At 39.6% G+C, this 121,896-nt stretch overlaps 4 protein-coding genes across 25 annotated transcripts; 1 reads left to right on the forward strand and 3 right to left on the reverse strand.

The window, feature by feature from the left end:
* Window positions 1-10,722: 10,722 nt before the first annotated feature.
* On the reverse strand, window positions 10,723-45,825 carry ep400 (E1A binding protein p400). 15 transcript variants are annotated; one of them, XM_078952705.1, is made up of 54 exons: window positions 45,630-45,825; window positions 43,243-44,591; window positions 43,013-43,120; window positions 42,786-42,870; window positions 42,410-42,529; window positions 40,423-40,811; window positions 39,986-40,282; window positions 39,513-39,698; window positions 38,539-38,679; window positions 38,385-38,457; window positions 38,133-38,170; window positions 35,532-35,589; window positions 35,364-35,453; window positions 35,069-35,182; window positions 34,797-34,984; window positions 34,537-34,714; window positions 34,316-34,452; window positions 34,033-34,202; window positions 33,033-33,207; window positions 32,804-32,940; window positions 31,949-32,135; window positions 31,564-31,733; window positions 31,252-31,436; window positions 28,932-29,225; window positions 25,326-25,487; window positions 24,129-24,281; window positions 22,335-22,405; window positions 21,703-21,992; window positions 20,330-20,532; window positions 19,669-19,838; window positions 19,151-19,347; window positions 18,938-19,049; window positions 18,499-18,774; window positions 18,316-18,390; window positions 17,918-18,052; window positions 17,783-17,827; window positions 17,433-17,586; window positions 17,118-17,350; window positions 16,875-17,048; window positions 16,743-16,790; window positions 16,514-16,650; window positions 16,353-16,409; window positions 16,177-16,255; window positions 15,793-15,954; window positions 15,659-15,704; window positions 15,468-15,574; window positions 15,133-15,328; window positions 14,917-15,059; window positions 14,585-14,803; window positions 13,262-13,436; window positions 12,923-13,065; window positions 12,665-12,820; window positions 12,503-12,580; window positions 10,723-11,681 (listed from the first exon to the last, which is right to left on the reverse strand). In XM_078952705.1, exons 2-54 carry the CDS (start codon window positions 44,554-44,556, stop codon window positions 11,379-11,381), a joined length of 9,333 nt encoding a protein of 3,110 aa, XP_078808831.1. In that variant the 5' UTR covers window positions 44,557-44,591; window positions 45,630-45,825; the 3' UTR covers window positions 10,723-11,378. The 15 variants fall into 15 exon arrangements, with proteins under 15 accessions (XP_078808831.1, XP_020561796.1, XP_020561795.1 ...); XM_020706137.3 differs by having other exon boundaries at window positions 17,118-17,353; XM_020706136.3 differs by having other exon boundaries at window positions 25,317-25,487.
* Window positions 45,826-49,411: 3,586 nt separating this feature from the next.
* On the reverse strand, window positions 49,412-63,045 carry ulk1a (unc-51 like autophagy activating kinase 1a). 5 transcript variants are annotated; one of them, XM_011479430.4, is made up of 27 exons: window positions 62,550-63,045; window positions 62,378-62,470; window positions 62,223-62,264; window positions 61,056-61,088; window positions 60,920-60,956; window positions 59,998-60,171; window positions 59,803-59,876; window positions 59,614-59,715; window positions 58,462-58,520; window positions 54,800-54,882; window positions 54,666-54,716; window positions 54,479-54,567; window positions 54,137-54,287; window positions 54,003-54,057; window positions 53,812-53,898; window positions 53,520-53,645; window positions 53,289-53,437; window positions 52,762-52,862; window positions 52,469-52,596; window positions 52,178-52,293; window positions 51,862-51,987; window positions 51,540-51,694; window positions 51,264-51,436; window positions 51,071-51,189; window positions 50,688-50,845; window positions 50,499-50,583; window positions 49,412-50,364 (listed from the first exon to the last, which is right to left on the reverse strand). In XM_011479430.4, the coding sequence occupies exons 1-27, from the start codon at window positions 62,637-62,639 to the stop codon at window positions 50,321-50,323; spliced, it is 2,700 nt and encodes an 899-aa protein (XP_011477732.1). In that variant the 5' UTR covers window positions 62,640-63,045; the 3' UTR covers window positions 49,412-50,320. The 5 variants fall into 5 exon arrangements, with proteins under 5 accessions (XP_011477732.1, XP_011477731.1, XP_078808842.1 ...); XM_011479429.4 differs by having other exon boundaries at window positions 50,448-50,583; XM_078952716.1 differs by having other exon boundaries at window positions 50,448-50,583; window positions 53,520-53,642; window positions 62,550-63,043.
* Window positions 63,046-63,381: 336 nt separating this feature from the next.
* On the reverse strand, window positions 63,382-107,824 carry adgrd1 (adhesion G protein-coupled receptor D1). 2 transcript variants are annotated; one of them, XM_011479427.4, is made up of 26 exons: window positions 107,380-107,824; window positions 107,239-107,275; window positions 106,932-107,048; window positions 106,364-106,462; window positions 105,332-105,454; window positions 105,077-105,253; window positions 102,664-102,921; window positions 101,542-101,603; window positions 100,862-101,011; window positions 100,690-100,740; window positions 98,800-98,923; window positions 98,554-98,661; window positions 97,308-97,383; window positions 95,150-95,291; window positions 71,937-72,010; window positions 71,406-71,529; window positions 70,435-70,538; window positions 70,219-70,330; window positions 69,797-69,950; window positions 68,194-68,260; window positions 67,921-67,987; window positions 66,480-66,571; window positions 66,254-66,380; window positions 66,117-66,158; window positions 65,853-65,945; window positions 63,382-65,759 (listed from the first exon to the last, which is right to left on the reverse strand). In XM_011479427.4, the coding sequence occupies exons 1-26, from the start codon at window positions 107,431-107,433 to the stop codon at window positions 65,664-65,666; spliced, it is 2,730 nt and encodes a 909-aa protein (XP_011477729.1). In that variant the 5' UTR covers window positions 107,434-107,824; the 3' UTR covers window positions 63,382-65,663. The 2 variants fall into 2 exon arrangements, with proteins under 2 accessions (XP_011477729.1, XP_011477730.1); XM_011479428.4 differs by lacking the exon at window positions 106,364-106,462.
* Window positions 106,978-117,431, forward strand: stx2b (syntaxin 2b). Of its 3 annotated transcripts, none has more exons than XM_078952717.1 (11): window positions 106,978-107,065; window positions 108,777-108,892; window positions 108,988-109,059; window positions 109,150-109,249; window positions 110,196-110,270; window positions 110,372-110,445; window positions 110,663-110,771; window positions 114,626-114,699; window positions 114,794-114,931; window positions 115,007-115,117; window positions 116,346-116,597. In XM_078952717.1, the coding sequence occupies exons 2-11, from the start codon at window positions 108,863-108,865 to the stop codon at window positions 116,454-116,456; spliced, it is 894 nt and encodes a 297-aa protein (XP_078808843.1). In that variant the 5' UTR covers window positions 106,978-107,065; window positions 108,777-108,862; the 3' UTR covers window positions 116,457-116,597. The 3 variants fall into 3 exon arrangements, with proteins under 3 accessions (XP_078808843.1, XP_004072771.1, XP_020561792.1); XM_004072723.5 differs by lacking the exon at window positions 106,978-107,065 and adding an exon at window positions 116,026-116,145 and having other exon boundaries at window positions 108,666-108,892; window positions 116,346-117,431; XM_020706133.3 differs by lacking the exon at window positions 106,978-107,065 and having other exon boundaries at window positions 108,669-108,892.
* The last annotated feature ends 4,465 nt before the right edge of the window (window positions 117,432-121,896 follow it).

A 121,896-nucleotide genomic window follows, 5' to 3' on the forward strand; every position in this document is an offset into this window, starting at 1 on the left:
TAGACAGTGCGCTGAACCTTTATATTAAATGATTTGCGATCTTCACTGGTGTCCATGGATTACATGAAATCTTTCCACCTTTATCCACCTTTGTCATGGTAGGGAGAACACGTCAATGCAAGGGTGGGGTCATCTAAGATAGCCAAGGGTTAAAAGGCACCAATCATTGAAAAAATGAAAGTTTTTATTGTAAAATCTTTTGTTCTGTGAGAAAACGCAGCGTGACTGAAGTGATTTTTGATCTGTTTGAGCTAGTCAACATTGTCAGAAGGACATCAGAATGACTAATTGTACAAGGGAAAGTGCTGTCTGGATGCAGAATTTATCTAATCAGCTGCATTAAAAGTTCAGGATTTTAGCAAATGAGCACACAATCGGTATTTAGCTGGCTCGAGCTTGTGTGCTGACATATTAGTCATCCTCATTTCATCTAGTTTGTTTGTGTTACCTTTAGTTCATATTTATTTATTGACTTACCCAAATACGTTGAATTTTAAAAAAAAATCTATTTTAATTTCAGCTCCCTTGCCAAGACTGGATTACCGCCAAACCTGTTGAATGAAGAAATCATTTACGTCAAGGCTGTCTGACAAAGTGGAGCGCCCGCAGAGAGCTCAGACAGCAACACATCATGCTGCCGTCTGGAGAAATGCAAAAACACATGGAAAACAAATGGACTTGTCTGGAAAGGGTTACAGAGCCATCTATATGACTCCCGAAAACCAGATCTATTATCTTCATTTCAGAAAACTTGGAAAAGCAGTGAAGATTCCCAGAAGAAACAAAATAGACTCTCAAAGGACAACTTCTTCATTACCCTTAAAAACGAAATACATATGTAAATAGATAAAACAGAGCTACATTTAAAAAGCTGCAGGCTTCTTCTGCCTTAAAAGACTCTCCCGATGTAAATCATGTTTTAAACAGGTTTGTGTAACATTTTTTTGATGATGGACGACATATGCAGAAAATTAAAAAAAATAAGGTCAAAACAGAATTTCTGAATCAGGAACAGACCAAAAAATGCCATTGGCAAAAGCTGGTAGCATTGACCTAGAAACTACAACAGCAAGCTACAAGCTCACTGCTCCACTCCATTCTGATGCATCCACTTGTACACGACTGAATCCACGTGCGTCTTCATTTTCCTTGTCAGAGCTGGCGTCTGAAAAAAACTGTACGGCTGGATCGCTCCAATATTATTTGCCATATATTATTGCCATACATTGACAGAGGCAAATCTCGAATGAATTCCTGAAATTATGTCCTAAAGAACGACTCAGATTCTTTTGATTTTGGCTAAAAACAACACAATCCTAATTAGAAGACAACTGGGAACGCTTTGAAAATAGATCAAAAGATGATCAGAGTGGGACTTTCTTGTGGCCAGTCTAAGGCACACCTGTGCAATAATCATTCTGTCTAATCAGCATCTTCATATGGCACACCTGTGAGGTGGGATGGATTGCCTTGGCAAAGGAGAAGTGCTCACTATCACAGATTTAGACAGATTTGTGAACAATATTTCAGAGAACTGGTTATTTTGTGTATGTGGAAAATGTTTAACATCTTTGAGTTCATACCATAAAAAATGGGAGCAATAACAAAAGTGTTGCATTTATATTTTTGGTCAGTGTATATCAGGCGTAATAAAACAATGTTTATTATTAAGATAGAGTAAACAAATGTGGTAGTGATGGTCTTCAGATGATTTGAACTATGAGCAGAAAGTCCAGAGAGGGAACCATTCTTGATCTCAGACTAAAGATGGACTCTTCAGAGTAATTTTGAGGGTTTAGACACCTTTTTACATTACAATCAACAGTTCTTAACAGCTTTTTTATTAACATTAGTTATCTTTGTGTACTATTCTTTTTTGATAGTAAAAATCCTTTATAGATATAAAAAGCGATTAAAAATCAGTATCCTGTTCCTGATCAATTATTTGTCATTTTTCATTAACAATTTTCTTCACATCAGAAGTTTCCTTTTAGAGCCCATTCTTTCCTTTTTCTCCAGAACCGTTCCTGAGCTGGTTGGAAGTCAGTACTTTTGTTTTTCTATCACCTCTGATCCTGACCCCATATGTCCGGGCTCCACGACATACGAAGCTACAGTAACATAAACTCACTGCTGGTCTAAAACAAAGATTTGCTCACGTCATGCTTACAGAGAACAACCAGACCAATAACAGCTGTGATCCTTTCCAGCACATGTACATCCAGATCACACACAGCTGAACACACAGCTGCCCCAGTCTTGTGGCAGTTTTTGTAAATAGTGGTCATAAAAAATCCTGGTCGGCTTTAAAAAAGAAAATTTCAGCAACTGAAGCTGATGTTTAGGGCAGATTTTAAGCTACACTGCTGATGCTATGACATCATACGGGCCTCGTAGGCTGATGCAGCCAAATTCACATGGCTAAAGTCTTGCAAATGTAGAAACCAGGCTCCTAGACACAACCTGTGGCGCCACTCTTTAGATGATTGTTTGCTCTCTTACTTCACCTTCTTTCTGTCTCTTCCAGATCATCCTCCTCTCATGTTCCTTTAAGGTTTACAGAGCTACAAAGGTTCAGAAAAACTCCACATTGATGTGGATCATATCAGATGTTTGCCCCAAATGTATGGAAATGAAAGGAACATACTTCCATTGTACTTGGGAATGCAAATGTATACAAACATCTTGGGAAGAAGTGAAAGTCACAATAGAGAAAAAGATTTTTTAGCAGATCCCACTGGAGCCAAAGTTTTTTTTATTAGGTATATTTCCAAAAATTCATAACTACAACAAAGGTAAGGGGGCATTTATAAATCTCAGCTTGATTCATGCAATAATGTGTATTGCCAAACGCTGGAAAAACACTTACAGTCCAAGCATAACCTATTGGTTCCAACAAATGCTGTTAGGGGGCCCTTTAGAAAGAATTACAGATATTTTAAAAGACAAAGTAGAAGATTTTTAAAATATATGGCAACCTTTTATACATTTTGTAAAGAATATGGATCCTTTAGAATAGAATGTTGATTGTTATTTTTGGATGGTATAACAGACCTCTGTTTTTACTTTTTTACTTTCTTAATTTTAAGTTTGTAAAAATTTATATTCTTTATTTTGTTAATGTCTAAGGAGAGGCGCTCTTGCTCTTGGGGTGGGGGTTAAAATAAGACTGAATAAGAGAAAGCATTACCCAAATACTGTTGATAAAAGTTACAATTTTGTAATGGCTGAATCGAATGGAATGTAAAATCTGTTTCTGATTACTTTATTGCATTGAAAATTTAATGAAAAGAATGTGACAAAAAACATTGATATGGATCATTTCAATATTATCAATGAAAGTGGGCAAAAATTATCATATTTATCTACCATTTAATGATTTTTTTTTAACTCAGACTCAGAGTTTATGCTGGAGGAGTTGTGGACTTTATCCCTAAAGGTTAATCATTTACTTACAAAACTATCAAATAATATTTCTTTATTCCAAACCAGACTGGTAATTTTCCAGTTACAATTTGGTTTTGTTTTTAGGAATTGGTCAGAGCCTGATAGTCTTGCTGTCACTCAGCAGATTTATTCTCCTCCTCAAATGTATATATTTTTTAGAGGTTTTATCTGCTTTGATTTCTTTCTGAAGTACAATGTGAAGTTACAAACTTTAATCTCACTTGGTTTTGTAATCCAGCCTGAATGCAACACCTGGACATCTCATTTTCTGGAATATGTGTTCTAGCCTCTCACTTTTGTTTCCACAGAATTCACAGAGCCAGACAGAAAACAAAACCCCTCACTTTGTCATGCTTTTGATAACAGCTTTCTATATTTTGAATAAAATTCATATAAAACGATGACCTACATTTGGTTTTCTCTGCAATTTCTGACAGAAATATACATTTTATTAGATGATGGACAAAGTAGATGATAAAAGATGATAAAAAGATGATAAAAGAAAACTATATACCAATCATACTGTGTGGTGCAGATCCTGGTCATGTGTGTGTGTCTCATCCAGAGTCAGTGGGAGTTGGAAGTACCTCCCCCTTTCCCACCCCCTCTAGCTCCCTCCTCTCATTGTCCAACAAAGCTTTGGAGAAAATCTTTGTCACAGGTTTGAGGGATTTTCTCCCTGAGTTCTTAATAAAATGGAAGAACCAGATGAAGACTGAAAACTAATGGTAAAAGTACACGCCCAAGCCACAGATGGGTCCTGTGTCAGTGTTTATTTGTTTTGTTTTTTTCCTCATACCTGCACATTTTCACATAATACCCCTCAATGAGCAGAGAGAAAATCAATTTAAGCAGCTCTGCAGACTAAACACTTGCAGAAAGGGTCGTTTACTCTAAATGTTATGGCTTGAAAACTTTCATGATGACATAAGCATTTAATGAGGCACACACGCACCCACACACACACACACACACACACACACACACACACACACACACACACACACACACACACACACACACACACACACACACACAGAAGAAGGCCATCAGTACTTCCTCTGGCATTAATCTCTTACATTTATTCTGGTCAGTTTACTTGCAGGCAGGAATTCACCAGGGCTTCTCATGTTGCACATCAACACTTCCATTTGTGCAGCGAGAGGCTTAACTAGGTTAATGGCCGGCGTGCACGCTCCACTTTCGTCTTCAAGCCTCTGGGCAGTAAACGATTCTGTCAGAGAGGCTGCTGCTCGTTATCGACGGGCACACAGGCGGGAAGTTGTGGGCACCACAGCAGTCCTTGCGTTGAGCCATTCATCCTCTGCCACCACCACAGGGTGGGCTGTAATGTGCACAGCAAGAACGCCAGCGTTGGAAGAAAAATGTGTAGAGTGCTTTGCTTGGATTGAGGCACACAAGGAAGTTGCACATGAGCTTTAGGCTCAGAGCAGAACTCGACAAAGAATGAAACAGCAGCTGCAGTGACTGACTCTGGTTACCAAAAAAATGCATCAGCTGGCAGGTTGGAAACTTTTTCTGGAAGATCCCTGACTCACCAGGACATGCAACCAAAAATCAAAGAAAAGAAAATTATTTAAAAATGTACTTGAAGATTAAGGAGCATTTTGGAGAAAAGGTCATTAGGATTAACCCTGCCAATAAAGAGGAACTCTATGAATGGTAATAAAAGCCTCAGTGCCAATCTATCCAGCCTGAATCCATGTGGTGCAAAGCTTTGCCATGAGTTAAAAAAAAAAAAAAATGATTAAAACTGCTGGTTCTAAATCCGCTGCAGCCCTGAAGCCCTGAAGCCCCACCCCACGTTTTCCCTGAAGCCATTGAACTGCACGTGCATGTCTTTTGCCATTTTCCAACATGGGGTGTTATTAGTTTGTCTGCATGTCTGACTCCTGGGGCTGGGGTCTGATGCGATTAGAGGAACACAACAACGCTCAGATTAATGACCTCTGCTTTTGAACATTACTCAACTCAAAATTAGATTTCACAAGTATTGGTGGCTGGAATGTGTGTGTTTGGATCATGTGTCTGCTATATGTTTAGATAGGTGCACGGCAGAGAGGTTAGGCCCCTCGTGCGCCCTGTGATATTTACACAGACGAGTGAACACTGCCCCGCTTTACCTTCATCTGATCTGTATGGTGGCTCTCGCTATTTGCAATGTGTTCAAAGAAAACCGGTTGGGTCGTTAAAGTTTTGTCTGCAGCCTGTGATGTTTCAGATGACATGTCAACACCTTCACCTGCTTCCTGTCATGCTCAGATCCTTCCCATCATTAAGAATCCCAAGCAGATCCTAAAAGAACAAGCATGAGTAGAATAAAGAATGATGAAACGTTTAATAAATGCACGTTTTCTGCAAGTCATCAAAGAAACGTGCAGGCAGTCATTCGATGCTGGACATGGTTCCCAAGCAAACTATCATGTTTGCAGCCTGCAGCATGACTGTTTTAACAGCCGTATTGATTAGGCAATACCCCCACCCCCATTAGGTCTGGACTGAAATCCTGCTGCAACTTCGATCTCTACATTTCACATTCCAGAGGGGATGATTTGTGTTGATTCAAGGGATTTCCCAACTTTTCATCTCGCTTCACCAGCAGTTTTCATCTGCGATGATGTTCAAACCCAGAACAGATGGATAGGAACTCAATTTCATGCAAACTCTGATAATCCCCTACTGACTTTTCCTCTAATGCTACTTAGGTACCAGGATTTGGCTGGTGCGCCAGCTTTGGACTCTAACATCTATACCTGCAGTTTATTACGTTTAAGTCATCAAACAAGATGTGTGCTGGTTTTTGTGACGAAACCACAAGTCGTGCATGAACCCAAACACTTCATAGCCTGAGATGAGATGGGCTGGAATGATGCCAGAGCACTTTAGTCCATTCCCTCTGGACGTTTAGTCAGGAGCAGAAGGCCTTTTTGCACAATGTACTTCAGCTGAGGACAAGAAAAAGACATGGGGGGTGTGTGTGCAGGAGTAGAGGAGGAGATTCTGCAGAGCCCTCTGTGGGGGCAGATCTGGACAAGATCAATGGGAGTGACAGAAGTGCAGCAGGCAGCGGGATATTCAGAGTATGCCAATAAATAACATCCAAGAACGACAGCAGCTCCTAAACCACACACAGTTCCACCTCCAACCCCCCTGCCTTGACTACTGGGATGGGAGGGGGTTTGGCCCCCAGCTGCACAATACTACCCTCATGCAGAACCCTGACTCACGCTCATTTCTAAGTGAGTATGGGGATTTGTTTAGGGGCAGGGGGGTTTGGTGGAGCACTGGTAAGGTGTGAGTATGTCGGCTTGTGGATGGGTCTTCTATGTTTTTCACAAACCTCTCTCTGAGAACTAGACTGAGTGAGACCTCCCCCTTTCCTTATTGTAAGATCTAAAATGACCAATCAGATGCCTCCATAAAACCACTTGTTTATTTTCACCTGTCAAAGTGAGAACAACAAACAAACTAAAAAAATGTACAAAACCAAACTTTCTAGAATGTTAAAAAGAAAAACCTCAGTGACCAACATGGCCACCTTTCTGTTCAGTGACAGACAAAAGCCTTCCATTCATGGAGTCTGTCAGCGATGTGCTCGGGATCAACTTTTTGTGCAGCTGCGACCACAGCCTCCCAGACACTGTTTAGAGAGAAAATGCCGACTGATTTGACTTCATTTGGTTGGAGCAGCAAGTACGTTACTTGACATCAGCCTCACTTAGTCCAGTTCTTGTATATAGTCAATGCTTCTCCCCCAACCATCTCCAGAATGCATCTCTGACTCTTGGTTCTGCTCCTGAACGGTTATGACACAGTTTGGGTTTTTACTCCACAAAAGGTGGCAGGACAGCGCCAACTATACCTGTTGAGCCTAAACTTAGTGTAACCCAACTATTTGGGATGTTTGCAGGGGTTTTCTTCTTCCACCCCTTCCATGATAAACTTTCTGCAAACTCCATATTTTTCTTCTTTAAAGAATCCACGTTTCCATGAAGTCAAAGATGCAACACTAGTCTGGTTAAAGGGCTGCAAACTGGATTCTGAGTTTGTATTTCCTCGCGTTTGTTTTGGTATGAGGCACTGGTGCTGCTCTGCAACATAAATGCTTCAGAATGTGGGCAAAATTCCCTTGAAAAAGCAAAAATGTGTTATTTATTGTCAAATATTTCCACACTTTCTGTCAAAACACGATCCAGGGAAGTCACCTGGCTCCCCAAATTGCTCACTTGTCAGGTCTTCTGCTGTTTAGGAGGTTCTTTCTTGTCAAGTGAAAGCACAGAGAAAAAAGAAGAGAACAAAGTTTGTTTCTTTTTTGTGCAAAAGGGCCGAACGATATAAGGAAAACTCAACATGTTAGTGATCAACATTGCAATAATGATGTGACTTGTGATACACAAGACCAGAAAAAGAAACAACTAATACACAGTTTCCATTTGACTGCAAAAGCCAAAATAACCTATACTCCAAAGCCTGGTTTCCACTGAGCGGTATGGTATGCTACGATTCATTTGCAATTTACTGTGCAGCCCTACTGTGCAACACTAGTAAACACAACAATATTTATTTGACCATTTTTGTGCTTTCCATTAAACAAATGATTGAAACGGATTTAGTAATTCTTGGTTTTGCACTAAACAGTTTTTAGTTTTAGCAAAATTTCAAAGTTTTAAAGTGGAATAATATGTTTTTACACTTAAATAGAGTGCATATGGAGGCTAACTGGGTTTTTTCTCTTTTCTGAAGAAGAAAATAAAAAACCTCCATGGATTTATTCACAGTTTCAGAGATAAGGTGGGGGATGTCAGGGAGAGGTGGGTCACACCTACGTTAAGGTTATTGCTAAGGTGCAGACAGAAGACAAAGATCCTCTTTGTGGTTTTCCAGCCTCTTGCTTACATGGCTGTCACACCAGTGATAGCTAGGAGGACGAGAGCACCCGAGCATGAGCAGACAGAGGCAGGTGTAGAAGAGGGGATGATGGTGGTGGTGGAACCACTGGAGACAAGAAACAGATTCAGAGAAAAATGAGGGAGGGGGAGGTGGTTGTACTGTAGATCTCCGTAGTGTATTCTCAAAGTGCCAAACGCCACTTCCCATCAGCGGGCTGCGGGAAGTGGAGCGTGTCAACTCCACTATCTCATCCCATCTTTCCAGGAGACAAGTCTCAATTGGCACAAGCCCCTCCCCCCAGCACCATCATCTCGCAGTGATGATGGTGCTGCCAGCAGAGCCGTGACTCATCATTTGGAGTAATCCGCCTCACCTGCCTTGGCTGCAGGCATCTCACAGCTTGTTGGAAGCTTAAGGAGCACAGGGAGATGACTAAACAAAGAAAATGCTTCTAATTCTGAGAGGAAGGACATTGCAGAAGAAACTCTTCAGTTTTGGTGTATGATGGATCAAAGATGAAAATTTCCATTTGTTGGTTGGGGGTTGCAGCCTTTGGGTGCTGCTTCCCATGGGCTAATCGGAGCATTTTGGTAAAGAGCACTTTGCATGATGTTAAAAAAACAGCAACAAAACCTGTCTTTTGTGATAAAACCATGAAAAGACGAGTGAGGAACTGGAAAAACATAATTGCAAAAGCTCTTCTAACATGTTCTATCTAGACAAATGATTGCTTTCCAAGGCCTGTGAAATGCACTAAAGGGGGTCACAGTTAGTTGCCGTGGCAACCTTTTAGTTTCTTCTCCAGTAGCAGTGATCATGAGAATCATTAGCTGGGGAGCCCCGGAGGCTGTGTGATTGATGCCTGACCAGAGCATTAGATGGAGGAGAGGAAGCTGCCTTCATCCTAAAGCTGACTGCAGGAGGCCGGAGCTGGACGGCTTCTCTTAGGCAACAACAAAGCTCCCACCTCGCTGATCCCCCTTCTATAGTCCTGTCAGCGCATGCACTGGCTGTGTCATCTCTGCTGCAAAAAGCCCTCATTCAAGCTGTTCCTTTGACACACAAACAGGGTCAGGAGGAAGTTTGATCTGGAAATAAAACTTGCAATTCTTCAAACATCAGCAGTGTGTCTGTTTGCTATGGTCAGAGGTGGTATTGCTCCTCAGTTAAATGTAAAAAACAACAAAAACCTGAGCGTTATTGTCTTTAGGCGGAGATGTGCTGAAGGTGACTTCCTGGAAGTCACAGCTTTTCCTGTGTGTAGACGGGGTGCTTTACTCCTATCCTTTGCTAAACACATATAGTTTTTGTAAATAAGATATGATGCTGTACGGTGGATTTAGTCAAAAGAGCCAGCTTTGCCCGTCTGCTACTTTCCGAGCCCCTTCTCCTGACTCACCTTTCTCATTTAGTTGTGAATGTGGGCTGGTGGCAAATGCAAGAAGAGAGTGGAGTCATACGGAGCTCACCGAGGAGCAGATGGGAAACTTCAATAAGCCAAAGAATTAGGAATGGTTACAGACCTCCCAACGAGGAAAATGCTTATTGAGGCACATTGGTGCCCTCACATGGACAAAGTCCAACGGAATCAGTGGCAGAGATCCTCCAGTTTTCAGACGAGATGCTGTCTAACTCTACATTCTTAAAGACTCACTCAGATGAAAATCATGTTGTTGGTTTTTTTAACATGTTTTTGTGGCGTTCTCATAACAGAAGACAAAGAAAATTGAGCTCAAAATTGCATTTCTGAGTATTTCTTTATTCAAATCATTGTGAATCAGGAGCAGACAAAAAAAAGTCATTTGTAAAAGGTATGATGTAAAAGCTACGATGGCTAGCCACAAGCTCCCGCGTCTTTGTTTTTATTGTCTGAGCTGACATCTGGCTCCAAATCGTACAGGTGGATAGATCCAGTATTGCTCGGCATTTTAGTTGCACTTCTAATGTTATGTTGGGGGCGTGACGGGGGAATAATGTAGCAGAAGAGAGCGTAAACAAAGGGATCATGGGAAGTGGGGTCGGTAGTCTTAGTCTAAGCGCCAACGGTCCCGCCCACAACCCAGGTGAATTTCTAATAAACTACTGCCGTTCTACAGAAACTATGTCCGAGAAAATGACAGTGTATTAAATTTTGGCTAAAAACAGCTTAATATTTAAAAGATCATTGGGAGTGTTTTAAAAATAGATCAAAAGATGATCTAAGTGAGTTTTTAAATAGGAAGACAAAAAAAAAAAAAGAATAAACGTTTAAAATCAACTTGTGTATTCTTTATGATAAAATGTGAATCAATAAAAAAGCTATCAAGAATTCGAGAGAGAGATTTCCAAAGTACTTACAACATTTTAATCAAAGGAAAAGATGAGTTTGTGTATAAAAACAAAACACTTTATTACAATTAGGCTGAAAAATCCAATGAAAACACGACTACTTTACAAGTACAAATGTTTTTGTTGCTATTTACAAGGTTTTCCTTTGACATCAATAAAAAAAGATTTTATGAGAAAAAAAAAAACAAACCAAAAATACTGAAGTACATGTTTACAGTGTATTTACCGACAAAAAAAGACCAAAACGACGTGCATTCTCCATTCAGTTTTCTAGACACGACATGATAATGACACAAAAGGGACTATTTATGAGTACAAGGATTCTAATGACGAGCTCATTCTCCAGCACAGAATGACCCATAATTCTCGGCGTCAGGGACAGGTGATGTAATATCATTGCACTATGCTGTCTGAGACACAGCAATACGTAACGTGAAACTGAAAGAATCTGATCAAACTGAGGACAGAACTGTGATAGATCTACACCCACCAGAAAGGCTGGAGTATTAGCCCAGATGGGCTTTTATTTCTGGATCAACCCTCAGCACTGGAGTGATGTTAGTGGGTGGTGAGAAGTGGTGTGAAACTGAGGTGAGGATAGGATTACAAAAAGATCTGCACTCCATTTGAGGGATCTGTAGCAGCCTTATCCTTACATGTCTGTACTGCAGTGACACACCGATGATGAAGTCCTAACTGTTCCCACCACTAGGCTTGGCGGGGGTTTTGGCCCGGACACCTCCTTGGCGAGCCTGACTCTTGGAGGACTGCTGCACCGGGGACTCGGCAGCAGAGGGGGCAGCAGGCTGCTGAGCGGGGCTGTGCGGAGGAGGCGTCTGGATCTGCGGGGAAGCAGCCGCCGTCACTACCTGCTGTGGGATGATCTTCTGCTGGACCACCTGGGCTGTGGCCGTCCCTGCAGGAATCATCTGCACCTGAGCAGGAGCCGATGTGGCCGTCTGGGTCAGAGTCACAGTCTGAGGCTGAGCCTGGATCTGAACACAAACAAGAGACTATAAGAATTCGGTTCCGACAGGGTGGATGCGATCCATTCCACTGCATTCAAGAGCCGTCCACACTTTCACAAAGTGCTGCTAACCAAGGCTCTTCCTCATCATTTTGAGGATGAATGATCTCATGTACGATTCCAGAAGAAAATTATTTTACAAGCCCAAGAACTGCCTAAAATGTTGTGTTTAAGTTTTGTGGGCCTCAATATTAGAATCATTCGGATCGTCTTAACTTATGAATTTAAAGTCCCACTCTGATCATCTTTTGTAAAAATGTTCTTTTAATTATGTAATGCAGTTTTCAGGCAAAAATTAAAAAAAAACATTTGTTGTTTTCTAGGACAGTTTTTGCATTAGAAATTGTGGGCGGGACTGTTAGCATGGAGTAAGCCTGTCTCCACTTCCCATTAGCCGTCTGTTTGCATGCTCTCCTGCTACCTTACAGCCCCTCACAACCCCACCCAACCATTAGCAGTGCAACAAGCAATATTGGAGCTATCCAGCTGTTTAGTTTTGAGCCACACGTCAGCTCGGACGAGGAAAACTAAGAAGTACTTGTGGCCTGCTGAATGTCGCTTCTACGTGACAATCGTCTGCTCCTGATTCACGATTAGAGTAAGGAAATACTCCAAAGGATCATTTTAAGCTTAATTTTCTTTATAAATGTCCTACAACGTGAGAAAATGCTACAAGAACATGTTAACACAAAAAACACATTTTTTATCAGAGTGGGTCTTTAAAAAGTCCAACACAGAAGGACAGCAGCACCGCTGTTAAGACATTTTGAATCCTACATAAACCCTTACCTGCTGGGGAGAAGACACAATCTGCTGAATATTAGCCACAGCTGGCTGTTGCTGTACTATTTGTGGAAGCTTTGCCACCTAATATAAGTAATCAGAATCTTATTAGCACACAAACCACTGAAACTCTGGATTTACTTAGGATCGCTGCCACTGGGGACAAACCTGGATCTGCTGTGCTCCAGTGGGTTTTTGGGCCTGGGTTATGGAGGTGAAGAACTGCGGTTTGATTCCTGGTTGGAGTTGGGTGGTGGCAGTGTAGGTCACTTTCTGCTGCTGGGCTGGCTGTGCTGCCTGCACCGTCACCTGCTGAGTGCCAATCTGAAAAAACAATCAATATGGTGAGCTTTGTATTGAAGCTCTGTGAAGAGTCCAGCTCAGAAGTGTTGCTGCTGACAGCTGTGTAAGAAGACGAGCCGTTACCTTCTGCTGTACGGTGGCCTGTCCTTGCTGCTGCGGCTGCCCTGCTTTCTGTTGGGCTGCTGCAGCAGCCTGCTGCTGTTTCTTCATCTGAATCAGCTGCTGGACTTGCATCTGGGGAAAGGACTGTGTCAGCACAGGAGCACCTGTGAGAGGGAAAAGCAAAGACAACTGAGCCGGACTTCATCATTTAGCAGCTGGAATCCAATCAAACCAAAAAACATTGCTTCATCTGAGTTTCCTCCCATTAGTAAAACAAGAATAAAAACACAGTTTCAATACTTTCAGAGACATCAGGGAAAAAGCCGTTGAGCGGCAGAGTATCCAATCTTTCCAGCCCACCTGGTTTCTGAGGCTGACCAATGGCCACACTGATGCCTGCAACAGTGACCGGCAAAGTGGTGACTCCAGCTGAGGAAACCACGGCGGGCACAGACACCACAGGGGGCTTTGTGAGCGTCACCTGAGCAGTTTGTGCTGCCTGGGCCTGGATCTGTCCTTGAGTGGGCACTCGAGTCTGTGCAAAAAGGCAGAATGTAAACATGATTAAAGCTGAAATAACCTGAACAAGCACCGAAACGCTGGGAAGCAGTCAAAAAGAAAAAAAAAATTACTGAAACGCTGAAGCCCTGAACCTGCTCTATAAAAAAAAAATCTAACATAAATCAAAGATTAAGGTTCATCAGAACATCTCAAAGTCACAGTATTTTTAAAGTGCTGAAAAGAAAAAGAACAAACAGACAAGGTAGATTTCTACAGCAAGATCCATTTTAATAACCCATTGAACAGGTCAGGTCGCCAGGCTGTTGCAGGTACACACTCCCCCTACGGGACATTTTGAGTAACTAATGAACCTATGAAGCATGTTTTTGGACCGTAGGAGAAAGCTGGAGTGCCAGGAGAAAACCCATGCATGCACAGGGAGGAGAGGCAAACTCCACACAGAAAGGATTTGAACCAGGGGCTTCCCACTGTGAGGGAAGAGCATTAACCACTGCACCACCATGCCGCCCTTTTATTGCAAAAGAAAAACTAAAGAGTCTGAAGGTCCGTTTATGTAACGATGTTGAAAGCACACTGGTTCATCAGAAGACAGCAGTAGATGTGGATCTCCAACATTTCTAGTAGCACACATTTTAAATGAACGACTTATTTACTGATATTTCTTTGATTAGTTACAAGTAAGTTGGCAACATTTATACAGGCTTTTTACCAAACAAACACACAAAGGTTTTTCTATCTGGATCCCAAAAAACATGTATAAATAAAAGTAACAAAAAAACAAAACAACAATTAAAAACAAACTAAAGATTATAATTGCTTTTAATTTTTTTATAAAGAACAGAGGAGTGCAAAGTTTAGCTTGAGATGTCACTATGGTTTTATTTTGACCACAAGGTGGATCCGTTTTAAAAAGATCTCTAAATGTTACTACAAAGAGTTTTGTAAGATGTCATCTCAGTTTTACTACTTTTTTTTCATTGTGAAGGACCGTCTAGCTTCTTTTTCTACAGCCCTGGTGCTTTTGAAGTGCTAGTTGAGTTTCTTTCTCAAACAAGGATTCAAAAGTTGGAACCAAAGTCATAGATGAGTCCCAAGAATTTCCATAACGCTGTATGTGAACACAAACACATCCTTAGAGTATCAAGCCTTGGATGATCTTACCAGTCTGGCCACCTGCAGTGTGTTGACAGGGGGTCCAGCCAGCACAGTTCCAGGGCGAGGGGCCGTCACAGCTGCCAGCTGAGGACTAGCTTGAGTCGCCTGAGCCGGCTGCACCTGAGCGGCTTGCTGGGTTCCTGCACCCTGTTGACCCTGGGCTGCTGCAACCGCTGCAGCAACCTGCTGCTGCTGCAGCTTCTGCTTCTGCATTTTTAGCAACTCCTACAAACAAAATCAAACGTTCACTCAATGATAAAGCACATTTTTGTTTCAGACTTCACAATAGTTGCATCAGCACATTAACAAATGGTTATTTTTGAGTCAAAGTATTTTACCTGAGGTTTCCCTACAGCTTTAATCTGAGGTGAAGTAGTCTGCTGCTGCTGCTGCTGTTGCTGCTGCTGCTGTGCGTGCTGCTGTCGTAACAGCTGGATTTGGGCTGGAGTCAGAGTCTTCTGTGACAACTGCATTCCTGTGGCTGAAAAGGCGACAGTGGAGAAGTCAGGAAACAGCTAAGACCTAAGTAAACCGTCCAAGTGAGTTTTCGGTACCTGGAGCGACCTGCGGAAGTGGGCGGGTCTGTGACTGGACTGGGCTCAAAGAAGTCGAAACTACTGCAGAGGCCGTCACTGGAGTTACTGCACGGACCCCCTGACCTGTAGCTATGGCCACCACTTCAGTGGGGGCAGCTGCAGCTGGGACCCTCTGTTGCGCATGAACAACCTGAGCTCCAGTCGTGCCCGCTGGCTAAAACGACAAAGACGAGAACAAAATGAACCAAAGGCGTACGAGTCACCCAGACCTCTAAATGTGGAGCTTCACCCAATCACAAAGCAGATCCCTGTAAATGAATCCAGAGCAGCACTAATAGCTCTACATGACTCACAGACAGAGTGCCGGGGATGACTGAAGATGCCAGACGTTTGTTGGCCTGGAAGGGACTTGGTGGAACTCCAGCCACTGTGTTCACGATCACGTTCCCTCCTACAGTTGCTAAGAAACAAAAACATCTCTTAACAATTAAAAGGCACAACAAACTGTCTTAATTTAATATTTTTCATCAAAAAATGTATTTACCAGCCTGAAGGGTTGAACCAACAGCAGCATTTTTTATTGCTCCCGCCTTAAAAAAAGCAAAAGGAAGAGAATTCATCTGGTTGAAATGGTTTTTGGTGGCGTAGCGTATGTGTAGGGGAGATTTGGATTCTCACCAGTACTGCTGCATTCGGCACAGCGGCAGCTCCAGCCACCGCAGAAGCCTGAGGGACCTGGCCGGCGGCGGGAGCCGGTACCTGACCCGGGGCAGTCCCAGCCGGAGGAGCTCCAGCCTGCTGCTGGGCCAACTGCTGAGCCTTCTGCTGCTCCGCAAGGGCCTGAAAGACAAATGGAGCACATGACCAAAAAAGAACAGAAATACTGATAGACGACCGCATTTAAACAGAATACTGAACTAGTGTTGTACAGAACCAGACAACACTGGTTTGACCCAGACGATGACATAGAGAAGCTCAGATCTCTCAGGTGGAACAAAAGGATGTTTTCAACAGCTGAAAGAAAGTAAGTCTGTTCAGCATTTTTAGATGAATACAATTCACCTTTTTCTCTTTTGCAATCCTCTCTGCACGCTGAGATGCCACCTGAATGGGAGGCAGAGGCTTATCGTAGCTAATTCCACTAAAAAAGAAAAAGGACATGTTTAGTTGCCATGTCCTCAATCTGGCTTCCTGATCAAATGGAGGTTATAAAATAGAGGAAAAAAACAATAACACACCTTTCTGCCAGGACTGATGCATGTTTGGGATTCTTCTGAAATGGATTCATTCCAAGCCTGCACATCGGATAGAACAAACAACAGAAAAATAAATTGCAGATGACATTATACATCCATGTTTTGACTATTTTCAGAAGAGGGTTAAAGGATCAAGTGCTCACAGTGGTTTAATTGGTGGACTTCTCTTGCTGGCGATTATTTTCATGAGTTCAAAGCGGCTGTTGTAGAGTTGAATTTGGGAGGCGTTGTCATCTTGAGTGTAGATCTGACAGGTCCTCAGGGGCCGGCTGTTCTTAGACTGAACAGAAAAATTCACAGGAAGAGTCAACAAACAAACAAAAATGAGGCCAGGAATGTGAACAAATCAAAGTGAACAGTAAAAACAAACACCTTGTAAATGCTCTTGGTTTTCTTCTTGGGGTTGGACTCATACACCAACTGGAAAATCAAAGAAGTTGATTAGCTCAAGACACGGTGGTCTAGTTTTGGAGCAGAAGGGTGTTTGTCCTGGCTGTTCGGTACCTTGCCCTCTTCTCTGGGGATGATGACATTCTCATAGCGGTTGCGACATTGTTTAGGGGAGCGGTATATGCGACTGCAGGAGTTCACCACATCGCTCACCAGATCCCAATTAGGTGTGTGGGCAGGGGACACAATGGTCAAGTTGAGCGGCAATTCCAGCAGCTGTTTGACAGCCTAAAACCAAACATTTTATGAGTAACATGAAAACACAGACTTTTTGCATCAGCACAGAACATTAATTACCTGAAGAAGAGCCCAGTCTTCACTGATGAGCCACTCTGGGTTGTCCTGACCAGCCTCCATGGCAGGTTTAACCAGTGAGGGCAGCGGCTTGGCAAACGGAGCCTGCTGCTTGAGGGAGAAGTTCTTCTTCTGGTCTTTAACCTCACGGCGAACCTTAAGCATGCTGGCTTTTTCGAAAAGAGAGCGTGGAGGGATGACCGTTTCCCCGTGGCCCTTCTTTTTCTTTCTAGCAGCTGCTGCAAAAAACAACATCTTAGAATTAAAACATATAAAAACCTACACACCCATTTAATTACAACATGCCAGATTCTTTACCGGAGGGATCCATCTTGAGTCTCTTGTGTTCCTTGCGGATGTAGATGGGAGGCAGCTTGGACTCTGGCATTGGTGTAGTGTCGTACATTAGCATCATTACTGAGTCGATGTAAATGTCGTTGTCATCTTGTGGTGGTGTGGGTGGAGTCCAAAGCTGTTTTTAAAAGTCACAGTACAGAAAAATTCTTTTTGTTTTTGTGGGAAAAAACATCCAGCAAAATTTTTTTTTATATCAAAATTCTGAATGAAAACACTACATGTATCACACGAGAAAATCCACAAATCTGTTTGTGATGGATTCAATCACACTAACAAAATACAAGAGAATTATTGCACATCCGATGTCTTACCGGCATAATTTCTGTGTGACAATCCTCCGCCTCAAACACATACTCCTGTTAAACCAGAAACAAAAGGCTTGAATTCCCAACACCAAACCAAACCGTTGCTTCCTAAACCACACAAAGATAGCAAAGGCCACTCACCATATTGTACGCGTCCTCTCTGGTGTAAGTGAACAGGTCTTCTTCTCCCTCCGTCATCTTCTGCTCCTCCTTCTCCTCTGTTAGCTTTTGAAGCTGCTGCAGCTCCCAGGCTCTTTTGGCAGATTCCAACTGCTTCTAAACAACCGACGGCAAAATCAATTTGTAACCTCAAAAAACAGCTTGGCAACTGCAATAAAGCTTCAAAATCAAAAACTATTGGTCTGATTTTTAATTTGATCCAAGAAAAATTACCGGTAAGCAAACACAAAGGGTTTTAAGACATTTTTAGATTTTTTATTAGTTGTGTCATTATACCTTGAATTGTGTGTTTCATCTTTTCTTTGGCTAAAAGTGTCTTATGATGGTTAAAAAAAAAGATGTAAAAATGAAATTTTCACCTTAAGTGCAACTTCGTCATCACTGACGTGGAGATACTCCAGATAATGCACGGCATATCTTTCAATGGGAGTTAGCTGCTTGGGAAAAAGAGACAGTTAGCTTTCCTTTAAGCGGACCAGACATCAGATGAACATGAATAAGCCGATTCTGATCTTTGAACTGCTTTTAGAATTTAAAATGACCTGTTCCATGACTGCATTCAGCTCTTCTATCTGGACAGCATCATCTTTGTGTTGGTGCTCCAACTCCTCGCCCTCTTTGTGTGCCGTCTCTTCCTCCTTCTGATGTTCCTTCCCTTCAGGGGCATCCAGGTTTATGCTCTGCAGAGCCTGGATGTAGGGCCTTGCCACTTTAGGAGAGATGGCTTCAGAGGCCGATGGTTCCTGGTGAAGAACCACAAACTCCTCTACCTTTACTCCTGAACCTGCCTCCACTTCAAACAGATCCTGGATTGTCCGCTACACAAAGGAAATACAAATTAAATGATCAAAAGGGCACGAATAACACAAATGTACCGATCAACAATCTAAAACGCCTTTCCTAACCATTGAACACCACAACATACCAAAAAGATACCATCTTTATGATCACAAATGTAAATAACACCACAGTTAAGCTTACTTGTGTCAGGAAAGCCAAGGTGTAGTCAGTACCCTGAGCAGCCACCTCCCTTATAAGATCCTTGGTGCCGTTCTTTAACAGTTTCTCTTCAATGGAGTTTCCACTCTCCAACCTGAACAACACAGAAAAGTCAGTAACCCTGCCCGCTCATGATGACCAAAACCCAAATAAAGAACAAAAGTTTCTTTTCCAGGATTAAATTAAAATAATGACCTGTATATGTGTATGTCCTTAGAACGTCCTATTTTGTCACACCATTCCTGTGTGAGAGCATCCATGCTTGGATTGAGGTCTGTGTCGTAGAAGATGAAAGTGTCTGCATCAACCATGGTTCCAACTGCAGTGCAGCAGCAGTTGGTCAGGATGCTGCAGAAAAGCTGCCTTTTCCTGTTAAACTTCTTCATGTTTTCCTGCAAGACCACAACGTCCAGACAATCAACAGAGGAGAAACAATACGTAATGTAGTAAAATATTTTTACGTTGACAGCTTTATTAATCTAAAGGTTTTGTGCCTCAAAAGGGGAACATTTCTTGTTTGCTGGAGGATTCAAACAATGTTCTGCTAGTTTTGCCTCAGAATAAATCTTGCAAATGTAATATTCTGGGTTAAAAGTTATGGACTCAGGGTTATAACAGGCAACATGGCCACAACTATAACTCTGACAAACAGTTAAAAGCATTACACATATACACATAAGGCATCCATATTAGATAAAGTCACATGGTTTTACCTGTCTTGTTTCCAAAGTGAGGCTTTCATCAATGCGAACATAAGTGAGTTGCCTGTAATCCAAAAAGGCCTCCAGGATGTCCAGCATCTTCAACATCTGAGTAAAGATGAGCACTCGGCGGCTCTCTGACCTGAGCTTCTGCAGCAGGATAGCAAGAGCTTCCAGTTTACCTTTAAGACAAAAAAAACCCTTTAAAGTGTTATTACTGGTATTTCCTTTTACCTGTTCCCTATGGTTATTCTAAAAAAAAAAAAGGCTATTGTTTCTAAAGACCCAATAAATAAGAAGACTGATCAAAATACATGCAGCATGAACAAAAAGGGAAATTAACTAATAGTAAGGAAGCTGCAGGCGAAAGAACTGCTAAAATGAACTCGTTTTTTAACCTAAATGGATCAGAGCCAATCTCAATCATATTCAATAATGTCGCCTGTTCCTTTATGTTCAATACACAACAAGCAATTCTTTTGATTACTATGAATTAATTACAAATTTTACACTAAAAAAGAGAAGAAGAAAAAAGATTGTTTGCAGATCCTTGAAGTGGAGCACAGCAATAAGTATGGAGTAATCCAAAAAAAAGTATAAATAACCCTGATTTAGAAATCTTACTGGAATCTTAAGTTTAAAGTACACCTCAGCGAAAAGATGTTGCACAAACCTGAATCCATCTGCATCAACTGCAAGTCCGCACAACCGATAAGAGGCTTAGATGCTAATCGGTGGATGCTTGCACTATGAGGAGCAGCGGCCTCCTGTAGTCGACGATGATTGGACTTTTGCTCCAGCCGAAAAGGAGTCGAAGGATTGGCTGCATGCAGGTGAGGAGGTGGTGCAACGGCTGGGGGAACCATACACGACAGTCTAAAGATGACAAAAACAGTCAAAATATTATGCATAGGTTGTTCTACAAGTATGCACATTTACAACTGACAAAGTTGAAGGAACTCATTCCTAATCGTAGAAATCTAAACGAAACGATGCTATAGATCAGGGGTCGGGAACCTTTTTGGCCAAGAGAGCCATAAACGCCACATATTTTGAAATGTAATTTCGAAAGAGCCATACAATAATGTAGTGTCCCTTTCCCACACTGAGGCACGGAGACTTAACCTCTTTTAGGGTTCTTTATTGTGGTTACTGCAGACCACAACAAACGCCGTACAATTAATTCAGCAACTCCTAAATCTTTCCCGCTGAGACGAGAGCGCTTCTCCCAACTTTATATTCACCTGCTCGCGCTCCAGCCCTCTCATTTCCCTTATTCGGCCCATAGCTGAACCCCATTGGTCCAAACTCCCTAACAACAGGCTGAGCGACAGAACTGAGAGCCAATCAGATCTCTGCTTGATGCGTTTAATGAACTCCAGAACTTTTAACGCGACCCAACAGCCACCCAGTCCAACTCAGTCCGCGACAATATGTTTAAAACTAAATATTCAAATGAATGTGTGCATTTGATATAATTTCAACATTTTTAAAGTACAATAAGTCTGTGGATTCTTTTTAATAACATTGTTATGCTGTTGCTAATAAATGATGAGTATTTCTCGTGGTAGTTTTGCTGATGGTCTTGTCCGGTCGATAGGTGGTGAGTTTCTGTTTCATGCAGGCGTTGATACTTTAAACATGATCGTAGGTCTGAATGTTCTGTAGATGTGACAAAGACTGCTCACATAAAGACAGGGAGCCAAACACAAACTAACACGCTGCAGTGAGTGACGGGCAGTGGGTTTTACGTTTTTACAATCCCTGCGCGATTCACCTGCTGCCGGTCCCCACAACTCCACCCCCCACCCTCTGCTTTCTCCCTCACACATCTCGTCCCCGCATCTGAGCGCGCGTTCTCAGACAAAATCTGCGCGCCTCTGGCATTGCATCGCGCCCGAGATGGACTGGTCTAAAGAAAGAAAAAAAAGTATAATTAAAGATTTGTCTGCGAGCCACATGTGACCATCAAAAGAGCCATATATGGCTCGCGAGCCATAGGTTCCCGACCCCTGCTATAGATGTACATATATACATAGATTTTACCTTTGAATAAGGCTGCTTGAAGCCCCGAGACGCTCCTCCACAGAGAGCAGGGAGGTCTGCAGGGCAGACGTGGTCCCCACACAGGTTCTCTGAGCCCTCACACAGCTCTCCCTGCCCACCCACCTCCATCCTCCTGCAGTCAGGGCAGTGTGAGCAGGCCTTGAGCTCAGGGTGCAGGCCTGTAGCAGATCTGATCCATATAAAACTCTGCGGCTACAGCGCCGCTCGTTGGCTTCAAACAAGTTCCTCAAACGCTCCTTCAGCAGCCGAGACTTTTCTTCTGTGGGCTCCTGGACATAAAAACGACTGAAGTTATGAAAAATAACCTACATTTATTTTAAATTATATATATATGAAAATGGAATTTATTCATTTTTATTCAACAGCATTTTAAATAGCAACCACACTTTCCATCTGCTAAGTTACCAAATTCTTAATTTGTTATATTGTTGCACTTTAATGTGTCATTTTGTTAATCATTTTAAATACATTTTTAACCAAAGCAGTCATGGCTGAAACAGACTTCTGGGGCCAGCTTTAATTCTTTTATTCAGTTCAGAGAATTCGTAAAGGAAGCCAGCATTTGTACCTAAACGCTCATGTTCAAACTGTTTTCATATGAAAGTTCTCACCTGACAAACTCCATGAGCAGCATTCGTCACCTTGCTGGATGCTGATGTAGCATTTGAAGTCACACTTGAACCTTAAGAAAATATTAATTTTGAAAAAAGTTAGTAGTCGTATAAATGAGTTTATGAATCAACATACTCTGACCAAAAATATCGACGCAACACTTTTGTTATTACGCCCATTTTTTTTGGTATGAACTCAAAGATGTGAAACATTTTCCACATACACAAAATAACCAGTTCTCTGAAATATTGTTCACAAATCTGTCCAAATCTGTGATAGTGAGCACTTCTCCTTTGCCAAGACAATCCATCCCACCTCACAGGTGTGCCATATCAAGATGCTGATTAGACAGCATGATTATTGCACAGGTGTGCCTTAGACTGGCCACAAGGAAAGGCCACTCTGAAATCTTCAGTTTTGTTTTATCGAGGGGGTCAGGGGACTCAGACAACCAGTCAGTATCTGGTGTGACCACCATTTGCCTCATGATGTGCGACACATCTTCGCATAGAGTTGATCAGGTTGTCTATTGTGGCCTGTGGAATGTTGGTCCACTCTTCTTCAATGGCTGTGCGAAGTTGCTGGATATTGGCAGGAACACGCTGTCGTATACGCCGATCCAGAGCATCCCAAACATGCTCAATGGGTGACATGTCCGGTGAGTATGCTGGCCATGCAAGAACTGGGATGTTTTCAGTTTCCAAGAATTGTGTACAGATCCTTGCAACATGGGGCCGTGCATTATCATGCTGCAACATGAGGTGAAGTTGTTGGATGTACGGCACAACAATGGGCCCCAGGATCTCGTCACGGTATCTCTGTGCAATGAAATGCACCTGTGTTCGTCGCCCGTAACATATGCCTGCCCATACCATAACCCCACCACCACCATGGGCTACTCAATCCACAACATTGACATCAGAAAACCGCTCACCCACACGATGCCACACACGCTGTCTGCCATCTGCCCTGAACAGTGTAAACCGGGATTCATCCGTGAAGAGAACACCTCTCCAACGTGCCAGACGCCATCGCACTGGAGTGAGGTCGAGACCTCGATGAGGACGACGAGCATGCAGATGAGCTTCCCTGAGACAGTTTCTGACAGTTTGTGCAGAAATTCTGTGGTTATGCAAACCGATTGTTTCAGCAGCTGTCCGAGTGGCTGGTCTCAGATGATCTTGAGGGTGGACATGCTGGATGTGGAGGTCTTGGGCTGGTGTGGTTACACGTGGTCTGCGGTTGTGAGGCCGGTTGGATGTGCTGCCAAATTCTCGGAAACGCTTTTGGAGAAGGCTTATGGTGGAGAAATGGACATTCAATTCTCTAGCGACAGCTCTGGTGGACATTCCTGCTATCAGCATGCCAATTGCACGCTCCCTCAAAACTTGCGACATCTGTGGCATTGTGCTGTGTGATACAACTGAAGATTTCAGAGTGGCCTTTCCTTGTGGCCAGTCTAAGGCACACCTGTGCAATAATCATGCTGTCTAATCAGCATCTTGATATGGCACACCTGTGAGGTGGGATGGATTGTCTTGGCAAAGGAGAAGTGCTCACTATCACAGATTTAGACAGATTTGTGAACAATATTTCGGAGAACTGGTTATTTTGTGTATGTGGAAAATGTTTCACATCTTTGAGTTCATACCATAAAAAATGGGAGCAATAACAAAAGTGTTGCGTCGATATTTTTGGACAGTGTATAAAATAAAAAGCTTCATTGTGAAACTGTAATGACTGATTCAAAAAAAGGATTAGTGAATTGAATGTGTTAGGTGTGAATGAGTCACCTTGCTGAGATGTTGACAGGGCTGGATGAGGGGTGCTGGCTGGAACTGCAGCATTTGAAGCAGTAACAGCTTGAGGCATTGCTTGCATCACCATGGATCCTTGTGGCCTAATTATCTGCTGCCCAGGAGCTGACACAATTTGCAAGATGTTGCCTAAATTCAAAGCAAAAATCAAGACGACTTCATTAAGCAAAAGGTTTACACCTGAAAAGTCCTGAAAAAGGAAAGAAATCAAGTCAAACATTCCACTGACTTGCTCAGAAAAACAAGGTCACAAAGCAGGACCTCCAACCAACAAAGTGTTAATTTGATATCAACTATTCAAACGCAAATGACTACTTTTCCTTTATATGCCCTCTGTTGCTCTCTGTTGCTATCTTTGCATCGAGAGGTGTAGTGGAATAGAATTTACGTATTCATGCAAATTATGGGGATACGGCTAACAATGTGAAACAGATCAATGTAAAAATCTAAATGGTTCAAAAGCACCAACTGTTTACCAATAACCATGTGTTTATTCGTTTTATACATTTAATTTCTTTGCTCTGTCGTCAGGTTTCTTATCTACATTGGTGTACTACATTTTTAATTCCATAAAAAGGGATATGAAAATAGCAAATAAGCAAAGTTGTTTTAATAATAATAATAAAAGACAAAGAGGAGAAAAAGTCATATAGTATTTTTTTCCTATTAAAAAAGGTTAGATTAACAAACTGATTAAAATGAACCTTTTAAAATCATTAAGGTTTATTTTTGTGGGTAAAACATCTGAATAATGCGGGCAAACTCAAACTATGCCTGAGTTTACATAAAAGTTACTCAGTAAACACATTGATGAACTTTTAAAAACTGATAGTTAAAAGAGTGAAAACATGATCTGTGGTATACGCCACATGAAAGCCTTTTTCAGGAATGAAATGATGCTACTATTAACCAAAATATTTAGATGAGAATGAGTTTTGAAAAAATAGAGGCTTTTATAAGGAAGTTCTTTTAAATCGAAATGTATGATTTAGGCCTGGTGAAAGAATGAGCTGAAGGTTTCATTAATGTTCAAAACTGCATGCTGATATCAACCAAAAGTTCAAGGCAAAGAAAAAAGGGGCAAAAACACAAAAAAATGAGAGACAAAATAAAAGCTATAATGATAAAGTCAAATAAAAGATGTCATGACATATTGAACATTACCGAGTGCACCTTGGAGTTGTAAAGGTTGTCCAGTTGTGAGCTGGCGGAGCTGACTGGGGGACAGAGTGAACTTGTTTCCCTGAAACTGCAGAGTGACTGGGGTCTCCGGCTGGGAGATGCGGTTCTGAGTGCCAGCTATGTTGGTCAGCTGGGCAATCTTCACATCTCCACCTTCATTTAAAAGAAGGAATATAGGCTAAAGGATAAGTAATGGGAGAAAAAAAACTACACAGTAATAGAGCACAATACTTTAGTTAGTTTAAGGGTGAAAAGGAGTACTGCATGCAAAAACAGGGTGGATTATTTAGTGTGAAGAGCACAACTCCTCCCCATTACTGGATCTTAGCAGCTCCTAGCTCAACAAATCGTAGAATTGGTAAAATACAGAGGATTATATGGGCTGTTTTCAGAAAGGACGGAGACTGGAACATAAATATACATAAAGAACACACGTCACCATTTAGGGGAATATAGCAAATTGAAGATCCTATAAATACCATGACAAATTATTTGAAATACCTTTGCTTAAAAAAATTAATGCCCATTGTCCTTAAGTTACCTTCATTTACCCAAACTTAAACACTCCAAACTGTTCTCTTCTAAAAACATTAAAGCTCAGGTTTATTCTGAGTGCCAATTTACATAAGAAACGTTGAAGAGACACAGATATGCAGTGATCACAAAGTAGGCAACTTTTAACACTAAGCTGGGTCAGGCTAAAAATATCTTTTTTTTTTCAATCATTTGTGATTTTTTTAAAGCAAGACTCTGATATTCCTATTGAAATTTTAGGACTGTGTGCTTCTGAAAAAGTTATTTTGGCATTTGAAGCAAAACCTTTTCGGTGTTTCCACATGCTACACAGTGCGTCCAAGATCAAATGAAATACAAGAGTAGCAAAAGGAAAAGAAACAAAATGGGTTTGAGCTTTCTTCCTGCAGCTCAGCTAATGCAAGAAAAAACAAAATATTAGTACACTGGAAAAACTTTGATAAGAGCATAAGGGTTAACAAGAATATTCCTGCATTTTTCAAATTGGGCCATATTTAACCATGTGACACAAATCTAAGCAGTTGTACCCATACTGAGGAACAGAGCAATGACATGGAAACAATGTGTAGCAAGGAAACTAGTGTTCCTATTTATAAATCCCTTTAAAACACAAAACATTTAGCTTTTAATTTATTTAATGTCTAATAGGAGTGGGGCTGTTGCTTTTCTGTGGCTACCACGAAGAAAATACAGAAAGAAAAACACACAAGAGGCAATTTTTATTCCAGGGCAAACCTTCCCTGTCCAGCTTCTCCTTCCCCTTTTCCCTGCTCTCATTACAATGTCATCTGCAAACATCATAGTCCATGGTGATTCCTGTCTAACCTCATCTCTCAGCCTGTCCATTACCATTGCAAACAGGAAAGGGCTCAGAGCTGATCCCTGATGTAATCTCACCTCCACCGAATTTCTCTCTCACCTCTAAAGCCCGCCTCACTACTGTCTTACAGCCCTCATACATGTCATGTACTGCTCTAACATACTTCTGTCACTCCAGACTTCCTCATACAGTACCACAGTACCTCAGTGTCTCACTTCTTCTTAGCTAGCCTCTTACACTGCATACACTCCAGAATCTCCTCCTTCCACCACCTCCTTATCAACTTTCTTTTTCTGAAGAGACACCAAGTACACTTCTACCCGTCTCCCTGATCACATTAGCTGTAGTTGTCCAGTCATCTGGGAGTACCTCCTGACCACACAAAGCCTGTTTTAAACTGCTTCTTAAAAGTCATGCAATAGTCTTCCTATTTCAGCTTCTACCAGTTTGTCCTCTTCTCTGCCTTTGCCCTTTCTTTCTTCATCCTGTTCATCACCACCCCACCATCCTCTGCTGTCTGGAAACACTCATCTACCACTACTATGCAGTCACTGATCTCCTTCAGATTACATCGTCTACACAAAATGTATTCTGTGTGTTTCTACCTCCACCCCCCTATAGGTCACCCAATGTCCCTGCCTCTTCAACATTTTCACTACAGCCATTTCCATCTTTTTTGAATAACCAACCAGCATTTGTCCTTATATGTTCCTCACCTGGATGCCAAACTTTCCCATCACCCGTTTCCTGAACCAACATGCCCACTGAACTCTGCGCCAATGACAACTCTCTCACTTCCAGGGTTTTCATTATCACTTCATCAAGGTCCAACCAAAACTTCTCTTCCAGCTCACTTCCTACCTGTGGGGCATACCCACTAACAACATTAACCACCACACCTTTGATTTCTATCTTCAGACTCATCACTCTGACACTTTTTACCTCCAAAACACTTCTAACAAACTCCTCCTTTAAGATAACTCTTGCTCCATTTCTTTTCCCATCTCCACCATGATAGAACAATTTGAACCCTGCTCCTAAACTTCTAACCTTGCTACCTCTCCACCTGGTCTCCTGAACACACAGTGTATACCTTCCTGCTCTTCATCATGTCAAATAGACCTTTTCCTGTCATCGTTCTAGCATTCAAAGTACCTACTCTCAGTCCAACATTCAAGACTATCCTCTTCTCTCTCTACCTATAAACACGCCTTCCTTCTCTCCTTCTTCGACCAACAGTAGACTAATTTCTACCGGCACCCTGACGGGGAACAGCCCTGATGGTGGTAGTCGTTAACCCAGGCCTCCACTGATCCAGTATGGATATTGTAGGTCTGATTCGCATATTTGTTTTGGCAAAGATTTTACATCTGATGCCCTTCCTGACACAACCCTCTGCATTTATCCGGGCTAGGGACCAGGACAAAGAGACCCTGGCTTGGGCCCCCTCGTGACTACATTAAAGTAGATTTTTGACAAAATTGTTTGGATTTCTTTTTGATTTTCTTTTAGCTGCGATTAAATTGTCAAAAAGAAACTATTTCAAGAAGTCTCTTAATAGTACTTCAAGCTGCTCAAAGTTTAGGCTGAAATTTTGTTTCCACAAATAAAAAAACAACAACAAATGAATAAGCAGGAACAATAACTTTTCCAACTGCAATCTGGACTAGTCTATTTCAAAGGGAAAGAGAAACAACATGGCTCCTGTTTTACTGCAGAATATAAATGTAATTAACCACAAACATAACTTTAGGATGCCTTAATTCTACTGAATTTCTGATTACAAATGACATCCTCTCTCAGTATAGGTCTGATTGCAAAGATCTTAGTGGTTTTTTTTTTAAACATTCACTGACTGAAAATGGGAAATATGGACCAGATTTAAAAATCCTGGAATTTTATAGTGATGCAAAGGTGGGACATAAGTGGCTCATTCAGAGTAAACATGCAGGTTTCAAGAAAAGATTTGGGGGACACTGAGGCTATTGAGATGCTGCTGATATCTGTCTGAATGAAGAACTCTTTACCCATTGCATTATTTTTGCTAAATGGTATCTGACCAAAATGGTGGCAGTCCAGGTACTGTTGCCGCTGCATGTTAAGCAGCGTTTTTCTTTTATTTAGAACAGACTGAACTCATATCAGCAGTTCCTCAGGTAAAGACCTCAGTATCAAGCAGCCAAAATTCTTGTGCCAGAGGTTGAGGGAAAATACTGAGACAAAGGGGATGGCAGGCCACTTACTAGGCAATCGTGCCTGGGCCTGAGATGTAAGAACCAACCTCTGGGACATTAAGCTGGGCTGGATGGCATGGCTGGAGGCTAGGGTTGGCCTGGGGACCTGTGTTATTCCAGGCTGGCTGATGGGAGTCATAGCACCCACAAGTGTACCAGCTAAGGTCTGGCCCACGGCTACAGGAGCAGCCCCCAGCACATGCTGCCCAATGCCACTGTTTCCAGAGGAGGCTACAGAGGAAGCTGCAGAGCTGTTGCTGCTGACAGGAGGAGCCTCGGCTCTCTGTGTGGTTGTTCCAGTGGCTGTGAAGTACAAGGCAGTGCGGTATGGGACTCTACAGTAAAGGTATTCCAATATTTACTGAAATTAGCAAAACTATTATTTTCCTTTATTAAATTGAAAGGCAGTGGCACACAGCAAAAGCAGAATAATTAGAAACTGTGACTTCTCCGTCTATACAATGCAAATCAATAAAAACAATCACAGTATTAGATCACATAGACACAAAGCCACAAAATGGATTTGTTAAATGAAAATGTCAAACCAACTTGTTAAATATTTTGAAAACATAAAGGATGTCTTATAAGACGCACATGTAGTATATTTAAAAAGGAATACAGTGGGACAAAAAAGTATAAACTCAGCCACCAATTGTGCAAATTCTCCCACTTAAAAATTTGAGAGCCTGTAATTTTCATCATAGGTATACCACAACTACAGGAGACAAAATGAGAAAAAAATATCCAGAAAATCAAATTGTCTGATTTTTAAAGAATTTCTTTGTAAATAATGGTGGAAAATAAGTATTTGGCTAATAACAAACAAGCAAGCTTTCTGGCTCTCACAGAACTGTAACTTCTTCTGTAAGAGGATCCTCTGTCCTCCACTCATGGCAGCCGTTTGAACTCATCATCTTGATTGTTTGTAGGTGAACAAATACTTATTTTCCACCATGATTAAAACATCAGACAAAGTGATTTTTTGGATTTCTTTACTCATTTTGTCTCTCATAGTTGAGGTATACCTATGATGAAAATAACAGGCCTCTCTCATCTTTTTAAATGGAAAAACTTGCACAATTGGTGGCTGACTAAATATTTTTTTGTCCCACTGTATTTCTAAAAGGAGAATAATATTATTGTAATGTTGGAATTTTCTTTTCACAAAGTCACCGTTAACAACCTGTTAGTCAAACTGATGTTGTCTTAGGGTGCAGGCTTTAGTATTACCATGTCATTTTGCAATAATAATACCTAAAAGTACATTAAAATGTTAGAATTTAAGCATTATCTTAAACCAAAACTAAATAAAACATAACTAAAAAGTTAGCATACCTTAGTGCATCTGGACTTTCAATAATTCCTCTTCAATATATACATTTTTTAATTTTTATAACATGTTTAATTTGTATGAAAGTACCCTTGGACTTTGTAAAGTACAAGTAAAGCTATATGATCATTTAATGATTAAAATATTGCTTTAAATAGGATTTTATTTTTATAAGTATTACTAATACTAGAAGATGTTTGTGTAATAAATATATATATAAAATATATTCATTGACTGTATATAAGAATTTGGCTGAGTGAGTATGACGTGACCCATAGAAAAAGGTTCATTTCCGGCTCAGATTAAATGAAATCAATTCAGTCGTCATTTTTTCGCGTTACAAACGTCGCCATGTTGGAACCATAAATTGTCACTAACCAGTGATTGGTCCATGTCAGTCTGAGTCAACATTTCTATAGCAACAACTCTAACTAATCAAGAGTGAGCTTGTTAGAAGTATGCGCCCCAACACTTGAAAGCAGGCTTGGGAGTTTACAGATGGCCTGGTGAAGTCTGTTGTTGTTGGCTACACAAAATCTGTCAATCAAATGTTTTGAACGTTTGACATGGGGCCACATATTTTGACTGAGGCATCAGATTGGTCAGTTTATATCTTAAATAACTTGCACTACAGAAAAAATATCATGGCAAAAGTTTATAATTAGCAAGATGCTGTTAAAAAAGGAAGTACAGCAAGAATGGTTACTGACAAATATGATGACTGAATATTTTTTGTTTATGGGATTTTGACTTCTTGGAGCTAGCAGACACTTGATGTTTGGAACACGGGAGGGGAGGGGTCACTCAGTCCTGTTCTTGAAAACAGTCAATGTTTGTTATAAACACACTATGGAAATATTATTTCTAAAAATTATTTTTAAAGCCCCAGCTGAACAACTATGGGGCCTTTCAAAATTATGCAAAACTCCCAAGGAAATATCCATTTCTTGTAACATCAAAGCATATTCTCCCTGGTAAACTCTGCCACCAAAACCTTACCGTGTGAGACGTTTGTGGCTGCTCCTGTTGTGACCGGAGACTTTCCCCTGCTCTGGCCCGCCTGGCTGGTGGTGGAAGGAGAAGTGCTGGTAGTGGGTGAGCTTGTTGGAGGACGCTGAACTGCATTTGTAAAAGCAGTTAAACGACCTTCTGGCTTTGTGCCATACTGAACTGGCTGGAACAACCTGAAATACATAAATATTCAGATGTTCCTAATATACAAACAAAATATTAACATGATTTCAGCCTTGTATTGTACAGAATTTCTACTTTAACGTTGTTAGGATAGAAAAATGTGGTTTCAGTACTAACTTCATGGGTTTAATTGGACACGACTTTGGTCTTGGTGGTGGATCAGGACTAGAGTAGATCTCCTCTATAAGTTGCTGTGTGATCTTCAGATTGGGCACCGCCTCTTCGGTCTGATAACGCGTCAGTCTACTCTCATTATTGATCAAGTCAAAGATTGAGAAATTTGCAGTCTAGGATCAAAACAAGAGGAGAAAAACAGTTAGGACGGTGCACTGTAGGCTCATTTTAAGTTCTCTACTTTTAAAATCAATTAAGTAATGACAAATGGCAACAAAAAAGGATATGAACATTTTTAAAGGATGACAAACACATTATAAAAGGTGATTATTCTATTGCATACAAGGAATTTATATGATCATACATATTTGCCTCTATATGTTCGTACCTTGCTTGGGTCTTTCTCGATAGCGTCCAGCACCATTGATGGAACATTATATTCCAGAGAAGAACAGAAATAAGAGCTGCTGGTTTCTCTGGGTGCCACCAGCTCTGGGTGGTTACAGACTCGCTGTAACTGCATCAGAACCTGAAGGACGCTGACAAAATGACCCGTCTTCAGAGCTTCCTGAGTCCTAAGGGGAGCACATAAGTAATGGAAATAAAAAAATTAATTACAAAACACAAGGAAGCTATTATTGCTAAGCAATATATATATATTTATAAAGTCTTTATATAAGCAATATATAAAGACTTTATAAATGCTGTTAGCAACAAAAATCGAACATAAAATCTATGGGTAATGATTTTTAGGCTTCCTTTTTAAAGGACATGCATGACGTGGCACCTAACAAAAAAAAAAAAACAAGAAAAAAACCCTTGCTGTAGTTGGATTCTAATCCGACCATTGATCCAATCAAGATATTTTGCTCATGTAATCGCGGCTTATGGTGTCGATTTGCAGCGGGGCGGGTATCGTCCATCGGCACAACCCTAATATATTTATACATTTTCGCCCGCAGGCCGATGCCCATTAATAGACAAATTCCCACATTGACCAAAGATTTATGTAGATTTGGCAGCTGAACGCATTCAGACCAGGAGATTTGGCACAGAGATTGATTGACAAGGTCATTAGGGGGGGAAAAAAAGCATGCAAAGTTGCTCTGAAAAACAAAACAAAAAAACAAGCAAAAGCAAAACAAAGAGACCATTATAGATGAACTGCAATATAACGAGGGAACACTGTATTCCAGCTAGAATGAAGCTGTCACATGTTGTACAGGTATCGAAAATGTCTCACCCTGATTGAGTGAGGATATCCTCATAAAGGCTCTTTTGTCTGTTGGACAGACGACACTTGAGGATGTGTTCATACTTTTTTGGAAGTTGTTTCTCCACATCCCTTTTAGAGCGCCTCAGAATGAATGGTTGGATTACCTACAATTAAGTGATGAGAGAAGATACAAGGATTACTTAAGACAAAAATAGCATCGTTTGAAGGAGGAGGAACAAGCAGACATTTTACTTACCCTGTGTAAGCGGATGACCAGTTTGTGGCAGTAGTCCTGGTTCTGGTCTGTCCCTGCTTTAACGGGAAAGTCGGCGTAAGGCCTGGTGATTCCTGGCAACAGGAAGTGGATCATGGTCCACAACTCCTTGAGAGTGTTCTGTAGAGGATTGTTGATGAGAAGGATCCTCTGCTCACTGAAAGACACAAAATATATTGCAGCCTTTTGGGTCAAGTAAGTGATGATCATTTATATAAAAAATGGTGGACCAAAGTTTCAATCTAAAGGCCTGTTCACACCGGGACGAATTTCGCCGGCGATTTTCGCCGACGATTAACGCCTCGTGACTAAACAAAGGGCACCAACGAGAGTGTGCACACCGACGCGAAAAAACGCCACGCGTTAAAGCGTCAAAAAAAAAAAAACGCCTCGGGTTCGTTTTTTTTTTTTCGACGCGTTGCGTCGAAATCTACTCGACCAATGAAAATGGCGCTTTTGCTCACGTGTCTGGAGCTTCTGAAGTTACAGTAAAACACAACTTGGGGGCGCTCAAACACAAAACTGCCTTGCTGAGCACACATACCAGCGAAGAAGATAGACGCCAAGTAGCGTCTACACAGCCGCGAAGCAATAATGACGGACATTCTAAAACATCCCCGAACCAAGCACCAGTTGGAGCTACTGGTGCTTGAAATATTCATGTTTTCTTTGTTTGATTCTGACAAGCGTGTAAATACTTGCTCTCTTCTTCTGAGTGAAAAGCGACTTTAAGAAGCGTAAAGTTGCGCAGCGCCACCTTGTGTACAGGAGTATTTCTGTTTTACATTAAGCGCCATCTAATGTCAGGGAATGAAATTGCATGTTCACTCCACTCATCGTCAGCGAAAATCGCCTGGGTGTGAACAGAAAAAACGTGGCGAAAAACGCTGGCGAATAACGCCTGGCGAATATTCGTCCCGGTGTGTACGGGCCTTTAAAAAAAGTATTTTTTATACAATGCTGAAAGCGTCATCTAGCTCACCTTCTGAGGGCAAAGATGACTTCCCAGTGTTTCTCTGTTGTGTTTTTGATGAGCTGCACCTCATCCAGAACCAGATGCCTCCATTTTTTCCTCAGAAAGTGACTCTGGTCTTTCATGAGAAGCTTGTAGGATGTCAAACATACATGGAAGCCATTGGGGTCATCCCAGGCCTGCAAGCAATAAACAACCTCTATGTTGCTACTTTTATTCATTTGAAGAATGTTTCTTTACACAGCAATACCAGACATGCTTCTTTGAACAAGAAAAAAAAAAAGTTCATTACCATTCTTCTAGATCTGCGCTCCTTTCCATTTCCAAGGTAGAGGAGAATCTTAAAGCCAGGGAACCAGCGCTTGAACTCCAACTCCCAACTAAGCAACTTGCATGTTCTTACAACAACAAGATGAGGCCCCCAAATGCCTGAAAAAAAAAAGAAATTTTTTAGTTGCATAATTTCTGGAATGACATTTTTAAAATGTCCTGCAGACCTTAGCTGCAACATACCCTCTTGCCCTGCTAGGTGGGCCATGTAAGCCACTGTCTGTACAGTCTTCCCAAGTCCTGTTTCATCAGCTAAAATCCCATTCAGGTGTTTCTTGTAAAGATTCACCAGCCAATCCACCCCAACTTGCTGATAATCCCGCAGCATTCCATGCAATAAAAACGGTGAAGGACTACGGTTCTACAAAAGAAAAAGTTAGATTAGAGATTATCATATGCATAGTCTATGTTTGAATATGTGTCTTTTTCTATAGATATCTTACTGATGAAGTTGTTCTGAAGCTTCCCTTAGGCAACATAAGTTCTGTGGAAGCAGCCACTTCAGCGATGTCTCTGCCTGGCTTCCCAGAGTCAGAGGATGTGGCTTTTTCAGAGCCATGATACTGGTCCACACTAAGAAGGGAGTCAATCAATACAGCCTCATGTGGGCTGTCTGACATGCATTCCATTTCTGAAAAGAACAACGTAAAAACGTATTAGATTATTTCTAGAATGGCATTAAAGAAAAGTGTGAAGATTCTGTCTGGAAAGGCACCTTGAGTCTCTTCCACATCATCATCATCACTGTTAAGACCAGGCTGAGGCCACTCAAAGCCGTCTGCATAGGCACCAGCATACTGTTTCCTCAAAGAATCCAAAGGCATCTCAGCTAGAAATGAAATATAAAAATATTTTATGAAAAAAGCATAAAAAGCATATATATAAATATATGAAAATGTTATAGAAACACTGTAGAAAAAGTTTGCTTTGTACTAACATGCTTTTTAATATTAATAAATGCTTTCACTCCAAATTTATTAACTGTGGGATGAAATCTTAATTGTGCATACCATCTTTGGCAAGATCAAGTAACTCTGTTTTGTGGTCAGCGTCCTTTTCTATACCCTCCTGCTCCTCGATGGTGCTCTCTTCATCTGAAACTGAAGATAAACACAGCCTTCTTTGAGCATACAAATATTTATACATAAAAAACAAAAAGAAAAAAACCTTTAACATACCATCTTCATCAAAAAAGTTGAAACTGGGTTTAAATTTTTTTGCTGGGGTGACCCCTTCCTGTAAAAAAACAAAATAGATTAAAGTATTATCAAAAATTTTTTTCTGGAGAACAGGAGTGACTTATTTGGGATTTTATAAAACATAAATAGGCTCATATATTCCTTATTTTCCCACTGGTGGCTCTTTAGTGGTCGCTTCCAGCTAACCATTAGAGGGCGTTGTAGGTGTGTGTATCAGTATTTCAAATACTTTATTTCAGATACTTTATCCCTCAATGGGGAAATTCTTCTCAGCATTTGACCCATCCCCTGGGGGAGCGGTGAGCTGCAACTGAACTGCGCTCGGGAGGCGATAGCTTTAAGGGTCTTGCCTAAGGACCCTCACTGAGTGATGTTAACTGCTCGCCATTGATATGGTAATTGCCCCCAGTACCATTGTTTCTTCCCCTCAGGGAATCGAACCCTGGATTCCCGCATGGTAGCTTCACCTGAATTCTATATTTTTCTTACTTGCAGTGATGAAAGTCAGGCAAGGAAATAATCCCTGAACTTTTCTTTGAGCGATATGGCGGGCGCGGAGCGAAAATATTGAAAAATACATGGTCTTAGATGAATTCTGGTACATTCTGGCAGCTAGTCATTCACTTCTTAATCAAGAAACTAAGACTAATTGGAGCATCATCATTCGTCATTCAAACCCCTAGTTTGACTTGCCATTAAGGACTTGCTGGTCCTAAAAAAGAATTTGGATAATTGCTAAAAGTAGCACAATCCTACAATCAAAGCTTTTCCAAAAGCTGCAGAACATACAATTGCTAAAATATAGTAACATCAAAGCCCCAAATGGCAAAAAGAACACCAGTAACTATGATATTCTATGAAAGTACCTCATTTATTTGAACCATTTCTGCTTTAGAAATACTGTTTTCTCAAACTATAATTACATCAAAATATGGGATCTATCTATCTTTCTATAACATAATACATCAATTCTTTAACACCAATACATGGGAAATATCAAAACAAACATACAAACAAAATTAAACATTGTAAACATTCTTTTTTAAGGGAGTGTGGGTCCAAACCACCAAATACGTATAATTATAATTAATGTCAATAATGTTTTTGAGCAAAACTGAACTAAATCCTGGTAATTAGGAAATAAAAATGAATTAGATAAAGAAATGTATTCAAATGTTTCAGTTTTGATCAATGTGGTCGTTTATTCTGCAGTCAGATCAAGAAAATCTACAAGGGGGGGGGGTTCTCCTGGTCAATGGGGCACTGATCAAAGAAAGAAGATGAAAATCCCAGACCAGATTTAACAAACTACTACAAACGGTACATACAAACCATTCACAGACATGACATAGATGGCAATTTTAAACAATGTCTAATCATGTTTTAATCTCTGCATAATTTCCACCGTAACTAATTGTATTAGAACGGAGAATTAAATTCTGAACAACACAAATTGTACCCACCTCCAACATTTATCTTGCGAATGTACGTTTAAAAGAAATCGCCATATTTGTCTTTTTCCTCCAGAAAAGACCACTTAAATTTGTTTTTTATCTTCTTTTCACAACAGAGGTCGTGACCACGCTCAATAATTACGATGCCCGCCATTATTTAACAAAAATTTGATTGCAAAGTTTACAGATTTGTTTGTGAACGTTTAGCGTCGGTCCGCCAGTTTTGGTCTCTAGGGAATTCGACACGCTGACCAAGTGGTATAGACAGAGCCAATCAGAGCCGTCGACGCATCTGAAAGCAACTAAAACGTCCCGTCATTGGTCAATTAGGCCGTGAAGACGAAGACAAGATAGCCGCGCCCATAGAGAAAGCGATCCACGGAGAAATATAGAAAATAAAGCGAAAATTCGCCAATTTCAGACAATTTTTTCATCAGGAAAGCGATTTGTCCGTGGAGATCAGGTCTTTATTTCCAGGAAGATACGATCGGTTTGCTCAAAAACCCGGATTTCCGGGAATTCCCGGAAGACTTTCATCACTGTACTTGCAATGATACATTATTATGCTTGTTTTTGTCTATTCCTACCTCAAACTAATGCGGGAGGGCAAGAAGTGATCAAACTGAGTCACAGATTTTAAAAGCGCCGTCATTCAGAAGATATTGAGAAGGTAACGATGGCATAAGAAAACAAAAAGACCAAAAGATCTCATGAACCCAGACATGTAGACATGATTGCTGATGCTATTTAAAATGAACCTGATGTCCACATATCAACAGTGTCTTCCATGGATTGTCAACAAGATATAGTCAACATTTTCTTTAGCAATAAGGCTAAAAACTTGACGGTCGCTTCTCCCACACGTGACGGGAACGTCTAGTTTACAGACACATTTCTGGACAAGCATCCAAAGAGGCAGCGGATGCAAATTTGACGGGTGAATCCTGTTCAGTGTGAAGAATTACGGTTTGGCAGATTTGTTCAAAACTTCTGAGCAACCTATATATAGTTTTTTTCTTCTTTGTTATGTTTTTTTTTTGGGTCCTGTGACTTATACTCCAGAAAATACAGTAGACTGTAGATACATTCTTTCCCATGTTTACCTGAATTTCAGTAAGGCACTTACCTCTTTACTGGCCATCTCTTCTACTGACTGACTGGACACTGTAATGCAAGTATGACAAGATCAGAACAAAAGTTACATAAGTCAGCCGTTTACCAAATATAATCAACAGAGTGGAAGAAAGTTGTCGTGCTATATCATCCACAATGTAAGAAGATGCCTAAGTACTAAATGTGATGCTACTAATTGTTTAACATTTATGAGCAGACAACCACAGGAAAAGCAAACAGATCACCCCAGCTTAGTGTGACATACCCGTGGCTTTTTGTAGGCTGAGTGCTTTCAGCTTCTTCTCATAGATTTCAAACTGGAGTTTAATTTCTACAACCTTTAAAAAAAACAAACACATTCTTTAAACAAATTTATATTTTAACAACCAATATTGTGGTTAGGAAACTAACACACATACCTGGTCAATGTTAGACCAAAAGAACTCCACCTCTCTAGCCACAGTGCTGGCAATATGACGTAGATGAGTTTCCCTTTCTTGCAGTAATCTTTCTTCACTTTTTTCTCGTTCCTGATGGTAGCGGGCGCATGTACGAACAAGCTGCAGTAAACAAAATACTTCATCTTTAAACAAAGCTGAGTAGTCCAATATTTATGTTGGATTTGGAAGCCATTTGTTTTTCATTCAACTTTATTCAGCTTGAATAAAGAAAGAATCTAAATAAAACGAAATAAAATCTGAAAGGTTTGCACACCATACTCCATGATTCAAGTGGTTTTGTTTTGTGGGTCTTTTTTCCTCTAAAAATGTCTTACCTCAACAACAAAGAACTGTATCTTTCAAGTCTCTTATAGCAACAATCGTCTTTGATAATTGATGAGTCAGTAAAATATCAGAAAAAATCTTGTCTTTTATATTTAAATTAAATCTTTTTTACACATTGGAATAACAGTATTCCAGGCAGAGTAGCAGCAGATCCCCTCACTATTTATTTACCTGCTTAGGCTACTTTCATGAAAATGTATGTAAGGGTTACAATAAGTTACAAATGCTCCCTCACATTTTATTATTTTAAAGAATAACTATACGGCCATTGATGGACTAACATCGCAGCAGAATAATCAACGGATGAGTCTCAAACTTAAATATTGTAAAGGGAGAATCCCCATCACCTGAGAGACTAGAGTAACAGAAACATCTAGACAAGACTGTGCAACAGAAAAATGGGTGTGGTCAATACAAAATTGAAATGCTGTTCTGTCGGTCTTTTGTTTAGTGTAACTGTTCACAAAGTAGTTACATAGAAAATCTATTTAATCGAATCACCTTATTGTGTCATTGGTTATGAAAAGGATTCATTTAATTTAGTAGCTCGGATTTCAGATTCAGTGACACGTTCGTTCAGATTTATCTCAGAAAAATGATTGATAAACCTTTTTTGCGGCAGCCTCCTTCCATCTTCTCTCTTGTGCAAAGTCAGCAGCCATCCACTGCATTTCCTCCAGCAGATAATCCCACTGAGACTTTGGTCTGGAGGCCTCCACAAGTTTGGGAAGTCTACTAGCAGCCCACTGGCCCTCCTTCCTCAACTCAGATATGCGCTGATGGACTTGACTTTCCTGCGACACAAAAGCGGATGTGATGTAAGATAATATGTAAATATGTTTGCTTAGCTAACATATTTACAGAATATGAAAAAAAACTAAACAGAAAATGCCCTTTAAAAATGTGGACAACAGTAATGTTGGGTGGGAGCCATCCATCTCAATCGATCCTTTAGTTTATTTTATATATATTAGCTACCCAAAAAAGAGCACTTATTTTTAATCATATAGCTTAAATAATACTAATTTAGGAAAGACTGTTAAGCATTTTCTAATCTTTATATAACTCCATATGAACTTACCAATTTAGCTTGCTCAATTTGCTTATCTTGACAACCTTCCTGTGAGGACTGCATGCTGTTTTGACCAAAGCCACCGATCTTGACTGTCGATATTCCATTGGTTCCAGTCACTTTAGACTGAGTGCTTGGGCTGATGTTAGAGCTGAGAGTACGAAGAGAATTGGCTGAATGGGAAGCTGGAGCAGAGCTGGGAGTACACAGAGGAGCAGAAGACATGGACGTTGCTGCTACAGAGTTGGTCACAACTCTCTGGACTGTCTGGTTTGGGTCGGCCACAGGGCGAGCAAGAGCCACAGTCTGCAGTGTGTGAAAGTAAAAATAACAACAAAAAAAAAACCTTAAAGATTACAGCACGATCCAGTATTGTGGAGCAGTCTTTTATCAAACAGAGGTCATAAGACTCCAGAACGTCAACAGTCTTTGCCTTAAAGACTAACCGCTTGTCCCGACTGCAGAATGGCTTGTGTTGATTGCTGTTGCAACTGGAGTTGAATACCCGGTTGCATCTGCTGTTGCAGCTGAGCCTGGAGTTGCGTGTGGGGGTTAACTGTGGCCAGGAGAGGCCCTCCAGCCTGCACCTTTACTTGTGCCTGAAGTTGGCCACTTGGTGGAGCTGAATTCTCCACCAACTGAGCCTGCTGAGAAAGTGTCATGGACAGGCCAGCCAGTGGGAGGGTACCTTGAGGCAACCTGCCAGGTAGCTGAGGAGGAGGAGTGTGAAGGCTTGCAGCATTCTGTACAGGAGGCCCTTTAGATGGGTCGTACTGTTGCTGGTTCTGTTTCTGTCCTGCAATCTGGACCGCTTGAGGAGTAGGCGGCATCCCGCCTGTGGAAGTGGCAATGGAAATATAGGAAATGGAGTAGTATAACGAGCAACATACAAATGGTAAAACGTCGTGTTGTAAATGATTCCAGCTTTTTCTACTAGCAGAGGTGTTGTTCCATTTTTTTTAGATTTTTTTTTAACATACTATAAAATTCTTAGCATCCTATTTTTAATGACTTGAGAGACCCGTATCTAAAAGATTAATATTTTGAATCTAGTGCAGATTACTGGTTGTTATTTACATTTGAACCAACTCTGTGAGCTTTAGATTTGAAATCTCCTGGAACTGCCTGATAATGAACTGGTTAGACCTTGTTTATTAGCAGTAGTGTACCGTACTACTTTCAAATGATCTGAGCAGAACTAATGAAACTCATAGAGCAAAATGATTACAGAAGAAATTAAATTAATATGAAGATCTACATGTCTCTCAAAGAAAACACTACTTTGATAAATGCAAAACCAAAACATTGCATTTCAAATGTTGAGAAAATGTTGGAATAAACATCAAAAATTATACATGCAAGAAAAGTTTTAAAGAGAAAATAAAAATGATTTCTTATAAGAAAAAGTGGGGGAAAAAAAGGTTTAAAAGATAAAGGAAAGGGTAAAACAGGGGGGAAAAGAACTACAGAGCAGACAGAAAAACAGCACATGTTGAACATGCATAAAGCAATGTTGTTATTGCAGTTATCAAGGCATCTGGATGCCTTACACAGCGACAAAGCACAGAGGTCAGCATTGAGACACACACAGGGTTTTGCAGACAGCAGGCCTGAGCGGAGCTGTGCACACTAAAGCAGCACCTGCCTTACCTCCCTGCATGTGACACCACCTTGCCTAGACGCCATCAACACCTGGCCCTGACACACCCACACCACCACAAACGCAACAACCCGTGCTGTGAACAAAACTCCTCCACATGATTTCCCTCCTACTAGGACTGAGGGAAAGAAGCCAAGTCAGAACAAAACATGAGTAAACAAAGATGACAACCAACCAAATGAGTTTATGACGTAAATAGGACATACTTGACGTATGAAAGATGACTGAATCCACCCTGATGATGCAAAGAAAGACCACTGAACAAGACAGAGTGGTAAGGAATGACAATAGAAAACCAAAAGGAAGAATGGCATGTGGATTCATAAAATGGCGAGAAAGTAACGTCCATTGGAGAGTGAATTCATGCTCACAGAGATGCCAAATCCTGGGATCCACTTCCAAAATAAATGAAAAATCCATCATTGCAGGAGAGTCTGTCTAAATGAAAGCGACTCAGATGAGTAAACTTTTGATAACATGATGCAGATGACGACAAGTGATCAACAGGGGAAAAAAGAAATCATAAGACATGGCATCTTCCCATCAAGTGACTACTATTCTTCAGAAATGGATGGTCTTCTTCCTCATTTATTCAGGTGCTGGCAGCTAAGTCTGATCTTCCTGTGGACTACTGAGGATTCCAGCAGAAGAATGAAGATCAGTTTGTTGATGCGATGTGATTCGTTTTTTGGTAAATCTCCTTTGTTGGAAGAACGGCATTGATCCGGCCGCGTCGAACAGAACACACAACGACCTGGTTGTAGCACTCCTACCTTGCGCAGTCGGCATAAGCTGCTGGAGTGGCACGCCAGGTGATCCTAAAGGAGCTACACCAGGATGCTGGAAAATCAGCCCATGGCGACCAACGTCAATCCGGGGCCTCTTAGCCTGATCTGGGATTTAAAACACACAATACCCTCATAACGCAAAAAAAAGAAAGGCACTAAGCCCAGAGCAATGACCTTCGGAAGACCTCACAGGTCACCTCCTCTTCCTCGATTTAGACTTCAACATAAAGCGCTAGTAGAGGATGCCAAATATCTAAAAGCAGAAGCAATTAGAGGGAAAAAGAAAACAAACAAAAACAAAGCAAACAGGGAGGAAACAAAGCAACATAAGCCAGACGGGAGACTGCAGTCCTTACCCTACCTGTTTGAACTGCACTCTGTTGTCTCTTAAAAGCATCCATGTCTCCAGGGTTTGTAATGGTGCCAGAAGCAGTCCCTTGGTGTCCCTGCAAAAAGAATCCCTCAAGGAATCAGCAACATGTCGTAAAAACAAAATACCCCAAAAAACAAACAAACAAATACTTTAAACTAAATACAGAAATGCGTAGAATATTTGGTCACAATTAGCACAAAAAATAAGTGTATCACCTGAAACTGCTGCTGAGTAGAAAAAGCAGCAGAAACATTGGGAGGAAGCTGTGTTGCTATGGCGACAGGTGTCACTGCTTGGCCATCTTTTCCAGTAACAACTTTTACCTTTAAAATATTTGTAGATAAATTTGAAGGAGGCATTGTAAAACACATGTTGAATTGGATGTCATGAATGGCAATTTAATAATAAGATGTGTTTTGGTTTTTAAAGTTAGCTATCGTGATACCTCATCGTTAATGACCTCTGACTGTTCCTCTTCTTCATCTTCGTCCTCTAGATCCAAATCACTCTGTCTTAAGTAAGTATACAAAGGAACACAAGGCTTCTTCTTGAACGCTAAATAGTCCATCATGTTTCCTTGAAGGTGTTGCAAAAAGAAAAGTTCAATCAGGTATTCTTTGAACACTTCTTTTAGACTCTCCATCTTCTTGGTGTGGTGGTCCAAGCACTGTTTTCTCAGCTGGGCAATCTCTGGGGTAGAGGGTGCCAGTTCCTCTAACTTTTTGGCAACTTGTTTTTTCACTGTGCCAGCAGTCATGGTGGTGGATGTTAGAGGATTGCTTGGAACCCCTTGGGGTGGACTAGAGAGGGATGGACTGGTGGGTGGAATGGAGGAGGGTATGCTAAATGATGCTGTAGCTGTGCTTGCTGCTCCTGCAACTACACCCTGTGCAGTCTTCTCAAATATCATTGGGCGTGCCAACTGTCCTTGAATGATACTGCTGATTTGTGGAGGTAGGTTTGAAGTGGTGATGTGGCCAGGGTTGCCCAGAGCAGAAAGGTTACTACCAGTGGCAACAGGGCTTTGAGGTCCAAGGTGGTGAATGGTGCCCCCAGTCTGAGAATGAGGCTGAGAAAGCCTACGTTCCCTCACAGAGCCTGCTGTTCCTGGAGAGGTCAGTTGTACTTGGCCAGTTGTAGCCGGTGCAATCTGGGCCAACCCTGTCCCCTCCTGATAGACAAAGTGTCCTCCTCCTGATGGACTTCCTAAATTGATTTGTCGAACTAACATGCCAGCATCCACAAATCGTGTTGGACTTTGTCCACAGACACCCAATGCTGTTGAGGGAGCACCTGGCCTTGTAACACCTTGTATTGGAATGGGACTATGCTGTGTGGGACTTTGTGGTTGAATGGGCTGGGGTACAGGTGATGTCACCTGAATATAAGAGGACGGACCATGCTCAAACCTCCACTGAGGTGCTGTATGTTGAAAACCAGGCGACGCTGGATTCTGGATAGGGAGTGGGGTAAGAGTAATCTGCTGGTTAGCAGTCACCATCTGCCCCACATTTTGTAATGTAATGTTTACATTCTGTCCTGTGACAGGGCTCCGGCTCATGATTATCTGATAATTAGGTGACTGGGGGGCTGAGGGGCTGGCAGCCGAGGAAAAGGTGGTCACAGGGGATTGAGGGTGGGCAACTGTTTGCTGCTGTGTAGCTGCCAAGGATGGCTGTTGCTGCTCCTCTGACCCACTGACAGACTTGGATTTTTGAAGCTGTCGTTGCATATTCTGCGATCCACTTCCATGGTGCATTGCGTGACACCGTTCCTATGCCTCAACACAACGATCTGTAAAAATAATAGTAAAAATCAAAACAGAGATTTGTCACCACCAAACATAAAAATCCGATTAAACAATAGGCGACTCATAGGTAGTAATATAATCAAACAGAAAAAAACGAAGTAATTGTAATTGTTTTTGTTTAATGCCAACAGTGTTGCTATTGATAAGTGTCCAGCGGATAAATAACATTTTCAAGCCATTCATTGCTGAACCTTTAATATAACACAACACATCTTTAATCAAAAATGACTCTCATCAGAAAGAAAAATAAAGAAATGATGGCCAAACTGGAAAAGGAAATATTCTAGACTTATAAAGTCTCACAAAGTTTCTTACAAAAGAAAACAAAAGAAACCAAACTGATAAAAACCCTGAACTACAAAACTAGAAGATAATAAAGATAACTATATTTGTCCAGTATCATTTTCAAAAGTTACCTGCAAAAGGGAAACTGTATTAAGTTTCAATCATAGGTAACAGAATATTTCATATATAACATCATTGCTACAATAGACATGGCTACCAACTTTGCAAAAAGGTAAAACAAAACAATAAAACCCAAGTGGTTGGTCACCAAGTTGCCATTATTATTTATCTTAATTTATTACAAATCAACTACAAAAAGATTTGCAACATTAAAAATATCCTTCGAAATAGTAAAGTAAATTACAGTTGATTTTGACATTAAATTACATTTTCTAGAAGTGTTTACGTGAAAGACTTTATTCACAATATTCAATGTTGACGTCCACTTCATGCTGCCTTACATGCGCAACACTGACAGTGGCTAGAGCTATTCTTGTAGCATTTCACTGGCAGTAGACACAGAAAGTAAACACAGGACAACGATTTGAGCAAAAATAAAAACCCAGTTTTAAATTTAGGTTAACTAACAATTTGTTTTAATTGCAACATTAAAGCAAGTCGTTTTAATATTTAGAAACTAGCTGAACGCGTGCTAACCGATGCTACTGGTTAGCTTAATTTCGCTAACAGGCCAAGAACTAATAAATAAAAGTATTTTGTCACAAAGTGTTACTTACAATGACTTGGATCTCTGTGTGGGTTGCCTAAATTCTAAGTCATATTAAAGAGTAACATGCTGTAACGGCTTCTATTGTTTGAAATATAGAATACTGATATTGACAAACGGCTTTTAATGTTTTGGAGCTAAGATAATTTCATTCAGCAATATGGCTACCGCGGCAACCTCTTCTGCATGACCCGGATGTGGTTGTCACTCCCCTTCCCTCGGGATAGAAAATGTGACGTAGAGCGAGTTTTAATCAGGTTTTTTATTTGTCCATTTTGCTTATATTCAATGCCATCAACACAAGAACGTGCCGTTGAAATATAATAATCATAAGAATTTTTCTACTCCTTGCCTAATTTTACTTTATTAAATGTACATAAAAAACATTTTTAATTTGGGTGGAGGTCAGACAGTATATTGAATACATTCGTTTATTCCCAATATAAAATTGTTTAAAATGTTAAGGCTGTAATGTTTTGTCAAATCTAGTTTACATACCCATTCTGTCATTTCCTTACCCCTGGGACTTTATTTAATCTGTGTGATCATTTCTTGTTGATGTAGCGCAGTTGAAAGTTACGGCCAGTAGATGGTGCTAATAACCCATGATTCTGACTAAAGTTGTCTTTTTTTAGTTCTTTGAGAGATACCACAGCTCAGCTCTGGGTAAAGTAACTAACTATCCGGTTAAGTTCATTCTGGGCTCCATTTTGATTTCACAAAGTTTTTTTTACTGCTTTGAAAGGGAGCTACAAGGTGGCAGCTAAGCATTTCACGGACGTTTGTGAACCTGAGTGCCTCTGGAGACACCTCGTCTAGCCTGCAATCCTACCAACTATTCTTTCTGGTGCTTTGGCTCTCTGTACAACACTTCTTTTATCATATCATCATAAACACATGGTATTAGGTACTAGTAGAGGTATTAGTACAACAGGGGCGGGTCCAGGATTTTTTTCTCTGCAGTATCTTAGGGGTTGCTAAGTGACTGTAAGGAATTGCATATTTGTTTTTGCGTAAAATTACATTTCCAAGAAGGAAAGTAACAGGAACGCATATTCATACGATGCTAATTAATACCAGATTTACATTTATTGTCTTGTCAAGAGATTACACTTTTTAACCATCAAAGTCTGAAGAAAGAGACGGAGATGTTCATGTCTCACTCCCAGAAGAAACAATAGCAGACATTGAAGACAGGTACTTTGGAATTCTACAGGCAAATGGCAACTTGGAACAGGCAATAAGGAAAGCCGCAACAGCCAAATACCTCCAATGAGTAAGACAAGTCCTGAGAAGCCAGCTCAGTAGCAAGAACAATAGCTGGGCAATAAAAAGTTATGCGCTGCCAGTTATCAGACACCCTGCAGGAATAATAATATGGTCAAAGGAAGAGATACAGACCACTGGTGTTGAGACATGAAAGCTTTGCACCATACATGGAGGGTTTCATCCCAAATCCAGCACCCTGAGACTGTATGCTGGCCACAAGGAAGGAGGCAGAGGGATAATGAGCGTGGAACCCACTATCCAGGATGAAACATCCAAGATGCATAAATATATCAAGCTCAAGACCCCAACTGACAGTGTGCTCAGTTAATGCCTCAGGCAATGGAGAGCAGAGGATACAGTGCTGGAGGACAGATCCTCATGGGAGGACAATGCCCTGCATGGGATGTACCACTGGACCATAACTGAAGTAGCTGATATCAAGAAGTTGTACCAATGGCTAGAAAGGGCTGGCGTACAGGACAGAACTGAAGCACTCATCCTGGCAGCTCAGGAACAAGCCCTGAGCACCAGAGCAAGAGAGGCTTGGATCTACCACACCAGACAAGACCAAAGGTGTAGGCTGTGAAAAGAGGCACCTGAAACAATCCAGTACATAACTGCAGGGTGTAAGATGCTGGCAGGGAAAGCATACATGGATCGCCACAATCAAGTGGCTGGAATAATATACAGGAACATTTGTGCAGAATATGGACTGGAAAAAAAACACAGTAAAAGTGGGTAACACCTCCTAAGGTGGTAGAGAATGAGAGGGCAAAGATGCTGTGGAACTTACAGATACAGACTGACAGGATGGTAATTGCGTACCAACCAGACATTGTAGTGCTGGATAAAGAACAGAGGAAAGCTGTTGTGGTGGATGTGGCAGTGCCAAGTGATGGAAACATCAGGAAGAAGGAACATGAGAAACTGGAGAAATACCAGTCAGAGAAGAACTTGAGAAAGTATGGAGAGTGAAGGTGACAGTGGTGCCTGTGGTAATTGGAGCACTCTGGGCAGTAACCCCCAAGCTGGAGGAGTAGCAACAACAGATCCCTGGAAAGACCTCAGACCTCTCAGTCCAGAAAAGCGCAGTGCTAGGAACAGCTAAGATACTGCGCAGGACCCTCAAACTCCAAGGCCTCAAAACCAGCCAGAGGGGACTGAGGGTGAGAGAGACCTTTTTAATACACTATTTACCAAAGGTATTTGCTCACCCATCCAAATGATCACAATCAGGTGTCCTAATCACTTGGCCTGGCCACAGGTGTATAAAATCAACTAATCAGACATGCAGACTGTTTTTACAAACATTTGGGAAAAAATGTGGCCACTCTCAGGAGCTCAGTGAATTCCAGCGTGGAACAAATCCAGTCATGAAATGTCATTACTCCTAAATATTTCACAGAAATCTGTCACCTTTATCATATCAAAATGGGAACAGCAACTCAGCCAGAAGTGTTAGGCCATGTAAAGTGATGGAGAGGGGTCAGCGGATGCTGAAGCGAGCAGTACACAGTGGTCACCAACTTCCTGCACAGAGCTCCAAACTTCATGTGACCTTCCGATTAGTCCAAGTACAGTACGCAGAGAGCTTCATGGACTGGTTTTCATGGCCGAGGAGCTGCATCTAAGCCACACATCACCAAGTGCAATGCAAAGCGTCAAATGCAGTGGGGTAAAACACGCCACCACTGGACTCTAGAGAAGTGGATATGCGTTATCTGGAGTGATGAATCACACTTTTCCATCTGGCAATCTGATGGACGAGTCTGGGTTTGGAGGTTGCCAGGAGAACGATACATTTTGAACTGCATTGTGCCGAGAGAGCAATTTGGTGGAGGAGAAATTATGGTGTGGGGTTGTTTATCAGAACCTGGGCTTGGCCAGTGAAAGGAACTCTATATGCTTCAGGATCCCAAAACATTTTGGACAATTCCATGCTCCCAACCTTGGGTGAATAGTTTGGAGCGGAGCCCCTTCCTCTTAAAACATGACTGTGCACCAGTGCACATAAAGACATGGATGACAGTCTGGTGTGGATTTACTTGACTTGCCTGCACAGAGTCCTGACCTGAACCTGATACAACACCTTTGGGATGAATTAGAGTGGAGACTGAGAGCCAGGCCTTTTTGACCAACATCAGTGTGTGACCTAACCAATGCACTTTTGGAATGGCTCAACATTATATAAACACACACACTCCTCAACCTTGTGGACAGCCTTCTCAGAAGAGTGGACCAACATCATGTTAAACTCATGTTGAGGCAGGTAAGCAGATACTTTTGGTAAAGAAGTGTTTATAACCATTCTGTTTCAATGCAGATGAGGCAGATGAGAGAGAGTGAGAAAAAAACACTTATAAAGATACCTGGCAGAATGAGCCCAACGGCTAAAAGTATGGTTAAGATGTTATGTGTCAACAAACGTGTGATTTAATAACAAGAGAGTCTTATGGTGTCTATGCAACCTGAGCACAATTAAGATCACAGTAGACATTGAATTATAATAAAATCATAACAGTCTTTTGGCAATAAATAACATTTATTTTCATCACACGTTGTACTACAACCATATTCATCAATTTGGCTGTTTTAAATCTAAAAAAACTACCAAATAATATAATTTCACAGATAAATGCAACATGTAATCAAGCAATTATAAGAAAATGCATCTGAAAATGGTTAATCTAAACATTTTTCAAAGGACAAGTTAAAAAAAAACCAAAATGCCTCAAATGGTGTATAAACATGCAGTTCCTCATGACTGAGAGCATTACTACCTAAGGAATTAATGGACATGACTTTATTCTACCTAATTTTAATTCATATCAAAGTATTTTTATTGCTCTGTGCAATATTTGTGTCTTAAGACTGACAGGCAAAGAAAATGTTCTGTCAGAGATCAGAACATAGTTTCACGACTTTTACAATTCATTGTCTGCTGCAATGAAATAATGTAAAGGAGGCACAGTTTTTCTGATGATGCTACCCACTGGCAATATTTGGTCATTTTATAAAAAACGTGTGTTGTTGACTGAACTTTTAAAACATATAAAACAACAAAACAAAAGCCTCAGCCTTTTTTCAAGTATGACATAATCTCATTAGTCGCTCTGATCATTTTAGGTGCAAAACACAACAAAACACAATAACACATTCTGTAACAAAGCAAATACTGAGAACCATTCATTAAATTAATGTACTTCAACATTCATGAACACTGGTACAAAACAGAATTGTCATGTTTTTGTGCACGTTTAATGCAGTTACAGTCTTGTAGGGATAAGGCAAGAGTAGATCCTTCAGTGGTCGTTTCTCCAAGAGGAGATCAAAGTGCTTTTGTTTTGAAGTATCTTTCCACATTCCAAAGTAATGGATGATACAAGGTACTCCTGTTACTATGGATGCAGCTGTGAAGCTCACAACAGACTCTTATGTCTGCAAAGCTGAGATACGTTTCTCGATACACTCCTTACCTAAAAGTAGAGAAATTCGACAGTTAGATGGAAAAAAGACATGCTTGGTGCTATTTTAAAGATTTTATATTGCCACCATATACATTTATCAATGCTGTCAATATCTCTTTGCTCTGTAAGAATTCTGGACAAACCCTCCATCAGCAAAAGAGCTTTGTTGTAGCGCTGGACTGAGGATGTACCATAGTGGAACATCTCATCTAAAGCGGTCGACTGTACCTAAATGCATGGAAGAAAAAAATGGAACATTACTTGATAACTCCTAGATAAATGTACAATATAATCTGGGTTTGAGACTTATCAATATTTTTTGCAGAGCTCACCATGTGCACAGTGTGGCTGTAGATGAGCTTCTCTGCTGTCAAACCACCGAAGCGGTCCATAAGCTTCTGTTTGTCAAGTAGGAAGGTCTGCAGTCGATCATTCAGGGAGCGACAGAAACTCACACAGCTCTTGTACAAGTCGTTCAGCTTCCTGATCACTGAAAGGAAATCGACCAATTACTACTTCACTAAAATGCAAATTTAGCAGAAGATTGTATTCCTCTCCCTTTTCCACTGCTTTTTTTTGTTTTTTTGCAAAGCTGGCTAATATTTAGTCCCCATTCGAGCTCTGTTTTAGTAAATGTGGGAAGATTTCGGCTTCAGAGAATCCACAGACATTAATAGTACATAAAAGGTGAAGTCTTCATTTGTAAAATCATTACCTTGTTTGACAATAGAAGAGGGCTGGAGTTGGCCTTGTTTAATATTTTCCTTGGCGGTGTGCAGTGCTGATGACAGAAACTCCTCAGCTTTCATGTATAAAACTAACTGTTCTGCAAAGCTGCAACATAACAAATAGTTACAGTGGTTTGAAAAGAAAAAAACAGTCAGAAATGCTGTGACACCCATTCTCACCTCCATTCTTTACTCAGGAGGCTGATTTGATCTGTCACCAAACTCTTCTGCAGAAAGGAAATATCTGAACTGCAGGCTTCCAGCTCGGGATCCTTTGAAGAAGCCAGCTCCATGATGCAGTGGACAAAAGCCAAGGTGAAACGCAAGTCACTCAGGGCATCCAAATGAGCCTCCTTATTAATAAAAAAAACACCAAAATGACTGGTCAAATGTAATTCAACTCTTTTTTTTTTTTACAATGGTAGCCAAACAGATGCTAGTAGTAAGTGGCTCTACCTCCATGAGGGTATCTTCAGGGAGTCCTGGAAGGTGGAACAAACTGTTTCTGTGCAGAATTGTATCCATGGCATCAGTTTCACTGTTTCTCCGGGCTCCTCGTGGGGGGGTACGACTGTTAAGTAGCCAGGCTGAATTGATATGACTGGGTGAGCCTGAATTTCAGAGAAAAACAGCTGATTTTCTAAAAGCAACCAAAATGAGTATTTTTGAAAACAAAACATAATAAAGGTCAGGGAGATTTAAATCTGATAAATATACCAAGTTTCAAATCTTGAGCAATGAAGTATAAATCATAAATACCCAAAACGCAAACACCCACCTGAAAACATCCTCGATACCTTGGCATCAGGAGGAGTGGTTCCCTGGGAAGGAGAGCCCATGGTGAAGACTACAGGAGGGGGGCTGTCTGAGAACTGAAAGCATTTGTAACTTCCAGTAGGTGGAGCTGTGGAGACAAATACAAAGAGTTGGGTCAAGAGTGGTCATTGCACTGAAAACCTCCAAAATAAGTAAAGAGTTTTACAAATCACCATATAATATGTATTTTATTATTCATACAGTGCTGACACATCCAATATGACCTTCTGATAAAGAAACTGTAAATGCAAAATGTTTTCCTGAACCTGATCTCATACCTGTTGGATCCATACTTTTGTCAGTCCCGAAGCTTTCATCACTTTCCTCCTCAAAAAGGTTGGCACCAAAGGCCGCCTTCAGCAGCATGTCAGATAACCTTCCAGTGCTCAGAGATCTGAATGTTAAACATAAAAATACCCAAAGCCTTAGTTCTGTCTGACATCTCAAAGTGCATCTTTGTGTGACAAACACTCATTAAAAAGTGAGGACTCCAAGGAACGAGTTTTGCTAAATGTTTTACAGCAAGAAAAGCTTTTAAACACCATATTGTCTTTATGACTTGCTCAGACCTTTTAAAAGGGCCTTTTTTATGCATTGACTTGTGGTCGATGTTGGTCTGGAAGGCAGGAAATTTGTAAAGGCCTTGCAGGTCTGGGACCGTCTCGGTCCAGTTTAGCTTTTTAGGTTGATCCAGGTGCTGAAAGGAAAAAAAAAAGAGCTTTTAGGCCTTTCATTGTTACAGTGTCAGAGCTTAGTGATCGACTAGATGCTATACCAAGTGTTAAATCTAAGCAGTCAATATGAACTAAAAAGTAAAAGACAGTGATGGTAAAAATAGCCAAGAGATTAAATGAAAGCTGACCTTGGGGTTGGTGGTGACTTGTACATCAGGAAACACAGATAAGAGTTCAGTTCTTGAGCTGAGAGGAAAATTCTGTTCTAAAGTCTTTGGGATTTGTCCAACTACACAAATATAAAAAGATAGAGTCAATGTTAGAAAAAATTGCTATTTAAGTTTTTTAGCATCATGTTACATAGTATAATGATGACAAGCTTCATTCAGGAATGTAAGTTTTTAGAAAAATAAAATGTGACCTGAGTAAAGAAGAGATAAAACAACAGCACATCTTCATTGTATATAAGTATAAGATGAAAAATATTTTTTATAAATATTTCAACAACAAAAAAAATGTAAAATGTAAAATATAAAAGTTTTGTGTAGTATTAGTTCATGTTTTGTGATAAATCAGTAGAAAGGGTTAGATCAAAGAAATGATACGATGTAGGACGGACAGACAAGAAGTCGTCATGTTTTGAGCTAACAACGTTTCATACTCTGCATCTAAAAAGCAGTTAGAAAAGGGGCAAATAAATTGTTGAGAGAACTACCTAGTGGGGAAGACAGCTGTATCTGACCTCCAGGGATCACATTTGAGAAGTTGGCTGTAGCGAAAGAGGCGATGGCCGGAGCTGAAGCTCTACGCATTCCACAGTCTACGCGGCTTCCTCTGCTTCCCAAAGTGCAACACGCCATTGCCCTGAGGGACACCAGTCAGTATCAGACAAAAGACGACAGTCATTTCAGCAGACTGCAGAGAAAGCACGGTTATATGCACATGCCTTGTGGAGCCATGCATGCCTGCATGTTGCAGGTTCTGGTTCATACGCTGGTAGTTCTGGATCTGAGTCGGGACAGGAATGGGTACAGACTTGCTGCGGGCTGGGCCATCAAGTTTAACAGGACTGCTGCGTGGTTTGCAGATGAACCCAATAAATTAAACACAGGACAATGTGCAGCAAGGAGTACTAATGACTAATGTTTAAATTGACATAATAATAATGTAAAAACACAGCCATAATGATGAAGATTGATACAGTGGTAGTCACATAAATCTAGAGAAACACAGCTTACCCACAAGGCTTGGGGGGAGAATGCAAAAGAGAAGGGTTTGATGCCCTTCTAGTGGTTCCAGTAACTCTCACAGTCGGTCTTGGGCTCCTATAAAAATAAATAAGTTAGCTTTTTCTTCAACCAAAGCTTTTGCTCTAACAAACATTGCTTACGTTTTAAATTAGAGATGCTATTCAAAATTGACAACATACCCACTACACATTAGACAGCTTTCATTGGTTGATTCCATCTCATATGTGTATTCACCTGCAAAACAGATACAATAATTTTTAAGATAATGGAAAATTAACTAAAAAAACCAAAAGGCTCAGGCTGAACGTCTTACTAAGATACTGGGCTGGCACCATGACATAATCCTCTGCGTATGACAGTGTGTTTCTGATGTCTGGATTGGCTTTTTCTTTTAGAAGGGAGCCTGCAGTGTCTTCTGCGGGTGAGTGCATCTCTTTGGGCTGGTGCGTCTCTCCGTCAGAGCACTTCAGGCGTAAAAAAGAAATAAGAAATTCAAATGTAGATAATACACCACAAGCATATATATATATATATATATATATATATATATATATATATATATATATATATATATATATATATATATATATATATATATATATATATATATATATATATATATTTAAGGAGAGTGATTGTTCATAGCAAAACACACTTGAGGTGAGGCCAGCTGGGATGTGGAGGAGCTGCTGGAAGAGCTTCCAGAAGCAGAGGTGAGATAGGAAATTGGTGCCACAAGCAAACCTGAGAAAAAAAGATGACATCTGAGTGTGTTAAATGAAAGACCCTTTATTGATTCAAACCTGTTATATATACCCTGTTACACAACATCTAGAACGTACATTTCTTTGTGGATGTGCTTGTCTCCAAGAAAGGATGGTGGAAGAATTCATCTGCAATATAAAGTTAAATGAATATGAGAATACTGAAGCCCAAAACATTAACAAAGATTTTCAAAAGAAATAAATGGGTTTACCAAAAGTGATTCGTTCTTTGTGGTTTCGTTGCAAAAGCCCCAACAGCAGGTGTCTTAGGTTAGGAGAAGTTTCCTTAGGGATACTGGGAATGTAAAGATGTTAAATGATTATTTTAAGGTTTTATGTACATTTTCCATCCTAAATTTATCAAACTTTGAATAGTTTTAAAATTAAAAAATAAAACAAATCTCTTTATTATTCAGACAACTTAAAAAAACACATTTTACATTTTGCCCTTCGGAAAACAACATAGCGTTAATATATTTAATGCGTTGCACGGAAAGTTTCATTTTGCTAATTATTATCTACCAATGCATTCAGTGGTCCGACCCGAACACTTTCAAATCAAAAGTAGTCAACACCACCCAGGACAATTCTAACTTTAGCCTTTTTTCACATTCGCATTAAGTTGGTCATTTAACATTACACATTTTTGCAAGTAACACTTTGTAGACATATATCTTTTTTACTACGATGGAAAACCAGAACTCTAACAGCTGGATTGGGCTGTTTTTATCTAGTGACTTTTTAACACTTTTATTTATGTTCAAAAGATTATCAAAAACCTCTGCATAAAAAGGGAATTATACACATTTCCCAATTAAACATTTTTTTATTTTCTGATTTTATTTTCGACACATCAGCAAAAGCTCTATAATCTAAAGGAGAAAGGATTTAAAAAACATTAAAAACAAATGAAGTTGACAAACACAGACCTAGTTGTGCTGATTCTAACTTTTGTGTCAGGGCATAGAAACATTCAAAGAAACACTACCTGGGTTTAAACCTAAACTGATAATCATAAGATGAAATGCATGTCTGTAATTTGCCTGACAAGATGCTCTACAACACATTGGAAAATGGAATGGGCCGATAGATCAGAACAGTAAAACAAAAACCGTTGCTGTTCTGCTGATTTAGTTACGGTATTTTAATAATGTAATATTTTAAAATCCCAACAACAGATGATAAACTTGCTTTTGTAACGCTTGTAAAGCAGTGAATGTGAATGACCAATTGTTGAATAACCAACTAATATTCTCTGACACATTGTTAAAAAATATTAGCATTAGGATATTGACCACAAACCTAACATCAGGAAATCTCAGATTATACATCAATAATGCTAAAAAAAAAAGCAGTAAAGAATGAGATGTTCATAATAATGAAGTTTTTTCAAAATGTAGCTTTTATGTCAGAAAATACCTGAATGTGTACATGTATTTAGTTTCTTTCCCTGTTTTATCAGTTTAAACTATTAATCATTACTTCAGTAGTTATTTTTTATCAATTACTTTTTTACTTGAGTGAATATTTGGATGATTTATTTCTACTTAAGTAACATTCATGTGGTTTAAAGCAGGGGTTCTCAAAGTTTTTTAGTGGAGGGCCAAATTAGGAACTCGACATTAGACTTGGAGCGAATTTTGGTGAAAAAAAATGGATAAAAAGAAAAAGTTGTTTTTAATAACTTTAATGACCAAACGTCATTTGTCCAGTTAACCAGGCCCTCCAGATGTATTTCCAGTGGCGGTCGGAGGTTGCTGGAGTGTAGAAGAAGCCACTGTGGCTCCGGAGGGTGAGCAGGTCATCTAATGATCGAGGGTCGGCAGTTCGATTCCCGCTTCCTCCAGTCAACTGTCGTGTCCATGGGCAAGACGCTTCACCCTCCTTGCCTCCAGTGTGGCTCCAATAGAAGGTGAATATGTGTGAATGTCCCGGTGATGATCAGAGGGGCCGTAGGCGCAAATTGGCAGCCACGCCTCTGTCATCATCAAGTATACATGAGGAGTAAATAAATAATGGACACATTGTAAGCGCTTTGAGCGTCTGGAAAAGCGCAGATAAATCTAATCCATTATTATTGATATTACTCGTCTAGTAATTGTATCATTTGACAGACTTATTTCCTCAAACTTTTTCTTTTGCTCTGGACAAACAATGTTAGCTACTTTCAGCATACATTCTTTTACAAACTCCCCGTCACTTAAGTGCTAGCTACGCCGGGCCATTTCCAAAGCCACAACGTAGATAGCTTCTTTCACAGCTTCACTGACTGGACTTAGGTATTTTTGTAAACATGATCTGTTGTGCAGCATTGCCTCGTTGTAGTTGTTGGAGCTCATTGTTGCGCTCCTCGCCGGTAAAATTGTCATAATCTTTACGATTTGTATCATAGTCACGATTTATATTGAATTCTTTACCTGCTTGCAAATCAGGCGCAGGACTTCATCCAGCCCTTGAGGTACGACAAAGTAAGCGTTTGTCCGCTTAGCTTGAAAGCGCCTTTTCTCCTCGCCAACACAACGTTTTTCCTCAAAGGAACCTGCTCTCCTGGCTCCTTTTATTGAGGGCCACAAAAAATATTCCCGCAGGCCACCATTGGCCCCACTTTGATAACCCTAGGTTTAAAGTAAAGCTATGTCTACTTGATTTCACATATGTTTTACTTTACTTGAACTGTCCCTTTTATGCCATTATTCTGTACTTACCACAAATCATGACAGAAATCACCTAAAATTATATTTATGAAATTACATTAATTCTCTACCAATTCTTTTTATATTTTTAACATTTTTTAGAGTTTGTCAGCAATGACATAAAACCAAAGGAAAGTCAGAGTAATGGCATTTAAACTAACTGATCTAAAATCACTCAAACCTTTTTGAACTTGAGTTTAAAATAGGAGTCCAGGATAGTTAGATTGCTGCCAAATGCTTTACATGGTGCATAAGTGTAGTCTAAATAATGACAGAGGATTTTATTTCTCACATATTTTTCCATTTTGCAGCTAATATGTGAGCTTTTAAAAATATTTCAGTCACCCACACTTTAGACATGCATTGGGAGTTGCAAAATACATTTCTTTTTTTAGTTTAATTTTTAGCTTTGGCACAAATGTTCTGAGAAACATGACACTCAAAGTCCGTCAGACATTGTGTGTTTATGTCTCTGTTGAGTTATGTGGGTCATGTGGAAAAAAGATAGCTGCACAGGCCACTAGCTGGCACCTCAGAGCGGGTTATAAATAGAGTCAGAAAAAAACCCAAACAGGGCCTTCTTACTTAGAAACATGGATTATCTTATCCCCCAGCTTTATCACTTCCAAAGATATGCTAGTCTGTGAGCCATACATAGGACAGCAAAGTGGGACATGAACAAAACGGGCAAACAAAGTAAAATTACACGTGACTGAATTCCTTCCAGGATTAAGTTCTGAGCATCAAGGACACATTTGACTGAAAGGAATCCTCTTCCAACCTGCAGAGAATTTATGTTTCTATAGGTCAATGATACTGATAAGATCCTAAAGAAGTTGCATGTTTCCCCTCCAAAAACCAACAAGCAAAACACCATTGTGTGAGTTGCTAATGGATATCGTTCTAGATCTGAAAGCCCTCATCAGGTGTCTGGATCAGTTTCTTCCATTAGAACTATTTTTAGAGGCTTTTACTGGCTGCTAACTTTAACTCTGGAAACTTGCTGGCTTGGTCACATGCATTCAAACCACACAAATGGAAGACATTGATTAGCAAACTGGGTGCATCATGTCTGCTAGATTTACCATCACAGCCTGTTTACAACCCATCATGCACTGTGCATGTGGACATTGCACAGAATATGACTGTAAGGTGTGAAGGACACACAGAGATAAGCTTACCTGGGTAACAGTGTTGTGTTGCTTTCATAGAAAAGACGGAGTTCCTGTGGAGAGCTGGCCTAAACACACAAACAAGAGTGACATTTGAAAACCATGTTTTATTTCAACACGAAACAGAATGAACTGAGCTGGACTTTTTAAACAAACCTATAGTTAAAACTACAAACTAAGAAACACTGAAATGCATAAAAGTAGCTTTTTTTAAAACGAGACATTGTAAATGTTTGATGATGCTGGCAAAGACAAAGACAAATGTTTTGGCAGCTAAACCACCAGGCAAAGCATGTTTTCTCTGCCTGCTTTTTTCCCAAATTTAGATAATGTTCTAAATTTAGACTGGTTCTTTTTTTTAAAGAGTTAACCATGTAAATGAACCCATTTGTACAAATGTTATGTAAATGATTTTACCTGCCTTGGAGACTGAAAAGATAGAAATGTAACTTTTAACCACAGGCAAAAAGGATTGCATTTATGTATGTATGGACTTCAGTTCATAGCAATTATGTTTTTCTAAAGATTGACTTTGCTTGAAATTTGAACAAGTGATTTTGTGAGTTTATTTTGCTTGTATGTTGCCACCCTTGCCCCTTTGTACCCACTCTCTGTAAACAGAAGATAAAATAATCTTTCATTTCCAGAAAAAAGGGGGTCTAACAGTTCTAAAAACAGCCTGTGAGCTAGCATCGTCATGTTGATAAATAGGAAACTTGGACCTGAAACAAGCACCAAAGAGGAAGTCAAATGCAGGCGTGTGTCTAAGTTACAGCCCGACGAAGTGAATAACAGTTCAAAAGGATCACAAGAGGCACCAGGTTGTGAAACACTGTTTACTCTAGATTTAGGCAAATGGCTTGAGTCCATTTTTGCATAACCACCCCCCTCCTTTGAAAGCAAGACAAGTAATTAAGCTCTATCATTTTCAGGAAGAGGCAGCCAGCCAACAGGTGTTTTTTTTATAAATGTGTTATGATTCACGGTGTTACACCATGCTAAGAAAGCAGTACATCACATTAAGGATTACCAGCAATTACTTTGACATTTCCAGGAACTAAAGCAAAAACAGCTTCATAAACATTTGTGGTTGTGTAAGAGAACTCAGGAAAACAATTATCAGCACCCAAAAACAAGCATGTGGACGTTCTTTTAACTCACATGAAACGGTGCTTTTCCTGTCAGACACTGGTACATGATGGTACCAATGCTCCACAGGTCGGCTTTGGCATCATAATTCTGTGACATGATGACCTCAGGAGCCTGCATCAAGACAAACACAGCTGGCAATTCACAGGTACAGTGAAACGGCAAAGGAATGGCGCAGAGAATCAGATGAGTTATGTTTACCATGTACATAGGAGAGCCGCACAGCGTGGCAGCCATCATGTTTGTCTGGAGATGCCGTGCAAACCCGAAGTCAGCTGAAAGTTAGACATGTACTTTTAATTTTTTTTATAAATAATAATGATAAATCCTCCAAATCAACCACTCAATCATGCATCCTTTTTGCTGAGTTTTTGACTGGTAGCTTGAGGTGGTTACCTATTTTAATGCTGGCATTGATAGAACTGGACTTGCGCCCCTCTGGGTGGCAGAGTAAAATATTTTGGGGTTTCAGGTCTCTGTGAAGGATGCCTTTGCTTTGCAGAACTTTCATGGCCTGGGCAATCTGTTGCAGGAAGATTCGGATCGTGTCCTCACTAAGAGTGCCTTTTGCTGTTGATGGGGGAGAGGATGTCAGTTTATACAGAAGTAAGATGTCATATAAATACACGATTCCTGGACCTGCCTTAAATGACACACAAATATTTAGCAAATAATAATGTTACATACAAGCACCCCACCCCACCAAATCCATCAGGGTTTCTAGCTGCCAGGATTCTAGAGCATGGGGAATGAGTGACAGATGGGTGGAGTCTATCTGTCAACCTTGCCAAAAGAGACTGAGAGTTTTGCAGCAAATACGTGATTTCTTGGCAGAGAGGATCATCATTTTAATATGTTTCAAGCTTTGGCAAAGAGGAAAACACACTGGACAAGCGGCGGGGGCTTCTTCTACCCTTTTCACTGTTTACTAGTGCATGCCCGCCGCCTACAGTTGGAATGGCTTGGGGTAAAGTCAAGGGAATCTTGCTCCAGGCTTTGTCTTTCACAGCTCTATTCAGATATATGAAAAACTTGGTGTTATATAATTCCAGCTGGGCACAAGTTCAGCCTGGTTTACCTTTGTTTTGTATGGAAAGCTGAAAACGGTTGGAAAATATTCGTCAATGTGAACATTTTGAATGCGGAAGCCTGAAAGGTGCAACTCTGTACATTTATATAGACCTTTGACTGGAAGTGGCCGCTTGAAAACACGTTGCCAAGGGCAGTCTGTACGTGGCTTCAGAGTACCCCCCCCAATAAAAAGCATGAAGCAAAAGCTTCAAATGCTTGCATTGAGCTTTGTTTTTGTTGCACTTACAGTGAAGATATTCTGCCAGGTCCCCCCCATTGCAATACTGAAACAAAGGAGGACAGGTTTTAACTGAAGCACTTCCATTACTGCCGTCTCAGGAAATCTTTGCATCAGCAGAGAAAAACCGACCACAAACACTTACCTCCATGACAAGATACACGCATCCTCCAATTTCCTGTTGACAAAACCAGACAAAAATACAAACTGTCAACAACATATGTGTCATGACACAGCAGTACTGTGTGTGAAGGAAGATGTAGCTAATAGTTAATAAGAATAATTAAATAAATGCGTGGGGCTTTTTATTTGAGCATAGAGATGAAGACTTATATCAACAAGCCATCCGTGCCTCAACAGCTGCACTAAAAGTTACTCTAGTGGCAACATGCCAAGCTTTAAACAGAGCTCACTGTTTGCCGGCTGTCACTGAAGAGTTTCTTGAAACTCTGGCCTGTTTGAAAGAGGTGACTCTGTGAAACTGTATCCCCTCGAAGCCCACGTGCAGCCCCTGGGCCCCCTAAATCTTCAAGGACTCCTCCCAATTCACCGCCCCTTTGCATGAGCACAGAAAAGTGGCAGTGTCGTGATGTGATACGCGGTGACGCAAAAAGGGTGACAAGTCTAGGGTGTCATTGATTCACCAAGATGAAGGCCCCGTTTTCCCTATATAGAAACATCAATTTAGCCCACGTGCTGTTGCATAAAACATGTTGCTATCATGGTGTTACAACATTTAAGTGACTAACAACAACAACAACAACAAATCAAACAACAAGAATGCCAACAGAGCAGAGCAACAGTGTCGTGTTCATTCTGCTGTGAAGAAAAAAAAACTTTCAGTGTGTTTCATGAGTCACAAGTTGAACCTGCTGCACCCTGCCATCTGTTCAACAAAGAAAGATCGGCTCGGCCGTATCTACTGTCTGGCAGGTGTTCCTAAGGTGATAAAAGAAGAGCACAAAGACACAGGGCGACCTGTCCTCTGAACAGATGTCTAATGGTGTTTGCTATTTGTGAGCTGTTGTGCATTAAACACACAAACACACTGGGACATTAAACAATTATAACATCATAGTTGGATCCCCAATTGAAGATCAACTAGTTTTATAATGTTCAACTACAGCTAAAATTAGAGAAGACCCCACACATATGTGTAACAGCCAAGCAGGAGGTGGACGGTGTTTAGCAAACATGTCAATAGTTGCATCATCTGGCAAGAAGATCTCTGGTACAGCAACTCTGTTTTTCAGTCAGCTCCTAATGGATAAACACACGAGAACAGTGATGACAGATGGTAAAACTGCCTTACCTGATAGTCTAGTAGTCTTACAATATTCCCATGCTTTAGTTCCTATACGAGGTGAAGAATATTTGATTAAAATAGTGACATATAAGTTGGACAAATTATTTAAAAAAACATCTAAAATGAGAAATATTAAAAAATGAGAAATTGAAAAATATTACCTTTAATATCTTGATTTCTTTTCCTAGCAAAGATTGGGACTTGGCAAGGTTTTTCTTATTGATACACTTTACAGCAACTTCCCAACTGTGTTTCTTAAAAATAAAATAAATAAAAAAAGATCAATGTCCTGCATATTTCAACAATAATAACAACTGCAGATTTGAAACTTACCTCTTTGTGTCTGCCTTTGAACACGACTGCAAAGGCACCATGACCAATTAAGTCCTTCCTGCTGAACTCAAACTTCCCAACAGACTCCATGCTTTTTGAAAATATGTGTTGCAGCCCAGTATTAGAACCGATTCAAGACTTTTCAGCTGAAGGAGACCCGACGTCCCACGCCAGAACACCGCTAAATCCCATGTCATTTAGCTAAAAAGGCGAAGTGAACACCTACAATTCCCAATGGTGGAAAAACACCGATGCCAACATTACGAATGAAGGTTTCTCAACACAAATAATGTAATAACGCGTGTGAGACAAATGTTAGCGACTCATTAAATAACTAAAATCTATTTTCGTTTGCGCTTATGAAGTTGTCGGACAGTTAAAAGTGTCATAAATGCTGTTTAAGGTAGTTCTTATTTAAACTCTGAGCTCAGACATTGTAGTAGCGCTCACCTATCCAAGCATCTGACTGGGTTATTCATATCACATGGTGAGCATGCGCACACGCGTCGACCAAGTTTATGTTGGTGGCGCGTTCAGGACCAGCTCGAAGATTCAGCTTCTGAAGGTTCTTTCAACAATAAATAATTGTAGCTGTAAAAGATGATTGTTTAAAAAAACGTTTATTAACTATGACCTAACAGATGTGATATAAACGGTATAAAACATTAGTGATGTTTAAAAGAAGGTGAAATCCTTCCCATAACTGAACTGAAAACAACCATTAGAGTGCGCAGTGAAGCGTACACTGAGTGCAATCGAAATACAGTCCAATACAGTGGCCTCAAGCACAGGCAATGGATCAAGTCAGAAATCTTGTAAAAAAAAAAGACTATTATTTCTTGTACTAAACAAGTTTTAATATGGAACATTGAACTGTAGTACCATAAGATGACAGTCATAAAAGGTTACACACAAGGACACGAATGATCAAATGTTTCAATTTAGACAAAAAAACAAAATGAAGCAGAGTGAATTACAGTAAGTACTTCTTGAATTCTTATGTTGGCACAGTGTAAGAACATTTTTGAAAAGTCTCACAATTAGGAAAAACAGCAATAAGCTTGAGTCAATGTGTTGCAGAACAATATATTATGATATACAAAAACTCAGAAGGTTTAAAAGATATTAGCAACAAATACATCTACTAATGACATTAAAAAATCACAGAAGGGTGTTGCTTACATAAACAATAGTCTCTACACATTGAATAGCACAGCTTACTTGTGTGGCAGCATGCTAGGATGTGAGGTACAGCAAGAATGCAAGTCAGGCCAATTCTTTTTTTTCCTTCTTTTTTTTTTCTTTTTCTTTTTTTTTCTTTTCTTTTAACTTGTTCTGTCAGGTCAATTCAAAGGGTACAACACTGATCACAATAGAAAACATGGAAAAAACATGTTTTTTTCTTTTTAGAAAAGAAATCAAGTTATTAAAGGAATATCAATCTTGAGAGGACATGCCAAATGAAAAAGCGGCATGAATCACAAAATAAATAAATACAATAACAGAGTGAAATGAATGGTGCTTTAATAATGCTGATGCTTTGTGCTGTCTGTGTAAATTAATTGTAGTCTTGGAATTTGATATCACAGTTAATCTTTCTGGATGTCCATTTGCTTACATGATATGGTTGTTGGAAAATAAAAGAACACCATATTTTTTGCTTATACTTTTCTAAACATTTGATAGCTGGACAAAATCTCCTCTGGTCCTATCCACAGTTTCATATTAGATTAAATACAAGAATAAAAGCAAATGTAATAAACAAAATAAGTCAGAGTACAATGTGTAAGGAAAAAACAGAATATGTGGGAATTGTAAAGCTAAAATATTTCAGAGTGGGAAAATAAAATTCATACCTTAAATGACTATCAGAAAACAATAATCTCCTTTGTAAAAGCAAATATTTTTACAAGTTTGACACTTCTTAGCAAAACTCCAGGGTGTGCTGTAAATTTGCATTTAGCCAAGGAAAATGTTTGGTGGTGAATTTTTTTAATGAAGGTTCAAAAGGCACATCATTCTCAGATAAAACCTTAAAGATCATGAAAATTTATAAAGCACAAACCTGGCTTATTTGCAAGAAATCAGACGGACATCTCAAACAAATACCCTTTAGGCACTTAATGAACAATGTATGCTCTATAAATATTACACAATGCCATATTTCAATAAAAACCAGACACAGCAAACAACACAAACACCTCACACCAAGTTCTACCCACAAACAAAAAGGAGTGAAGATCTAGCCACTGTATACCAGTGTTCTGTGCGTTAACACTCAAACAGAATAGAAATGTTTTATTGTTTTGAAGATGTTTGTCATGGTGCTGAATAAGAGGGTGCTCTTTAAACTGTTTGTGTAATGTTCCTACATGTGATTGTAAAAGTTCACAAAATACTGCAACATTTTTGAAATGGCTAAATCATAAATTGGCTGTTGTCTGAACTTTTTATGAATTTATTTGATACATTAGCCTTATTTATTATATTTTTGTGTATTTCTTACGTTTATCATTGTTTGGTTTCATTTCTGACGAGGTTTTTGTTTTCTTGCTAAATTAAACCTCAGTGATTTCCTAGCATGTTTTAATATGAAGGGTTCAGTTGTCTTTAGATATTTTGTTTGGTTTTCACAGGATTTTTTTTGAAAATCTGTAATACTGCTTTTAAAAAGTGTACAGGTTGCATAAATTTAATACATTGAACATAGTTATCTATAGTTACCAATTTTTTTATGGAATATGGTTTATTAAACACCATCTGGAGCTTTATGAGTCTTTTCCATGATAAGAAACAAGCTTTCATAAAGTGTAAAGATGGGCTGTGAAATAGATAAATGGGGAAAAACAGTCACACACAGTGTCTATCAGGGTACAGAGACATTTTCTTGTAGATATTTTTCATGTCCTCCTGTCTATAACTTTTCTGTGAAAGAAAACATTTTTTTTAATTAAAAAAGTAAAAGACAGTTTTTAGCCTGTTCAACAAGGTCAAGGTACACATCAAAAAAGTTGTATTGAGTTTGATGAGCACACAGCTAATTTCATAACACAATGGGAGGATATTTCCCTCCAGTTAGCCACAGATTACTCAACTGCTACAAAGAGAAATGGTTCACATGGCGGAGAGGTCAAAACGATTGGCTGAGTTGGTGCTTTTGTCCCATGTGTTCATCTTAGTGGGGGTTACACCCTCCTTGTTTCCAATCATCTGTATCAAATGATGGGCGAAAAAAGAGCGTCAGATGCTAAACATCAGAGCCTACCACTTTTTTGGGTAGAAGTGTGTATTATAAAGACTCACAATATCCGAGTGGAATGGTTTCACATTGATGTTTCGGATGGAACTGCTGGTGAGAGACCAAACTTTGGTTTTGTGCTTGAATGCAGCTCTGACCTTCAAAACAAAAGAAAAGAACCACCCATTTTAACAGTGGCCAGTGTCTGGTCAGTTTTATTTTGAAATAACTTCCAACTGCAGTGATGTTTATTTCTAATGACAATACATTCCCTTTTACAATGAGCCAGTAGTCAAATTAATAAACCAATGAAAAGCTTTGATTCATACCTCAGAGTTAAGAAGACAGTGAAACAAGAAGACAAAGAACCCCTGAAATGATTAGAAAAAAGGGTACCCATGATTCACAAGGGATTGCAAACATTTTCTGTGACGAATAGAAAATAATCAAATGTCTACAAACTTACTTGTAATGAGTTGAATATAGCAAAGATGTATAGGAATGGCAAAGAGTGCATGTTCACAGCGAGAACACCAAAGATCCAGGAAATACCCAGTATTGGCAGGAGCACAGCCACAGCCTTGACAGTGAGCCTTAAAGCAAACACACAAGTATTATGTAGTCACTACTTCTAAAATCAGTTGTATTTTATAATTTGAATAGTCTGATCTTAAAAAAACAAATGAACTCACTTGGCTGCATTGGCATCACCATGGACTTTGTAATTCTCCCCACTGATTCGAGATATGATCCTGGTCACAGATATCAGAATGCCAATGTTCACCTGGACATATGGTTGAAGATTATTCTATGCAATATAACTCAATTTCCTCGATCAGAGCAAAACCACAGACTGAGCATTTTCACCCAAATCCTCCAGAAAATGGAGGCCATGAGTATAGGTTACTAATTAAGGCAGGCAAGCTGAACTTGGAAGTAAAAGGAAACACATCACGACCCATCCAGTCAGACCCTTTGTTGCTACATTTAAGAAGCTGATTTATTTTTCAATTTGCTTAAGGCCCCAAAGTTTCACGCAAAAGCTAAATGTCGCATGTGAATGATTGAGCAAATCCAATTCCAAAATAGATGGCCGTAGTGCAGAGGTTGCAGTATGCAGTTGTCCTCTCATCAAAAAATCGCATGTTTGGTTTCTGCGTTGCCCACCCATGTGCTGAAATGTCCTTGGGGAAGGCACTGAACCCCACATTGGACTTGGTGGTTCTAGGTTAGCACCAGTGTAAGGCAGTGGAGCTGCCATCAGTGTGTAAATATGTGTGGGTCAGTGGTACTGTGACTGTAAAGCAACTTGGGCTTTCAAGAAAGGCAGAAAAGCTCTATATAAGCACAGGTGTCAGGAATTGCTGGTGTAGGACCCAAAACAAAGGAAATTAGGCATGGTGGTAGAAATAATAAATAAACTGAAACATGGCAAAAACCTCGGAGAATCAAAAAAGGACACAAAGCAGAACAGGTGACCTGACAATAAGGGACTGAAAACGAGAAACTTATATGGGCTGAGGACAATTTAATGAAATGAAGAAAACTGTGGATCATGATTAACCTGAAACTGGTGGAACTGACAAAGGGCAACTCTTAACACCATCAAAAACAAAAACTAACAAAAATCAAACTATACCACAGAACCCTCACAATATGACATTTACCATGTTAGAAATGTAGTGGGGAAAATAAATTAACAAAAAAAAAGGTTTTAAATGTATTTTATGAAAAGGGATTTCCAACTGCAATGATGTCAATTTCTAATTACATGAAAAGGTTTTTTTTGTTTAGATTTTTGTAATTAAGTTCCCTTTTTAGATATTACATTTCAAAATACATTTTTAATCCTTAATACATAATAATCTATTGAAATTAATATTGCAGATTTGTTTTTTTTTAAATTGAATTGGAAATGTGTATTATTAAAAAAATTAGTAAAGTACTTTGTAGCAATAGAATTATTGAAATGGATTTTGTATTCTTTTTGTGGTGGTGTGTTTCACTGTTATCAAAATGTGGCATTACAAAGACCCTATTAGTCCACCATGCCAAAAATATTAATCACACAAAAAACACTGCTTTAAAAAAATAACCCTTGTATATAAATGGCTATTTTGCAGATCATGTTACCACAATGACGACAAGAGCAGGTGCCACAAATGCCCAAATGGCTCCTTTGTTCAGTGAAAGCCAGCAGCTGAAACAATTAAGGCAAAGAAAATGCAAGTCATTTCCAAGTAAAAAAAACAACAAAAAACTATAATCTTGTGATGCAATAATGAATTATTATTAATCTAAGAGCATACAAAAATTAAACGCTGTTGTTTCTAACTATTTTCATTAGTGATTAGAAATGAATGAAATTGAAAGATTTCATATTCTCACTGTGCAGGTCATACTCACTTATCAATTTCACCATAACTGCCTAGAGCTGATGTCATGGACACGACACAGATCAGGAATGGAGAACCTTCCACACAAACACAATTTACAGTCAGCAATATTGCAGGATGTCTAATTGAGGACTGTAAGTCTAATGTGAGTTTGGTTACATTGTTCTAATACTATACTGTCCTATATTTTACTGTAAATAAAAACGCACTTATTAGCTGCATCTTTCTAACTGCTCTTTAAAGCAATGTAGACAATTAACGAAAGCATCTGACTGGGGAAAATGGTTATTTAAGCTCTCAGCATGAAAAAAAAAGCATTTTTTATGCCAGAAGAGAACAGACTGTTTCTCATGGACAGAATGCTCACTCAAAGTAACACTAGTTTCAAGTGCTGACATCCATCTATATACAAACAAAACACATCATGAAGCAGATGGGCCACAGTAGCTGTTTGTCACTTCTGCTGAAGGAAACCGAGGGCACAACTTTAACAACAGATGAAGTTGGGGAAACAAAACAGCATCTGGTCTGATGAGTCAGTTTCTGCAACAACACCTAGATGTTAGGGTTAGAGTTTGGTGTTAACCACAAGAAAGACTGAATCCATGTGGTCTCATTTGTGTGGTGACTGTATAATAACACTAAATAGATATTTTTGGCATGTTTTTGTCTCCAGCTGTAATACCAATTTATAGTTTGCACTGCTAATTCTGCCTCCATGTTGTTGTTGACCACATCCATGTATTGTAACTATAGTATACCAGTCATCTGATAACTATTTCCAGTAATGTAACACTCTATAGGACTTAGCTTAAATGATTCCTGTTCTCAAATGATCTGTGCACCTTTGACAAAATGATGGAGTCATAGGTTTGCATCATTGGTGTTTCACTCACAAATATAAGGAAACTGCGTAGTGATGTCATAAAATATGGATCAAGATCTGTGAAGAATCTTTGGAAACCTTTTGCTATATTTAGACATTTAGACTTTAAAAATTCAGAGAATATCTTACTTATAGCTTGGTTTCCAAAGTACTGCTTTAGTGTCTGTGGCTTGAAATAACATTTGTTGTTGCTAACTATGCCTCCTCTCTAGAAGGCTTGTGCTGCGTTTCAGCTAGTGACATTGATATCCAGGTTAAAAAGGAGGAGAAAGTTGAAGCAGGCAGAGCATGCTAGGAGCAGAGAATTAGATATATAATACATGTACATCAAGTCAGTATCGGTACTTTCTTTTTCAGCAAATAACAGCATTTTAAAGTATAAAATGGTATGCGAGACAGCCATACCTCTAGCTGTCAAACCCATCCTTAGCATATACTTTGCAGATAGCCATGCAAAAATGAAAAATGGTTCTGGCTAAAGGAGAGGAAGTCATAAAAAAGGGTTCATTTTACACTAATGGTTTCAATATGTCAAGGAAGGTTTATGAATTCCTCAGCAGTCAAAAACAGTATAACTTTGAATGTTTCCTGATTTATTCTAGCAAAGCCTGCAAAGGATGAGGCTAAACATTTTATCCAGCTTGGAGCACCAACACATATGACATCAGAACAAGCATCTGTAAGGATCTACAAAGGTAACAACACATAGCTGCAAATGACTACTCACCCCAGCCAATGACATAGTAGTAGTAGTGCTTGCTGCCCTCTGATCCAAACACCTTCACCACCATACTATAGAGATGAAGACCCTCCACCAGCATCCAAGCGAAGGCACTCAGAAAGAAGAAGTGAAGCAGGATCGCCATGACCTTACAGGGTGTCTGGGACGGATGACAAAATAAGAGTTTATCATATTTTTAAACGTTTTCTTTTATGTACAATTTCTTTTTTTTACATATTTTGTTTTTTCATAGATTGATTCGTCTAGCTTTATAGAAAATATATTATCAGAGGAAAATATTTTGCATGAATTTGAACATTTTAAGCATGTTGTACTTGGAGCTCTACATAAAAGCTATCAAAATTTTTTAATCGGACTGCAGAATTTTGTAGTTCTTATGATGAGAAAACTCTGAAAGGTATACTAACCGTGCCAGGTTCAAAGCGAGCGCTGATGAGCAGTAAAATCTGAGCCACAAGGATGGCGAAGGACAGGTTGGCATGGATGTGGTAGCGCTGATTTCGCATGGTACTAACAGATCTGCACAGCACCAAAGAGACATGTTCATATGAAAGCTGGAACACTGAAGCACCAATGCAGATTTATGCAAATCTGCCAATTGTTTCAAATTGTGGTACACTCACGACAAAACTGCAAAAGTAACCAGAGTGATGGCAAGGCAGAAAATGGAAATGGAGCACCCAACGTAGCCTATAACTGACAGTGCCATCATGTGGCTAGTAGTAAGCTGTGTAGGGAGACAATGGAAAAAGATTTTAAAGAATTAGGTCCTACACACAATATTCTATCAAAATAAATCCACAACATGGATGTGGTAGTGTTGGTTACTCCACAATGGGTTAAAGTAAAAAGATATAATCAAAGCCTTCTGACATAACAATTTGTGTCTTTTTTTTTAAAGTCTTTTTTAAAGGTTAAAACTATCTTACTCTTGGATTTTTGCTTTTGGCATGAACAAAAACACATTCATGCTTTTTGAGACTGTGGCTATTTTGAGCTTTTGGTTTTGATTCCCAATGCACTGTCTGCACACGTGCCTTGTGATTATGAGGGCAGAGGAGTCTTAGCCATTCAAAACAGAGAAATGTGGAATGCTTCCTCGCAGCTGAGGAATAAGGCTGCCCACTAATTAGAGACTTGCAGTCAGAACTTTGAGCATCAAATAGACTTTAGTGCCTTAAATATAAAACAAGTTTGTAGAGCTGCAAGAAGACTGTGTTCCGATTCATAGTAAGCATTGGGGAGGCAATTCATCATTCTGCTGTGCCTGTTTTCACTGATAAAGTAATAGTACTGGTGTCAATAGGGAAGGCAAAACATGTTACCACAGTTTTTAATCAGGAAATAGATTTTAGAAGAAGGGAAAAACAAACAATTCCTAATTCTTCATGTGACTTTTGCCTGTAGAAAATAAAAATCTTGTGTTTTCCTCAATGCGATAGATCAGCACCCACAACTTCGCACCCACACATGACAGTAGCATGTGGGACATTTTTTCTGTCATTCATTTAAAGCTTACCCATAGTTTATTGTCATTACAGAAGTATTGCGTAAAAAATTAAAGTAATGTAATAAATACTTTAAAAGTGCATACCTTCAAGGGCACAACTTGCATGAGGATAGCAAAGTTGGTCAGGTGGTTACACAAACATACAGAATATGACATGTTGCCCTCTGAACGTACACAGCCCTCATTAGACCACACCCCCTCCTTAGAACTGGAAATAAAAAAAAAATGTGTATTAAAAACTAGCATAATTGTATGCATAAAATTAGCTTCTACATGGTGGGAAGTTCCATTCTTCTTCTATAACAAAATGCTCTAAGATGAGATGCACACAAAAATGTTAATGCCTACATTTACTAGTTTCACAGAATCATCAAATAGTTTACGCTTTGTATGAACTTCAGGTTTTAATCCAAATAATAGTTACATAAGAATGCTTTGTGATCTCATTTTTTGGTATAAATATATATTTTTCGTTTTTTTTCCATAATAGTCCAAAAAGAAATGAATATGAAAACAGAACCATACTGATTGTATTTTCCATTTAAATGACTTTTTTTTACATTTTTTTTCATCTAAATGGAACAGTGCTTTTGTAAACTATTTACACAGACTCACCTATAGTCCAAAAATGCGCAGTAGAGGAAGACTTTATTGCTCTGGTTCAGTACTTGGTCCTGCTGTTTGTTAGTCTGAAGAAAGAAGGAAACAAAACCAAGTCCATGTAAAAAAAAAAGAATTTTTATACTTCAAACTATTTATTTGTTTAATGCTTTTCAGTCCTTTTGAAGCACAAAACACTTTACATAAAAGCATACTAATAAAAAATGAAAGTTTGTTTAAAGACAGAAACAGGGGGGGGGGAAAAGAACATTTTATTTCTTGATGAGTAATTGATGCTGTTCCACCACCTCTCTCAAGGAATGGTAATAACTTTAACCAGCTGAAGGATTGGAGAGAATTTTCTGGCTTTTTAATGGGGTGCAGGTAGAGGTCCTGATATGATGCATTGTAAGTTTAACTGTTGGATGTGGTGAATGAAAGTCTCAGCCTGCTGGAACTTAATGTCATTGGTACATGCGTGAATTATGACGGCTGAAGAAGAGGGATGTTCACTGGTGAGTTGGAGGGCATAGTTGTGAATGTCCTTGACCGATGCTCCTGAAATGCAGTGTGTGTGGCACCTCTTAAAGTCTACATGCCAGACAATGGAGTTTCCTCAGATAATGACTGGGTAGCGCCCCGAACAAGAGGCCAGTGTGGGGCTGCCAGCAGCCGGGAATCATGAGGCACCAGCCTCTGTCCCAGCAAGCTCGGGGGAAGGCCCACGCTCCTTCGAAGCGAGACCGGAGCCAGGGGTGGATGCCGCTGTTTGATCCAGAGCCCTGATTATGACTGAGGCGGCAAAGGCAGGAGGCGCTGTCCGGACGAGTCTGGTAGTAGCAGGGGCAGCTGAGACTGCAGCAGGTCCACACTGACTTGACCCTGTTCCTGATGGGTCGAGTTGGTTCGATAGCAGATGAGAGGGGCCTGGGTCTTTAGCCAGCAGGAGATAGCGGTTGAAGAGCGACAAATGTTGCAAGCTAGCAGCTTCAGGTTTTTGCTCATGGCTCCTCTGGCTACGACGTGTCACCTCCACCCATGACAGCTTGGGTGTAGAGTTGGATTCCTGAGACCAGTATCTGCCTGGGCTTGTTGGAGATCAGATGGAGACCTAATCGGTTCTCCAGGGCTAGAGTTGGCTGGGCCTCGGAACTCGTTCGTCAGCACCAATCCGTCCACAATCCTGCCACAAAACTGCACAACACTGCTGTCGGATCCGGTGGAGTGAGCGTCAGCTTCAGCAGGTTTTCTGCCAGACCATGAAAGTGACTGGCCTGGTCTATGATAACTGAGTGCTGGAGGTAAGTAATATAATTTGACTGGGATGATGTCAGTGAGAGTATTTATTCGATCAGTTGGTATTTCTCCATAAGCTCAGATCTTAGCCTTTGAATGGTGATTTGAAGTTGGCAATGATCTCCACAAACAGGAACTCCTGTAATATCTTTGTCAGGACGAGCATGAGCGTCAGCCACCCATGTTGCCAACAACATTTTTCTTTATTCTTTTTCTCTTTTACAGAGGTTTTATTAGTCATTTGTTGCTATTATTATACTTTATGCTGCGGTGGGGCAGTACTAAGAGAAACATGTCCATTGTGGTGCCTTTAGAACTGGAGTATTTAGTGACAGTGGTTTAAAAGAATCATGAAGAAAGTGCCAGTCATAGTGGAAGGTAGAAGCAAACCTCTTCACATACTCATTGTTAAGCAAAAGGAGTCTGGTTTTCTTAAAAAATGTACTGACAGACAGGAAATTCATTGTCTCCAAGGCTATTAAACTTTAAAACATCCATCTTTGGAGGCATAAAATCAGGCAGAAAGTCTAAGAGAGGAGGAACTTAATATTACACAAAAATGATTTATAAAACCCAAGAGTTTAAATAAAGGATAACATTCCCCCCAAACTAAAAAGTTATTTACATTTCAAAATTAAATAAAATGGTATTTGCTAGGGAACAGGAAATGGGTGTGTGACATGAGCTGTCATGCATGGAAGAGGAAACATCATGGTTCTGCTGGATCTGCAGCAATTTGTGGTTTTATAAGGTGTTAATGTTTAACCCTTGTGCTATCCTATGACCCCACCCTTACATTGACGTGGTCTCCCTACCATGACAAAGGTGGATAAAGTTGAAGAGGATTTCATGTAATCTATGGACACCAGTGAAGATCACAAATCATTGAAGAAAATAGGTTCAGCGCACTTGTGGGGTGTAGATGACCCAACTTCCAATGTTAAAGTGACTAGGATAGCACAAGGGCTAGTTGGTCAGGGGTTGAACTAGCAGGCGAGATAACGATCTCAAACTCAGGTCCAAAGGAAGTCAACACATTATCCAGACTTAAACCCAAAAGAGTTGTTTTGCGATGAGTAAAAAGTAAAAAGCAAGGCAGACCAATGGTGCCACACATTTATGGAACTTCTGTAGCAGAGTTGCAATTTCCTGGTAGGGTCACTAAAGTAAATCTCACTGTGAATCTGATACTTTTTCATTTCTATTTAAACAAAAATTATATAGTTACGTTCAGCTGGTATACCTCCTCAAAGTGGCCACTTTGAAGTACTTCAAGTTAAGAAAAATGTTAACACTGCATAAAAGAATTCATTTTCCATCAGTTGTTCATTGGTTTTATCATTTTTCCTTTTGAGTAAAATCAGAGAAATTGATGCATTCCTTGTACATTCTTTATTCTTTGAACCTGGAAAAATTAGGTTGCTTTAAAACCTACGACTGATAATTAGAGACTAAAAGAAATAAAAACAACTATCTTAAAGTCAAACTGAGTACGAGGGAGAAAGATTTAACAGGCTGGACTTACTTTTCAGAAAATGTGGACCCATTGAAATTACTATGCACAAACATCCCTGGGGGTTACAGAAGACAGGCCAAAAAAGGTAAAATATCCAGCGAGTGGCAGTTCTGAGAAGGAAAATACCATGTTGATGTAAGAACCAGAGGAGAATGGTCCCACAGTATCAAGTCCAAATGGTTTAAACACCACAGCCTACCTCACATTGTTGCTGGCCAGGTCCATTACTTTATAATCACACTGGTTATATTTTCGGATGCTTCCTTACACCAAAACAATGCACAGTTTAAAAGCTTCAGTTACAACAATCCAATTTTTGTTCTTGAAATGAATTCACTGTACAGTAATGGTCTCCACAGTCATGACATCTCAGTCCAACAGGACACCTTTAGAGACAGCGGAATAAATGACTCTATGACTGCTGATCCAAATCTGCAGCAACCGCAAAGTAATATCATGTCTTCTTAAATCCAAATATCTGAAAAAGACTTTCCAAAACGTTGATGAATATTTGCGGCTCAGAGATGAGGCAATTTTGATGCAGAATTAGAAATATTTTAGCAACACTTAGTGTGAATACTTAAGGGTATCAAACAGGTTGCTTTATGCAGTTTTTACCATTTTTCAGTTAAACAAAAGTCCTTCCCATCTCCAAAAGGCTTATTTGATAACTAATCCCCTTTTGCTTCTTAATCTGAAAATTTGGGTCTTTAGAGACATTGTGTTAATGCCAGTAGAATGGTGTAATTGCTGTTTGGCCTTGCTCAACTTGTCATCTGAAGAAAATAACAGTTCTACTGGCTGGTTGGGTATAGAGATTATACACCTCTGCTCATTCCCTGGGCCTCTACTCTAAGAATGAGATGGACTGTGTCTGCCTCATTTCCTTCTGGAAAAAGTGAGCGAGTGGGTGAAGTTGACACTTAGGCTCTCTGATTCCTGGCTCATACGCCACCTGATTCATTTTAAAAGGCATAGCACAATACTTTGACTTTGTTGAGTAATCAAATTGCTGTTCTCTTTCGGTCTGCTTTACATATGCAAGTCTTTAGTCATTATGTGCTCAGGTACTTCAGATGAATGCAGTGGACACATTTTCATGTGGCCCATTAAATATAACTTCACTGAGAAATGTAAGCCAACCTGTGGGTGAAACTGCTTTTCCCTTGTGGGCTTTTAGTTTCTAACTCTCAGTGTTTTATGCAAATATAAGCAGTCAGAAGAGCAACAAAAATCAGCTGGCACCCTATATCTCAGGTGTTTTAGCTCTTACTAAACCTTTGATCTGCACTAAACAAGGATCAATTACCTGTATTAAACTGCAAATGTAAATGCTCTCTGAAAGGAAACAATCCATCACTTTTAAACCTTGATTTGTACCAGACCCCAGCATAAATATACATGAGCCAGCAGACATTTACACATGATGTATAAGCCAACGCTCGCTCTTCACCAACTATCTTTCCAGAATATATTTAAAGGAGGGTGCAGGGTCTTGATCGTTGCTGCAAAAAAATTAAATGCTCTTGGAGGTCCTTCAGCTTTGACTGGATGCTATTGTTTTCTCTCAGTGCCCTTAGGCCCCAGAATCTACCAGCCAAGCATGCAGCTGGTGCTCCAAGACTTTATTAACAACAGAAGACCAAAAAAACAAAACCACTGAGATCACTGTAAACCCTGCAAGCAGACCTGAGCAGTAAAGATGAAGACAGAAAAGGATGTGGAGTGACATTACTACTAATAAAGAAATATCTCAGTCACAAAGGCTAACTCTTTGCCTGCTTTGACCAGGTGAGACAGAAGCTTGTGATCTTCTTCAGTGTGGTAGTGCCAGCGCATTTCTGGGAAATGTCATTTAAATTTCAATTTGATTTAGATTTTATTGGGTTATAAAAAACACAATGTAATTTTTAACAGAAAAAGAATAAAAGTGGATCTTTTATTAATATTACTGTGAAATACCGGATTAAAAGCTAACTGAAAGGAGTGTTTTGCCAGTTTAAAAAATTAATAATTTTGAAAAATCAATAATTGGAAAACAAACCCAGCCCAACAATTTAAGTCAATCATTTTCATCAAACACCTTGACTTATTTTCTATGTAACAGTGGTACAACACTAAGAATTTGTATAAAAATGAGTGCAAAAACGTTTTAACCCTCATATTGTGTCTGGGTCAAAAATTACCCATATTCAAATGTGAAAACGGGTCAATTTTACCCAAACACATTATAAGTGTTCATGATATATTTTTAATCTGCGTTCACACAGGCCTCAGCAATGTGACTCAAGCCACCACTTTTACTGAATGTCTCTTAACATGATTGCTAAACATGTAAACACGTGTTTAGAGCACTAGGGCACAGTTTGTAGAAATGATTAACCCTGAAAACGCCTCTGGTGCCAATGTTGATGAAATGCTGAATTCTGTTACTTCTAGCATCTTGAATGTTCTGGATGCCATTGCCCCATGAAGGTTAAATTGAGAAAACATAGACAGAAAGCTCCCTGGAGGAACGATGATCTAGTCAGGGCACAGAAACAACAGTGCCGCAGAGCTGAGCGAAACTGGCGCAAGTCAAAACTCCAGGTTCATTATGAAATGTATAAGGGGGAGTTGTACGCTTACAACCAGATCTTATGCAGAACAAGGGAAAGGTACTTCTCTGAAATCATTGGAAGTTGCAGCAGCAACTCTCGTGTCCTGTTCACAACAGTAAACAGATTAACTAACCCTCCAACCCAGCTACCAATAGAACTGGTTTGCACACCTAAATGTAATGAGTTTGCTGTATTTTTTAATGACAAGGTTCAGGGCATTAAAAAAGCCATCAACTCCACAACACATATAACTATCGAACAGCCACCTACTCACTCTAAGCTGACTCACTTTGTACCTGTCACTGACCAAACTGTCCAAGAGACCATCACCCGTCTGAGCTCGTCTACATGCTGCCTTGATGTGTTACCCACTAGATTTCTAAAGTCTGTCCTGAACAGTGTGTTGCCATCAATTACTCAAATAGTTAACATGTCTCTTCAATCTGGAATATTTCCAGAGGCCTTAAAAACTGCAGTCATTAAACCTCTCCTGAAGAAAAGCGGTCTTGATCCCACTGTACTGAATAATTACAGACCTATCTCTAATCTGCCATTTTTAGGAAAAGTCCTTGAAAAAGTTGTCTACCAACAGCTCACTGATTTTCTCTTATTAAACAATTCATTTGATGTTTTCCAGTCAGGTTTTAGACCCCATCATAGCACAGAAACTGCTCTTATCAAGGTAACCAACGACATCCGCCTGAACACTGATGATGGCAAAGTCACTGTCTTAATCCTGCTAGACCTGAGTGCTGCCTTTGATACTGTTGATCATGGGATCCTTTTGCACAGACTCCAAGACTGGGTTGGCATCTCTGGATCTGCCCTAAGTTGGCTCAAGTCTTATCTGGAAGACAGGAAATATTTTGTTGAAATTGGGAGTTGTGTCTCAGACTACATGGCCTTGACTTGTGGTGTGCCCCAGGGATCGATCCTGGGACCCCTTCTGTTCAACCTCTACATGCTGCCACTAGGGCAGTTAATACGCAGTAATAACATATCTTATCACAACTATGCAGATGATACTCAGATCTATGTGTCACTGACAACAGGTGAATATGGGCCGGTGGATTCACTCAGCCACTGCCTCCAACAGATCAGTGCGTGGATGCAGAACAACTTTCTCCAGCTAAACTCAAACAAGACCGAAGTTATTATTTTTGGCCCACAGAAACAAAGAGAAAGTGTCAGCAGCTACCTTCATTCTCTGTCTCTAAAACCCTCAAATCAAGTCAGAAATCTAGGGGTAATCATGGACTCTGACCTGAACTTTAACAGCCATATCAAGTCAGTAACATCAGCGGCATTTTACCATCTGAAAAACATTGCCAAAATCAAAAACATAGTGTCAAAGCCAGACCTGGAGATACTTATTCATGCATTTGTCTCCAGTAGGTTAGACTACTGTAACGGCCTGCTCACCAGCCTCTCCAAACGAGCTGTAAAACAGCTTCAGTACATCCAGAATGCTGCTGCTCGAGTCCTGACCAGAACCAGGAAGTATGATCACATTAGTCCTGTGCTCAGGTCTCTGCACTGGCTCCCTGTACCTGAAAGAATAGACTTCAAAGCAGCTCTGCTTGTGTACAAGTCTCTCCATGGCCGAGCACCAAAGTACATCTCTGACATGTTAGTGCCATATGAACCATCTCATACTCTGAGGACCACAGGGGCCGGCCTCCTGTTGATTCCCAGAGTCAGAACTAAACAAGGGGAATCAGCGTTTCAATATTCTGCAGCTAAAATCTGGAACAGCCTCCCTGAAGTCGTATGACAGGCCTCTTCTGTGTTCATGTTCAAATCTAGACTTAAAACATTTCTGTTTAGCCGTGTATATGACTGAAAGGTCCTATCTGCACTTTCCTTTCCTTTCCTTCCTTTATTTTTAAATCAATTTTCAATTATTATTATTTATTTATTTATTATTTTTTGTTTTTCTTTTCTTTTAAAGTAAATTTTACGTTGATTATTTCTATGATGTATTGTGATTTTAATGCATTTTTCTGTTTTGTGAAGCACCTTGAATTACTTTGTGTACGAATTGTGCTATACAAATAAACTTGCCTTGCCTTGCCTTGCCTTTAGCAAGCCCAAACGTAAACACGTTTAAACTTGAAAAAACTGTTGCCTTCATGCATCGCTAAGCAAGTTTTTAGGTTAGTTTTCGGGCTCTATGTACAAAACGCGTAGCCATTGAATGTGCCTTGAAAATGATCTCACGTCAAACTTTGACCAATCTTGGACTTGGCTTTGATAGTAGCATTTGGATGGCGTCCCTATTAATTCACAAAGTGCCAACCATTCGAAAATTGATCCTGGAGGAGAAATTAGTTATTGCGATTTATGCATGCCGGGAATTACATGACGCCAAGTCTTTCATATATCAGAATGGAGCTGTGAAAAAAAAAACCTGGAGCAAGATTCATGAGATTTACACTGCTACGACATTTCGCACCAAGCCTCTTTCAGCTGTAGGTGGTGGACATGCGCTAGTAAACAGAAGAAAAAGAAAAAGAAGACTCTGCTCCCTGCTTATCCAGAGTGAACACCATATGCTGAAAGTACATTCAAAAATGCTCATTTTGCACATTTTTGAATGCGTGTCACATGCCTGGTGTGAATGTCGCATATAACTATCAGTACTGAACAAGTATAAAATGTCTGTTTTTTTTACAAATCTCCCACCACCTTTGTTGGCAGTGCATGAAGAAGAAGGCTGGCCCCACCAGTGAGAACTGGGCCAATTATAATACAGCTAACAGATATTTGGTCAAAAAAGACTTGGCGCCTCATTTATAAACGTTGCGTACGCACAAAAGAAGGCGTACGCCACTCTCTACGCAATAGTTGAGATTTATAAAAAGCAAACTTGACGGGAAAATCTGCGGTCTTTCACGCAAGCTCTGACCCAGGCGTACGCACAAAAACGGATGAAATGAGAAACGACGACACCGTCGGCAGATGGAAGAAACACGTGAAAGTGACAATGACAATACTGCCTCTCATAAATAACATGAAGACTTCACAAAGCAAGTCTTACAATTAACAGCCTACACGAACACCCGTTTGATCGATCAGCAGTGAGACAAATAAAAAAAATCAAACGAAAATTACAACAGAAATTCAAATGAACACTTATTTGCAAAAAGAAAAGTGAAAAATGTTCTGCAATATTGGCATGTTGTGCAATTCATCCTCATAAATAATATAGTTAACAGAACGAAATAATGTACAAACTGATATTCCCGTCAATGTGTCCGTCTGGCGGAGCAGATATAGGTGCAATCAGACAGATGGATAGATAGAGAGAGATGCATTAATTGTCCACTAGGGAAAGTTGTTTTCATAGTAAAACATTTCTTCATAAGCAACAGAATTATGGTATTCGTGCATATGCCTTTAGTTTGTTTTATTTTTGATAAAACAATGTATGGCGTATGTCTCAACCATTCAGAAAGCAACAAGAAATTACATTTGCGCTGATCAATTTCCCATTTCCACGTCGATTATTACCGACATCTGTAGCTTGTCAGATGCAATTAAATGGATGGAAATAAAATGCCCCATCACAATGCGTAATGACGCACAATGGCTGATCTTGCGCTCCTAGAAGATGTGGCAAATGGAAGAATTCGGAGTGAACGCATCTTTAGACAGGAAGAAGACGTGTTGGCAAACGAGGACGACTGGCTTATGAGCCGGTTCCGACTTCCTCGAGCCGTCCTGTTGGACCTCTGCGGGCTTTTGGGGGGGTGTCACCCGGTGCATCTGGCGCGTCGGCGTCCCCCTGCGCCTCAGTCACCACTCCACTAAGGGATTCCCCAATTCTTGCCGCTTGTCTCTCATCAAGAGGGGTCAGCTCCGGTGTCCCCCCCGTGGCAGACACACTCTGCTGGCGATGCAGCGCCAGACGTTTTTTTGCCTCGACTTTGATGTCCGACCATTTCTTTTTTATTTAACCACGGTCCGAGGTTGTGAGGCTGCAGCATTAACGGCGTCTGCCACTCACGTGGCTTTTTGGCATTAGTAATGCCCACACTGCGCCCTCCAAACAACACTTTTCTCCTCTTTTCCACCTCGCCAACGATAAATTCTACTTCACATTGAGTGAAGTTACGTTTTTTTCATTTCCTCTCGGTGTGTGCCATGGTTTCGCAATCAATGAATATTCATTTGTGGGCGTTTCACTGACTATTTATGGGCAACTATGGGCGTGTCATGAGGCCGCAAAAGCTGCGCTGCATTTAGAATTGGTTGTGATTTATTAAGGGAAACATGCGTAGGATGTGCGTGCGCACGGTTTTATAAATCCGAATATTTCTGTGCGTACGCACGTCCTATGTTTCATCCGTACGCCACTTCTGACGCAAATCCTACGCAAAGTTTTATAAATGAGGCCCTTGGTCTTAACGCGGTTGAGCTATCACCCCAACCCTATTATAAACTGTAGTTATTACAACCTGTGAGTGACTGAGTACAGATCCTTCTGCTGTCAGGGAAAGGTATTTCAATCAGCAGAAGGTCTCAGGCGGATCCACATACTGTACAGCGTGTAGAGTAACAATCTGAATCCATCCAGCAAAATAAATGAGTGAGATCATGGTGTCAGGGGACATGTAAAAAGACATGCAGCTGTGATCTCCACTCAGTCTCTGCAGTGCACCAGAGCAAAGAAAAGGATTTGATAACTGAGTTGGGTGTGAGGAAAAAGGGACGATTAAACAACCCCAGAAGTTCCTAAGAGTTTTTAACAATGTGATTAGTGATAGCTTACAGAAAGAAACAACACAAAATACAGTTTCAGTTTACAAAAAAGAAACGAAAACTGCTCATGGAAAAGATATCAGTTCTCGTTCCATAATTACATGTGTTAGATTCCAATGGGCCAGCTGTAATACCTCACTTCTTTTGGTGTGTTTTCAAAAAAGAATGAAGCAAGATCTTTCTTTTTGCAACCTGTATTGAGAACTATAAAATGCACTGAATTAACAAAAGAATTTATAGGATCATGAAACTTTTGTTTGGATAATACTTTTAAAGTTTAAAATCATTTTCTGTGTAATTTGATGTTCTTATTGTAATTGATTTCATGCCTTATAAATGGGGTTGGGACCATCAGTTGTGTTGTGCAGAAGTCAGGTGGATACACAACTGATAGTCCTACTGAATACACTGTTAGAATTTGTATTATGGCAAGAAAAAAGCAGCTAAGTACAGAAAAACGAGTGGCCATCATTACTTTAAGAAATGAAGGTTAGCCAGTCCAAAAACTTGGGAAAACTTTGAAAGTGTCCTCAAGTGCATTTCATGGTATCCCCGGGATACCATTGGGGAGGGGGGGGGGTACTGTCATGGTGTCCCCGGGAGTCCTCTCCTTCCCCTCTACTCTCTGCTTCATTCACAGATTGGACCCAGCTGTCGGCACTTACCTCATCTCCTGCTTCAGTATTTTTGGTGGCCGCTTTCCAGTATTCACAGCAAGTTCGTTGCCCTCTATGGTGCAGTACCTGGTCTACGTTATCTCGTCTGCTCTTGAACTTTTTCGTAGTGAACTTATTCCTAATCCTATCTTTCAGTCTGCCTGCAAGATCTCAACACCGCTAATGACGACCTGGGTTCTTTCACTAGCTCCTGCCAAGCCACGACTCCAGCCCAGCCACTACTCTGCCAAACTACGACTTCCACCTGCACCGCTCAGTTTCATCAACAAAGAAAGACTTACCTTAAATCCTCAATTTAAATAATGCTTATCACCTCATCCACATAAAGGAAGGTGCTGAATAGAAAATGGCATTTAACACCCCTGTAGGTCATATTGAATACCTCGTCATGCCTTTCGGACTAAACAATGCCCCTGCAGTTTTTCAACGCCTTGTCAACGACGTACTACGAGACATCCTCAAGCGTTTTGTTTTTATGTATCTGGGCGACATATTTATTTACTACGCCAAAATTCTTGTTTATAGGGTCTTCAGATACCATGGTATGACATCGTTTCCAACAGGGGTCCTCAATTTATATCACAGGTGTGGAGGGCTTTTTGCTCCGCTCCAGGGGCCACCGTTAGTCTTTCCTCTGGTTATCACCCTTAGTCTAACGGCCAAGCGGAACGGGCCTCCACACACCATGACAGAGCAGTCACAAAAACCATCAAGCGCTACAAAGAAACTGGCTCACATGGAAAGGAACACCAAGAGTCACCTCTGCTGCGGAGGATAAGTTCATCCGAGTCACCAGCCTCAGAAATCGCAGGTTAACAGCAGCTCAGATTAGAGACCAGGTCAATGGCACACAGAGTTCTAGTAGCAGAAACATCTCTACAACAACTGTTAAAAGGAGACTGTGTGAATAAGGCCTTCGTGGTGGAACATCTGCTAGGAAACCACTGCTAAAGAAAGGCAACAAGCAGAATAGACTTATGTGGGCTAAACAACACAAGGAATGGACATTAGACCAGTGGAAATCTCTGCTTTGGTCTGATGAGTCCAAATTGGAGATTTTTGGTTCCAACCACCGTGTCTTTGTGCGACCCAGAAAAGGTGAATGGATGGACTCTACATGCCTGGTTTCCACCTTGAAGTATGGAATGGAAAATGCAGAGAACCACAGGATTGCAATACTCAATACACACTTTTTCCCTTCTCATTCCACAGAAACAACAAATTCACATTTAATGTAAGTTTTCTAGAAATGTCTCCAACATTAAGACATGCTTAAAAGTCTTGACATCTAAAAAGTATTTTAATTTTTATTCTGAATTCCGAGTTTATCCTTTGACAGCCTAAATAGCATTTGTAGAGCTCTGAAAAACTGTACAAAGCATCAAGCATTGTGTAGTATTTTAAAAAGGTGATCTGTCATGATTTGAACTTGTTGTCTTGTTTTTGGTCCTTGTTCTGTCTTGTTTCTGTTTCCTGTTTTATTTTGAAAGTCTCCTGTCTTGTCTGTTTTCTTGAGTTTTACTTCCTTTGGTCCCCATCTGCCCTGATCGTGTTCACCTGTGTCTTGTCTGCCCTGTCTGTATTTAAGTCTTGTCTCTGCCTTCCTCCTGTGTTGGTCCATTAGTATTCCTGTCCTGGTTGTCCTTGTCATGCCATGTTCCTCGTTTCTTGTTCCACGCCACAGTGAGTTTTGTTTTGTTGTTGTCATCCTGCTCTGCAGCGCCTTTTGTTTGTTATAATTAAACCCCTTGCCATTGAACCCGTTTGCCTCCCGTCTCTGCGCCTGGGTCCTACCGGCTCTCGAGCCTCCATCCCGTGACAGAATGGACCAACCAAATTTACTGGACCCAGCAGAGCAGGACTACACTGGGAGCCGTCTCGCCATGAGGGGGGGTCGCCGTCGTCCCCGCCGTCCCCCACAGTCACGTTCAGTGGTGGTCCGGGATGCACCACAACCACGTTCAGTGGTGGTCCCGGATGCACCACAACCTCCCCCAGTGGTGGTCCCGGACGCACCACAGCCATGTCCAGTGGTGGTCCCGGACGCACCCCGACCCGTTCCTGCTCCCAGGGGGGTGCCGCCTGCGCCCCGACCCGTTCCTGCTCCCAGGGGGGTGCCGCCTGCGCCCCGACCCATCCCGGCTCCCAGGGGGGTGCCGCCTGCGCCCCGACGGGTCCCCAGTACCACTGCCACGCCTAACCCGCATGAGCTCGGCTCCACGCCTGACCCGCCTGAGCTCGGCTCCACGCCTGACCCGCCAGAGCCTGACTGCTGGCCCGACCCGCCAGAGCCTGACTGCTGGCCCGACCCGCCAGAGCCTGACTGCTGGCCCGACCCGCCAGAGCCTGACTGCTGGCCCGACCCGCCAGACTCCATGCCAGACTCCATGCCAGACTCCATGCCAGACTCCATGCCAGACTCCATGCCAGACTCCATGCCAGACTCCATGCCAGACTCCATGCCAGACTCCATGCCAGACTCCATGCCAGACTCCATGCCTGACTCCATGCCTGACTCCATGCCTGACTCCATGCCTGACTCCATGCCTGACTCCATGCCTGACTCCATGCCTGACTCCATGCCTGACTCCATGCCTGACTCCATGCCTGACTCCATGCCTGAAGACGCCTCCAAGCCTGAAGACGCCTCCAAGCCTGAAGACGCCTCCAAGCCTGACGACGTCTCCACGCCTGACCTGCCTCGCCGGACCGCACGGCCCCCCGGCCGTCCTCCTGACCTGCCTCGCCGGACGGCACGGCCCCCCGGCCGTCCTCCGGACCTGCCTCGCCGGACGGCACGGCCCCCCGGCCGTCCTCCGGACCTGCCTCGCCGGACCGCTCGGCCCCCCGGCCGTCCTCCGGACCTGCCTCGCCGGACCGCTCGGCCCCCCGGCCGTCCTCCGGACCTGCCTCGCCGGACGGCGCGGCCCCCCGGCCGTCCTCCGGACCTGCCTCGCCGGACGACGCGGACCCCCGGCCGTCCTCTGGACTCTTGTGCCCGTCGAGGTTTATCCTCCGGGGCCCCCCCCTCATGTGACTTGTGGAACCTCGGAGCGGTTCCTTGAGGGGGGGGTACTGTCATGATTTGAACTTGTTGTCTTGTTTTTGGTCCTTGTTCTGTCTTGTTTCTGTTTCCTGTTTTATTTTGAAAGTCTCCTGTCTTTTCTGTTTTCTTGAGTTTTACTTCCTTTGGTCCCCATCTGCCCTGATCGTGTTCACCTGTGTCTTGTCTGCCCTGTCTGTATTTAAGTCTTGTCTCTGCCTTCCTCCTGTGTTGGTCCATTAGTTACCCCTGTTATGGTGTTCATGCCATGTTCCTCGTCCATGTTTCATGCCACGCCAAGTAAGTTTTTGTTTCCTTTGTCATCCTGCTCTGCAGCGCTTTTGTTTGTGGTTGTAATTAAACCCCTTGCCCCGGAACTTTGTGCCCCCTGCCTCTGCATTCTGGGTCCTACCGGCTCTCGAGCCACCTCACCGTGACATGATCCCTCAAATACTAAATTAGAATGATACAGAAGACAAAACCAGAATCTTTTGAGGGTACAAAGTGAATAGTACTAAATGGGAGGAGCTGTAAAGTCTTTTAATCTGTAAGCAAGTGAGAAATAGCAATGAACAGACCTCCATCTGTTATTGATCAGTGTGCTGGCTCACATAGCTTGTGTTTACATGTGTTGGTGGGTGTGGGCAGTTTGGAGAAGAAGAGAGAGGAAGGCAGGATAGTTTTTGACCACAAGGCTTAAACTGGGTGTGTACTGGGAGCTATAAAAAGACAAAAATAATGCATGGCCACTATTGTAGCAAAAAAGTCTGATAACAACCTTGACCTACAAGATTTAATGGCAAATGTGAGCGTATAACACACTGTGAAAAAACCTTTTGTGAGTTTATCTGAGTTACTGAACAATCCATGTTTTATTTTTACGTAGGGGAAGCTCCAGCAAGTCTAGACAGGCTTGGAAATGTAAGCAGAAGCCTGCTTTGCCACTTTCTGTCTGCAAAAAATTGTTGTACTTGCAATAATACTAATACATCTTTGCCTGTAAAAATGTTTTGTATCAGTACAAAATATATTATTACAAGTGCAAAACTTCCTTACAGAACATTTTAGTAACAAATCTAACTTCATAAACTAATCATTATTAGTTGCTGTGTTTTAAATTGACTCACCAAACCTAATTTTCTTTACAGTTAAACAAAAAAGATTAGGCATTGGTAGATACATTTATATGAGCTTAAGAAAGTTTATTGTTTCTCTTCATGTCTGTTTCTGAGGAGGGGTTTGCCATGTCACCCCTCACTTCTGCTACACTGCAAAAAAAGAAAAGTTCGTAGAACTTAAAATTGTAAGGCAATAAACTTCGGTAAAATTTTGAGTTAAGGACCTAAACCGAATATTTTAAGTTTTGTGTTGGAGTTTTCTAACTCATTTATCTAAGTTCTTCTAACTCAGTTGTAAGTTGTGTGAACTTAAAAGTTCAAGTTGGATTAACTTTGAATCGTAATTTTGACCAACTCAGATGTAAGTTGCAGTGACCTAAAATGTCACGTAATCCTAACTCTGAATCTTAATTTTTCACAACTCAGACTTAGATGTACAAACTTAATTTTTTAGGCTGTAACAACTGTAGATTCCAATTATTGCTGATTTGACCAAAGGTTGAAATAACTTAAAGTTGAGTTTTAAGAGCACCTCTGTTCTTGACTTTGATTCAGTTTCATAATCACACATACGTCAGACCTGGCTGCATTTTCATATTTCTACATGCAACCCAGATCTTTTTAAGATCATTGAGGTACAGGTTAGCAGCCACAGCTTACCTGCATGTCTGCAGAAGGAGAAATATTTAAATTTGACCATACTCTATAACAGCAACAACATGAGTGTGACTTCTCTTCACAGCTCCCTAACTCAAGGTGTGGGAATCAACACTTCCCATGAGTCTTAGTTGCCATGGGCGGGGCTAAGGCCCAGTTCACCAAAACGTTGTTTACAAAATGGCTGAAGCCCTGGGGGTGTTCCAGAAAGCAGGTTATAGTTATAACGGTAAGTTTGAGGCTAAGGAAGTTGATAACCTCAGCTTTCGGTTCCAAAAACAGAGGTATGTTTCAGGGTTATGTCAAGTTGCCATAGCAACTCATGCTCTGAACATAACCTGGTCTGGAGCAGGTTTAGTTGAAGGTTAGTTTGTTTACAGAGAGGTGAAGCAGCATGGCGTGTCCATTTGAAGATGATTTAGTGGATGAAGAAGCTCAGATAATACTTTTTCCACCATGAGAGGGTGATAAGACCACATATGGATGTTGGAAAGAGAAACTTTTTCACTTTGATCTAACTTAATTATTTGCTTCAGTTAAGATAAATCATTTTTTGTTAAGTCGGTTTAAAAATAACACGTAGTTTTCAGACAGTTATTTTGCTTTCATTATAATTAATTCAATTAAGTAAGTGTAACTTTGGTGCTGCCGTTAGATCGGCACCGCAAGGGATTGTGGGATACCATTCCCTTTGCCTGTCTGGACGGATTTGGGTTTAAGTGTGGGTTTTTGACCAAATGTGTTTAGTTGTTTAGCTGTTTTACTGTGTTTCACCGTATTTTGTAGAGTTATTTTGTCCTACTTTGCTCAAGTCTCTGCACCATGAGGGAGAGGGAGAGGGAGGATGAGTTTTGACTACTCTGATCTAACTTAATTATTTGCTTCAGTTAAGATAAATATATTTTTTTGTTAAGTCAGTTTAAAAATAACACGTAGTTTTCAGACAGTTATTTTACTTTCATTCAAATTAATTTAATTAAGTAGGTGTAACTTTGGTGCTGCTGTTAGATCGGCACCGCAAGGAATTGTGGGGTACAACGTACTTTATGTACTTGCTGTGCACATACATTAACCCAGGGTTCTCAAGTCAAGCGTAATTACTCTAACTCATATCAGATCTTTAGGAACGAACATAGGATTTTAGCCAGAGTTCAGGGTTAAAGTCAGGGTAGTTTAAGCATGCTTCCTGGAATACCAGCTGGTTCGTGTCTGTAACACACACACAAACACACATATGTATAACTGATTCTAATACTTATGTCATTAAATAAGAGTTGAAACTTCTGCAGCTGTTCTTGACAAACCACTCAGTGGACAATGCCAACTCCAAAAGTTGGCATTCCCGCATTTCACAATTAAAAAAGACAAGTTCACAGAACTCTATCACACTGTAATGAACTGCAACTTAGATATATAAGTACAGACAACTCAATAAATAATGTTGAACTGTACGACTACCTTAACTTGCTGAACTGACTTAAATTGTTGAATTGATTAGTAGAACTTAGATTATAGAGTTATTACAACATAAAAGATTTTATTAAGTCAAAAAATTTAAGTTGGATTTATTACAGTGTAGGCTGCAGGAACCCAAACTGTGTTCTGGACTTTTTTGTTTCTTTTCCTTTTCCTCCAAGTCCCCTCCTCTGGGTTTGTTTGGGTATCTGGGATCTGCCTTTTTGGGGAGGGGTACTGTAATGATTGTGTGGTTTAGTTTGGTTTTGTTGTTCTTGTTCATGTTTCTGGTTTCATTTTTGTCAGTCTCACCAGTTTGTGGTTCGTGATCCACAGCTGACTTCAGTTCAGTTAATTGCCCTCAGCCTATTTAGTGTCTTGGTCTCTGCTCATCCTTGTCAGGTCATCTGCTCTTTTTTGCTTTGCCACCTTTTTGTTACTCCCATGGTTTTGTCATGTTTCAGTTTGTTTATTAAAATGTTTTATTTTCTGTCACCAAGCCTGGGGGGTATTCCAGAAAGCAAGATTAAACTATCCTGACTTTAACCCTGAACTCTGGCTGAAATCCGCCTGAACTTGCTTACTCTGGGTATGTTGGTTCCAAAAGACCGGTTATGATTTTGCGTAATTACGTTCGACTTGGTTACCCTGGGTTAATGCGTGTGCAAGTACATAAAGGCATTCTCAATGGATCGTGGATATCCCGAGTATGAAGATTATACGCCCACCAAAAAAGTAATACGGCTGCATCAGCAAAAGAAATAGTTTCTGCTTGGAGGAAAAATAACGGACAGGGTGTACGCACGAGTTTCTGATCTTATTTCCAATTACATTGTGATGTACATATATACAACTTATAAAACTTAAATGAATTGATTCAATTGGTAACAAGTAATTGAGTTAAAATTATTCAACCTAATTTCTTATGTTTATCCAACTCAATAGTTGTTTATACAACTCAAATTTACATATTTATCTAACTAAATGTCATATTACTCCAAGTAAATGTTTTTCCATATTAATTAACTGTACTTCTTGAACTCTGAAATGTCTAAGTTAGAGGCTGCAGATTTTCTTATTTTTATAAAATTAAAATATATGATACAGAGTGGATTTACAATATGTACCATGCATCCATGCATGTAATTATCTTGACACTGGCTGTTCCTTCAATTCTTATTCCAGATTGATGCACCAGGGGTGCTAAATAAGCTCATCATCCTCTCCCTCCCTCTCACTCATGGTGCAGAAAGAATTAAACATAACAGGGTAAAATAACTCAGCAAAAGAAAAACAGCTACAACTAAACATATTTAGACAAAAACCAACATTTGTATTCAAATGTGTCCAGGCAGGCAAAGGGAATGGTATCCCGCAATTCCTTGCGCTGCCGGTCTAGCAGTACCAAAGTTACACCTACTTAATTGAATTAATTTGAATGAAAGTAAAATGTCTGGTAACTATGTGTCATTTTTAAGTTGACTGAACTCAAAAAAAATATTTATCTTAACTGAAGCAAATAATTAAGTTGGATTAATATAAAAAAGTTTATTTTTACAACATCGATACGTTATCTGAGCTTCATCCACTAAATCATCTTCAAATGGACACGCTATGCTCCTTCACCTCTCTGAAAACAAACTAACCTTCAACTAAACCTGCTCCAGACCAGGTTTTGTTCAGAGCATGAGTTGCTATACCCTAAGCATACCCCTGAAACATACCTCCGTTTTTGGAACCGAAAGCTGAGGTTATCTGCTTCCTTAGCCTCAAACTTACTGTGGTAACTCACATAACCTGCTTTTTGGAATACCCCCCCTGGTCTCCTGCATTTTGGGTCCTCTACCAGTTCCTGACACTATCTTTTACATGGATCAGTCATCCTGGCTCCTTTGCTGAAAAAAGCAAAGCATGATGTTTTCATCCCCATGAGAATAGGTATGGTGTTCTTTGGATGCAACTCAGCATTCTTTCTCCTCCAAACATGACGAGTAGAGTTCTAACCATAACGTTCTTTTTTGCTTTCATCTGACCATAGGACATTCTCTCAATCCTCTTCTGGATCATCCAAATGCTCTCTAGCAAACCTTAGACGGGCTGCACATGTACTGGGCTTTAGCAGGGGGACACGTCTGGCCCTGCAAGATTTGAGTCTCTGGCGGCGTAGTGTGTTACTGATGGTAGCCTTTGTTACTTTGGTCCCAGGTCATTCACTAGGTCCCCCCGTCTGGTTCTGGGATTTTTGCTCCCCATTTTTGTAATCATTTTGACCCTGTTTGGTGAGATCTTACAGGGAGCCTCAGATGGAGGGAGATTATCTGTGGTCTTGTATGTCTTCCATTTCTTAATCATTGCTCCCACTGCTGATGTCTTCACACCAAGCTGCTTATTTACCGCAGATTCAGTCTTCCCAGCCTGGTGCAGGTCAACACTTTGGTTTCTGGTGTCCTTAGACAGCTCTTTGGTCTTGGCCAAAGTGGAGTCTGTAGCACAGAGGATCCTCTTAAAGAAGAGGTTTAGGACTGTGAGAGCCACAAATTGTGTTTGTTCGTAGGTGACCAAACACTTGTTTGTTTTTACACAAAATTTGCAATTTATATATTAGCTATGAAAGCTGAGAGCACCTTCAAGACAACAGAGATCAAGTTCAAACTTGATGAAGAATTCAATGAGACCGCTGTGCACGGAAGAAACGTTAAGTCTACATTCACCCTTGAGAATGGCAAATTTGTCCAGAAACAAAACTCGGATGGCAAGACATCAACTCTATATATTGGCATAATCCACTCTGCTTGTAAAATCATCTTTTCATTTAGTCATTTCACAACAAATTTTGAGATAAAAGAAGGGGACCAGAGCAGGTGTCTTTGTATTTTCACTATTGCTTAACTGCTTCTCACTCATATTTCTTCTCATATTTTTAAAATGTGACCCTTTATAGTTGGACCAGAATCCGAAAAATACTAATTGATCACAGATGAAGTCAGACTTAAATCATGATCACTGTTGATTAGTATGAGAAAGCAATTTTTATAAAACCTGCCTGGTTTTGAAACCTGTTTTGTACCATTGCACGATGGGAATGGCATGACATCACTTTGACGTTTTCCATGCTGAAAGGATTCCAGTAAAGCATGGAAGGTCACTCTGACATAAACAGTGTGGCTTTGACCTCAACTTGAATAAGTAGTACCTGACTCAAGCTTATTTACTGACTGGTGACTCCATCAATCAGCAGTCTGACATACTTTATCAGAGCAAGTGTTAGATAAAACAAATAGATTAGATTATATGCTAGATTGATGAGTTCAGTGCCAAGGACCAAGTACCAACCTCATAACCATAGTTATGTTCAAATAGACTGCACTTCTGCAGTAAAAACTTTAAACCCACTGTTTTAACTAAGAAGTGAACCATTGCAAATTAAAACGAAAGACAAAAGATTAAAAAAGAACCAAGGGAAGAAAAAAAAAAAGCTTTTTTGTAATCAATGGCAAACCAATTCCTCAAGTGCAGAAAAATTAAGTTTGAAAAATGTTAGTGTCAGATAAATGCATCTAGACATTAAAGAAAAACACAGTGATAGAAATTACCGGTAAATCAAAAATGGCAAGCAATGTTTAAGCTATCCAGCTGTACATTTTTGAGCCAGATGCCAGTTCAGACAAGGAAAACAAAGATGACATCGATCTAGTGGATTTCCTCTTGGGGATCCATTGTTCTGGGGCACTACCGGCTTTGCCTCTAGGGCAGGTGTGCCAAAACTCATTTTCACAGAGGGCCACATCAGCATAGTTGCTGTCCTCAAAGGGCCAGATATAACTTATAAATGTAACTAAATGTAATGAAAAATAAATGTACCTACCGGTACTCCTTAATGATAAACAACTCATTATTTATTTACTATAACATTTTAAAGTGACAATTACAGTTGCATAGAAAACATGTGTTTGCTTGTTACTCTAGCATAAATCCTTTTACATTTGATTTAGTCAGGTTAGGTTATATGGACAGTGTTTAATTCTTAATGTATAGTTGCCCAATCCGATATTTCAAGTCAGATTCTCCCCTAGATATGAATAAATACACACCTATTTTTATTTTAAGAAATTAAAAACTTTTATGCTCTCGCGGACCACATAAAATGACATGGCGGCGACACATTTGGCCCGCGCGCCTTGAGTTTGACACATGTACTGCGGGGCTTGTTGTCATTATGCCAGCTAGTGTCCCGCTCTGTGGTCCAATAGCCGTAGAGTGGGCCCTGAGCTGCTGTGCTGGGCGGGCGCTGTGGCAATGACCCTTGTGGTCGGGCTGGGTCTTGGAATTAATGGATCCCCATTTTACCGTTTCCTCACAGCATTACCTAACCAGACTGATTCTTTAAGCTGCAGTTCTTTGATTCTGTTCAGGGTTATATTGGGGGACTTATATTGGGGGAGCTGGGTGGGTGGAGGGAAGAATCTGGTGAGTGAGGGGTGCCAATTTTGTGTGATTGTCCTGTGTTTTCTGCTTTAATGAATTTTTATATTTTATGGCTATTATTTGCTTTTATGTAAAGTGCTTTGTGTTTTCAGTCAAAATGAAAGGCGCGAAAGTTTGAGTTTGAGTTTGATGCATCAGAATAGAGCAGAGCAGGGAGCTTATGGCCAGAGCCCACATATTTTCGAGATAACAGATTCATGTACAATATTTCTCAAACTGCATTATTTTCATCTTCTCTTGATTCCCAATGAATTTAATATAAAATACTTGAAAATCCAATTTTAGTTTAATGTAGTTAAGATACTATATGCCCTCCATCATGAGAAAAATGCCCAAAAAACATGTTAAAAACACAGAAAACACCATTTTCCTTGGTGGGTCTTTACATCTCGTCACTGGGTGACCTTTTTCTTCTAGCAAACTGGTCAAGACCATAAAAACCAATGTAAACTATTTTGAGTCCCTCCTATTCTCTTCAAGGTAGAAAATTGATAAATATCTTCCAGCTTCTAGAACATTAAAGCTCTAAAAAAAGTCATTTTTGACCAACTCTGACCACAGTTCTGAACTGCAAACTAGTCTAAGGAAAACAGTCTGTTTCTGGACACAATCCTGGCCAAAGGTTCTGTGTGTCAAATTGCAACGATGCCTTTTCAGCATAACTCGATGTCCAAAGCTACGTGAGGTTGAAATGTTCTGGAATAGAGAGTTCCAATCCTCTTTCATTTTTTAACCTGTTTTTTAAACCTGTTGTGTAATCACATTAGAGGTAAAAGCAAACCAGTGCAAAAAGACACACCTGACCGCACAACTGGTGAGCGTTGCTCACGCTCTTACAATAAAGGAGATTGTAAACCCGCTCCGATGATCTATGCTTTAATAAACAGTGCAATTATTGTAACAGAAGGAAGAAAGCCAAGCCATAACTAGAGCTGAAAAAAACATTTTATAAAGGAAAATAAAGGCAAACAAAGCAAGTTTAAATTTGTATTAGTTTTTTATAAAATTATATAAATCAAGAGTTTATCATTCAAGTGCAACTTGAAAACTGAGGAGTTAATTCAACAATTTCTGATCTTACATTATAACAGGTTACTGTATATATAACATGATCTGATATTTTCCAACAGTTTACATAACTACTCACTTTTGGATTAAAGGATTTTGGATTTGTCTTATTAATTTCCTTTTTTTCAACGTTCATGGTCAATTTGTCACAGAAAACCTCCTGCCACAAACAAGTAAAGCAGAGATTTGTTCACACAAGAAAGGTAGTGTTTCTTTCAAAGCATATAAAGCTTACAGGTCAAGGGTCATGGTCAGTTTCCTGTCTGAGAAAACTAAAGGAAGCTAATATAACTCAAAGAGGTTTCGTGCGGTGCCTTTGAATGCCCAGCATCCCATCTACTTGTGTGGACAGTGCCAGGAATAGAGATGTTATATTTGAGTGTGATATTGTTTGGCTGTAGCAACAAGCAGACCACAAAGCCATCTTCATTCTGATAAACTAGATCTCACACTTAAAAAGTCGTGCTTTCAGCATGGACAACATTCCTGAACTATCAAGAAAATAAATGACAAGTTAAGAACTAAGTTTAAGGATGAGTCACTTCCTACCAAGACATGGGTAAGGACAATCTTGATGAGTGGCGCTCCAGACAGGTTGACTGACAGGGTTGGTACGGGTTCCACTTTTAGAGAGATTAAATGGCTTGCAATCTCCATTGTATGATCCTTGAAATCAACAGCATCATTTATCCTAAAACAAAAACAAATGAAAAAAGAATTAGGCCGAGGTAAAAGAAAACCAGAAAAAGAACCCCAAAAGTTAAAATTTTAGCGGTGTAACAATTTATGACTTAATCGATTTGTCCATTTGTATTCCTATGAAAAAACCAGATCGATCTGTTTGATTTAGTTGTTAATCAAATCGAATCGAATCAACCTAGACTATTAGAAAATTATGTCAAAATGAATTAAATTGATGAAAATCAATATAGAAAAATACCATTTGAACTGAGCAACAGTAGGTTTATTTTACTATTAGGTAAAAACAACCAAGTGCATCACAGCAGTCAGCACACGTGATAAATTTTGAAAAGACACATGACCATACAGTGTGGTAGAATACTATGCATTGTTTTAATGTAGAAAACAATAGTGGGCTGAACTTTAGGAAACTAAAATGAAAATGGATTTTCCATTAATTCAATTAAAACTTGATTATCTTGCAAGGAATCTGGAAAACTTCATCTGCACTGTTCAGTACCCAGGTATTTATCTTTGAGTCACACTGGTTGAATTTTGGCTAAAGATGCCCTCAATCCATTTTAGGTCAGTGAATCGGATCGTTCAAAATCAACTAATATTGACTAAGAATTGTATCGGCAACCAGAAATGATAATAAGAATCAAATCATTAAAATTAATTGTTACACCCCTAGTTAGAGTGCAGAATAAAAAGTGCAAACTAAAACTGAGATACAGCGAAATAAAAAAAATGAAAAATTAGCATATGAAACAGATTAGAACTTGACAACATATTTTCTGCATTCTATCAAAATCTATCTTATTTTTGTGAAGAAAAGGTCAGTTTCTTTTTTCATGAATCCAGATGAATTATGGACTAACCTCTCAGTTAAATTGTAGCTGCACTGAATTCATACTGTCTATTATGTGTTCAATAATGTTTCTATTTTTAGTTGCACAGTGTTCTAAAAGTAAAAGCTGTGTTAGAGATTGAGTATTTCTCTGGGTTTTATTAAACAAGATAAGGCCTTGATTCTGTAAAATTCTCTTTATTGGTGCTTCTGGAAGACTAAAAATGCTTAAAGGGCCTACACCATGCTAGTTTTAAGCCTTTTATAGTAAACAATATGATAATAAATTACCTTTAGCACACAAAATAATGTTTTTTTTAATGAAATATTAATTATTCTCCTCAGTTCTTTTCCTATCCGGAAGTAAGACAACTTGATCCCTGAGGCACCGGATTTCGCTTTTTTGTGTGTTGGGAGGGGCTGGTGCTCAGAGCACAGGTTTTTAGAAGATTACTCATCAGTTCATCAGTTTTAATCATGCTTTGTCTAAATGTTCAGAAAAAAAACAATGAGAGGGTCTGTATTTTATCTACAGTTTAAACACAAACCTAACCTAACTAAATGATCATAAAATCTTAAATTGCTCATTTATAAAGTTCACATCTACTCACGGGTTTTCACAGCAGCCCATTGTAACATTTAGATGTGACTCATTCATTCCCCTCATAAATCCAACTGTCAGCCAGCTGAGTTGCAGAAGCAGCTTTTAAAAATGATCTGTTGGTATATTAGGATCACACATCTCTTTCTTGCTACACTAACATCTGCAAAAATGCTGCTGTGCCTTCATGCCCCGGCACTTTAATTATCAGGAAATCTAAACCGAGAGAAACAAATTGCTTAATCACTTTTATGTAAAGTTAAATAAACAAAACTGGAACAAGCCGATCCAATGATGAGACAATAACTGGGGGGGGGGGGGGGGGGGGGGTAGGACAGATATGTTGAGCTAATAGCCGGGTGTATCAGTCAGTGGAGGTTAAGTGTTAAGATGAAAGATAGGCGAAAAGAACAGATAAGCTCTTGGCTCCAGCCGTCAGCTGTTCTCTGTTTCAGGAAGAAGGGAGTGTTAGAAAATCTGATTCCTAACACAGTTTGAGGAAAAAGAGAGACCTGCTTTTGACTTAATCTTGCTAGTAAAACTAATTCCTTAAGTAATAAAAAGTGATCCCTTACCTGGTCTTGACAGGACTGATCTCTTTGTAGTACTTATGCACAATGTGGTAGAAGAGGCCAACAATGGTGGTTTGAGCTGGATTAAAAAAAAAGTCATACAGGAGTGGAGTGTTAGAGGGTCAAGAATGTTAAACACTGCTGTGAAAATGCTCACAAAGAAGGGAACTTAATTAACACGGCTTTGCTGTGGTCAGCCTGGGTTGTATCACAAAGGTGAAAGGCAGAGAACCATAAACCATATGGATGTTAAGAAATCTTTTAAAACAACTCCATGACTTCACTAACAGAGCAGGAGGTCTGGTCTGCCTCCCTTGATTTGACATATCACCCAGCGCAGCCCCACCTTAATACTACAAGATAAACAATGAAATTGGAGGAAATTCTTAATGGCTCTGTTCCTGTGTTCAAAGGCCCTTTGGTTTAGACCCTGTGAGTGAAACAACAAAAGCCTGCAGAACACAAACAAGTGTTCCTGAGAGGTCATGCCAGAAATATTATTTCAACAGAAACCTTTCCAGCAACTTTCCCATAAGATTAGCCTGCTTGTTTATTGCACCAATGATTTTTTTTTTGAGAAATTTGTAATAAAATAGATTAAAAACCAGTGCGTTGCATTCTTTGCACTTAATTAGAGTATAAAAACTGACCTTCGAGTGCTTTTTTCACCCGGGTTTTTACAGCTATGAGTTAACTTGGTTTTGGCGTGCGTGCGTTAGGGTACAATACTGTATTCATTTCTGATAACAACTCTTCAAAGAATAATTAAAACTATTCATTCTGTGTTGTAAGGCAACACAGTGCTCCAGGAGGAGCCGAGGGAATCTGTTTTGGACACCAAGTCAAACAAAATGTGTTTTAATGCTCAGTAATTACCCCTTTCTACCGTGTAGATCCACTCGCTTTAATGATGAAGGTAAGTGGAAAAAGTGCACCCTCCCATTTGTTATGTTTTGAATAAAAAGGGTAACTGCCAACATAAAAGTCATGGCTGGACCTTTACAGCAGACCATAAAGCCACACAGAGGCCACTCTTGGCCTTCTTTGGACACTGTTAGCTCTCTTAAATCTTATATTTACCTGTAAATAACAAAAGCCTTGCTGCTCTGGGATTTTTTTTTCCAGGCAGGATAACTAAATACACAAATTCAACCTGCAACAGTTTTATTCACAGAGAATTCTCAGATTTGAAAGTAATCCATTCAAGACTAATGCATTAACTTGAAAAGGCTGTGATATGTGCACCTACACTGCATGGTCAGGGCCTCCCCAGGGACAGAGATGTAGTTCTTCCCCTGTGTGGGAAAGCGGTAATGCGGCAGGTTGAAATGTTTGGGAAATTTCATCAGAGAGTAATCTGTTGGGGTGAGATATAAAAAATTAGTGGTGCAGACCAAATGACTACATACTGGTGTGGGGCTCACCCACAATAAATCAATGATCCAGATGAAGACAGTGAATTATGGTCTATTAAGGGAAGATGACACCCTCTGACCTGCAACAAAAGATGTTCCTCCTAAGGAGATGGGAGCGACCGGGCTCAGCTCCAAGTTAGTCACCATGTGTTCCATCACCTGGTCCACAGTCTCGATCAGACCGCTGACCACAGGGGTTGACTGCTGTTGGACAACAAATCACAAAAAATATCAATTTATAATTCTAGACCTTTTGCTGTAGACTTCTGCAAAGGGGCCAAACTGTATTTTGAAATCACTAAAACCTTAGTCACACAGACTAACCTGTAACCTGTATGAGTGCTGTGGGTTTTCTGGACCCATGAATGGTCATAGAGTGGAAAGGCAGCATCTTAAATACAGTGCAGGTGTGTCTAGCAGTTTCCCTGAGACTGGCACAGCTACCACAAGGGATGACATGAACATGGACTGTAGGATTGTCGTGCGTTTTGTAAGTGTATAGGGAGGTATTTGTAAGGATAATGTAAGTTCTTTGCACTTATGATGTATGGGTAATGCTGTCATAGAGTGCCCTTCTGCCACACTCAAGTTGTTAGTAAGCTGTGTGTACTGGCCACTTACAGCGCATGGACAAATGCCACTCACGCGGGGTGTGCAGGTGATGTGTAGGTGCACGAATGATGTCTGTAGGTTTTCCAAGCTCTGATTTTCGAATTTCCCCTTTTCCAACTACCAATCTGCACGCAAGGAGCGCACACTTATCATTTAAACAGCACAAACAGGTAGTGCAAAGGATTTGAAAATTATGAAACGAAATGCCTGTGTCCCATCTACTTCACCCTTTAAGTGTTCCTTGTGACCTGTCGCCCACAGCATTACTGTAGAAAAAACATGTGCATGAATGTTTTCCGTGGGATCTATGACCTTAATATTTTCTCCGTCCTTCTTAAAGGTTTGTTCATTTTTCAGATGACCCCTATACACCCTTTAGGGCAGTTGTGACCAAAGCCCAACAGGTTGCACAGTGGGTGTCTAAACAGCTGCCATTATATGATATACATGTAGGTTCACCAGTTAGGAGACAAGTGTTTATTAAAAGTCTGAACTCAAACACTTTGCTGTTTCTGCCCAAATGTGCACAATCTCCAATTGCACTTTTCTAATTGATTGAATATACATTTTTCTCAAGTTAGATGTATAGGCTATTTTCATTCTCCAAATGGTTTCTGCTTGATCCAATCCTGTTTATTCTTCATATGCTCCCATTAGGTAACAATGTCTATGTCTGACCTCATCCAATCACAGCAGATGATCATTCTCATCTCCGCTGGACATTTCTCCATATTCTTCCATTCTGAGGTAGTTTTTTCCCTCTATAGTTGAAAAATGACTTGCTTGGGGATTACGTGGAGAACTCTTGTTGTAATGTGCCGGTCACTCACTTAGGCTCTTATTACAATACAGTGAGGACAAATTGACCTTAATGGATTAATCTGGACAAATTAAATTATTATCTAATGTTTTTAAATGGAACATGATCATGTTTTTAATGTGTAACACCTAGACACAACTTTAGCTGTAAACTGGCCTTTTATAAATAACTGAATTGACACCCAATTACATGACAACACAAACTGTATGACAATATTCACTGACAACATCTGTTTTAACTAGTCACAATGAAAACAAATCCCATTGTTCTGAATACTCTCCACTGAAACTATGCGCTGTACTTCAATGTGGCAGCAATAAGAGTTGGTCATGATGAGTGCACAGCACAGAAATTCTCGTGCTAATGCAAAGACAAACATAAAAAAGATTGCAGAACAATCTAATGTCATGATTAATACAATAAGTGTTGAACCATTTACAAAAAAATGTATTTACTGGATTTCATTGTATGCCAGAGTGCATATACCAGTATTATGTCACATTTGGACTCTGGGGAAAAGCAGTATGAACTCATTTACCTCTGGAAATCCTGGAGAACTCAGTACTTCTTCAACACTTTTGAGAAAGGCCTGGATGGAAGAAAAGAGACGCCGTTTAACAGTGCATCACATGCAGAGGACTAAAAGCATTTTGTCCTTGTCAGAATGAGTTTTTCAACTGTGACATGTGTGCTGCAACGTGCTCCAAGACCTGTGTGAGGTTGTTGGCGGTGCTGTGAGAAATGGTCTTATTGGACAGTCCCGTGAGGAAATCCAGAACTGGCTTGGTGTCCAGGCCCCAAGAACTTTGGGCAGCTTTACCGTGACTGCTGAGGACAGGAGGAGTCACTGCTGTGGCTCTCTGGGGAGACAGCACATCAAGCCTCAAATGAAGTTTACTATCAGGAGGGACATTCCAGAGGAGCACAGAGTACGGACACAAACAGGATGTTTAGTAACTGATGGTTGGAATGGTTGGAAACAATAAAGCACAATGCTCTTTTGCAAGGGAGCATTTCATTTTAGTTGGGCAGCCTTTTTTTTTTGGTGTCAACTATTTTCTGATCGTTTTTTTCTACTCAGAAAACAGGTTGTTGAATTTAGTGTGTCACTTTAGAAACTGAACATCAACAAAAAATGAAACGTATATTGTCACTCTTGCTCTTAATATCTTTTCTTCAATCTGTTTTTAAAAATGCAGCAGCTTGAGGAAAATTCAATTGTTTGTGCTGATTTAAGTGAAAGTTTTTTATCCAGCTGCCTTTTGTCAAGCTGATTTCTCATAGTATATCCATGTGTGAACTGAATTAAACCAAGATGGAGGAAAAAAATACAATAATGTTGAGTTATAGAATGCTTAGAACTCTTGATTTGCTGAACTGACAGACTTACAGGTGTTGGAGCGGTTGAAGTCACCTCTTCGGAGTCTCCAAGAGTCGGGGCAAAAGCCTGACCTAAAAAAAATATATATACAAGGGATTCTTTTAAAACAAGATGCAAACCAGATTGTTGACCTTCATCTGGTTGTATTTATTTTATTTCAGATAGCTGTGCCCCTTGATGAACCTGACCAGATCAGGCTGCTGTGCTGTGACTGGATCAGATCATCTAAAACCCCTTCTTTTGATCATAACAGAGAGAAGGAAGCAAAATGTAGGTGATCAACCCCACAGTCAGCAGCAGCAGCTTTTTGAGTCTTTATTGTCATTTCATAAAACAAGCAGTGCACAGCTAACAGAAAGTGTCCATATATGGAAATTTATTACATGCATCAGTCTGAGTCATTCTCGCTTCTCTTTAGCTCAATGTAACATTTTATAGGTGTGCTCTGGAGAAGCAAAAATATTTTTCTGTTACCATAACAGTCAAACTCTGTGTGTTTGGTTGTGAAATATATATCTTTGGGTCACAACCTTCGAGAAAGAAATCAAGTCTTTGCGCACTTTGTAAATTCTTCAAACATCATGACTAGTTGATGCTGTTAACGTAAACGGTTTAACACCCTACTGGAGACCATTGAAACATGTTTCATTTTGCTCTGAACGTTTTTCTTTCAGTGCAAAAATGTGTAAGAATAGCTTGTCACACAGCAGAAAACTGACATCTCTGAATTCCCAGAAATTCTGTTTTTTTCTCCATTTATGGAAATCTGCTAAACCAAAGGAGGTAAACAGCAATGAAGAAGTCAAGAGTGTGAGGCGTTGATCCTCAAACATTAAATCAAAATGATTTGCCCCGGCAATTAACATCCTTCCACACATGTTTAAACTTATAAGGCAAAACTATTTGAGCTGTGGAACACATACAGTGAAAGAGCAGAGGTAGGGAGAGTTTGTGTCCTTTAGTATTTTGTTGTTATGCGAAAGTGTCATTGATGGAATGTGCCGAGAAGAGAAACGGAAATTGCTTTTTAACTCGTTTCCTTAGAGTCAAAAGACAGGATGTGTTTCAATACACATTTTTTCCTCGTATGCCAGGAAATAATTTGTTTATTTATGAGAACAGACGTCCCACCTGTGGCTGCATTGTAGTAGTGCAAGATCTCACGGGGGGAAAGGGCCCTTTCCCAGATGACAAATTCATCAAAGGCCCCGGTAACATAATGACCATAATCCTCATTATTGCCAGTCCCAATGACGAGGTCAGAATAGGGGTCTCCATAATATTCTGATACTCTGCCAACCGGGTCATCAGCAGTGAAGGTCCCATTAATATAGACTTTTAGACCATCGCTCTTGGTCCAAGTAAAAAGAATGTGTGTCCAATATGGTCCTGAGGATACAGAGAATGACAGTAAAAAACATTACTTCCTCATTTGGTTTAAAACTGTAATCATGCCTACACTTTTCTGGTTCAATTACATTCAAACATCTACAGAGTATATTTATCAAAAGTAAGCATTCAAAAGTTCAAATTCTTGGCCTCTAAACCCAGTTGTATTAAATTAAGGACACAAACGAGAACTTGACAGTCCAACTAAACACAAATATTTTGCAAAATAGTTTTGTGGCAATTTGAGCCACAGTTTCTGGAGCTGTTTTTTTATTTTTATTTTAATTTTATTTTTTTTTTACAATTTTGTGGTTCTAAATAACTCTCAATCTGTCAGCCAACAAAACGAATTAGTATCTGCGGAAAAGTGTCAGATGTCAAGATATTTTTAGAGATGCAAAATTTTCTCCCCCATTACTGAGATTTCCTATAAATCCAAAAACTCTGCCCCACAATTTTTTTTAAAGTTGAGGGTTTGTCACAGGTGTCTTGAATCTGTCAACAGGTATTTTAGGATTTTGTTTCCATGAGTCAAAAAAGCGAGAAATGTGAGGGAACTTTATAACAGCCTTGAAAGCTCTGAGATCAAAGTGCTGATGGTAAAAAAAACAAAAATCTGGCTACACATAACGCAATAATATTAACGTGACACGTATGTATTCTATGTAGGATCTTGACCAAAATTTTATGCAACATTTTTAATAAACTATTTTTAAAAATTGTTGCTCATTTTTTGGCTTTAAAATCCTTTGTGTTATTATTGTGTTCATTATATATGCAAAAATTTTGCAACTTAGAATTAGGTAGTAAAATACAGCCATATACCAGAAACAAATATAAAATAATTTGTATCAGACATTTACAAAAGTATTATTTAGTGCATAAAGCTATTTGTTATTAACGCATAAAATTGTTTTACAAGAATGGTCTTTGGTAAACATGCTTCAAAATGCCTTTTATAGTGTTTGTATGGAGATTAGAGTTTTCTTTGCGTAGCAAATGGAACAGCCTGAAACTTCATGCCCATCCTGAAAAAACTTGACCAAGAACTAAAGCGGTGATTCCTGAGTAACTGAATAACTTTCTTTAAAATCAGTTTTTGAATGACTTTTTTTTATAAATCCAACAAGCAATCAGATTTTTACTGTTTTTCTTTTGATTGGAATATATATAGGACAAATAAGATGCCCTGTAACCCTCCAGTGGTAGTTTGCTCCTTTTATGGCCCAGTTTTTCATCCAAACTGTTCAACTTGTAATCTTGGAATGCTTTTTATAATTATAAAACATATTTACAACTAAAATAACAATGTTGGCTTCAAAAGATATGGCAATCAGTGATTTAAAACAACAGATGTCTGAGAAGAATAACAAACAAAACATATTTGATTTGTGGTTATAGCATACACCATTTGTGCCAAGTCAATCCCCACTTTCTAACTCATTCACTCCTCCACAAAGAAATATCTCCCTCAGAATGGAATTGCGTTCTCTGCGCAGTGACCCATCAGGCCTCCATCTACAAAGTGTCTCCCATGGCACCAACATGTTCTCTTCTAGCCGTCACATTTTTACATTCTGTTCTAATTGTCTAAAATGTCACACTCTATGAGAACCAGATGATGTTGGATCCTCTGGAACTGAGCTCCAAAACTGTGTTATGACACTCGTGTACACAACAAAGTATAACCACAGCAAAAACAAAGATGACAGAAGTCACTTGAGAAGGATGCAGTAATTGGAGAGAGCGTCATATGTAGTTGAATCTGATATGATTTATTACATTATGTCACAATAATCAACCAAAGGTCCTTTCAAAACATTGTTCCTCTTAATAAATGAATTTAAATGATGGTTTTTGTGCATCACATAATGTTTTGTCTTTCCTAAGCAACCCTTGTGATCAGATGGTATAATTGATTTCAAATGGGATATAGCCGCATATCATAAAAGATGTAGGTTTTGTAATGCAGCAGAATATTCTTGAAACACATGCTTTTCTTGCCAAATGAACTGCAGCTGGTGTTTGTTAGCCTAACCATAAAACAAATGACATAGATTAAAAAAAAGGAGAAAAGTGCATTCCTCAAGCCTGGTTGTGGACTAAACTGTCAGAGAGGGAACATTCTGTAAAACAGAAATTAAGTTCACAGTACCTGGAACCTTTATGCTGACCTTCCATCTGTGGTTGTTCCCTCTCGTGTAAAACTCCACAAATCCCACTAAAGGGTTGATGTAGACTGAGAAGCCATTTGAGAAAACCTTCCCCCCAGAGGACACAGCAAAGCGGGAATCAGCCTCTTGGTTTTTCCAAAAGAATGAAAGGGTTATGCCTGTGGAGGGATAAATTATTTGCAGCTTTTGAAGATGCGGTTGCTCAAGCAAACTTTGAAATGCATACTCTGCCTCACCCTCGGGACCACAAAATGTAGGATCACTAATGCAAGAATTCTGGTAATTTCCAAAGTGAAGAAAGGTGTCGCCATTATCACCATTAAGAAAGATGCCTTTGTTGACCATTCCTTCAACAATGTCTGCAGAAAAGCATGAAACACTTATGTGAAAATGGAGGGGAATCAAGTTTAGTGCTTAAGCTGTTTAGACAAAAGGTTACTTTAAAATATCTTTCTGTGACGGAAAGGTTTTTCTGAAGCACTGTCTCAGAGAAATCTCAAACATTACTTTAAAGACCCACTCAGATAAAAACAATGTTTTTGGTGTTTTTAAGATGTTCTTTTGCCATTTGTCTAATAATTGAAAACATATATAAAGAAAGTTAAGCTTAAGATCGTATATGTAACATAGAAAGAATGCTCCCTGCTCCACTCTATTCTGATGCCTCTACTTGTGGACGAACTGACGTACGTTCTCGTCCTCGTTCGAGCTGCCATCTGGCTCAAAACTGTATGACTGGATAGCTCCAGGATTGTTTTACCATTTTTGTTGGATTGGTAGTGGGGGTATGATGAGCTGTAAGCTAGTGGGAGAGCGTATAAACAGAGCCCTCAGCCTTGGAAAGGAGAGATGGAATTGCTCTGTGCCACAGCTCAGAGATGAATTTTTAATGAACTACTGCCGCTCTGCAAAACTTATGTCGGAGAAAATGACACAGATCTTTTCATTTTGGCTAGAAACTGAATAAATATAATTAAAAGGCCACTGGAGTGCCTTTAACAATAGATCAAAACATGATTGGAGTGGGACTTTAAAGAAAAAATATGCACAAAGACAGAAATTTCTCTTTAACTGTATGAACACCCCACAATGTCAGTTCTTCCATCAGCTCATCAGTAATCAGTTATTTTACACACAAACAATCTGGAGAAAGTAAGTTTGATAAACAATAAACAAGCCCAAGAATCTTCCTGCTGTGCATTGAATGAGGGAAAGATTTGATAAAATAAAAATGGATGTCAGTGAGATGGGAAGTGACCGATCCTCACCTACTTTTGCAGAAATGTTAGTGTAGCCAGAGTCATTGGTATACACATAGGAAGAGTTATGGGAAGAAGGGAGCACAGTGTGGTTGTGGATTCTGAGAGCTGGACAAAGACACCAGAGAGGGAAAAAAAAACGTGATTCACACCAAAACAGACTCAGAAGAAACAAGAACGGTGACAGGAAGACAACCAGAGGGATGTGCTCAACAGGTATGAGACAGAGTGATGTTGAGATGCGTGCAGTGATGGCACGAAATGAGAGACAAGGGTGACACCACACATCATGCTCACGTCCATACCCGATCCCTCTTAAACATTTAAACTATTTCACTGAGAATGCATGAATCTCACTGACTCTAGCTGCACAAAAACATTCTTAGTTTCAATTTTAGCCAGATTTTACATCGATTTCACAGTAATAGAATACTTCATGTTAAACATTTATTTTTATTTATCAAGACATTTACTTTAAATGGTCGAACATGAACTAGTCTATAAAGTTTGGAGTGTGGATGATGAAACACGTGTCATTTAGGTGCTACATTCTCAGGAGGTAACCAGATGCACATACTTATGTGACTCCCGTTAATAAAACCCGGTCTGTTTCCAATCCGGTCCCACAGTTCATGGATCCCTTCCACTGCATCAAGGGGCCAATAATGTGAGGCGGTGGCCAGCACCTTCAGGCCTACACAAAGTTTGCAAGTAAACATTTGACTCATTTCGATTTTTTTTTTAGAGATGGCAACAGAAGTTGTTTATTCAAATTAATGAAAGTAATAGAAGAAGTAAATAAATAACAGAATTTGCTTTGTGGGAGCAAGGAAAAAAACGGACTTTTGTATTGCTATAATGTAATCTGGCATAAAAAATACTACCTGGATGCTTCCCATTTGGCACTACATGAGCATAGACCTGTGAAGAAAAAAATCTATATTTTTTATAAAATATCCCAGATTTATAAATGAAATGCATGATGAAATGCAATGAACAGGATTCAGAAATATAGTTCCATTTACCTTAATGTAGGAGACAATTGCTGTAAAAATCTGAATGCGCAAACAGATTTCCATGGCTGTGAAGAAATGTAATGTGTGCAAATTCTTATAAGAGCTCAAGATAAATCCAAGAGGAGACGGTCATTGTTCTAAGACATGTTTAACAATTCACATGTCCAGACCGAAACTTTGTTTAACAAAAAAAGGAAAAAATAGATAAATAAAAAGAAGAAAAATAGGTCAATGTAAAGCTCTTAAAAGTGTAGCTTACTGAATGAGATTGAAAAACTCAAAAAGTTGGTCTGTCATGGTAAAATTCGAAGCCGAACGTCCAGAAAAAAAAGATATAATCCGCGAGGAAGATTCTAATTTAACAGCTGCTTTCTCTGAGTTTCTGTGCCTTCAGCTGAAACTGCTTGCTCCAGTGGAGATCAGTGAAGGCGCGCTGACTCGCTGGACAAAACGTGGGAATTGCATGGCGTGATGTCATGTTTGGACCCTCAAAGGAGGGGCGTTAAAGGTGTGCGTAAAAGGAGTCACTTCGTGCGCAAATGGAGATTGCGCGGGGAATAAATGAGAGCAGTGTTTGTACTGTGCGTTCCAACTAAACATGTAAACACAGCATAAGGTGTAAAAAAAAATCTGCATATATAATTCTGCACCAACACATGTTTTAAAACGTCTGACCAAGTTTTAAACATGTGTTGGTGCAGAATTATTATAGTAATAGCAAGTAAAAACTAAATGTGCATTTGGTTAAAAAAAAAAAAAACTTAGTGAGAAGCAGTCAAAAAAAAAGAAAAAAAAGAAACACCTGCTGTATCTTTATTTTTTGTCTGTCTGTGCTTTTTTAAAATCTTTGTTGATTTTTGAAGAAAATATTTAAAAATAAATATATAAATAAATAAAACTTTAACACCCACAATTTCCCTAAAATGGATCGGAATTATGTCAAAGTAAACAGTGCCACCGTGTGGTCAGATTTTGGAATAGTTTAATGGCGAGCCGATCCTTCCTATTTATTATTTATCAAACCTTATGTGACCATCAACTGGTGCTTATATGGTCTAGATTTTGGCAGAGACGTTCCCAATGTGAAATGTCAAATAAAAATAGTAATAGCAATAATTTAAAAAACAGTGGCTGTTTTGACAAATTATTTTCAAATTAAGAGCTCTTAACAAACGTCTGTGGTTTAATAGATGAGAACACAGGGGGTGATCCATCCTGACTAACAATGTCCCTGGCGCTTGGGAAGGCGCGTGCGTGTGCGCGTGTGAGAATGGAAGAGGAGGAGCATCTGAAGAGCACTTATTGTAGATCTGTCGCTGATCCTGGACGCTCGGACTTAATGACAGCCATTCTTTAAATATGAAGATAAAAGTTTCTTTATTACTTTTCTTTCTATAACAATCTAGATATGACTCAGCGCGTGGACATTTTCAGCCGGACTCTGCGCATGTTTTCTTGAAGTAACCCAACAGAAGACGCGCAGATCGCTGCGATGAGGGATCGGCTGGCTGAACTGGCTGCTGTAAGTGCTTCCTCCTGATCAAACCCACCCCCCCCCCCCCCTTTTTTATCTTTTACTTCAGATCATCGCAAAAATATCACTAACACTCTTTTTAGAATAACGCGGGGGAGGATGCTGCTGTACCAGTGGACCCCATGGATGGCTTCATGGAGAGCTTTTTCAGGAGGGTGGGTGTTGTTACTGATGTACAATCAGAGAGGACGGGGATAAGCCGGAATGATGGTGATTTATTAATATTTAAAATGGTTGAACTGTAGGTGGAGGAAGTTAGAGGACTCATTGATAAGATCTCCCACCAAGTAGAGGAGGTGAAGAAGACGCACAGCATGATCTTGTCTGCACCTAACCCTGATAACAGTGAGTGAACTTGCATGAATGAAAACTTGGACAGTCCCAAACTACTTTATTGATTTGCAAGTTTACGATGCAACTAAAAGCAAACTATTTCTTTCTAAACCCTTTAATTTTGTTTTATTTTGAAAGGCACCTTTTACATTGCTATGTAGTTTCTCTAAACAAATGTCAAACCTTCATTGGTAAAAGTATGAATTATTGCCATAAAAATTACAGAAAGTGTTTTTTTGCTTGAAAGAAATGCCAGAAGTAACTTTAAACAACAAAAGGGTCATGTATTTGACAACTTGAACATCCTTTCTAAGCAGAGATTGATTTGATATTGAGTTTTTAAAATCCAGTTTTATTAATATCCGGATGGGATTTGTCCTTTCTATGTTTTCATCCGCTTAGTTTATAGTTGTGTAATATTATAATTTGTAGCTCGTGTTTGTTTGCTCACTATGTGAATGGTTCAAAGTTTGCTTTTTTTGTTGTTGTTGTAGATTGGTTTTGATTTGATGTAAAATGTAAACATTAAATGAGGGGATGCTTTGTTTTCTATAGTAATTGGAAAAAGAAAAAAAGAAAAAATTCTGGGCTAGAAGTCTGCAAAGGAACCAGCACACTGCAGGTTCTGCTAAGCTCTGATCAGGATCTTAATCGACTCATGCTGTTCTTTTCAAATGTTTTTACACAGCAATGCTGCATACAAAGTCTCCTGATGCTGATGTTTTACCCTTTTTAAACGATTTCTAAATGACTAAATGAGACTCATAGGATTGTGAGCTGGGAAGGGTTTCCTCAAAGAAACTAAAAAAAGAGGGATACTGCTTTCTGACCACCACACTATGAAGTTGCCAAGTGACATGATGTGATCACAGTTTATCCAATATTTACAGCGGTCAAACCTGCTAGGTTGATGATATTTTCTCTTTAGTAATTAACCTGTTGTGTTTTCCATGTAAAGGGACAAAGGAACAGCTGACCGCTCTCACCAATGACATCAAAGGGAATGCCAATGTGGTGCGGACTAAACTAAAATGTAAGTGTGCCAATAACACTGTCTTTTTACCCACTGCTTATAAAACTCCACTTTTGCTGTATGAAATTGAGTAATGCTGTTGTCACTCTGTTCTTTGGAAGCAATGGAGCAAAGCATGCCTAAAGATGATGTCACCAACAGATCATCTGTTGATTTCCGGATCCAGAAAACACAGGTAGAAAAACAGAAAGACCCAAAAAAAACAATCACATAATTTGTATATAATAATTTGTATATATATATATATATATATATATATATATATATATATATATATATATATATATATATATATATATATATATATCATTTACTTCTAGTGATTGCTCTGTCTGTTGCCCCTTCAGCATGTTCTCCTCATTCTCTGGTCTCGTGTCTTCATTTGTTGTCAGCACACCGTGCTTTCCAGGAAATTTGTGGAGGTCATGACGCTGTACAACGAGACCCAAGTGTCGTTTCGGGAGAGAAGCAAAGGAAGGATACAGAGACAATTGGAGATAAGTGAGTTAAAACGTGACCAGAACAGCCTCAGTCATAATATAGCCTCAGATAACCAATTCATGAAATCTCACAATGCAAAGCTATTTGCATCAATGCAGTCAGAAATAAAGATTTTTTTTAGATTGAAAACATTGTTCATGAGTGAAAAAGTCTCACATCTGGTTATAAAATTGTGGAATAGTCAAACAATTGAGATGTGTATGGCCAGAAACCAGGAAACAGACCTCACATGTTTCCTCTTTGCTTTTCTGGATTCAAGCCTTGTTGATAAGCTGAACAATAGCAAAGCAAACAATTTTCAACATTTCTCAACAAAGGAGAACTTTTCTGTTTGGACAAACTGTTTTCATCTTATTACTAGTTATATTGTTTGATAAAAAATAAGAAAGAATAAAAAAAATAGGAAAAACACAAAAAAGATTGCAAGATAAGATGCAAAAATCAACATTTTGGCACCAAAGACCTGAATCGTGCTAAGAATGAGTCCAACATTTTAATCATCAATACTGGACATGGCAAGAGAGGTTCATTTGTGTTACATTAAGAGTAAAAACAAACAGAAAGAATTAAGGTTTAAAAGAATACAATCTGAAAAGATATTTAAAATGACTTTAAAACAAGATCAAAAGACATTTGAAGGTGCTTGAAGTTTATATTTAGTCAGGACTGAAGGATCAGTACAGTAGAAGCTTGCCTAACAGCATTAAGGAGTTTCCTGCCTCTAAAAACGCAAAGGTCTGCCGTGATCCAGTACATTTCTGCCACATATTTTGGCATTCTATTAAAAATAATACTGGCAGGTCTTTCATTTGATCAGCAAATGAGTAAGAAGAGATATTAGGGAGAAGCAAAAACAGGACAGTTTCCCACAGTCCCAGTGCTGGGCTTTAATGAGAGCCTCCATAACTCCACTCAGCAGACTTAAGAGCGTGATACTGGAGATGCCTCTCTGTGTTTGTGTTGCCCGGGAAACGGGCAGAGGGCTGAGAGGCTTATGTAACCAAAAGTCCACCAGACTCTGACCAAACACTCGAACCTGGGCTCTCACAGTCTTACCTCACAAATTCAGGTCTTTCAGCAGGGATCAACTTTGTGCGCCTCAGTTCCGGCTGATTAGTGACAGTGATGTGTTTTTCTCAGTACATCTCTCTGAGGAGCAGCGACTGTCAAAGGTGTGTCCTACAAGGTTTGTGCAAAGCGAGCTGCTCTCTGGGGAAATTGCTGAACAACAGCAGACAAAAGCTGCTGTTTGCAGAGTTCCAGCAGGTGCTTCTTTGTTACGACATTAGCTTCATTTGTGCTTTCACGTTGTTGGCAAATGCAAACCTCACAGCCCTGACTCTATCAGTAACATCAAAATATGTAGTTAAAATCTTCAAAATGACTCCCTAACAACAATTTAGAAATATGTCTTTTACACAATACATTTTTTTTTCTAACAACTTGTCCTGTCCAACAGCTGAGCAGACAGATGAGAGCTGAAAGCTTCTTGTGTTGGACATATTTTACTGTTATAATAGGGGCTACGAACTAGGTGTATATCTAAATAAACCCCTTTTGTAATTTAGGCTAAACTTTATTAATCTTACTTATATCTGTAACAATCATTGGTAGGACCGGACGGAAAAAAAAAGAAGGGAAGAATATAGAGCCGGAGGGGGATGGGGTTGGGATGCAGGAGGGTAATTAAAGAGGAGGGGCGGGTAGAACCGTGAAGCAGCTTAAGGCAACAAGTTGTTGGATGTTTACAATCATTACAGTCAGGTTTATAAGTGATATAAATCCAAAAGGGGCGGGGGCCTGTCCACACACACCAAAATTCCACAAACATACCTGTGGGTTCCAAAAAAGCCCACATACAAAACGTGTCAATATGTTCACAATAAAACTAATGTTCTTACACACATACTTATGCATTCTGACCAACACGTGAAATATTTATTTTAATCACTCAAACTACGTGTTCTGAGTGTGCTCGAGTGGGTCTTTTTGTTCTTCTAAAGTGGGTGATAGAATGTAAAAAGAAGGAGGGAGAGTGCCCAGCCATCCCCGTACCGAGACCCCCCGCCGCGCCGGTAGGGCCCAACGCGGGGCCCCCTCCCAGGAGAGCACCCCCAGCCCCAGACAAGCAACCTACCGCCACCCATGAGTCCTGGGCATCCCCCCATCCCGACCACGGGCACGGGCCAGTGCTCCCCAAGGGAGACCCGCCCTACGCTCCAGACATACGCCCACTCAGTCCACGGTCGGTCCAGGTGAGAGCAAGGCAGGGGCCAGCCACCCCTGCCCAGGAGGAAGACGCCCCAGAGCAGTGGGGGTCCACAAGGAGTATTGTTACCATGGCCCGACCAGGCTCACCAGAACCCACACAGAACACGAACACCCCCTGGCTTAGATGTGATGTGAACCCCGGCCCCTAGTCTTGCCAGAGAGCACAGGGATCCCTCTCCCCGCTTGGGGACAGATGGTCCAAGGTCCCACCTTCATTGTAAAATGTATGTGTGTGTGTTTGTGAGCATGTGTATGTGTGTGCATGTATATGTGTTGGAGAGTATATTTTTGACGGGTAAGGGGTGTGTGTGTACTAAAGGGGTGCAATTAAAATTGGTGGGTAGGGCACTGAGAGGACATCTCCTGATTATCGGTACTCACAGTGATGTCCAAACACCCTCCCCACCAAGGGGCCCTAAACGCCAAGGTGCAGTTAAAATTGGCGGGTAGGGCACTGACAGGACATTTGCTGCTTGCTGGCAGTGATGCCCAAGCAGCCCCCCTACCAAAGGTCCTATGTAAGTTGCAATTAAAACCAAGAGGGGGATGCCCCGTTCCCATACGACATCCAGAGGAGGGAGAACACTGGCAAGTGATTCCTCCCCCCAAGGTGCATCGCAGGCTGACCCCCCCTCCCCCATCACCCTAATAAGTGTTTAAATGAGGAAGAGGGTAAATGGGCGACAGCTGGTAGACTGTCTCCGGGTGATGAGACAACCATCCCCCAGCCCCCCCAGCATTGGGCCCAGGTCTCCTCAGCCCAAAGGCCCCATCCCCCGAAGCGCCAATCCCCCAGGCTCCATACCCATCACCCCACACAGAGAGAAAGGAGCCAAGAAAGCGCCGCCCCCCACGGAGCAAGCCCTGGCCCCTGCCAGCGGCCGCCCCTGGGAGAACTCTGGCCACCCCATGTGAAAGGGTTTTGTAGTTTTTATTTAAAAAAAAGGTTCCTACAAACAAATTCAGCTAAAGTTTACTCTTCAAAAATCATGCCATTATGCATTACGACAGACATTTCATAGTTTCTAATGATCAGCAGTGATCATTAGAAGAATGATATAACAGCAACCTGAGGCTCATGTAAATGATTTCAGGTCGGACATTGATTGATGATTAAAAGAAAAGATGGAAAACAAAACAAAAACACAATGAAATCAATGAAATCCCACTTTAAATCAGTATAAAACACTGCTGCACTTTTATAATTAAAAAGTTTAGATACATTTTTCTCATTTTTTTCATTAAGGATTTATTGATTAACTCTATTATTTCATTATTGACTAACAGAGTGGTGAGAACGTAAAGCTAACCCTCCTAAATGATATTTTTTAGTTTTCAGTTTTAGTTTCAACAAAGATGATCAACAGCTTGAGGATTTTTAGAAATTTCAAGCCCAAGTGTAATGATAAAAAAAAAAAATCAAAAATGTACATAGATCATAAGCAATTTGTTCTCATTTTTTTATTTTTTTATTTATTTATATTTTTATATATTTAAGAATTGTTGTCAAATATTCTTGATATGGCCCTGAAAATGAAAATTTTAGCATTTTATTTAAGCCTTTCTTTCTCCTTTCATTTAAGCTGGAAGAGTGACCACTAATGAAGAGCTGGAAGATATGCTGGAAAGTGGAAATCCATCAATCTTCACATCTGATGTATGTTTTTCACATTTTTACTGTGCTGCTGTTACAAAAACTATGTAAAGTGAAAAAAGAATGGATTAAATCAAAGTGAATCTGTTACTTTCAGATCATCTCCGATTCCCAGATCACACGTCAGGCATTAAATGAAATAGAGTCCCGTCACCAGGATATCATACGTTTGGAGTCGAGCATCAAGGAGCTACACGCGATGTTCATGGACATGGCAATGCTGGTAGAAACACAGGTAAGACGTTTTTCTAACTGGAAACTTTCATCTGTGAATGAGGGCTCATACTGGTGGGGGTTTTATCTCTTTCAGGGGGAGATGGTGAACAGCATTGAGAATAACGTTTCCAATGCAGCTGAGTACATTTGTAGTGCGAAAGAAGAGACAAAAAAAGCAGTGAGATACCAGAAGAAGTCTCGCAGGGTATGTGCTTCTCTCAATGATCTACTGCTCAAATCCCAAGGAAATTTTGCTCAAGTCAAATATGAACACAACCCTTATGTTTTGCTAAGATCTAAAACTTGTTCCATGCACGCAAGTATGGAAGTTTTAAATTGCAAATTGAATTGTCAATTGAGAATAGCATATTATTACTCTACAACCTCTATACAAAAACTCCGAACTCCACTCTTCAATATCTGTTCAGGGTTGGATCATGGTTGCATCAGGTGATCCAGAATATCCCAAATATGCTCAATGTCCAAATTTCCAGCATCTACAAAATTATGTGCAGTTTTTGCAGTGGGGAAATTGCATTGTCATGCTTCAACATAATGAAACAACAACGTGCTTCAGGAATATGAAAAGGTTATTTTCACTTACAATACCATTAGTAACGTAAATTTTTGTTTGTCATTTGTAACGTGCAACTGTCTATTACTCCACTGTTAATTCACAATGTTGACATCAGCCATACAGGCTGTCTGTCATCAATCCTGTACAGTGAAGAGAACATCCTTCCAAAGAGCAAAGTTCCATCAAATATGGGCAGTTACAACAAATAAGTTTCATAATTGGGGCTGGTTTCAGACAAAATTTGGAGGACCTGTGCTGTTGTGGTTACACATTTGCAGTTTTGAGCCAATTGGATGTATTTCCAAATTCTCCTCCAAAAAGCTTTTCGAGACGGCTAATGGTAACAGAATGAACGTCCAATCCATGGGCAACCGCTGCAACACATGAAGAGAACAGTGGTGGCAAAGAGCATTTATATGATCGTTATTAAGTTCTGCAGACTAAATCAGGACATATATTAAACCTTGTTTTTGAATTTCATTTTGATAGTTTGAGTATTGTACATTGCTTATAAGAAGTTTTCTTTCATTTGGCAGAAATACATCATCCTCGCCTTTGTTCTGCTGATCCTACTTGCTGTCATTGCACTAATTGTTGGCCTCTCTGTGGGACTAACCAAACCCCCTGTGTGAGACCTACTGCTATTTCTGTATGAGGTAACTCTTCCACATCCACACATTTTAATTCCTTCTTATAATCAACCTTTTACCAATCTCTCTTGTAATGCAAATTATTGTCGTTTTCCTGAAATCATTTTTTGCCCTGCTTCTCAGAAAGAACCGTGTGTAGAGTTTTCTTACTTTTGCTCATCATATTAGTTGGAGTGTTTGAGTAAAGGCTGTTTTTTCAACCACAGGGAGCTATGAAGCTGTCTTCACCAGGAACATCAAACACCAACAACTTATGTGCAGAATCTGTTATTTTTATTTCTTCCTTGCAGCACACTGGATTATCAGCAGTTTTATGATATGCAAACCTGCCATTAATCACTGAATGTTGAGGATTACTTTTTAAGGAATATTTCAAAGGACTATTTTGACATGGGTTTCCCCGCTTTTTCTGGAGATCGCTGTGTAGATTCTTATTCATCCAGAAAAAAAAAGTCAACTGAACTTCTTTTATCTTTTATTGTTGAAGATATTGCACCTCTTTTCCAAGATAATTTCTCAATTCTTTTTGTAGATAGTTTGATAAAATATTGATAAAAGAACCTTCTTGAGTCTGTGACAACAGACTATGACAGTGGACCTTGTCCAATAGGTTCAACTTAAACTGAGCTAGCCAGCAGCAGACCTTATCCTACTTGTATGTGTGTGTGTGTGTGTATATATATATATATATATATATATATATATATATATATATATATATATATATATATATATATATATATATATATATATATATATATATATATATATATATATATATATTCAAGCTCATCTGAACGTCTCATAGAGGTCTGTCGTGACTGACTTAACATCTGCCTACCAAAGCCCTTTCAATATACAATTTACATGCTCTACTACTTGATGATGGACCTACTGATGTTCCTGCAGACTGGTTTTGCAAAAAAAAACAGTGTGCAGGAGTTTTACACCTGTGAACGTGTAAATGTTTGTAACACAAACATTCAGTCATTTGGAAGGATGGGTGAATACTTTTGGCAATAAAATGACTTTTTTACTAATATGCTGCAAAAGTGCCTTTTTGATATTGTGCTCATCATTTTACAAATTTGTCATTTTGTAATATTGTGTATTTGTGCTCATCACTATAACTAGTTGTGATTTAATAAAATGTAAAGTAAGTCATGCAGAAACATTTAACTTGGGGAGGTTCATTTTGGAAAGTTGTCATTTTGTGATATTGTGTATTTGTACTAGAGCTAAACAAATACAGCAACTTACATACAAAATAAAAAATTTGTTCAAAGCAAAAATGAATGTTTGACTTACTTTTTTGGCTTTGTTTGTAATCGTGGTTTTAGGCGACAATATTAGAATATGAAAACAGTATTTTTGAATGTGAAAACTCTGAATTTCAGAGCTAGAATGTAATCTGTCAATGCTCCTTACAACTGTAAGAAACAGAAGAGGGTTGTTCATTTCCTGCTTAATGAGCACGTTGCAAAACACTTAATTTGCATGTAATCAACGTAACAAGATAAATAGAAAAAGTGCTTTCTTTGGGTTTCATGCAGAGTAAGTTATTTTTTCCCCTTTATAAGTTTAAAAGAAAGTTTAAAAATGTACTCAGAAGTTGCAGTAACTGTCCTGTCATGAAACACGGAGGAATGATGAAATATTAATGGGAAGTTTGATGAAAATAAATTTATCAATCCTGGAAATGATTTTTTTTTTTCTTTTTTTTTTTTTTATTGTAAAGGGTGAAGGTAGTTGTTTTTATAATTTACATCATGAATCATTTTAATACTTTGTCTTCAAGAGTTATTAAAAGCAATTTACTATTTTAACAACATTTACATATTTTTTAAGGGCCTATATCATGCTTTTCTTAAGCCTTTAAGATTAAACTGTGTCCATATACATGATAATATATGACCTTTGGCACACTAAAAGAACGATTGTTTAAATGAAATATGAGTTATTTTCACAGTTGATTTCCCTACCTTTTAAGTCAGACGGCTTGATCTCTGAGACCCCAGCTTTCACTCTGTGTAGGTGTTGCCCATTTTATGACATCAACCTAGAGTCGACCTCGGCAGCGTGTTGAACTTTTGCAAAGGTGGATGTGCATGATGTGCAGACAAAATGAAAGCGTTAAGCCGATCACCAGGGATTGGGAGATGATGGTGCTTAGAGTGCCAATTGTTAGAGGAATACTTAGAAATGTGTGAATGGATCAAGATACTGATTTTGGGGTTGTTTTTTTTGTGAGGAATAAACCATTAAATACACTTAAAAGCTCAAAAAGATTATTTTGCATAATATAGGCCCATTTTTAACTCTCAGTAGGTCACAGTTTTGAGATAAAACAAGGTTTGGTTTCCTGAATTTTGCAGATTGCAATGCAACGCTAATTTTAGCTGATTTATCTAAATGGAAAACCTTAAATAATCACTTTTAAGTTTAGATAAAAGGCTGTCAAAAATATTAAACAAAATACATATTTTTCTTTACTCCTCAACTATATTTTGGGCTCCCTCAGAAATTAATTATAACATTTCTTAAATCCTAATAATCTACAAAGCTCCCACTTGACACTGCTCCAATATTTAATGACTTCATGTTGACATTTGCCTGTAATCTTTTAACCATCGAAAACTACTTCTGATTTTCAAAGCAAAACTAAGGCTTTCATTTCCCAAGATTTTAAATTTTCAGCTGGAGACTATTCAGCCTCCCTTTGCCAGTCCTGCTTAGTGAAGACACATACATAAATAGCGATGCTTTTTAAGGTCTCAGGTGATCACATCCCTTGTTTGTTGTCTTATACACACCTTATTTGCCCAGTTGCAGGGTAGCAGAGAAACAACGTTTTTTTGGTATAAATATAAAAGATCTAGAAAACCCTTTAAAAACCACACTTTGAAATACAATACTGTTCAGCAATTTTAATATACTGGTGTCTTTTGATCAGATATTAACATGCCATTTAACATTTTTATTACACCCTTTCAACTAAAGGTGTAATTTGCCTTATCATTGTATGTTGTTTTTACTGACAAATATTAATGAAAGCATTCCTTTCAATTGGTTAATATTTTCTTAAACATACATAAAATGAAATGAACACAAGCATAATCAGTGAGAGTTTTTGTTTAAAAAAAAAAGTGTTTTCTTTTTAAACAAACATAGATCAATTAACCAAATAGTCTTCATGACAAAAAAATAATTTTCCTTTTTTCAATTCTTTAACTGAAGCAAACTTTTCAGGGTTAGCTGTTTGTGAGATGCATCAATATGTAAACATGTAACTGTTTAACATGCCCCTTTTTTTTTAGCTTGTACCGCTTGCTACTTAACACTTGTCAGGTTTGAATCCTCTTTGATTCCAGCACTAATGCAAAGATGATTTCCTTCCACAGCATTTTTAATGTAATAAAGTCAGGACTTGACACCATAGACATAAATATAAACTGTGGCACCATTGTTTTTTTTTAAATAAAGAAGTGTAGGATTTTTTCAATAGTTTTTATTTTCACAAAAGAACCATCATCCTGTTGAGCCCATGGTCTTGTATTAGCTGACAAGCAGCAGCCTGCAGAAAGTCATCTCTGTTTCCCAGGACAAACAGATGAGAAATAATTATATAGTTTAGACCTAATGACTATTTAACCTAAAATGCATATTCTTGTACAATGGAAACATTACAGAAGAAAATATGGGATGTTAAAAATAATGGTCAGAAATATTGTTTGAAAGTAAAGGTCCTGAAAGATCATGCATGCATTTAACATTTTTATTACATCCTTAATTTTTTGATTCATCTAAATTAGTGTGTAACACAAACAAGTAAAATCCTTGTTGAGAGGTTTTTTAAAGACTTGCCTGTGTCACAGTTGTTGGTCTTTTACATTTTTTTACTTAACTATTTTTTAACTGTCACCATTGTGTCATAAATACTGCCCTGAGTTGACCTGAACATGAAAAAAAAGTAGATTAATATTCTAAAAAACATCTTTATGATCCTGGGATAAAGTCTACTACTGCAGTTATTTTTTTTTTCATAATCTGAATGTAACTCCAGTTGCATTTTTCAATAATAGTTGAATTTATTGAATTTTGAAACAGACAATATATGCGATTTATTTATTTTCTTTCTGCAATCTTTTTTTCAAATTACATTTTAACAAATTTTTTAAACCTCAGTGTCTCCTTCAGTTTCGCAGTGTTTTTTGGCCTCTCTTTTTTTTTTTAAAAGGTGCTTTTGTTATTGTTTTTAATTGATGTGTGAGTTGCTTTTCAGTATGGATAAAGTTCTATTTATCTGTTTGGATGGGTTCCTTGTCAAGCACTTAGTCATGAAGTTTGATTTGTGTAAAGTGCTATAAAAAGAACATTGAATTTCATTTTAATTATATTTATAAAGAGGACACTCCATTTCAGAAATGTTATTAGGCCTTTAATGACAGCAGTCTTCTTAAGGAATGCTGCATCTGACAGAGAGTGAAAAATTCCCAGCTAAAAACATTTTCCGCAGCAGGTCTGTAATGTGCTGGCCTTCATGTCAAAGTGGAAACAGTGTGAAACTAATAGCTGAGCCACTGGACTTTGCTGGGTGTCAAATCACTGTTGTCACAGTATTACATTTAAATCACAAATACACAATCAATAAAAGCTTCAGTTCTGAGCTCTTTTCCATTCAAATGAATTGTTTTGTGAAAACGCTACCAGACTTGAGAGCAAAAAAATGTGCCTGATAGGAAATGATAAAACAAATCCCTTTTTTTTAAATAAAATTATTAGTCTTTCGTATATCAGTTTTTAATATGACTGCAACAATTTTGATGTCAGAAATATGTTTTAAAATTAAATAAGCCCTAAAATTGAAAGCTTTCTAAAAGCTGATCTTGCCAATCTTTGACTAGAATGTAGCTGCAGATGGCTATACAGTTACATGTATTTCTCATGGCAGCTGCACCATGGCTCAGGTCTGTTTGTACTGACAGTAATCCAACATCCATATTATGTAATGCAGCAAAATACAGATATTTATAATCTGGGCATGCTGATGTTATGATGTCATCACCTCTGAAGATGACAACTGTTAAGGGGAACATGCAGACTGTTCTGTCATGGTGAGTTTTTGCTTGTAAAAGAATAGGAAACAACATTAGAATGCAAGGCTTGAATTGGTATCTTTCTTGCACCAGGGGGCAGCTGGCTGACAGAGGACTCACAAGCTGGAGCAACCCCAAAGACAGCCTCAGAGGGAAGCTGAGTTAAGCCCGAAACAAAGGTTGGTCCCAGCACACATAATATGGGCAGTGTGGCGTTTATGAAGCTTTTAATGGAATGAGCTCTGAGAATTACCAGTGGCAGTCAATTTAAAGGCCCCAACAACTCAATATTAATTTATTTGAAGCTACTCAAATTTTACGACTTAATAAACTTAACTATTTTACAAATGATGTGAGACTACTTCAAAAAAGTGCGTGCAGAAAATGTTTTAAAAAAGAGTATCTAACTTAAATGCAAAAGAAGAAAGAAGAAGAAAGAAGAAAACACTTCTAAAAAACAAATAAAACTTAGAATATAAAGCCAAGCTTTTGGATCAGTCACACAGGATGAGTGATCCAATGAATTTATTGATTGATGATTAGGAAATAAAAGACTGATGCTCATAGAGATAAAAAAAATCTAATCTAATTAGTTTATAATACGCTGTATATATATATTAAAAAAAAGCCCCTCTCACCCTCCGCGGGTGGTTTCTCCTCC

Source organism: Oryzias latipes, chromosome 9 (genome assembly GCF_053564925.1).
Source record: "Oryzias latipes strain Hd-rR chromosome 9, Olatipes_Hd-rR_3.1".
Taxonomy (NCBI): domain Eukaryota; kingdom Metazoa; phylum Chordata; class Actinopteri; order Beloniformes; family Adrianichthyidae; genus Oryzias; species Oryzias latipes.

What these genes read in the sequence shown, in the direction of transcription:
- ep400 (XM_020706135.3), bottom strand. Translation starts at nt 44,556, where the DNA reads ATGCACCATGGAAGTGGATCGCAGAATATGCAACGACAGCTTCAAAAA. An exon ending in CAGCCTACAAAAAGCCACGG is followed by an intron (nt 38,171 to 38,384) that starts GTATGTCACACT and finishes CTTGCATTACAG; the next exon opens with TGTCCAGTCAGTCAGTAGAA. An exon ending in TGGTCAGCCTCAGAAACCAG is followed by an intron (nt 13,066 to 13,261) that starts GTGGGCTGGAAA and finishes TCCCTCTCACAG; the next exon opens with GTGCTCCTGTGCTGACACAG.
- ulk1a (XM_078952714.1), bottom strand. Translation starts at nt 62,639, where the DNA reads ATGGAGTCTGTTGGGAAGTTTGAGTTCAGCAGGAAGGACTTAATTGGT. An exon ending in TCTCCCCCCAAGCCTTGTGG is followed by an intron (nt 53,646 to 53,811) that starts GTAAGCTGTGTT and finishes CAAACCACGCAG; the next exon opens with CAGTCCTGTTAAACTTGATG. An exon ending in GGTATCGAGGATGTTTTCAG is followed by an intron (nt 51,695 to 51,861) that starts GTGGGTGTTTGC and finishes TCTGAAATTCAG; the next exon opens with GCTCACCCAGTCATATCAAT.
- adgrd1 (XM_011479427.4), bottom strand. Translation starts at nt 107,433, where the DNA reads ATGGAAATCTGTTTGCGCATTCAGATTTTTACAGCAATTGTCTCCTAC. An exon ending in TAACATTTCTGCAAAAGTAG is followed by an intron (nt 105,455 to 106,363) that starts GTGAGGATCGGT and finishes GCTTTTCTGCAG; the next exon opens with ACATTGTTGAAGGAATGGTC. An exon ending in CTACTACAATGCAGCCACAG is followed by an intron (nt 101,604 to 102,663) that starts GTGGGACGTCTG and finishes TATTTTTTTTAG; the next exon opens with GTCAGGCTTTTGCCCCGACT.
- stx2b (XM_078952717.1), top strand. Translation starts at nt 108,863, where the DNA reads ATGAGGGATCGGCTGGCTGAACTGGCTGCT. An exon ending in CAATGCTGGTAGAAACACAG is followed by an intron (nt 114,932 to 115,006) that starts GTAAGACGTTTT and finishes TATCTCTTTCAG; the next exon opens with GGGGAGATGGTGAACAGCAT. An exon ending in ACCAGAAGAAGTCTCGCAGG is followed by an intron (nt 115,118 to 116,345) that starts GTATGTGCTTCT and finishes TTTCAACCACAG; the next exon opens with GGAGCTATGAAGCTGTCTTC.